We start from the raw sequence: 144,179 nt of genomic DNA on the forward strand, positions 1-144,179 counted from the left end.
TCTGAGAGGTTCTATCCCCCTCCTCTTATTCTGAGAGGTTCTATCCCCCCTCCTCTTATTCTGAGAGGTTATCTCCTCCCTCTTATTCTGAGAGGTTCTATCCCCCCTCCTCTTATTCTGAGAGGTTCTATCCCCCTCCTCTTATTCTGAGAGGTTCTATCCCCCCTCCTCTTATTCTGAGAGGTTATCTCCTCCCTCTTATTCTGAGAGGTTCTATCCCCCCTCCTCTTATTCTGAGAGGTTCTATCCCCCTCCTCTTATTCTGAGAGGTGCTATCCCCCCTCCTTTTCTTCTTAGAGGTTCTATCCCCCCTCTTATTCTGAGAGGTTCTATCCCCCCTCTTCTTCTGAGAGGTTCTATCCCCCCTCCTCTTCTTCTGAGAGGTGCTATCGTCCCTCCTCTTATTCTGAGAGGTTCTATCCCCCCTCTTCTTCTGAGAGGTTCTATCCCCCCTCCTCTTCTTCTTAGAGGTTCTATCCCCCCTCCTCTTCTTCTGAGAGGTGCTATCGTCCCTCCTCTTATTCTGAGAGGTTCTATCCCCCCTCTTCTTCTTAGAGGTTCTATCCCCCCTCCTTTTCTTCTTAGAGGTTCTATCCCCCCTCTTATTCTGAGAGGTTCTATCCCCCCTCTTCTTCTGAGAGGTTCTATCCCCCCTCCTCTTCTTAGAGGTTCTATCCCCCCTCTTCTTCTGAGAGGTTCTATCCCCCCTCCTCTTCTTCTTAGAGGTTCTATCCTCCCTCTTATTCTGAGAGGTTCTATCCCCCCTCCTCTTCTTCTGAGAGGTTCTATCCCCCCTCCTCTTCTTCTGAGAGGTTCTATCCCCCCTCTTCTTCTGAGAGGTTCTATCCCCCCTCCTCTTCTTCTTAGAGGTTCTATCCCCCCTCCTCTTCTTCTGAGAGGTGCTATCGTCCCTCCTCTTATTCTGAGAGGTTCTATCCCCCCTCTTCTTCTTAGAGGTTCTATCCCCCCTCCTTTTCTTCTTAGAGGTTCTATCCCCCCTCTTATTCTGAGAGGTTCTATCCCCCCTCTTCTTCTGAGAGGTTCTATCCCCCCTCCTCTTCTTCTTAGAGGTTCTATCCCCCCTCTTCTTCTGAGAGGTTCTATCCCCCCTCCTCTTCTTCTTAGAGGTTCTATCCCCCCTCTTCTTCTGAGAGGTTCTATCCCCCCTCCTCTTCTTCTTAGAGGTTCTATCCTCCCTCTTATTCTGAGAGGTTCTATCCCCCCTCCTCTTCTTCTGAGAGGTTCTATCCCCCCTCCTCTTATTCTGAGAGGTTCTATCCCCCCTCTTCTTCTGAGAGGTTCTATCCCCCCTCCTCTTCTTCTTAGAGGTTCTATCCCCCCTCCTCTTCTTCTGAGAGGTGCTATCGTCCCTCCTCTTATTCTGAGAGGTTCTATCCCCCCTCTTCTTCTTAGAGGTTCTATCCCCCCTCCTTTTCTTCTTAGAGGTTCTATCCCCCCTCTTATTCTGAGAGGTTCTATCCCCCCTCTTCTTCTGAGAGGTTCTATCCCCCCTCCTCTTCTTCTTAGAGGTTCTATCCCCCCTCTTCTTCTGAGAGGTTCTATCCCCCCTCCTCTTCTTCTTAGAGGTGCTATCCTCCCTCTTATTCTGAGAGGTGCTATCCCCCCCTCTTATTCTGAGAGGTTATCTCCTCCCTCTTATTCTGAGAGGTTCTATCCCCCCTCCTCTTCTTCTGAGAGGTTCTATCCCCCCTCCTCTTCTTCTTAGAGGTTCTATCCCCCCTCCTCTTCTTCTGAGAGGTTCTATCCCCCCTCCTTTTCTTCTTAGAGGTTCTATCCCCCCTTTTCTTCTTAGAGGTTCTATCCCCCCTCCTCTTCTTCTGAGAGGTTCTATCCCCCCTCCTCTTCTTCTTAGAGGTGCTATCCTCCCTCTTATTCTGAGAGGTGCTATCCCCCCCTCTTATTCTGAGAGGTTATCTCCTCCCTCTTATTCTGAGAGGTTCTATCCCCCCTCCTCTTCTTCTGAGAGGTTCTATCCCCCCTCCTCTTCTTCTTAGAGGTTCTATCCCCCCTCCTCTTCTTCTGAGAGGTTCTATCCCCCCTCCTTTTCTTCTTAGAGGTTCTATCCCCCCTTTTCTTCTTAGAGGTTCTATCCCCCCTCCTCTTCTTCTGAGAGGTTCTATCCTCCTCCTCTTCTTCTTAGAGATTCTATCCCCCCTCCTCTTCTTCTGAGAGGTTCTATCCCCCCTCCTCTTCTTCTTAGAGGTTCTATCCTCCCTCTTATTCTTAGAGGTTCTATCCCCCCTCCTTTTCTTCTTAGAGGTTCTATCCCCCCTCTTCTTCTGAGAGGTTCTATCCCCCCTCCTTTTCTTCTTAGAGGTTCTATCCCCCCTCCTCTTCTGAGAGGTTCTATCCCCCCTCCTCTTCTTCTGAGAGGTTCTATCCCCCCTCCTCTTCTTCTGAGAGGTTCTATCCCCCCCCCTCTTATTCTGAGAGGTTCTATCCCCCCTCCTCTTCTTCTTAGAGGTTCTATCCCCCCTCCTTTTCTTCTTAGAGGTTCTATCCCCCCTCCTTTTCTTCTTAGAGGTTCTATCCCCCCTCCTCTTCTTCTGAGAGGTTCTATCCCCCCTCCTCTTCTTCTTAGAGGTTCTATCCCCCCTCCTCTTCTTCTTAGAGGTTCTATCCCCCCTCCTCTTCTTCTTAGAGGTTCTATCCCCCCTCCTCTTATTCTGAGAGGTTCTATCCCCCCTCTTATTCTGAGAGGTTCTATCCCCCCTCCTTTTCTTCTTAGAGGTTCTATCCCCCCTCTTATTCTGAGAGGTTCTATCCCCCCTCTTCTTCTTAGAGGTTCTATCCCCCCTCCTCTTCTTCTGAGAGGTTCTATCCCCCCTCCTCTTCTTCTGAGAGGTTCTATCCCCCCTCTTCTTCTTAGAGGTTCTATCCCCCCTCCTCTTATTCTGAGAGGTTCTATCCCCCCTCTTATTCTGAGAGGTTCTATCCCCCCTCTTCTTCTGAGAGGTTCTATCCCCCCTCCTCTTCTTCTTAGAGGTTCTATCCCCCCTCTTCTTCTGAGAGGTTCTATCCCCCCTCCTCTTATTCTGAGAGGTTCTATCCCCCTCCTCTTATTCTGAGAGGTTCTATCCCCCCTCCTCTTATTCTGAGAGGTTATCTCCTCCCTCTTATTCTGAGAGGTTCTATCCCCCCTCCTCTTATTCTGAGAGGTTCTATCCCCCTCCTCTTATTCTGAGAGGTTCTATCCCCCCTCCTCTTATTCTGAGAGGTTATCTCCTCCCTCTTATTCTGAGAGGTTCTATCCCCCCTCCTCTTATTCTGAGAGGTTCTATCCCCCTCCTCTTATTCTGAGAGGTGCTATCCCCCCTCCTTTTCTTCTTAGAGGTTCTATCCCCCCTCTTATTCTGAGAGGTTCTATCCCCCCTCTTCTTCTGAGAGGTTCTATCCCCCCTCCTCTTCTTCTGAGAGGTGCTATCGTCCCTCCTCTTATTCTGAGAGGTTCTATCCCCCCTCTTCTTCTGAGAGGTTCTATCCCCCCTCCTCTTCTTCTTAGAGGTTCTATCCCCCCTCCTCTTCTTCTGAGAGGTGCTATCGTCCCTCCTCTTATTCTGAGAGGTTCTATCCCCCCTCTTCTTCTTAGAGGTTCTATCCCCCCTCCTTTTCTTCTTAGATGTTCTATCCCCCCTCTTATTCTGAGAGGTTCTATCCCCCCTCTTCTTCTGAGAGGTTCTATCCCCCCTCCTCTTCTTCTTAGAGGTTCTATCCCCCCTCTTCTTCTGAGAGGTTCTATCCCCCCTCCTCTTCTTCTTAGAGGTTCTATCCTCCCTCTTATTCTGAGAGGTTCTATCCCCCCTCCTCTTCTTCTGAGAGGTTCTATCCCCCCTCCTCTTCTTCTGAGAGGTTCTATCCCCCCTCCTCTTCTTCTGAGAGGTTCTAGCCCCCCTCCTCTTCTTCTGAGAGGTTCTATCCTCCCTCCTCTTCTTCTGAGAGGTTCTATCCCCCCTCCTCTTCTTCTGAGAGGTTCTATCCCCCCTCCTCTTCTTCTGAGAGGTTCTATCCCCCCTCCTCTTCTTCTGAGAGGTTCTATCCCCCCTCCTCTTCTTCTGAGAGGTTCTAGCCCCCCTCCTCTTCTTCTGAGAGGTTCTATCCCCCCTCCTCTTCTTCTTAGAGGTTCTATCCTCCTCCTCTTCTTCTTAGAGGTTCTATCCCCCCTCCTCTTCTTCTTAGAGGTTCTATCCCCCCTCCTCTTCTTCTGAGAGGTTCTATCCTCCCTCTTATTCTGAGGTTCTATCCTCCCTCCTCTTATTCTGAGAGGTTCTATCTCCCCTCCTCTTCTTCTTAGAGGTTCTATCCCCCCTCCTCTTCTTCTGAGAGGTTCTATCCCCCCTCCTCTTCTTCTTAGAGGTTCTATCCCCCCTCCTCTTCTTCTGAGAGGTTCTATCCCCCCTCCTCTTATTCTGAGAGGTTATCTCCTCCCTCTTATTCTGAGAGGTTCTATCCTCCCTCTTATTCTGAGAGGTGCTATCCCCCCTCCTCTTATTCTGAGAGGTTATCTCCTCCCTCTTATTCTGAGAGGTTCTATCCTCCCTCTTATTCTGAGAGGTGCTATCCCCCCTCCTCTTCTTCTTAGAGGTTCTATCCTCCCTCTTATTCTGAGAGGTGCTATCCTCCCTCCTCTTCTTCTTAGAGGTTCTATCCTCCCTCTTATTCTGAGAGGTGCTATCCTCCCTCCTCTTCTTCTTAGAGGTTCTATCCTCCCTCTTATTCTGAGAGGTTCTATCCCCCCTCCTCTTCTTCTTAGAGGTTCTATCCTCCCTCTTATTCTGAGAGGTTCTATCCCCCCTCCTCTTCTTCTTAGAGGTTCTATCCTCCCTCTTATTCTGAGGTTCTATCCCCCCTCCTCTTCTTCTTAGAGGTTCTATCCTCCCTCTTATTCTGAGAGGTGCTATCCTCCCTCCTCTTCTTCTTAGAGGTTCTATCCTCCCTCTTATTCTGAGAGGTGCTATCCTCCCTCCTCTTCTTCTTAGAGGTTCTATCCTCCCTCTTATTCTGAGAGGTGCTATCCTCCCTCCTCTTCTTCTTAGAGGTTCTATCCTCCCTCTTATTCTGAGAGGTTCTATCCCCCCTCCTCTTCTTCTTAGAGGTTCTATCCTCCCTCTTATTCTGAGGTTCTATCCCCCCTCCTCTTCTTCTTAGAGGTTCTATCCTCCCTCTTATTCTGAGAGGTGCTATCCTCCCTCCTCTTCTTCTTAGAGGTTCTATCCTCCCTCTTATTCTGAGAGGTGCTATCCTCCCTCCTCTTCTTCTTAGAGGTTCTATCCTCCCTCTTATTCTGAGAGGTGCTATCCTCCCTCCTCTTCTTCTTAGAGGTTCTATCCTCCCTCTTATTCTGAGAGGTGCTATCCTCCCTCCTCTTCTTCTTAGAGGTTCTATCCTCCCTCTTATTCTGAGAGGTGCTATCCCCCCTCCTTTTCTTCTTAGAGGTTCTATCCTCTTATTCTTAGAGGTTCTATCCTCCCCCCTCTTCTTCTTAGAGGTTCTATCCCCCCTCCTCTTCTTCTTCTTAGAGGTTCTATCCTCCCTCTTATTCTGAGAGCTGGTGGAGTTCCCGGTCATCTTGCCAACCAAGAGCCTTGAATGAAGCGGGGGCGGAGATTTCACAACTCACACACACGCAGTTAGATCGACACGCAGACAGACAGACAGACATGCAGTTAGATCGACACGCAGACAGACAGACATGCAGTTAGATCCGACACGCAGACAGACAGACATGCAGTTAGATCGACACGCAGACAGACAGACATGCAGTTAGATCGACAAGCAGACAGACAGACAGACATGCAGTTAGATCGACACGCAGACAGACACACATGCAGTTAGATCGACACGCAGACAGACAGACATGCAGTTAGATCCGACACGCAGACAGACAGACATGCAGTTAGATCGACACGCAGACAGACAGACATGCAGTTAGATCGACACGCAGACAGACAGACATGCAGTTAGATCGACACGCTGACAGACACACATGCAGTTAGATCGACACGCAGACAGTCACACATGCAGTTAGATCGACACGCAGACAGAAAGACATGCAGTTAGATCCGACACGCAGACAGACAGACACGCAGTTAGATCGACACGCAGACAGACAGACACGCAGTTAGATCGACACGCAGACAGACAGACACGCAGTTAGATCGACACGCAGACAGACAGACACGCAGTTAGATCGACACGCAGACAGACAGACACGCAGTTAGATCTACACGCAGACAGACAGACACGCAGTTAGATTGACACGCAGACAGACAGACACGCAGTTAGATCGACACGCAGACAGACACACACACAGTTAGATCGACACGCAGACAGACAGACATGCAGTTAGATCGACACGCAGACAGACATGCAGTTAGATCGACATGCAGACAGACAGACAGACATACAGTTAGATCGACATGCAGACAGACATGCAGTTAGATCGACATGCAGACAGACAGACAGACAGACAGACATACAGTTAGATCGACATGCAGACAGACATGCAGTTAGATCGACACGCAGACAGACAGACATGCAGTTAGATCAACACGCAGACAGACACATGCAGTTAGATCGACACGCAGACAGACACACATGCAGTTAGATCGACATGCAGACACACATGCAGTTAGATCGACATGCAGACAGACATACATGCAGTTAGATCGACATGCAGACAGACAGACAGGCAGACAGACAGACATGCAGTTAGATCGACATGCAGACAGACAGACATGCAGTTAGATCAACACGCAGACAGACACACATGCAGTTAGATCGACACGCAGACAGACACACATGCAGTTAGATCGACATGCAGACAGACAGACACACATGCAGTTAGATCGACATGCAGACAGACAGACAGACATGCAGTTAGATAGACATGCAGACAGAGACAGGCAGACAGACAGACATGCAGTTAGATAGACATGCAGACAGACAGACATGCAGTTAGATCAACACGCAGACAGACACACATACAGTTAGATCGACACGCAGACAGACACACATGCAGTTAGATCGACATGCAGACAGACAGACAGACATGCAGTTAGATAGACATGCAGACAGACAGACAGGCAGACAGACAGACATGCAGTTAGATCGACATGCAGACAGACAGACATGCCGTAGCGTTGTGTTCATCTGTCAACCAAGAGAGCCTGCCCTACACAATCTGCTGAGAAGAGGCCAGGTCTGTAAAGGAGTAACATGCTCCATTCAACCACTGCATTAGTGAAGATCTCAGGTAGTAATGAAGGATTTAACATGGAGCCTCGTTTTACTCCGACTCAAATGGCTTGTTCTGATCATGTTGTGTAAGATCCAACAGTCTCATTCTAGACTTGCATCCCGAATGGCACCCTATTGCCTATATAGGGAGCAGGGCCCCCTAGTGCGCTATAGAGGGAACAGGGCCCCCTAGTGCACTAGAGAGAGAACAGGGTCCCCCTAGTACGCTATAGAGGGAACAGGGCCCCCCTAGTGCACTATAGAGGGAACAGGGCCCCCCTAGTGCGCTATAGCGGGAGCAGGGCACCCTAGTGCACTACAGAGGGAACAGGGCCCCCCCTAGTGCGCTATAGAGGGAACAGGGTCCCCCTAGTGCGCTATAGAGGGAACAGGGCCCCCCTAGTGCACTATATAGGGAACAGGGTTCCCCATAGTGCACTATAGAGGGAACAGGGTCCCCCTAGTGCACTATAGAGGGAACAGGGTCCCCTAGTGCACTATAGAAGGAACAGGGTCCCCCTAGTGCACTATAGAGGGAACAGGGCCCCCCTAGTGCACTATAGAGGGAACAGGGCCCCCCTAGTATGCTATAGAGGGAACAGGGTCCCCCTAGTGCACTATAGAGGGAACAGGGTCCCCCTAGTACGCTATAGAGGGAACAGGGTCCCCCTAGTACGCTATAGAGGGAACAGGGGCCCCCTAGTACGCTATAGAGGGAACAGGGGCCCCCTAGTGCACTATAGAGGGAACAGGGTCCCGCTAGTGCACTATAGAGGGAACAGGGTCCCCCTAGTGCACTATAGAGGGAACAGGGCCCCCCTAGTGCACTATATAGGGAACAGGGTTCCCCATAGTGCGCTATAGAGGGAACAGGGTCCCCCTAGTGCACTATAGAGGGAACAGGGTCCCCCTAGTGCGCTATAGAGGGAACAGGGCCCCCCTAGTGCACTATAGAGGGAACAGGGCCCCCCTAGTGCACTATAGAGGGAACAGGGCCCCCCTAGTGCACTATAGAGGGAACAGGGCCCCCCTAGTGCACTATAGAGGGAACAGGGCCCCCCTAGTGCACTATAGAGGGAACAGGGCCCCCCTAGTACGCTATAGAGGGAACAGGGTCCCCCTAGTGCACTATAGAGGGAACAGGGTCCCCCTAGTGCACTATAGAGGGAACAGGGCCCCCCTAGTACGCTATAGAGGGAACAGGGGCCCCCTAGTACGCTATAGATGGAACAGGGCCCCCCTAGTGCACTATAGAGGGAATAGAGTGCCATTTGGGACACAGATGGGTCTTTATGAAATACAGAGATTTAATTATGCTCGTTTCCAAAGAAAAAAATATCCCCAGACACGTGGAATAGGACACAGGGTATTTATTTTCCAGGTTTACATGGCATGGCAGAGATGTAAAATAACAGATTGATATCATCAACATCAGCAGAAAAGCTTTGTTCAAGTCATCTCCTTCAACATGACAGATAGCCAGACCACGAAGGCTTGCTTTCAACCTCCATATACACTGAGTGTACAGAACACTTGCTGTCACCATGACACGTGAATCCAGGTGAAAGCTATGATCCCTTATTGATGTCACCTGTTAAATCCACTTCAATCAGTGTAGATGAAGGGGAGGAGACGGGTTAAAGAAGGATTTTTAAGCCTTGAGACAATTGAGACATGGATTGTGTGTGTGTGTCATTCAGAGGGTGAATGGGGCAAGACAAAATATTGAAGTGCCTTTAAATAGGGTATGGTAGTAGGTGCCAGGAGCACCAGTTTGTGTCAAGAACTGCAACGCTGCTGGGTTTTTCACACTCAACAGTTTCCCGTGTGTATCAAGAATGGTCCACCACCCAAAAGGACATCCAGACAACTTGACACAACTGTGGGAAGCGTTGGGGTCAACATGGACCAGCACCCCTGTGGAACGCTTTGGACACCTTGTAGAGTCCATACTCCAAAGAATGAATAAGGCTGTACTGAGGGAAAACAGGGCTTCAGCTCAGTATTAGGAAGGTGTTCCTAATGTTGTGTACACTCCGTGTATAATCTGGTTTAGCTACTAACAGAAACTTCAAAAACACAAAACAACCAAAATAACAAAACTTGATCTTTGTGGTTTTTTGTTGCTTGAAAGTGAAATTGACAATTAAAAGGTTTTCTACTGATCAAAACAGAGGAGTATTTCAATTCATGGCGACAAGTCTTACGTTCCCACCAGTGTAACGGGTTGCCAAAACAGATAGGGCAACATTTAAATGTTTCCTACAGAAGAAATACGAAAAGCATATTTATTACCATGGTAGCAATTGAAATGAATCAGTGGAGCTTGTGGGAAAATCATCAGACCAAAGTTCACCTGACAAGACTGAATCTAAACATCACACGGTTGGTTTCATGCTCTTTTTACATTTTCTGTACTTTTCACCCCATTTGTTGATCACGAAATCTGAAAATACTCTGGATACATTCAGTAACATGTTAATAAGAATATTCCTGGAAAACGTGGGGTAGATGAAACACAAGACAAAACGATTACAAGGGTCTGAGTGAGAAGACTACCTGGGGTGTCTCCAAGTGGCAACACACCTCTCCACAGTTCACAGTTCATAAGACAAAACGATTACAAGGGTCTGAGTGAGAAGACTACCTGGGGTGTCTCCAAGTGGCAACACACCTCTCCACAGTTCACAGTTCATAAGACATTTCAATGCACTTTTATGACTCAACGAACAGTCTTCAGCTAACAGCTGTTTTTCCTCCTCTCCCAGCTGTGAGGAACTAGAGGACACTTGTAGTTGTTTCGTCTTGGAACACAACCCTGCATCCCCCACCGTCACACAAAGACTGTTGTTGTTTCAGCCAGTCCAGAAACGGTCCATTATGAATCTCAACCTGGGTCAGGTGGGCTTGAACTGAAAGCCTGTTTTTTTCACCATGTCATCTTGTAGCTGTACATCAAACAGCAGTGATCCTAAACATGGACACTATGTGACATGAGTTTTATGATATGGAAATATGAAGTCCACATTTGGACTCAACAGGTGTTTGGTTTGCTTCTATGACATCAAAGCGGTATTCATTATAATCCTCAACATCTCATCTTTCAAAATACACAAGACACCTCTTAATTTACAGCTTTAACCTCAATCAGACGACAGAAAGTTGCCCAATTACCTGGAGAGATGGGGGCAACTAACTTGTTGTTGAGTGGGGTGTCCATGTTCTGAACGGCTGCCAGTCAGAACACAAGAGCTGTGAAGAACAGAGCGTCTGACATGTCTATCATGTGACTGGACAGTCACTGCGTTCCAACTTAGGTGCCCAAATCTGCCATTTCATCCTGTATACAGATATGAGTGTAAAGGGCTATACTATACGAGAGTAATATTCGATAGAAACATTCATTTTACAATTTTAAAAAACAAACATTTGCAAAATAAAATAAAACGATTGGAGGGTAAAATAAATGATCTCCATTTTAGTCCTCATCACAGAATCAAAGCTTCAGCAACATATCTAATATAAAATCCCATCATCCTCAGCGAGACTAAGTGCATTTATTTGCAGAATACGACCCCCACGAAACACAGAATATACTGCGATCCCAACGACCCCCACTAAACACAGAATATACTGCGATCCCAAAGACCCCAACGACCCCCACGAAACACAGAATATACTGCGATCCCAACGACCCCCACTAAACACAGAATATACTGTGATCCCAACGACCCCCACTAAACACAGAATATACTGCGATCCCAAAGACCCCAACGACCCCCACTAAACACAGAATATACTGTGATCCCAACAACCCCCACTAAACACAGAATATACTGCAATCCCAACGACCCCAACGACCCCCACTAAACACAGAATATACTGCAATCCCAACGACCCCAACGACCCCCACTAAACACAGAATATACTGTGATCCCAACGACCCCCACTAAACACAGAATATACTGCGATCCCAACGACCCCCACTAAACACAGAATATACTGCGATCCCAAAGACCCCAACGACCCCCACTAAACACAGAATATACTGTGATCCCAACGACCCCCACTAAACACAGAATATACTGCGATCCCAACAACCCCACTAAACACAGAATATACTGTGATCCCAACGACCCCCACTAAACACAGAATATACTGCAATCCCAACGACCCCCACTAAACACAGAATATACTGTGATCCCAACAACCCCCACTAAACACAGAATATACTGCAATCCCAACGACCCCCACTAAACACAGAATATACTGTGATCCCAACAACCCCCACTAAACACAGAATATACTGCGATCCCAACGACCCCCACTAAACACAGAATATACTGTGATCCCAACAACCCCCACTAAACACAGAATATACTGCGATCCCAACAACCCCACTAAACACAGAATATACTGTGATCCCAACGACCCCCACTAAACACAGAATATACTGCGATCCCAACGACCCCCACTAAACAAAGAATATACTGTGATCCCAACGACCCCCACTAAACACAGAATATACTGCGATCCCAACAACCCCACTAAACACAGAATATACTGCGATCCCAACAACCCCACTAAACACAGAATATACTGCGATCCCAACAACCCCACTAAACACAGAATATACTGTGATCCCAACGACCCCCACTAAACACAGAATATACTGTGATCCCAACGACCCCCACTAAACACAGAATATACTGCGATCCCAACAACCCCAATGACCCCCACTAAACACAGAATATACTGTGATCCCAACGACCCCACTAAACACAGAATATACTGTGATCCCAATGACCCCCACTAAACACAGAATATACTGTGATCCCAATGACACCACTAAACACAGAATATACTGCGATCCCAACAACCCCAATGACCCCCACTAAACACAGAATATACTGTGATCCCAACGACCCCACTAAACACAGAATATACTGTGATCCCAACGACCCCCACTAAACACAGAATATACTGCGATCCCAACGATCCCAATGACCCCCACTAAACACAGAATATACTGCGATCCCAACAACCCCAATGACCCCCACTAAACAAAGAATATACTGCGATCCCAACGACCCCAACGACCCCCACTAAACACAGAATATACTGCGATCCCAACGACCCCAACGACCCCCACTAAACACAGAATATACTGCGATCCCAACGATCCCAACGACTCCCACTAAACACAGAATATACTGCGATCCCAACGACCCCAATGACCCCCACTAAACAAAGAATATACTGCGATCCCAACGACCCCCACTAAACACAGAATATACTGCGATCCCAACAACCCCAATGACCCCCACTAAACACAGAATATACTGCGATCCCAAAGACCCCAACGACCCCCACTAAACACAGAATATACTGTGATACCAACAACACCACTAAACACAGAATATACTGTGATCCCAACGACCCCACTAAACACAGAATATACTGCGATCCCAACGATCCCAATGACCCCCACTAAACACAGAATATACTGTGATCCCAACGACCCCCACTAAACACAGAATATACTGTGATACCAACAACACCACTAAACACAGAATATACTGCGATCCCAACGACCCCAATGACCCCCACTAAACACAGAATATACTGTGATCCCAACGACCCCCACTAAACACAGAATATACTGTGATACCAACAACCCCACTAAACACAGAATATACTGCGATCCCAATGACCCCCACTAAACACAGAATATACTGTGATCCCAACGACCCCCACTAAACACAGAATATACTGTGATCCCAACGACCCCAATGACCCCCACTAAACACAGAATATACTGTGATCCCAACGACCCCTACTAAACACAGAATATACTGTGATCCCAACGACCCCTACTAAACACAGAATATACTGTGATCCCAACGACCCCCACTAAACACAGAATATACTGCGATCCCAACGACCCCCACTAAACACAGAATATACTGTGATCCCAACGACCCCCACTAAACACAGAATATACTGCGATCCCAACGACCCCAATGACCCCCACTAAACACAGAATATACTGTGATACCAACAACACCACTAAACACAGAATATACTGTGATACCAACAACACCACTAAACAAAGCTGCACATCAAATGTTGGAGTTCATATAAACCTATGGCATTGTAATGTTATATAAATCTATGGCCCATGGCATTTTAATGTTATATAAACCTATGGCATTGTAATGTTATATAAATCTATGGCCCATGGCATTGTAATGTTATATAAACCTATGGCATTGTAATGTTATATAAATCTATGGCCCATGGCATTGTAATGTTATATAAATCTATGGCCCATGGCATTGTAATGTTATATAAACCTATGGCATTGTAATGTTATATAAACCTATGGCCTATGGCATTGTAATGTTATATAAACCTATGGCATTGTAATGTTATATAAATCTATGGCCCGTGGCATTGTAATGTTATATAAACCTATGGCATTGTATTGTTATATAAACCTATGGCATTGTAATGTTATATAAACCTATGGCATTGTAATGTTATATAAACCTATGGCATTGTCATGTTATATAAACCTATGGCATTGTAATGTTATATAAACCTATGGCATTGTAATGTTATATAAACCTATGGCCCATGGCGTAATATTATATAAACCTTAATCTGGCCTACCAGGCTGGCTCTCTCTCATTCAAGATATTGAGCCAGTAGGTTATGTAGACCTATGTGGCCAAAGGCACTGTAACGTTGTACAGATGACATTGTAACGTTGTACAGATGGCACTGTAATGTTGTACAGATGGCACTGTAACGTTGTACAGATGGCACTGTAACGTTGTACAGATGACACTGTAACGTTGTACAGATGGCACTGTAACGTTGTACAGATGGCACTGTAACGTTGTACAGATGGCACTGTAACGTTGTACAGATGGCACTGTAACGTTGTACAGATGACACTGTAACGTTGTACAGATGGCACTGTAACGTTGTACAGATGGCACTGTAACGTTGTACAGATGGCATTGTAACGTTTTTACAGATGGCATTGTAACGTTTTTACAGATGGCATTGTAACGTTGTACAGATGGCATTGTAACGTTGTACAGATGGCATTGTAACGGTAAATAGATAGAAAGCAAGTGCTGTTGGTCAAACTATGAGGAAACGTAAAGACAACTCAAAGGGAACTACATGGATAATGTTTGTCGTGGCATCTCAACCTGGGTGACTTGGCATCTCAACCTGGGTGACTTGGCATCTCAACCTGGGTGACTTGGCATCTCAACCTGGGTGTCTTGGCATCTCAACCTGGGTGACTTGGCATCTCAACCTGGGTGACTTGGCATCTCAACCTGGGTGACTTGGCATCTCAACCTGGGTGACTTGGCATTAGACTGGGTGACTTGGCATCTCAACCTGGGTGACTTGGCATCTCAACCTGGGTGACTTGGCATCTCAACCTGGGTGACTTGGCATCTCAACCTGGGTGACTTGGCATCTCAACCTGGGTGACTTGGCATCTCAACCTGGGTGTCTTGGCATCTCAACCTGGGTGACTTGGCATCTCAACCTGGGTGACTTGGCATCTCAACCTGGGTGACTTGGCATCTCAACCTGGGTGACTTGGCATCTCAACCTGGGTGACTTGGCATTAGACTGGGTGACTTGGCATCTCAACCTGGGTGACTTGGCATTAGACTGGGTGACTTGGCATCTCAACCTGGGTGACTTGGCATCTCAACCTGGGTGACTTGGCATCTCAACCTGGGTGCCTTGGCATTAGACTGGGTGACTTGGCATTAGACTGGGTGACTTGGCATTAGACTGGGTGACTTGGCATCTCAACCTGGGTGACTTGGCATCTCAACCTGGGTGACTTGGCATCTCAACCTGGGTGACTTGGCATCTCAACCTGGGTGACTTGGCATCTCAACCTGGGTGACTTGGCATCTCAACCTGGGTGCCTTGGCATTAGACTGGGTGACTTGGCATTAGACTGGGTGACTTGGCATTAGACTGGGTGACTTGGCATCTCAACCTGGGTGACTTGGCATCTCAACCTGGGTGACTTGGCATCTCAACCTGGATGACTTGGCATTAGACTGGGTGACTTGGCATCTCAACCTGGGTGACTTGGCATCTCAACCTGGGTGACTTGGCATCTCAACCTGAGTGACTTGGCATCTCAACCTGGGTGACTTGGCATTAGACTGGGTGACTTGGCATCTCAACCTGGGTGACTTGGCATCTCAACCTGGGTGACTTGGCATTAGACTGGGTGACTTGGCATCTCAACCTGGGTGACTTGGCATCTCAACCTGGGTGACTTGGCATCTCAACCTGGGTGACTTGGCATCTCAACCTGGGTGACTTGGCATCTCAACCTGGGTGACTTGGCATCTCAACCTGGGTGTCTTGGCATCTCAACCTGGGTGACTTGGCATCTCAACCTGGGTGACTTGGCATCTCAACCTGGGTGACTTGGCATCTCAACCTGGGTGACTTGGCATCTCAACCTGGGTGACTTGGCATTAGACTGGGTGACTTGGCATCTCAACCTGGGTGACTTGGCATTAGACTGGGTGACTTGGCATCTCAACCTGGGTGACTTGGCATCTCAACCTGGGTGACTTGGCATCTCAACCTGGGTGCCTTGGCATTAGACTGGGTGACTTGGCATTAGACTGGGTGACTTGGCATTAGACTGGGTGACTTGGCATCTCAACCTGGGTGACTTGGCATCTCAACCTGGGTGACTTGGCATCTCAACCTGGATGACTTGGCATTAGACTGGGTGACTTGGCATCTCAACCTGGGTGACTTGGCATCTCAACCTGGGTGACTTGGCATCTCAACCTGAGTGACTTGGCATCTCAACCTGGGTGACTTGGCATTAGACTGGGTGACTTGGCATCTCAACCTGGGTGACTTGGCATCTCAACCTGGGTGACTTGGCATCTCAACCTGGGTGACTTGGCATCTCAACCTGGGTGACTTGGCATCTCAACCTGGGTGACTTGGCATCTCAACCTGGGTGACTTGGCATCTCAACCTGGGTGACTTGGCATCTCAACCTGGGTGACTTGGCATCTCAACCTGGGTGACTTGGCATTAGACTGGGTGACTTGGCATTAGACTGGGTGACTTGGCATTAGACTGGGTGACTTGGCATCTCGACCTGGGTGTCTTGGCATCTCAACCTGGGTGACTTGGCATCTCAACCTGGGTGACTTGGCATTAGACTGGGTGACTTGGCATCTCAACCTGGGTGACTTGGCATTAGACTGGGTGACTTGGCATTAGACTGGGTGACTTGGCATTAGACTGGGTGACTTGGCATTAGACTGGGTGACTTGGCATCTCAACCTGGGTGACTTGGCATCTCAACCTGGGTGCCTTGGCATCAGACTGGGTGCCTTGGCATTAGACTGGGTGCCTTGGCATTCGACTGGGTGCCTTGGCATTAGACTGGGTGACTTGGCATCTCAACCTGGGTGACTTGGCATTAGACTGGGTGCCTTGGCATTAGACTGGGTGCCTTGGCATTAGACTGGGTGTCTTGGCATTAGACTGGGTGTCTTGGCATTAGACTGGGTGTCTTGGCATTAGACTGGGTGTCTTGGCATTAGACTGGGTGTCTTGGCATTAGACTGGGTGACTTGGCAATAAGTGTGATAGATGTCAGCAGTTACCACAGACAGTTACTGGAGCAGAGATCTGAAACACCACAGACAGTTACTGGAGCAGAGATCTGAAACACCACAGACAGTTACTGGAGCAGAGATCTGAAACACCACAGACAGTTACTGGAGCAGAGATCTGAAACACCACAGACAGTTACTGGAGCAGAGATCTGAAACACCACAAACAGTTACTGGAGCAGAGATCTGAAACACCACAGACAGTTACTGGAGCAGAGATCTGTATAGATGTTTGGCCACTTTGTAATGGAGTAGATACTATGGCCAGGGAAATGGCAGCAGAGAGAAGCCAGTGTGCATGGACAATGTTCTCTCCGAGCTCAAGCTACGAGTCACTAACCAGCTTCCATTGAAATGGTTCTGTATGTAACTGAAATAAGTGTGAAACAAGTATGAAGAACCTTTCGATGTAACCAGGTGACCAGTGGCCGAGTTAACTATGGCCGCTGTAATGGTATCAGAGAGAAGCTAGCGTATAGATCTAGCGAGATGCAGACATCTTGTGTTACTGGTAATGCCTCGTGTTAATTGTCCTTGGTATTTGTTCTTGTAGTCGGGGGAAGGAGGACGCAGCAGACGAGCCTAACTTCTGTTGTTACGTCGCGCTCTAACTAAACCAACGAGTGTTGACATCTTAAAAGGGGCACGGACACAAACCTGCAAACTAACGAAACGGATCAATGTATACATATGGTGTTGGGATAATGTACATGTAATCTGACTCATGACTCTGTACTAAAGGTTTCTCAGTATAAATGGCTTTTAATTCCATGACAGACTGACCAGGTGAAAGCTATGATCGCGTATTGATCTCACTTGTTAAGTCAACTTCAATCCGTGTAGATGAAGGGGAGGAGACAGGTTAAAGAAGGATGTTTAAGCCTTGAGACAGTTGAGACATGGATTGTGTGTGTGTGCTATTCAGAGGGTGAATGGGCAAGACAACAGATTGAAGTGCCTTTGAACAGGGTATGGTAGTAGGAGCCAGGTGCAACGGTTTGTGTCAAGAACTGCAACGTTGCTGGGTTTACCTGTGTGTGTCAAGAATGGTCCACCACCCAAAGGACATCCAGCAAATTTGACACAACTGTGGGAAGCATTGGAGACAACATGGGCCAGCATCCCTGTGGAACGCTTTGGACACCTTGTAGAGTCCATGTCCAGACGTATTGAGGCTGTTCTGGGGGCAAAAGGGGTACAACTCAATATTATTAACTTGCTCTTAATGTTTTGTTAGAAGAGAGAGAGACCGGGCCGTTGGGAGGAGAGAGAGAGAAACCGGGTTGTTGGGAGGAGCAGAGAGAGAGACCGGGCTGTTGGGAGGAGCAGAGAGAGAGACCGGGCTGTTGGGAGGAGCAGAGAGAGAGAGACCGGGCTGTTGGGAGGAGAGAGAGAGAGACCGGGCCGTTGGGAGGAGAAGAGAGAGAGACCGGGCCGTTGGGAGGAGCAGAGAGAGAGACCGTTGGGAGGAGAGAGAGACCGGGCCGTTGGGAGGAGAGAGAGAGAGACCGGGCCGTTGGGAGGAGCAGAGAGAGAGACCGGGCCATTGGGAGGAGCAGAGAGAGAGACCGGGCCGTTGGGAGGAGCAGAGAGAGAGACCGGGCCGTTGGGAGGAGCAGAGAGAGAGACCGGGCCGTTGGGAGGAGAGAGAGAGAGAGACACCGGGCCGTTGGGAGGAGAGAGAGAGAGAGAGAGAGAGAGACCGGGCCGTTGGGAGGAGCAGAGAGAGAGAGACCGGGCCGTTGGGAGGAGCAGAGAGAGATTACTTGACACATTGGAAAGAATTAACAAAAAAACAGAGCAAACTAGAATGCTATTTGGCCCTACACAGAGAGTACACAGCGGCAGAATACCTGACCACTGTGACTGACCCAAAATGAAGGAAAGCTTTGACTATGTACAGACTCAGTGAGCATAGCCTTGCTATTGAGAAAGGCCGCCGTAGGCAGACATGGCTCTCAAGAGAAGACAGGCTATGTGCTCACTATCCACAAAATGAGGTGGAAACTGAGCTGCACTTCCTAACCTCCTGCCCAATGTGTGACCATATTAGAGAGACATATTTCCCTCAGATTATACAGATCCACAAAGAATTCGAAAACAAATCCAATTTTGAAAAACTCCCATATCTACTGGGTGAAATTCCACAGTGTGCCATCACAGCAGCAAGATTTGTGACCTGTTGCCACGAGAAAAGGGCAACCAGTGAAGAACACACACCATTGTAAATACAACCCATATCTATGCTTATTTATTTTATCTTGTGTCCTTTACCATTTGTACATTGTTAAAACACTGTATATATATATATATAAATATATATAAATAATATATATATATATATATATATATATATAATATGACATTTGTAATGTCTTTATTGTTTTGAAACTTCTGTATGTGTGATGTTTACTGTTCATTTTTATTGTTTATTTCACTTTATATATTATCTACCTCACTTGCTTTGGCAATGTTAACACATGTTTCCCATGCCAATAAAGCCCTTGAATTGAATTGAATTGAATTGAATTGAGAGAGACCGGGCCGTTGGGAGGAGAGAGAGAGAGAGACCGGGCCGTTGGGAGGAGAGAGAGAGAGAGACCGGGCCGTTGGGAGGAGAGAGAGAGAGACCGGGCCGTTGGGAGGAGAGAGAGAGAGGGAGACCGGGCCGTTGGGAGGAGGAGAGAGCGTTAGGTAGCCTAGTGGTTAAGAGAGTTGGGCCAGTAATTGAAAGGTCGCTGTATGAATCCCAGAGCCGGCGAGGTGAAAAAAAATCTGCTTTTGAAAACAAACCCCACAACTGTGTACCACCGCTTCAGCTGCGCGGGCCAGGAGTAACAATGAGGACTTAACCATAAACCAAAGCTGGTTGAACAGGTGTCTCCCGAGCCAGACCTGTGTCCCAAATGGCACCCTATTCCATATATAGTGCACTACTTTAGACCAGAGCCCTATGGCCCCCTATTCCCTATATAGTGCACTACTTTCTAAAAGTAGAACACTATATTAGGGAATAGGGCACCATTTGGGACACAGACTTCTGTTGATCTTAGCTTAAAACACACAAGACAAGCATCTCCTCAACGATAAGCCAACAAGTGACGCCCCCTTACCCCATAGGCAGAGGGGAGGGAGAGACAGAGAGAAAGAGAGAGCAGAGAGAGAGAGGTTGATTCCTGACACTGTTCCTGAGCATGGTGGTTTGACTGACTAGGGGAGGTAGGAAGTATACAGGAAATGCTGAAGACAGGAGGAACCACAGCACATGTCGGAAAGGTGGAGAGAAGAGGTGGAGGAAAGGAGTCCAGAGTCTGATCTGTGGAGAGAGAGAGAGAGAGGAGAAAGAGAGAGGAGAGAGAGAGGAGAGAGAGAGGAGAGAGGAGAAAGAGAGAGGAGACAGAGAGAGAGGGAGAGAGGATAAAGAGAAGGAGCGAAGAAAGAGAGAGGAGAAAGAGAGAGGAGAGAGAGAGAGGAGAAAGAGAGAAGAAAGAGAGAGGAGAAAGAGAGAGAGAGGAGAGAGATGAGAAAAAGAGAGAGGAGAGAGAGAGAGAGAGAGATGAGAAAAAGAGAGAGGAGAGAGATGAGAAAAAGAGAGAGAGATGAGAAAAAGAGAGAGGAGAGAGATGAGAAAAAGAGAGAGGAGAGAGAGAGAGAGAGGAGAAAGAACTGTTAAACAGAGAAAGAGATCTGAAGGGAGGCTCTATCCTAAGATCAAATCTAAATGAAATGTTATTTGTCACATGCGCTGAATACAACCTTCCTATGAAATGCTTACTTACAAGTCCTTAACTTTATTTTCTTAAAACTGCATTGTTGGTTAAGAAAATATTTTAAAAAATGTAAACAAAATAACTGAGGCTATATCCAGGGGGCACCAGTACCGAGTCAGTGTGCGGGTGTACAGGTCAAAGGTCATTTGTATATGTAGGTAGGGGTGAAATGACTATGCATAGATAATAAACAGTAGTACAGGTTAAAGGTCATTTGTACATGTAGGTAGGGGTGAAGTGACTATACATAGATAATAAACAGTAGTACAGGTTAAAGGTCATTTGTATATGTAGGTAGGGGTGAAGTGACTATACATAGATAATAAACAGTAGTACAGGTTAAAGGTCATTTGTACATGTAGGTAGGGGTGAAATGACTATGCATAGATAATAAACAGTAGTACAGGTTAAAGGTGATTTGTATATGTAGGTAGGGGTGAAATGACTATACATAGATAATAAACAGTAGTACAGGTTAAAGGTCATTTGTATATGTAGGTAGGGGTGAAATGACTATACATAGATAATAAACAGTAGTACAGGTTAAAGGTCATTTGTACATGTAGGTAGGGGTGAAATGACTATACATAGATAATAAACAGTAGTACAGGTTAAAGGTCATTTGTATATGTAGGTAGGGGTGAAATGACTATACATAGATAATAAACAGTAGTACAGGTTAAAGGTCATTTGTACATGTAGGTAGGGGTGAAGTGACTATACATAGATAATAAACAGTGGTACAGGTTAAAGGTCATTTGTATATGTAGGTAGGGGTGAAGTGACTCCGATGGCCATTCGATTAATATTGTTCAGCAGTCTTCTGGCTTGGGGGTAAGAAGCTGTTCAGGAGCCTTCTGGTCCTAGACTTGGCGCTCCAGTACCGCTTGCCGTGCGGTAGCAGAGAGAACAGTCTATGACTAGGGTGGTTGGAGTCTTTGACAATATTTAGGGCCTTCCTCTGACACCGCCTGGTATAGAGGTCCTGAATGGCAGGGAGCTTGGCCCCAGAGATGTACTGGACCGTACGCACTACCCTCTGTAGCGCCTTACGGTCAGATGCCGAACAGTTGCCGTACCAGGCGGTGAAGCAACCGGTCAGGATGCTCTCGATGGTGCAGCTGTAGAATCTTTTGAGGATCTGGGGACCCATGGCAAATATTTTCAGTCTCCTGATACAATGGTGCAAAGACACTCTACTCCATCACTACAAACCCCTCAAAGGCACTCTACTCCATCACTACAAACCCCCTCAAAGACACTCTACTCCATCACTACAAACCCCCTCAAAGGCACTCTACTCCATCACTACAAACCCCCTCAAAGACACTCTACTCCATCACTACAAACCCCCTCAAAGGCACTCTACTCCATCACTACAAACCCCCTCAAAGGCACTCTACTCCATCACTACAAACTCCCCCAAAGGCACTCTACTCCATCACTACAAACCCCTCAAAGACACTCTACTCCATCACTACAAACTCCCCCAAAGGCACTCTACTCCATCACTACAAACCCCCTCAAAGGCACTCTACTCCATCACTACAAACCCCCTCAAAGGCACTCTACTCCATCACTACAAACCCCCTCAAAGGCACTCTACTCCATCACTACAAACTCCCCCAAAGGCACTCTACTCCATCACTACAAACCCCCTCAAAGGCACTCTACTCCATCACTACAAAACCCTCAAAGGCACTCTACTCCATCACTACAAACCCCCTCAAAGACACTCTACTCCATCACTACAAACCCCCTCAAAGGCACTCTACTCCATCACTACAAACCCCCTCAAAGACACTCTACTCCATCACTACAAACCCCCTCAAAGACACTCTACTCCATCACTACAAACCCCCTCAAAGACACTCTACTCCATCACTACAAACCCCCTCAAAGGCACTCTACTCCATCACTACAAACCCCCTCAAAGACACTCTACTCCATCACTACAAACCCCTCAAAGACACTCTACTCCATCACTACAAACCCCCTCAAAGACACTCTACTCCATCACTACAAACCCCCTCAAAGACACTCTACTCCATCACTACAAACCCCCTCAAAGGCACTCTACTCCATCACTACAAAACCCCCTCAAAGGCACTCTACTCCATCACTACAAACCCCCTCAAAGACACTCTACTCCATCACTACAAAACCCCCTCAAAGACACTCTACTCCATCACTACAAAACCCCCTCAAAGACACTCTACTCCATCACTACAAAACCCCCTCAAAGACACTCTACTCCATCACTACAAAACCCCCTCAAAGACACTCTACTCCATCACTACAAAACCCCCTCAAAGGCACTCTACTCCATCACTACAAAACCCCCTCAAAGGCACTCTACTCCATCACTACAAAACCCCCTCAAAGGCAGTAGTTAACTTACACCTCCATCATATTGATTCCAATCCTCTCAGATCAGGTGCCTGTGAGACGAGGGGTTGAGGCCTAGGTGTCAATTAGGATTCCCTTTCTCTCATTACAGGTGATGTACTGCACTTGTCTGCAGGAAGTAGATTGGGTGTGTGCCTGTTTTTCTTCAGGCGGGATGACCGATTCTTGCCCACGTGAGCAGAGTTCACACCATTTCATCAGTTTGCGCCCAGCGGTATACGCTGAAGGATCTGCTCTCAAATGACAGCCGGGTAGAGTTGACGCTGTCGCATTCGTCTGTTTTTGTTGCTGTCTGCCCCTCCCCCCCCCCCCCCTGATATTCTGTGTTTTAGTTACTAATGATGCCCTACAGCACTATCAAACTCCACCCAGTCCCAAATGGACTTGGGAGAGATCGGGGAGATCTGAGATGATTTGACAGGTGCTAAGAGTATTGTGAAAAAAGGCTACATTCTTGCGTCATGTCTGATCTACAGTCCAAGCTGGCCAATGCTTCCAGATGCCCAGGCAGACATGCCGTGTGTTGTTTAACTGCAGAGTGAGTTGAGATGTGAATATGCTGTTTGTACCTGTGTGTATGGGTTAGGGCCTTAAGACTGTGTTGAAGCTGTCTGTACCTGTGTGTATGGGTTAGGGCCTGCAGACTGTGTTGAAGCTGTCTGTATGGGTTAGGGCCTGCAGACTGTGTTGAAGCTGTTTGTACCTGTGTGTACGGGTTAGGGCCTGCAGACTGTGTTGAAGCTGTTTGTACCTGTGTGTATGGGTTAGGGCCTGCAGACTGTGTTGAAGCTGTTTGTATCTGTGTGTATGGGTTAGGGCCTGCAGACTGTGTTGAAGCTGTTTGTACCTGTGTGTATGGGTTAGGGCCTGCAGACTGTGTTGAAGCTGTTTGTATCTGTGTGTATGGGTTAGGGCCTGCAGACTGTGTTGAAGCTGTCTGTACCTGTGTGTATGGGTTAGGGCCTGCAGACTGTGTTGAAGCTGTCTGTATGGGTTAGGGCCTGCAGACTGTGTTGAAGCTGTCTGTATGGGTTAGGGCCTGCAGACTGTGTTGAAACTGTCTGTACCTGTGTGTACGGGTTAGGGCCTGCAGACTGTGTTGAAGCTGTCTGTATGGGTTAGGGCCTGCAGACTGTGTTGAAGCTGTCTGTATGGGTTAGGGCCTGCAGACTGTGTTGAAGCTGTCTGTATGGGTTAGGGCCTGCAGACTGTGTTGAAGCTGTCTGTATGGGTTAGGGCCTGCAGACTGTGTTGAAGCTGTCTGTACCTGTCTGTATGGGTTAGGGCCTGCAGACTGTGTTGAAGCTGTCTGTACCTGTGTGTATGGGTTAGGGCCTGCAGACTGTGTTGAAGCTGTCTGTACCTGTGTGTATGGGTTAGGGCCTGCAGACTGTGTTGAAGCTGTTTGTACCTGTGTGTATGGGTTAGGGCCTGCAGACTGTGTTGAAGCTGTCTGTACCTGTGTGTATGGGTTAGGGCCTGCAGACTGTGTTGAAGCTGTCTGTACCTGTGTGTATGGGTTAGGGCCTGCAGACTGTGTTGAAGCTGTTTGTACCTGTGTGTATGGGTTAGGGCCTGCAGACTGTTTGAAGCTGTCTGTACCTGTGTGTATGGGTTAGGGCCTGCAGACTGTTTGAAGCTGTTTGTACCTGTGTGTATGGGTTAGGGCCTGCAGACTGTGTTGAAGCTGTCTGTACCTGTGTGTATGGGTTAGGGCCTGCAGACTGTGTTGAAGCTGTCTGTACCTGTGTGTATGGGTTAGGGCCTGCAGACTGTGTTGAAGCTGTTTGTACCTGTGTGTATGGGTTAGGGCCTGCAGACTGTTTGAAGCTGTCTGTACCTGTGTGTATGGGTTAGGGCCTGCAGACTGTTTGAAGCTGTTTGTACCTGTGTGTATGGGTTAGGGCCTGCAGACTGTGTTGAAGCTGTTTGTACCTGTGTGTATGGGTTAGGGCCTGCAGACTGTGTTGAAGCTGTCTGTACCTGTGTGTATGGGTTAGGGCCTGCAGACTGTGTTGAAGCTGTCTGTACCTGTGTGTATGGGTTAGGGCCTGCAGACTGTTTGAAGCTGTTTGTACCTGTGTGTATGGGTTAGGGCCTGCAGACTGTTTGAAGCTGTCTGTACCTGTGTGTATGGGTTAGGGCCTGCAGACTGTTTGAAGCTGTTTGTACCTGTGTGTATGGGTTAGGGCCTGCAGACTGTTTGAAGCTGTTTGTACCTGTGTGTATGGGTTAGGGCCTGCAGACTGTGTTGAAGCTGTCTGTACCTGTGTGTATGGGTTAGGGCCTGCAGACTGTTTGAAGCTGTTTGTATCTGTGTGTATGGGTTAGGGCCTGCAGACTGTGTTGAAGCTGTTTGTACCTGTGTGTATGGGTTAGGGCCTGCAGACTGTTTGAAGCTGTCTGTACCTGTGTGTATGGGTTAGGGCCTGCAGACTGTTTGAAGCTGTTTGTACCTGTGTGTATGGGTTAGGGCCTGCAGACTGTTTGAAGCTGTCTGTACCTGTGTGTATGGGTTAGGGCCTGCAGACTGTTTGAAGCTGTTTGTACCTGTGTGTATGGGTTAGGGCCTGCAGACTGTTTGAAGCTGTCTGTACCTGTGTGTATGGGTTAGGGCCTGCAGACTGTTTGAAGCTGTCTGTACCTGTGTGTATGGGTTAGGGCCTGCAGACTGTGTTGAAGCTGTCTGTACCTGTGTGTATGGGTTAGGGCCTGCAGACTGTGTTGAAGCTGTTTGTACCTGTGTGTATGGGTTAGGGCCTGCAGACTGTGTTGAAGCTGTCTGTACCTGTGTGTATGGGTTAGGGCCTGCAGACTGTGTTGAAGCTGTCTGTACCTGTGTGTATGGGTTAGGGCCTGCAGACTGTGTTGAAGCTGTTTGTACCTGTGTGTATGGGTTAGGGCCTGCAGACTGTGTTGAAGCTGTCTGTACCTGTGTGTATGGGTTAGGGCCTGCAGACTGTGTTGAAGCTGTTTGTACCTGTGTGTATGGGTTAGGGCCTGCAGACTGTTTGAAGCTGTCTGTACCTGTGTGTATGGGTTAGGGCCTGCAGACTGTGTTGAAGCTGTTTGTACCTGTGTGTATGGGTTAGGGCCTGCAGACTGTTTGAAGCTGTCTGTACCTGTGTGTATGGGTTAGGGCCTGCAGACTGTTTGAAGCTGTTTGTACCTGTGTGTATGGGTTAGGGCCTGCAGACTGTTTGAAGCTGTCTGTACCTGTGTGTATGGGTTAGGGCCTGCAGACTGTTTGAAGCTGTCTGTACCTGTGTGTATGGGTTAGGGCCTGCAGACTGTGTTGAAGCTGTCTGTACCTGTGTGTATGGGTTAGGGCCTGCAGACTGTGTTGAAGCTGTTTGTACCTGTGTGTATGGGTTAGGGCCTGCAGACTGTTTGAAGCTGTCTGTACCTGTGTGTATGGGTTAGGGCCTGCAGACTGTTTGAAGCTGTCTGTACCTGTGTGTATGGGTTAGGGCCTGCAGACTGTTTGAAGCTGTCTGTACCTGTGTGTACGGGTTAGGGCCTGCAGACTGTTTGAAGCTGTCTGTACCTGTGTGTATGGGTTAGGGCCTGCAGACTGTGTTGAAGCTGTCTGTACCTGTGTGTATGGGTTAGGGCCTGCAGACTGTGTTGAAGCTGTTTGTACCTGTGTGTATGGGTTAGGGCCTGCAGACTGTTTGAAGCTGTCTGTACCTGTGTGTATGGGTTAGGGCCTGCAGACTGTTTGAAGCTGTCTGTACCTGTGTGTATGGGTTAGGGCCTGCAGACTGTGTTGAAGCTGTCTGTACCTGTGTGTATGGGTTAGGGCCTGCAGACTGTGTTGAAGCTGTTTGTACCTGTGTGTATGGGTTAGGGCCTGCAGACTGTTTGAAGCTGTCTGTACCTGTGTGTATGGGTTAGGGCCTGCAGACTGTGTTGAAGCTGTTTGTACCTGTGTGTATGGGTTAGGGCCTGCAGACTGTTTGAAGCTGTCTGTACCTGTGTGTATGGGTTAGGGCCTGCAGACTGTGTTGAAGCTGTCTGTACCTGTGTGTATGGGTTAGGGCCTGCAGACTGTGTTGAAGCTGTTTGTACCTGTGTGTATGGGTTAGGGCCTGCAGACTGTTTGAAGCTGTCTGTACCTGTGTGTATGGGTTAGGGCCTGCAGACTGTGTTGAAGCTGTCTGTACCTGTGTGTATGGGTTAGGGCCTGCAGACTGTGTTGAAGCTGTTTGTACCTGTGTGTATGGGTTAGGGCCTGCAGACTGTTTGAAGCTGTTTGTACCTGTGTGTACGGGTTAGGGCCTGCAGACTGTACCTGTGTGTACGGGTTAGGGCCTGCAGACTGTGTTGAAGCGAGCCGTCTCTTCAAAGATCAGCTCCTTCAGGGTCTCTTTGGGGAGATCATCAAGCTCCATCGCAAACTTGAAGGGAGTCTCTGTTACAGGCTAACAGAAAGAGAGAGGAGGTTAGAGTCTCTGTTACAGGCTAACAGAGAGAGAGGAGGTTAGAGTCTCTGTTACAGGCTAACAGAGAGACAGAGAGGAGGTTAGAGTCTCTGTTACAGGCTAACAGAAAGAGAGGAGGTTAGAGTCTCTGTTACAGGCTAAGAGGATATAGAGATGACTGAATTAATACAATAGAAGAGACTAGTTACATATCATCATTGGTCAGGGACATTTAGGACATACCTGAAATCTAATCCACTAACATTATTCATTGACTACCGATTTCTGACAAATACCCCATCTGTAAGGTCGTAGGGTCAGGGGTCAGGGTTCATTACCTCATCTGTAGGACTGTAGTATTGCTCCAGGTAAGGTTGAGTCAGGGTCAGGGGTCAGGGTTCATTACCCCATCTGTAGTCTTGTAGTATTGCTCCAGGTAAGGTTGAGTCAGGGTCAGGGGTCAGGGTTCATTACCTCATCTGTAGGGTCGTAGTACTGCTCCAGGTAAGGGTGAGCCAGAGCCGCCTCCACCTCGATCCTCTTGTGGGGGTTAAAGGTCAACATCTTATCCAGCAGGTCCAGAGCTTTGGAGTCGGCTTTGGGGAAGAGGCTGTTCCAGGGGACCTTGCAGCGCAGCGGGAGAGACAGCAGGTAGTTCCTGGCCTTGATGTTAATGATGCAGTTCAGATCCTCCTGGGAAGGAGACCCTAGGATACCTGGAGGGGAGGGAGACAGAAACATGAAGTGTTGTGATAACCAACCACCTCATCGCCATAACTGGTAAACCACAACAGAGGGGAGAGATGTGGGGAAGATGAGAGAGAGCAGAAGTTTACATTTCAGTCAAGCCTAGTGGTTAGAGTGTTGGACTAGTAACCAGCAGGTAGCCTAGTGGTTAGAGCGTTGGACTAGTAACCAGCAGGTAGCCTAGTGGTTAGAGTGTTGGACTAGTAACCAGCAGGTAGCCTAGTGGTTAGAGCGTTGAACTAGTAACCAAAAGGTTGCTGGATCGAATCCCAGAGCTGACAAGGTAAAAATCTGTTGTTCTGCCCCCTGAACAAGGCAGTTAACCCACTGTTCCCCGGTAGGCCGTCATTGTAAATAAGAATTTGTTCTTAACTGGCTTGCCTAGTTAAATAAATAGGAGATATGGGGGAGGAGAGAGGTGGAGGGAAAAGTTCCTTACGCTTATGATTGGCTCAGATTGTGATGTGAATTTCTGGCATTTCTGCTTCAATTCTGCTCCCGTGTCTTAGGAGGATAACATCTGTGCCAGGCCACAACCAACAGCCTGATCAACCAACAGCCTGATCCATTATACGTGAAGGAGATGTGTCGCACTGTATGAGGCAAAGTCAGATACTGACTGGTTATCTTTTATTTAAAGTCTCTGTGACCAACAGATCTGTATTCCCAGTGACGTAAAATAGACCAGGGCCTGATGAACTGATTCCAATGGACTGATTTCCGTACACGAAGTGTAAAATGTTAGAGGTTGTTGCATGTTGTGTTTATATTTCTGTCCAATGTAAACAGTGCAGTGTAGATGGTTCAGTGTAAATGGTTCAGTGTAAATGGTTCAGTGTAAATGGTTCAGTGTAAATGGTTCAGTGTAAATGGTTCAGTGTAGATGGTTCAGTGTAGATGGTTCAGTGTAGATGGTTCAGTGTAGATGGTTCAGTGTAAATGGTTCAGTGTAAATGGTTCAGTGTAAATGGTTCAGTGTAGATGGTTCAGTGTAGATGGTTCAGTGTAAATGGTTCAGTGTAAATGGTTCAGTGTAAATGGTTCCGTGTAGATGGTTCAGTGTAGATGGTTCAGTGTAAATGGTTCCGTGTAGATGGTTCAGTGTAAATGGTTCAGTGTAGATGGTTCAGTGTAGATGGTTCAGTGTAGATGGTTCAGTGTAGATGGTTCAGTGTAGATGGTTCAGTGTAAATGGTTCAGTGTAGATGGTTCAGTGTAGATGGTTCAGTGTAGATGGTTCAGTGTAGATGGTTCAGTGTAGATCGCTGCAGTGTAGATCGCTGCAGTGTAAATGGTTCAGTGTAGATGGTTCAGTGTAAATGGTTCAGTGTAGATGGTTCAGTGTAGATCGCTGCAGTGTAAATGGTTCTGTATAAATGGTTCAGTGTAAATTGTTCAGTGTAAATTGTTCAGTGTAAATTGTTCAGTGTAATGGGCTCAGTATAAATGGTTCAGTGTAAATGGTTCAGTGTAAATGGTTCAGTGTAATGGGCTCAGTGTAAATGGTTCAGTGTAAATGGTTCAGTATAAATGGTTCAGTGTAATGGGCTCAGTATAAATGGTTCAGTGTAAATGGTTCAGTGTAAATGGCTCAGTATAAATGGTTCAGTGTAAATGGTTCAGTGTAAATGGTTCAGTGTAATGGGCTCAGTATAAATGGTTCAGTGTAAATGGTTCAGTGTAATGGGCTCAGTGTAATTGGTTCAGTGTAAATGGTTCAGTGATATACCTTATTCAACCTGGTTGTGCTGAGATGCCTTATTCAACCTGGTTGTGCTGAGATGCCTTATTCAACCTGGTTGTGCTGAGATGCCTTATTCAACCTGGTTGTGCTGAGATGCCTTATTCAACCTGGTTGTGCTGAGATGCCTTATTCAACCTGGTTGTGCTGAGATGCCTTATTCAACCTGGTTGTGCTGAGATGCCTTATATAACCTGGTTGTGCTGAGATGCCTTATTCAACCTGGTTGTGCTGAGATGCCTTATATAACCTGGTTGTGCTGAGATGCCTTATTCAACCTGGTTGTGCTGAGATGCCTTATATAACCTGGTTGTGCTGAGATGCCTTATTCAACCTGGTTGTGCTGAGATGCCTTATATAACCTGGTTGTGCTGAGATGCCTTATTCAACCTGGTTGTGCTGAGATGCCTTATTCAACCTGGTTGTGCTGAGATGCCTTATTCAACCTGGTTGTGCTGAGATGCCTTATTCAACCTGGTTGTGCTGAGATGCCTTATTCAACCTGGTTGTGCTGAGATGCCTTATTCAACCTGGTTGTGCTGAGATGCCTTATTCAACCTGGTTGTGCTGAGATGCCTTATATAACCTGGTTGTGCTGAGATGCCTTATTCAACCTGGTTGTGCTGAGATGCCTTATTCAACCTGGTTGTGCTGAGATGCCTTATATAACCTGGTTGTGCTGAGATGCCTTATTCAACCTGGTTGTGCTGAGATGCCTTATTCAACCTGGTTGTGCTGATATGCCTTATATAACCTGGTTGTGCTGAGATGCCTTATTCAACCTGGTTGTGCTGAGATGCCTTATTCAACCTGGTTGTGCTGAGATGCCTTATTCAACCTGGTTGTGCTGAGATGCCTTATTCAACCTGGTTGTGCTGAGATGCCTTATTCAACCTGGTTGTGCTGAGATGCCTTATATAACCTGGTTGTGCTGAGATGCCTTATATAACCTGGTTGTGCTGAGTGGCTGCTTCCCTGATAACCCTAATAACTACAGGGGACTGTTATTTATTTGTTATTTCTCCTTTATTTAACCAGGTAGGCAAGTTGAGAACAAGTTCTCATTTACAATTGCGACCTGGCAATTGTGTCACCAGTAACATGGGGAAACTGTTCTGCTGTAAATCTCAATGACCGACGACAGACCTTCCTCGCACAATGCTTTCTACATAAAACACAGAACAGACCACATACACTAATAAACTAGCATCTTCATCAGAAAAGCATTGTTAATAAAAAAATAAAAAAAGGATTGTTGATTTTAAGAATGCTTTTGATTCCATACGACATGATGGATTAGATTACGAAACCCTTCAAACAGCATTGTGGGTAAAGTACACGACATCATACTATCTATTTACTCCTTAACAACATGTAGTATTAAACTGAACAATAAAAGGGTTTTGCACAAGGGCGAGGGGTGAGACAAGGGTGCAGTTTAAGTCCAACCCTGTTCAACATCTATGAACCAGCAGCGTTGTTGGACTGCCCCTCAAAGAGGTCAGATTCCTGCTCTACCCAGACGACCTTGTCCTACCGTCCCCAACTGATCAGGGTCTACCCAGACGACCTTGTCCTACCATCCCCAACAGATCAGGGTCTACCCAGATGTCCTACCGTCCCCAACAGATCAGGGTCTACCCAGAAGACCTTGTCCTACCGTCCCCAACAGATCAGGGTCTACCCAGACGACCTTGTCCTACCGTCCCCAACAGATCAGGGTCTACCCAGACGACCTTGTCCTACCGTCCCCAACAGATCAGGGTCTACCCAGAAGACCTTGTCCTACCGTCCCCAACAGATCAGGGTCTACCCAGACGACCTTGTCCTACCGTCCCCAACAGATCAGGGTCTACCCAGACGACCTTGTCCTACCGTCCCCAACAGATCAGGGTCTACCCAGACGACCTTGTCCTACCGTCCGCAACAGATCAGGGTCTACCCAGATGTCCTACCGTCCCCAACTGATCAGGGTCTACCCAGATGTCCTACCGTCCCCAACAGATAAGGGTCTACCCAGACGACCTTGTCCTACCGTCCCCAACAGATCAGGTTCTACCCAGATGTCCTACCGTCCCCAACAGATCAGGGTCTACCCAGACGACCTTGTCCTACCGTCCCCAGCAGATCAGGGTCTACCCAGATGTCCTACCGTCCCCAACAGATCAGGGTCTAACCAGACGACCTTGTCCTACCGTCCCCAGCAGATCAGGGTCTACCCAGACGACCTTGTCCTACCGTCCCCAACAGATCAGGTTCTACCCAGATGTCCTACCGTCCCCAACAGATAAGGGTCTACCCAGACGACCTTGTCCTACCGTCCCCAACAGATCAGGGTCTACCCAGAAGACCTTGTCCTACCGTCCCCAACAGATCAGGGTCTACCCAGACGACCTTGTCCTACCGTCCCCAACAGATCAGGGTCTACCCAGAAGACCTTGTCCTACCGTCCCCAACAGATCAGGGTCTACCCAGAAGACCTTGTCCTACCGTCCCCAACAGATCAGGGTCTACCCAGAAGACCTTGTCCTACCGTCCCCAACAGATCAGGGTCTACCCAGAAGACCTTGTCCTACCGTCCCCAACAGATCAGGGTCTACCCAGACGACCTTGTCCTACCGTCCCCAACAGATCAGGGTCTACCCAGACGACCTTGTCCTACCGTCCCCAACAGATCAGGGTCTACCCAGATGTCCTACCGTCCCCAACTGATCAGGGTCTACCCAGATGTCCTACCGTCCCCAACAGATAAGGGTCTACCCAGACGACCTTGTCCTACCGTCCCCAACAGATCAGGGTCTACCCAGACGACCTTGTCCTAAAGTCCCCAACAGATCAGGTTCTACCCAGATGTCCTACAGTCCCCAACTGATCAGGGTCTACCCAGATGTCCTACCGTCCCCAACAGATAAGGGTCTACCCAGACGACCTTGTCCTACCGTCCCCAACAGATCAGGTTCTACCCAGATGTCCTACCGTCCCCAACAGATCAGGGTCTAACCAGACGACCTTGTCCTACCGTCCCCAGCAGATCAGGGTCTACCCAGATGTCCTACCGTCCCCAACAGATCAGGGTCTAACCAGACGACCTTGTCCTACCGTCCCCAGCAGATCAGGGTCTACCCAGTCGACCTTGTCCTACCATCCCCAACAGATAAGGGTCTACCCAGATGACCTACCGTCCCCAACAGATCAAGGTCTACCCAGATGACCTACCATCCCCAACAGATCAAGGTCTACCCAGATGACCTACTGTCACCAACAGATCAAGGTCTACCCAGATTACCTACCATCCCCAACAGATCAGGGTCTACCCAGATGACCTACTGTCCCCAACAGATCAGGGTCTACCCAGATGACCTACTGTCCCCACAGATCAAGGGTCTACAGGAACAAGTTCAAATTCTTTGGGAATACAACATAACCTGGACACTCAACCTCAATTTACAAAAAAATACCGTGGTGATTTTACAGAAAAAGGCCAGGAATCAGAGCTGCAGACACCCCTTCAAATGAGGAAATACCATGTTTGAACATGTCCAATGGTACAACTACCTGGGCCTAAACATCAGTGCCCACTACCTGGGCCTAAACGTCAGTGCCCACTACCTGGGCCTAAACATCAGTGCCCACTACCTGGGCCTAAACGTCAGTGCCCACTACCTGGACCTAAACGTCAGTGCCCACTACCTGGACCTAAACGTCAGTGCCCACTACCTGGGCCTAAACGTCAGTGCCCACTACCTGGGCCTAAACGTCAGTGCCCACTACCTGGGCCTAAACGTCAGTGCCCACAACCTGGGCCTAAACGTCCACTACCTGGATCTCCCTCATCCAGAATAATTCCTGCCAAGGCAGCAGCTACTCTTCCTGGGGTTTATTATGGGTCCCCATTAGTTCCTGCCAAGGCAGCAGCTACACTTCCTGGGGTTTATTATGGATCCCCATTAGTTCCTGCCAAGGCAGCAGCTACTCTTCCTGGGGTTTATTATGGATCCCCATTAGTTCCTGCCAAGGCAGCAGCTACTCTTCCTGGGGTTTATTATGGATCCCCATTGGTTCCTGCACCAAGGCAGCAGCTACTCTTCCTGGGGTTTATTATGGAACCCCATTAGTTCTTGCTAAGGCAGCAGCTACTCTTCCTGGGGGTTATTATGGATCCCCATTAGTTCCTGTCAAGGCAGAAGCTACTCTTCCTGGGGACCTCTTGTGGGGTATGTATGGGGTGTCTGAGCTGTGTGCCAGTAGTAAACAGACAGCTTATACCTCTCACAAATACAAGTAGCGATGAAGTCAACCTCTCCTCCATTTTGAGCCAGGAGAGATTAACATGCATATTATTCATGTTAGCTCTCTGTGTATATTTAAAGGCAGCTATGATCAGTGTACTATATTACATCACTAAAAAGGACAACTTTTACATTACCGTGTAGTTTACCAATAAAATGGTCTGATGATGATGTGGATATACTCCGTATACAGTATCCCAAAATAAATAAATGATCTCACTCCAATACATTTTAAAAGAAAGTCAGCAAAAAATAGATAAGCTCTGCTAGCCCTGTCTATTTTCAGGAAAATCATCCTGATGAACTCTTTAGTCATATCCCAGTTTACCCTGATGAACTCTTTAGTCATATCCCAGTTTACCCCGATTAACTATTTAGTCATATCCCAGTTTACCCCGATTAACTCTTTAGTCGTATCCCAGTTTACCCTGATTAACTCTTTAGTCATATCCCGGTTTACCCTGATTACCTCTTCAGTCATATCCCAGTTTACCCTGATTAACTCTTTAGTCATATCCCAGTTTACCCCGATTACCTCTTTAGTCATATCCCAGTTTACCCTGATTAACTCTTTAGTCATATCCCGGTTTACCCTGATTACCTATTCAGTCATATCCCAGTTTACTTATGGTCTTGCCTAAACCTAGCGACATTTAAAAATATATATATATATATATATATATATATTTTTTTTTTCATTTTATTTGGAATGGCAAGCCAGACAAATTTTAAAAAGTCTATTCATACAATTAATATGAATTCGGAGGGCAGAAAGTATTAAATATTAAAGCACTAGACCTCTCACTAAAGGCTTCAGTCATACCGAAATAACAAACTGGTTCTCTAGCAAATAGTAAGAATGTCTCACCCCATGTACAAGAATGGGCTTTTTCCCCTTTATTCAGATTACAACCTCTCCCTTCTAGTTATTTGAAAAGGAAATAATCTCCCAACTATCGCTATTTTTAAAACTAGAACGTTGGTCGAAATGTCAATTTAATCCACCAGAAAAGAGAATACAAAGTGGTTAAACTCAAGTATACTAAATGATAATAATATATATATATTTTTTTTTAAAGGTATAATCTTCCTAAATAATATCATAAATAGGACTGGTGGAGTTATGTCACACATGCAGCTAACACAGACATATGGAAATGTCTGCTCTACCCAAAAGTACATCCATCTAAATGCAGCATTACTGCATTAATGGAAGATGAGAGTGGAAGGGCGGGAAAGTAAGGAATGTGTTTGTCAGTTCTGCGTTAAAGATATTGTGATACATTTAAAAAAGTATACCCGCTTAATTTAAGGACCAACAAATTGACAGCTGCGCCATACAGATTGACAGCTGTGCCATACAGATTGACAGCTGTGCCATACAGATTGACAGCTGCGCCATACAGATTGACAGCTGCGCCATACAGATTGACAGCTGCGCCATACAGATTGACAGCTGCGCCATACAGATTGACAGCTGCGCCATACAGATTGACAGCTGTGCCATACAGATTGACAGCTGTGCCATACAGATTGACAGCTGTGCCATACAGATTGACAGCTGCGCCATACAGATTGACAGCTGCGCCATACAGATTGACAGCTGCGCCATACAGATCGACAGCTGCGCCATACAGATTGACAGCTGCGCCATACAGATTGACAGCTGCGCCATACAGATTGACAGCTGCGCCATACAGATTGACAGCTGCGCCATACAGATTGACAGCTGCGCCATACAGATTGACAGCTGCGCCATACAGATTGACAGCTGCGCCATACAGATTGACAGCTGCGCCATACAGATTGACAGCTGTGCCATACAGATTGCACCGATTCCATGGCACATGGTTTATAAATTGACAAGTAAAACGAAGCCGGATTCAAAACTTAAAATTGTTCTATTTAAATTATTATACAAAATTCTTGCAACCAATAGAATGTTATTTATATGGGGGATACAACATTCCCAGCTCTGCAGAGTCATTAGATCTTTTGTTTTGGTATTGTCCATATGTAGCTTGTTTTTGGTCACAGGTCCAGGAATGGCTGAAGAATTGTAATATTTACCTGGAGTTAACCCTGCAGATAGCACTACTGGGTGATCTGAAAAGTCCTAGTCAAATTAATCAATACTACTTCTAGAAAAACATTTGATTTTCAATTGACAATCTGAAGAAACAATGAGAATAGAAAGGTTCAGAACATTTGTGAAACAGCACAGTTAAATATAAATCCAATATGGACGGTATTAAGAGATAGATGGGAGGGGTTGGATGGAGCTTAAGGTTGGGACTAATAACAAGATAAATAATGTAAAATATACTGGCACATGTCAGTAAAACGCATATGGGTTAAGAACTTTTGTAAAAGGGCACAGTTTGAAAGATAAGGGAAACAGAATGTTGAGTTGGACTGCAGAGTGAAGGAAAAGGAGCCAACAAGTGCTCAGCATATGTGGGAACTCCTTCAAGACTGTTGGAAAAGCATTCCAGGTGAAGCTGGTTGAGAGAATGCCAAGAGTGTGTAAAGCTGCCATCAAGGCAAAGGGCGGCCACTTAGAAGATTCTCAAATCTAAATATATTTGTTTAACACTTTTTTGGTTACTACATGATTCATATGTGTTATTTCATAGTTTTGATGTCTTCACTATTATTCTACAATGTAGAAAATAGTAAAAATAAAGAAAAACCCTTGAATGAGTAGGTGTTCTAAAAAAAATGGAATGGTAGTGTGTGTGTATATATATATATATATATATATATATATATATATATATATATATATATACATACACACACACACACACACACATATATATATAGGGGTCACTTAGAAATGTCCTGCTTTTTGAAAGAAAAGCAATTTTGTCCATTAAAATAACATCAAATGGATCAGAAATACAGTGTAGACATTGTTAATGTGGTAAATGATTATTGTAGCTGGAAACGGCTGATTTTTTATGGAATATCTACATAGCTGTACGGAGGCCCATTATCAGCAACCATCACACCTGTGTTCCAATGGCACGTTGTGTTAGCTAATCCAAGTTTATCATTTTAAAAGGTTAATTGATCATAAGAAAATCCTTTTGGAATTATGTTAGCACAGCTGAAAACTCTTGTTCTGATTAAAGAAGCAATAAAACTGTCCTTCTTTAGACTAGTTGAGTATCAGGAGCATCAGCATTTGTGGGTTTGATTACAGACTAAAAATGGCCAGAAACAAACAACTTTCTTCTTAAACTCATCGGTCTATTCTTGTTCTGAGAAATGAAGGCTATTCCACACGAGAAATTGCCAAGAAACTAAAGACCTCGTACAACGCTGTGTACTACTCCCTTCAGAGAACAGCACAAACTGTCTCTAACCAGAATAGAAAAGAGGAGGCCCCGGTGCACAACTGAGCAAGAGGACAAGTACATTAGAGTGTCTGGTTTGAGAAACAGACGCCTCACGAGTCCTCAGCTGGCAGCTTCATTAAATAGTACCCACAAAACACCAGTCTCAACGTCAACAGCGAAGAGGCGACTCCGGGATGCTGGCCTTCTAGGCAGAGTTGCAAAGAAAAAGCCACATCTCAGACTGGCCAATACAAATAAATGATTAAGATGGGCAAAAGAACACAAACTGGACGGAGATACATGTCATGAATAGTGAGTAACAATGTGTCTTCCTGAACGTGAGTGAGTACCCAGTATGTGGTTGAGCTGTGTGTGTGTGTGTACCCAGTATGTGGTTGAGCTGTGTGTGTGTGTGTGTGTGTGTGTGTGTGTGTGTGTGTGTGTGTGTGTGTGCGCCCACCTAGTATGTGGTTGAGCTGTGTGTGTGTGTGTGTGTGTGTGTGTGTGCGCCCACCCAGTATGTGGTTGAGTTGTGTGTGTACCCAGTATGTGGTTGAGCTGTGTGTGTGTGTGTGTGTGTGTGTGTGTGTGCGCCCACCCAGTATGTGGTTGAGCTGTGTGTGTACCCAGTATGTGGTTGAGCTGTGTGTGTGTGTGTGTGTGTGTATCCAATATGTGGTTGCGCTGTGCATGTGTGTGTGTGTGCGCGTTTGTACCCAGTATGAGGTTGCGCTGTGTGTGTGTGTGTGTGTGTTTGTGTACCCAATATGTGGTTGAGCTGTGTGCGTGCGTGTGCGTACCCGGTATGTGTGTGTGTGTGTGTGTGCGTGTGTGTGCGTGTACCCAGTATGTGGTTGCGCTGTGTGTGTGTGTGTGTGTGTGCGCGTGTACCCAGTATGTGGTTGCGCTGTGTGTGTGTGCGTACCCAGTATGTGGTTGCGCTGTGTGTGTGTGTGTGTGCATACCCAGTATGTGGTTGAGCTGGTCCAGGTAGTGCTTCCCGGGGAAGATGGGTCTATTGGAGAGCATTTCAGCCAGGATGCAGCCCACAGACCAGATATCAATAGACTTGGTGTAACCCTGAGAGAGGAGAGGCTAGCATTAACACAGCACATAGGAACCTCTAGCATTAACACAGCACATAGGAGCCTCTAGCATTAACACAGCACATAGGAGCCTCTAGCATTAACACAGTAGACTAATACAGGGGTGGTGTAGTGTAGACTAATACAGGGGTGGTGTAGTGTAGTGTAGACTAATACAGGGGTGGTGGTGTGTAGTGTAGACTAATACAGGGGTGGTGTAGTGTAGACTAATACAGGGGTGGTGGTGTGTAGTGTAGACTAATACAGGGGTGGTGGTGTGTAGTGTAGACTCATACAGGGGTGGTGTGTGTAGTGTAGACTAATACAGGGGTGGTGTAGTGTAGACTAATACAGGGGTGGTGGTGTGTAGTGTAGACTAATACAGGGGTGGTGGTGTGTAGACTAATACAGGGGTGGTGTAGTGTAGTGTAGACTAATACAGGGGTGGTGGTGTGTAGTGTAGACTAATACAGGGGTGGTGGTGTGTAGTGTAGACTAATACAGGGGTGGTGTAGTGTAGACTAATACAGGGGTGGTGGTGTGTAGTGTAGACTAATACAGGGGTGGTGGTGTGTAGTGTAGACTCATACAGGGGTGGGGTGTGTAGTGTAGACTAATACAGGGGTGGTGTAGTGTAGACTAATACAGGGGTGGTGGTGTGTAGTGTAGACTAATACAGGGGTGGTGGTGTGTAGACTAATACAGGGGTGGTGTAGTGTAGTGTAGACTAATACAGGGGTGGTGGTGTGTAGTGTAGACTAATACAGGGGTGGTGGTGTGTAGTGTAGACTCATACAGGGGTGGGGTGTGTAGTGTAGACTAATACAGGGGTGGTGTAGTGTAGACTAATACAGGGGTGGTGTAGTGTAGACTAATACAGGGGTGGTGGTGTATTGTAGACGAATACAGGGGTAGTGGTGTGTAGACTAATACAGGGGTGGTGGTGTGTAGACTAATACAGGGGTAGTGTGTAGTGTAGACTAATACAGGGGTGGTGTAGTGTAGACTAATACAGGGGTGGTGGTGTGTAGACTAATACAGGGGTGGTGGTGTGTAGACTAATACAGGGGTAGTGTGTAGTGTAGACTAATACAGGGGTGGTGTAGTGTAAACTAATACAGGGGTGGTGGTGTGTAGACTAATACAGGGGTAGTGTGTAGTGTAGACTAATACAGGGGTGGTGTAGTGTAGACTAATACAGGGGTGGTGTAGTGTAGACTAATACAGGGGTGGTGTAGTGTAGACTAATATAGGGGCGGTGGTGTGTAGTGTAGACTCATACAGGGGTGGGGTGTGTAGTGTAGACTAATACAGGGGTGGTGGTGTGTAGTGTAGACTAATACAGGGGTGGTGGTGTGTAGACTAATACAGGGGTGGTGTAGTGTAGTGTAGACTAATACAGGGGTGGTGGTGTGTAGTGTAGACTAATACAGGGGTGGTGGTGTGTAGTGTAGACTCATACAGGGGTGGGGTGTGTAGTGTAGACTAATACAGGGGTGGTGTAGTGTAAACTAATACAGGGGTGGTGGTGTGTAGACTAATACAGGGGTAGTGTGTAGTGTAGACTAATACAGGGGTGGTGTAGTGTAGACTAATACAGGGGTGGTGTAGTGTAGACTAATACAGGGGTGGTGTAGTGTAGACTAATATAGGGGTGGTGGTGTGTAGGGTAGACTAATACAGGGGTGGTGGTGTGTAGTGTAGACTAATACAGGGGTGGTGTAGTGTAGACGAATACAGGGGTGGTGTAGTGTAGACTAATACAGGGGTGGTGGTGTAGTGTAGACTAATACAGGGGTGGTGGTGTGTAGTGTAGACTAATACAGGGGTGGTGTAGTGTAGACGAACACAGGGGTGGTGTAGTGTAGACTAATACAGGGGTGGTGGTGTGTAGTGTAGACGAATACAGGGGTGGTGTAGTGTAGACTAATACAGGGGTGGTGGTGTGTAGTGTAGACTAATACAGGGGTGGTGGTGTAGTGTAGACTAATACAGGGGTGGTGGTGTATTGTAGACTAATACAGGGGTGGTGTAGTGTAGACTAATACAGGGGTGGTGGTGTGTAGTGTAGACTAATACAGGGGTGGTGGTGTGTAGTGTAGACTAATACAGGGGTGGTGTAGTGTAGACTAATACAGGGGTGGTGGTGTGTAGTGTAGACTAATACAGGGGTGGTGGTGTGTAGTGTAGACTAATACAGGGGTGGTGGTGTGTAGTGTAGACTAATACAGGGGTGGTGGTGTGTAGGGTAGACTAATACAGGGGTGGTGGTGTGTAGTGTAGACTAATACAGGGGTGGTGTGTTATATAGTGTCAGGACTGAACAGTTGTCTAATACAGGGGTTTTCAAACTGGGCTCCCTACTGCAGGGGATCTGCGTCATTTAATAAAATAAAATAAAATAAATGGAAAACAATTATTTTTATGAATATCGCTAGAGGCAAAACAGAACGCTATCGTGGATACCATTTAGTATGCTGTGGACTGATCTCTGTCAACTGCTCTCCCATTTAGTATGCTGTGGACTGATCTCTGTCAACTGCTCTCCCCTTGTCTGGATTAGGGGAGGGTTTGGCTCAGCGTTGTCCGGATTAGGGGAGGGTTTGGCACAGCGTTGTCCGGATTAAGGGAGGGTTTGGCCCAGCATTGTCTGGATTAGGGGAGGGTTTGGCCCAGCGTTGTCTGGATTAGGGGAGGGTTTGGCCCAGCATTGTCTGGATTAGGGGAGGGTTTGGCTCAGCGTTGTCCGGATTAGGGGAGGGTTTGGCACAGCGTTGTCCGGATTAGGGGAGGGTTTGGCTCAGCGTTGTCCGGATTAGGGGAGGGTTTGGCACAGCGTTGTCCGGATTAAGGGAGGGTTTGGCCCAGCATTGTCTGGATTAGGGGAGGGTTTGGCACAGCGTTGTCCGGATTAGGGGAGGGTTTGGCTCAGCGTTGTCCGGATTAGGGGAGGGTTTGCCCCAGCGTTGTCCGGATTAGGGGAGGGTTTGGCCCAGCGTTGTCTGGATTAGGGGAGGGGTTGTCCAGATTAGGGGAGGGTTTGGCCTAGCGTTGTCCGGATTAGGGGAGGAGTTGGCCCAGCGTTGTCCGGATTAGGGGAGGGTTTGGCCCAGCGTTGTCCGGATTAGGGGAGGAGTTGGCCCAGCGTTGTCCGGATTAGGGAAGGGTTTGGCCTTACTTGGCTCATGGCGCCCTAGCGACTCCTTGTGACGGGCCGGGCGCCTGCAGGCTGACTTCGGTCGTCAGTTGAACAGTGTTTCCTCTGACACATTGGTGCGGCTGGCTTACGGGTTAAGCGAGCAGGTGTTAAGAAGCGCGGTTTGGCAGGTCATGTTGTTTCCGAGGACGCATAACTCGACCTTCACCTCCCGAGCCCGTTGGGGAGTTGCAGCGTTGAGACAAGATTAAAATTGGGGAGAAAAAGGAGGTAAAAATATCAAATTTACAAAAATTCAGGGTTCCTGGATATTACGAAACATGTCCCTCAGGGGTCGATTCTAAGTCCTGTACTTTTTACTGTTAACAATATCGACTTATCTGTAAAAAATACATTTAAAAAAGTCCCACTGTACCTAACATCATTACTAAACTTTAGGCAAACGAGTAACCATACCCGATCTCAGGGATGGCTACCTCTGGAAATTCCACTGCTCTCTAACTGAGTCAGCGTGTAGTTTTCTTGCACCTTATTTGTGGAACAATCTTCAAAATGTTCTTCAAATGTGATGTTGTGGTGTCTCTAGGTCAACTCAGAAAGCTGAATGAGGACCTTATTACTGATGAATGCGTTTATGACTTCTTCTTTCCACTCACATTTTGTATTTATTTTGATGTGTGTTGTTCTGTCTGTTTGCATTTTGATGTGTGTTGTTCTGTCTGTTTGCATTTTGATGTGTGTTGTTCTGTCTGTTTGCATTTTGATGTGTGTTGTTCTTTCTGTTTGCATTTTGATGTGTGTTGTTCTTTCTGTTTGCATTTTGATGTGTGTTGTTCTTTCTGTTTGCATTTTGATGTGTGTTGTTCTTTCTGTTTGCATTTTGATGTGTGTTGTTCTTTCTGTTTGCATATTGATGTGTGTTGTTCTTTCTGTTTGCATTTTGATGTGTGTTGTTCTTTCTGTTTGCATTTTGATGTGTGTTGTTCTTTCTGTTTGCATTTTGATGTGTGTTGTTCTTTCTGTTTGCATTTTGATGTGTGTTGTTCTTTCTGTTTGCATTTTGATGTGTGTTGTTCTTTCTGTTTGCATTTTGATGTGTGTTGTTCTTTCTGTTTGCATTTTGATGTGTGTTGTTCTTTCTGTTTGCATTTTGATGTGTGTTGTTCTTTCTGTTTGCATATTGATGTGTGTTGTTCTTTCTGTTTGCATTTTGATGTGTGTTGTTCTTTCTGTTTGCATTTTGATGTGTGTTGTTCTTTCTGTTTGCATTTTGATGTGTGTTGTTCTGTCTGTTTGCATTTTGATGTGTGTTGTTCTGTCTGTTTGCATTTTGATGTGTGTTGTTCTGTCTGTTTGCATTTTGATGTGTGTTGTTCTTTCTGTTTGCATTTTGATGTGTGTTGTTCTTTCTGTTTGCATTTTGATGTGTGTTGTTCTTTCTGTTTGCATTTTGATGTGTGTTGTTCTTTCTGTTTGCATTTTGATGTGTGTTGTTCTTTCTGTTTGCATTTTGATGTGTGTTGTTCTTTCTGTTTGCATTTTGATGTGTGTTGTTCTTTCTGTTTGCATTTTGATGTGTGTTGTTCTGTCTGTTTGCATTTTGATGTGTGTTGTTCTTTCTGTTTGCATTTTGATGTGTGTTGTTCTGTCTGTTTGCATATTGATGTGTGTTGTTCTGTCTGTTTGCATTTTGATGTGTGTAATTCCTGTAATTCGGACTCCCTGATAAAATAAAAGGTTAAAATAAATCAAATGTCTCTGTCCAGTATGAAAGAAGTTTGTGTCGGTTCATGGAAACCACCTAACTAGCATTAGCGCAATGAGTGGAAGTCTACGGGTACAGTTAGCATGCACGCTTTAAAACAGCAACATTAGCTAGAAAAGGTATGTTAGAGTTTACACTTCCTCTTCCAATAAACTGTGGGAAGGTCAACATAATGAAACTGTCCAACAATTCTATTCATTTTACATGTTGAATACTTCTACTTTCACCTGATAAGACAAGATGTGATATATATTTTTACTAACATATGATCGCAGTCCCTGGGTCACCGGTTTACCTGGGCATGGAAAGTTTGAAAACCCCTGGTCTCGTGTCATGGTGTGGTGCATTGAGATATTGCATTTATCTGTCTGACCACCAGGTGGCGCTAACCTTGGAGTTGAGCATGATCTCAGGCGCCCGGTACCAGCGAGTAGCTACATACTCTGTCAGGAAGCCTGTGTGGTCGTGGTCTGGGTCAGCCACACGCGCCAGACCGAAGTCACAGATCTGAGGGAAGAGGAGGATGTTAGTGATGAGAGCAGGAGGAGGGGGGGGAGAGAGCAGCAGAGGGGGGGAGAGAGGAGCAGGAGGGGGGGATAGAGGAGCAGGAGGGGGGGATAGAGGAGCAGGAGGGGTGGAGAGAGGAGCAGGAGGGGGGGATAGAGGAGCAGGAGGGGTGGAGAGAGGAGCAGGAGGGGGGAGAGAGGAGCAGGAGGGGGGAGAGAGGAGCAGCAGGAGGAGGGAGAGAGCAGCAGGAGGAGGGAGAGAGCAGCAGGAGGAGGGAGAGAGCAGCAGGAGGAGGGAGAGAGCAGCAGGAGGAGGGAGAGAGCAGCAGGAGGGGGGAGAGAGCAGCAGGAGGAGGGAGAGAGCAGCAGGAGGAGGGAGAGAACAGCAGGAGGGGGGAGAGAACAGCAGGAGGGGGGAGAGAACAGCAGGAGGGGGGAGAGAACAGCAGCAGGGGGAGAGAGCAGCAGGAGGAGGGAGAGAGCAGCAGGAGGAGGGAGAGAGCAGCAGGAGGGGGGAGAGAGCAGCAGGAGGAGGGAGAGAGCAGCAGGAGGAGGGAGAGAGCAGCAGGAGGGGGGAGAGAGCAGCAGGAGGAGGGAGAGAGCAGCAGGAGGAGGGAGAGAGCAGCAGGAGGAGGGAGAGAGCAGCAGGAGGGGGGAGAGAGCAGCAGGAGGAGGGAGAGAGCAGCAGGAGGAGGGAGAGAGCAGCAGGAGGAGGGAGAGAGCAGCAGGAGGGGGGAGAGAGCAGCAGGAGGAGGGAGAGAGCAGCAGGAGGAGGGAGAGAACAGCAGGAGGGGGGAGAGAACAGCAGGAGGGGGGAGAGAACAGCAGGAGGGGGGAGAGAACAGCAGCAGGGGGAGAGAGCAGCAGGAGGAGGGAGAGAGCAGCAGGAGGAGGGAGAGAGCAGCAGGAGGGGGGAGAGAGCAGCAGGAGGGGGGAGAGAGCAGCAGGAGGAGGGAGAGAGCAGCAGGAGGGGGGAGAGAGCAGCAGGAGGAGGGAGAGAGCAGCAGGAGGAGGGAGAGAGCAGCAGGAGGAGGGAGAGAGCAGCAGGAGGAGGGAGAGAGCAGCAGGAGGAGAGGAGAGCAATAATCAGACAAACTGGTTCTTTGTGGGATTTTAAAACAATCTGTTCCATGATATACATCTGGTGTATTAAAAGCCATTATTGGTACCACGATTGACTTCTAAAAATGTATTTTTTTACATGAAGACTGTCCACAAAGCCATTTTCCCCACCAACCATAACAGGGTATACCATATTCTGCAGTACCGTGATCGGCCTTGAATTTCCACGGCTTCAATTAGAGGGGACAGTCTCTGCACAGGACGTTAGGGTCAGGGGTCAGGGGTCTGTAACTGTAGATCTCAGGTGGTATTGAGCTGCAGGTTGGCGGGTTTGAGATCACGGTGCAGGACGTTAGGGTCAGGGGTCAGGGGCCTGTAACTGTAGATCTCAGGTGGTATTGAGCTGCAGGTTGGAGGGTTTGAGGACGCGGTGCAGGGCGTTAGGGTCAGGGGCCTGTAACTGTAGATCTCAGGTGGTATTGAGCTGCAGGTTGGAGGGTTTGAGGACGCGGTGCAGGGCGTTAGGGTCAGGGTCAGGGGCCTGTAACTGTAGATCTCAGGTGGTTATTGAGCTGTAGGTTGGAGGGTTTGAGGACGCGGTGCAGGGCATTAGGGTCAGGGGTCAGGGTTCTGTACCTTTAGATCACAGGTGGTATTGAGCTGCAGGTTGGAGGGTTTGAGGACGCGGTGCAGGGCGTTAGGGTCAGGGGTCAGGGTTCTGTACCTTTAGATCACAGGTGGTATTGAGCTGCAGGTTGGAGGGTTTGAGGATGCGGTGCAGGGCGTTAGGGTCAGGGGTCAGGGGCCTGTAACTGTAGATCTCAGGTGGTATTGAGCTGCAGGTTGGAGGGTTTGAGGACGCGGTGCAGGGCGTTAGGGTCAGGGGTCAGGGGCCTGTAACTGTAGATCTCAGGTGGTATTGAGCAGCAGGTTGGAGGGTTTGAGATCACGGTGTAGGACGTTAGGGTCAGGGGTCAGGGTTCTGTACCTTTAGATCTCAGGTGGTATTGAGCTGCAGGTTGGAGGGTTTGAGGTCGTGGTGCAGGGCGTTAGGGTCAGGGGTCAGGGGCCTGTAACTGTAGATCTCAGGTGGTATTGAGCAGCAGGTTGGAGGGTTTGAGATCACGGTGTAGGACGTTAGGGTCAGGGGTCAGGGTTCTGTACCTTTAGATCACAGGTGGTATTGAGCAGCAGGTTGGAGGGTTTGAGGACGCGGTGCAGGGCGTTAGGGTCAGGGGTCAGGGTTCTGTACCTTTAGATCACAGGTGGTATTGAGCTGCAGGTTGGAGGGTTTGAGGTCGTGGTGCAGGGCGTTAGGGTCAGGGGTCAGGGGCCTGTAACTGTAGATCTCAGGTGGTATTGAGCAGCAGGTTGGAGGGTTTGAGATCACGGTGTAGGACGTTAGGGTCAGGGGTCAGGGTTCTGTACCTTTAGATCACAGGTGGTATTGAGCAGCAGGTTGGAGGGTTTGAGGTCGCGGTGCAGGGCGTTAGGGTCAGGGGTCAGGGTTCTGTACCTTTAGATCACAGGTGGTATTGAGCAGCAGGTTGGAGGGTTTGAGGTCGCGGTGCAGGACGTTGGCAGAATGGATGTACTTCAGGCCTCTCAGGATCTGGTACAGGAAGTAACAGATGTGATCGTTGCTCAGGCGCTGGGTCTTCAGCAGCTTATACAGGTCTGTCTCCATCAGGTCCTGCACTATGTAGCTAGGAGACAAGGGGTTAAGGAATCTACTAGATCGGGACAACAACTTAACCCCAACACAACCCATAAGATGTATGTAAACATTCGACTTCAACTGCATAGATAAAAAAATAAAATGTTTTAAACCCTTGAATGAGTTGGTGTTCTTTCTTGAATTACATTGTAGAATAATAGTGAAGACATTACAACTGTGAAATAACACATATGGAATCATGTAGTAACCAAAAAAGTGTTAAACACATCTAAATATATTTTATATTTGAGATTCTTCAAAGTAGCAACCCTTTGCCTTAATGACAGCTTTCCACACTTGACATTCTCTCAACCAGCTTCATGAGGTTATCACCCGGAATGCGTTTCATTTAACATGTGTACTTTCTTAAAAGTTAACTTGTGGAATTTATTTTCTTCTTAATGCGTTTGAGTCAATCAGTTGTGTTGTGACAAGGTAGGGTTGGTATACAGAAGATAGCCCTATTTGTTAAAAGACCAAGTCCATATTATGGCAAGAACAGCTCAAATAAGCAAAGAGAAACGACAGTCCATCTTTACTTTAAGACATGAAGGTCAGTCCATCATTACTTAAAGACATGAATGTCAGTCAATCCGGAAAATGTCAAGAACTTTGAAAGTTTCTTTAAGCTCTGTAGCAAAAACCATCAAGCGCTATAATGAAACGGGCTCTCACGAGGACCACCACAGGAATGGAAGACCCAGAGTTACCTCTGCGGCAGAGGATAAGTTATTAGAGTTACCAGCCTCAGAAATTGCAGCCCAAATAAATGCTTCAGAGTTCAAGTAACAGACAAATCTCAACATCAAATGTTCAGAGGAGACTGCTTGAATCAGGCCTTCATGGTCGAATTGCTGCAAAGAAACCACTACTAAAGGACATCAGTAAGAAGAAGAGACTTGTTTGGGCCAAGAAACACGAGCAATGGACATTAGACCGGTGGAAATCTGTCATTAGGTCTGTGGGTGAACAGATGATCTCCGCATGTGTGGTTCCCACCGTGAAGCATGGAGGAGGAGGTGTGATGGTGTGGGGGTGCTTTGCTGGTGACACTGATTCATTTAGAATTCAAGCCACACTTAACCCGGCATGGCTCCCACAGCATTCTGCAGCGATACGCCATCCCATCTGGTTTGGGCTTATTGGGATTATCATTTGTTTTTCAACAGGACAATGACCCAACACACCTCCAGGCTGTGTAAGGGCTATTTGACCAAGAAGGAGAGTGATGGACTGCTGCATCAGATGACCTGGTCTCCACAATTCCCCAACTAAATTGAGATGAGTTGGACGGCAGAGTGACGGAAAAGCAGCCAGCAAGTGCTCAGCATATGTGGGAACTCCTTCAAGAATGTTGTTAAAGCATTCCTCATGAAGCTGGTTGATAGAATGCCAAGTGTGCAAAGCTGTCATCAAGGCAAAGGGTGGCTATTTGAATAAAATATATTCTGATTTGTTTGACACTTTTTTGGTTACTACATGATTCTATATGTGTTATTTCATAGTTTTGATGTCTTCACTATTATTCTACAATGTAGAAAATAGTACAAAATTAAATAAAAACCCTTGAATAAGTAGGTGTTCTAAATCTTTTGACCGGTAGTGAACTTCAGTATGTTATAGTGTTGTGTTAGCCTGATGCACAAAATATTAGCACGCCCCCTTTGCCTTTAGAACAGCCTCAATTCATCTGGACATGGACTCTACAAGGTGTCCAAAGAGTTCCACAGGGATGCTGGTCCATGTTGACCCCAACGCTTCCCACAGTTGTGTCAAGTTGTCTGGATGTCCTTTGGGTGGTGGACCATTCCTTATACACATGGGAAACTGTTGAACGTGAAAAACCCAGCAGAGTTGCAGTTCTTGACACAAACCGGTGAGCCTGGCACCTACAACCATACCCCATTCAAAGGCACTTCAATCTTTTGTCTTGCCCATTCACCCTCTGAATAGCACACACACACAATCCATGTCTCAATTGTCTCAAGGCTTAAAAGTCCTTCTTTTAACCTGTCTCCTCCCCTTCATCTACACTGATTGAAGTTGACTTAACAAGTGAGATCAATAAGCGATCATAGCTTTCACCTGGATTCACCTGGTCAGTCTGTCATGGAGAGAGCAGGTGTTCCTAATGTTCTGTACGCTCAGTGTATTTGGAGGCCTTGAAACCTAACCACTGTCCCTCTAACATTCTCTGATTGGCTGGACGTTGCCGGGCATCAACGTTAGGACAACATTCCTGTGATGAAACTGAGTAAGGTCTGACAACATTACTAACAAATGTCTAGAAATCATTATGATACTGTCCTGGTGAATGTGAGGTACAGCATTCCTGTGGGGTATGTGTGGGAGAGAAGAGTGTGTGTACATGTCTCTCTGTGTGTGTGGCGAGGAACAAGTTTACTGACATCATTAGGTAAAGGATACACGTCCTTCATCTGATCGATGGAGGGCGTGAGGATGATGTCGTTGATGCTGATGATGTTCTCATGTTTGAAGCGCAGCAGGATCTTAATCTCTCTCAGAGTCCTCTGGCAGTATGTCTGGTGCTCAAACGGACTGATCTTCTTTATCGCCACGCGGACCTTGTTGTCACGGCAATACGCAGAGCTGGGGGGGGGGGGGTAGAGAGAGCAGGTTAGAGTCTGAGTGAGAGAGAATCAGCTGAATTTTGAAAAAAATCCACTGAATCTAACCACTTCTGGGAAAATTGGAACACAGTAAACACAAATACGTATCTATCCAAAACAAAGGTTCTGGATAAACCACTTCTCCAATCTTTTTGTCTCTGTTACAAAGAACAAATAGCAAAAACACACATCAAATACAAATCTTAGAATCAACTATTAAAGACTACCAGAACTCTGGGCCTCTGAGTGACTCAGTGGTCTAAGGCACTTGTGTTGCAGCCGGCCGCGACCGGGAGATTCATGAGGTGATGCACAATTGACACGGCTGACACGGTCGCCAGTTGTACGGTGTTTCCTCCGACACATTGGTGCGGCTGGCTTCCTGGTTAAGCAAGCAGTGTGTCACGAAGCAGAGCAGCTTGGTAGGGTCGTGGTTCCGAGGACGCATGCCCCCGCCTCTCCCGAGTCCGTATGGGAGTTTGCGGTGATGGGACAAGACTAACTACCAATTAGATAAAAATACATTTTAAAACCTCTTGCACTTAGCCATCCCGGATCCGGGATCGTGAATACCATCTCAAGCTCATTACCATAACGCAACGCTAACTATTCATGAAAATCGCAAATGAAATAAATATGCTAGCTCTCAAGCTTAGCCTTTTGTTAACAACACTGTCATCTCAGATTTTCAAAATATGCTTCTCAACCATAGGAAAACAATCATTTGTGTAACAGTTGCTAGCTAGCATAGCAATTAGTGTTAGCATTAGCGTTAGCATTCAGCAGGCAACATTTTCACAAAAAACAGAAAAGCATTCAAATAAAATAATTTACCTTTGAAGAACTTCAGATGTTTTCAATGAGGAGACTCTGTTAGATAGCAAATGTTCAGTTTTTCCTGAAAGATTATTTGTTTAGAAGAAATCGCTCCGTTTGGTGCGTCACGTTTGGCTACCAAAAAAAAACGAAAATCCAGTCATCAAAACGCCGAACTTTTTTCCAAATTAACTCCATAATATCGACTGAAACATGGCAAACGTTGTTTAGAACCAATCCTAAAGGTGTTTTTCACATATCTCTTCGATGATATATCCTTCGTGGAAGTGTGCTTTCTGTCCTGAATCCCAGGAGAAAATGCCCGCAACTGAAGATTACGCACCAATTTAGACAAAGGACACCGGGCGGACCCCTGGAAAATGTAGTCTCTTATGGCCAATCTTCCAATGATATGCCTACAAATACGTCACAATGCTGCAGACATCTTGAAGAAACGACAGAAAGCGCAGGCTCGTTCCTGCTGCATTCACAGCCATATAAGGAGACATTGGAAAACAGAGCTTCAGAAATTCTGCTCATTTCCTGTTTGAAGTTTCATCTTGGTTTCGCCTGTAGCATGACTTCTGTGGCACTCACAGATAATATATTTGCAGATTTGGAAACGTCAGAGTGTTTTCTTTCCAAAGCTTATATGCTTATATCTTTCCAAAATTATATGCATAGTCAAGCATCTTTTCGTGACAAAATATTGCGCTTAAAACGGGCACGTTTTTTTATCCAATAATGAAATAGCGCCCCCATAGATTCAACAGGTTAAAAATATTTTAAAATACATTTTAAAAATAGACTTGAGAACCCACTGGATTCGTCAATTACATTGAATGAACTACAGGACAAAATACAAACCCTCCAACCCAAAAAGGCCTGTGGTGTTGATGGTATCCTTAATGAAATGATAAAATATGAATTCCAATTGGCTATACTTTTTAACATCATCCTCAGCTGTGGAATCTTCCCCAATATTTGGAACGAAGGACTGAACCCCCCCCCCCCCAATCCACAAAAGTGGAGACAAACAACTACTGTGGGATATCAACAGTAACCTTGGGGAAAATCCTCTGCAAAATAATTAACAGCAGACTTCTACATTTACTCATTGAAATCAATGTACAAGCAAATCACAAAATGGCTTTTCACCAAATTACCGTACAACAGACCACGTATTCACCCTGCACACCCTAATTGAAAAACAAATCCATAGTCTTCTCATGCCTCGTTTCAAAAAACCTGGTGACTCACACTGGGCTATATCACCATGTAACACTGGGCTATATCACCATGTAACACTGGACTATATCACCATGTAACACTGGGCTATATCACCATGTAACACTGGGCTATATCACCATGTAACACTGGGCTATATCACCATGTAACACTGGGCTATATCACCATGTAACACTGGGCTATATCACCATGTAACACTGGGCTATATCACCATGTAACACTGGGCTATATCACCATGTAACACTGGGCTATATCACCATGTAACACTGGACTATATCACCATGTAACACTGGGCTATATCACCATGTGACACTGGGCTATATCACCATGTAACACTGGGCTATATCACCATGTAACACTGGACTATATCACCATGTAACACTGGGCTATATCACCATGTAACACTGGGCTATATCACCATGTAACACTGGGCTATATCACCATGTAACACTGGGCTATATCACCATGTAACACTGGGCTATATCACCATGTAACACTGGGCTATATCACCATGTAACACTGGGCTATATCACCATGTAACACTGGGCTATATCACCATGTAACACTGGGCTATATCACCATGTAACACTGGACTATATCACCATGTAACACTGGGCTATATCACCATGTAACACTGGGCTATATCACCATGTAACACTGGGCTATATCACCATGTAACACTGGACTATATCACCATGTAACACTGGGCTATATCACCATGTAACACTGGACTATATCACCATGTAACACTGGACTATATCACCATGTAACACTGGGCTATATCACCATGTAACACTGGGCTATATCACCATGTAACACTGGGCTATATCACCATGTAACACTGGGCTATATCACCATGTAACACTGGGCTATATCACCATGTAACACTGGGCTATATCACCATGTAACACTGGGCTATATCACCATGTAACACTGGGCTATATCACCTAGCTAGTTGACTTCTGTGGCCAGTGGCTACCTAGCTAGTAGTTGACTGGTGTGGCTACCTAGCTAGTTGACTGCTCTGGCCAGTGGCTACCTAGCTAGTACTTGACTGGTGTGGCTACCTAGCTAGTTGACTACTGTGGCCAGTGGCTACCTAGCTAGTAGTTGACTGCTGTGGCCAGTGGCTACCTAGCTAGTAGTTGACTGGTGTGGCTACCTAGCTAGTAGTTGACTGGTGTGGTTACCTAGCTAGTAGTTGACTGGTGTGGTTACCTAGCTAGTAGTTGACTGGTGTGGTTACCTAGCTAGTAGTTGACTGGTGTGGTTACCTAGCTAGTAGTTGACTGGTGTGGTTACCTAGCTAGTAGTTGACTGGTGTGGTTACCTAGCTAGTGGTTGACTGGTGTGGCTACCTAGCTAGTGGTTGACTGGTGTGGCTACCTAGATAGTGGTTGACTGGTGTGGCTACCTAGCTAGTAGTTAACTGGTGTGGCTACCTAGCTAGTAGTTAACTGGTGTGGCTACCTAGCTAGTAGTTGACTGATGTGGCTACCTAGCTAGTGGTTGACTGGTGTGGCTACCTAGCTAGTAGTTAACTGGTGTGGCTACCTAGCTAGTAGTTGACTGGTGTGGCTACCTAGCTAGTAGTTGACTGGTGTGGCTACCTAGCTAGTAGTTGACTGGTGTGGCTACCTAGCTAGTAGTTGACTGGTGTGGCTACCTAGCTAGTAGTTGACTGGTGTGGTTACCTAGCTAGTAGTTGACTGGTGTGGTTACCTAGCTAGTAGTTGACTGGTGTGGTTACCTAGCTAGTAGTTGACTGGTGTGGTTACCTAGCTAGTAGTTGACTGGTGTGGTTACCTAGCTGAAAGTTGATCAATTCTTTGAGGATTTAAGTCTTATTAGACCGTGATTTTGATCAGTCAGAGCAACTGGGAAACGTCCACGGCAGCCATTGTTGTCACCTTTGGAAGCACCACCACCACCAATCAGCCTACGCCCCTGCACACACACACCTGTTGTTACTATGACAACTAGTGTAACCTTGACAGCAAATGACAGCTATGTGGTCACTTAGAACTTGCTGTTTGAACAGTCAGTCGTCCAAAACTGATTTGATCATTAAGTGTGGAGCGAGATAGCTGCCAAAAAGGTTGCACGTGCGTATCGTTAGGATCGTAAGAAAATCCACACGTAAAGTATTATCATGACCTGACGAGATCATAAAGGAACAATTGTCCAGACAGAGGGTTGAGTTTACGAATTGACGGTTTATTAACCCAACTTTACACAGGCTACTGTTTGGCCTTAGCTCACGCCAAATAAACAAAAGATACCCCACAAGCCAACCGTGACCTTCTCTTGTGAAGCCCAGACGTAAGACAGAGAACAAAGGCTAAACTTGGTCTTAACTTCCAATGCCCCGCCCCCTCCACGCCTCTCAGCCAACCACCAGGATGCCCGGCATCAGAACATCCCAGGCATTCCTGTGATTGGCAGATAGCAGGTTGATTGGCATGTCGGACCCCGCGAACACTGGGTACTGGTAAGTACAACACAACCACCTACTAGCCGAACACATAACACACAGCTGTCTGTGCCAGTCGCTACAGAATGTTAAAAGACATCCGTGAAACATGTAACGTTAACATTACATTCGATCTGTAAACCGCCAGTAAAAACTATTATAAAGACTATAAATGAACATTTTTACACGTTCAATTCTTACTTTACATCTCCGGTGGTTTCAGATCTTTTGTTATGCGTACGCAAACTTTGGTCAGTAATGTGGCATCTGTAAAGGACATGAACAGAAGTTAGCTAGTCGACCAAACCACTCTGGCCCAGAAGTTAGAGTTGCTTCGCAGCTTCCGGTTTCATTTCCAAAATAAGTCGAGAGCTGGTTTTAGAACTGCATTCAATAACGACATTACACCAGTAGATGGCGCCGTAAAGGCTTGGGCCTTCAGCTAATGACTCGTGTGAGAATGATAAAAGACACAGAAGAGGCTAGAATAACCACCTGAGCTACAAGATAGACAATAAATATAATTTAGGCCGATTCCACTATGTAAATATGCCATGCTGTTACCATATAATTGCATAATTTATTTTTATAGCCGCATGGGGCTACTGTGGTGATCATGTCAACAAATGAATCGCACTTGTTCCAGTATTTGGGAGCACGGACTGTATATTAGGCATTTTGACTGTTGTATTAGTGAATTCCACTCTGTATGGAGGCTTGTTAAAACCATTTGCATTGCACAACCCCATTACGCAGAGGCTATATTCATATCAATAAATGAGACAAAACTAAATATTGATGAAGTCCTTAGCTATTTAACTCAGGACAGGTTATAGCCAAGGGGTCCCAAATGGTCAAGACCATCTGCAGCCTGTTTATATTGCCAGATTTGATTTCCCTATCCACCACTGTATGTGCTTCATCAACTATTCTGTTTAACATTTATTTAGGAGGCCTGTGAGCCCTGTGATAAAAACAGTTACAGAACACAAATAAGAGTTCCACAATTATCCCATAACACACCAGTACCCAAAATTATCGCCTAAATTGCGAACGCCTACAAGTTGAAGGCCTATTTTGTATTTGGAAAAACCTAAAAATGAAACAATGAATTCAAGTGATAGGCTAAAGAACACACGGACACATGGATTTCAATAAACAAATGGATTCTATTCTCAGATTTAATTCCTACTGCAACGCAGACAAATGACTGAATGAAACTGCATTGTTGGTTAGGGGCTCGTAAGTCAGCATTTCACTGTAAGGTCTACTACACCTGTTGTATTCAGCATTTCACTGTGAGGTCTACTACACCTGTTGTATTCAGCATTTCACTGTAAGGTCTACTACACCTGTTGTATTCAGCATTTTACTGTAAGGTCTACTACACCTGTTGTATTCAGCATTTCACTGTGAGGTCTACTACACCTGTTGTATTCAGCATTTCACTGTGAGGTCTACTACACCTGTTGTATTCAGCATTTCACTGTAAGGTCTACTATACCTGTTGTATTCAGCATTTCACTGTAAGGTCTACTACACCTGTTGTATTCAGCATTTCACTGTAAGGTCTACTACACCTGTTGTATTCAGCATTTCACTGTAAGGTCTACTACACCTGTTGTATTCAGCATTTCACTGTAAGGTCTACTACACCTGTTGTATTCAGCATTTCACTGTAAGGTCTACTACACCTGTTGTATTCAGCATTTCACTGTAAGGTCTACTACACCTGTTGTATTCAGCATTTCACTGTGAGGTCTACTACACCTGTTGTATTCAGCATTTCACTGTGAGGTCTACTACACCTGTTGTATTCAGCATTTCACTGTAAGGTCTACTACACCTGTTGTATTCAGCATTTCACTGTGAGGTCTACTACACCTGTTGTATTCAGCATTTCACTGTGAGGTCTACTACACCTGTTGTATTCAGCATTTCACTGTGAGGTCTACTACACCTGTTGTATTCAGCATTTCACTGTGAGGTCTACTACACCTGTTGTATTCGGCGCTTGTGACTAATACAATTTGATTACACACTGAACTGAATGAAGGATGAATTAAAATGTTGAAACGTGTCGGAACGATGCCCTGCTCTTCACTTGGCTAGGATGCATATAGTCCTACATTATGTGCCTTTAACGATCCCCGGTCGGCACGACCGGTTATGATTCATGATTCCTGGTAGACACTACTGGTTATGATTCCTGGTAGACACTACTGGTTATGATTCCTGGTAGATACTACTGGTTATGATTCCTGGTAGATACTACTGGTTATGATTCCTGGTAGATACTACTGGTTATGATTCATTATTCCTGGTAGATACTACTGGTTATGATTCCTGGTAGACACTACTGGTTATGATTACTGGTAGATACTACTGGTTATGATTCCTGGTAGATACTACTGGTTATGATTCCTGGTAGATACTACTGGTTATGATTCCTGGTAGATACTACTGGTCATGATTCCTGGTAGATACTACTGGTCATTATTCCTGGTAGATACTACTGGTTATGATTCCTGGTAGACACTACTGGTTATGATTCCTGGTAGATACTACTGGTTATGATTCCTGGTAGATACTACTGGTTATGATTCCTGGTAGATACTACTGGTTATGATTCCTGGTAGATACTACTGGTTATGATTCCTGGTAGATACTACTGGTTATGATTCCTGGTAGATACTACTGGTCATTATTCCTGGTAGATACTACTGGTCATTATTCCTGGTAGATACTACTGGTTATTATTCCTGGTAGATACTACTGGTTATGATTCCTGGTAGATACTACTGGTTATGATTCCTGGTGGATACTACTGGTTATGATTCCTGGTGGATACTACTGGTTATGATTCCTGGTAGATACTACTGGTTATGATTCCTGGTGGATACTACTGGTTATGATTCCTGGTGGATACTACTGGTTATTATTCCTGGTAGATACTACTGGTTATGATTCCTGGTAGATACTACTGGTCATTATTCCTGGTAGATACTACTGGTTATGATTCCTGGTAGATACTACTGGTTATGATTCCTGGTAGATACTACTGGTTATGATTCCTGGTAGATACTACTGGTTATGATTCCTGGTAGACACTACTGGTTATGATTCCTGGTAGACACTACTGGTTATGATTCCTGGTAGACACTACTGGTTATGATTCCTGGTAGGTACTACTGGTCATGATTCCTGGTAGATACTACTGGTCATTATTCCTGGTAGATACTATTGGTCATGATTCTTGGTAGATACTACTGGTCATTATTCCTGGTAGATACAACTGGTTATTATTCCTGGTAGATACAACTGGTTATGATTCATTATTCCTGGTAGATACTACCGGTTATGATTCCTGGTAGATACTACTGGTTATGATTCCTGGTAGATACTACTGGTTATGATTCCTGGTAGACACTACTGGTTATGATTCCTGGTAGACACTACTGGTTATGATTCCTGGTAGACACTACTGGTTATGATTCCTGGTAGACACTACTGGTTATGATTCCTGGTAGATACTACTGGTTATGATTCCTGGTAGATACTATTGGTCATGATTCTTGGTAGATACTACTGGTCATTATTCCTGGTAGATACTACTGGTTATTATTCATTATTCCTGGTAGATACTACCGGTTATGATTCCTGGTAGATACTACCGGTTATGATTCCTGGTAGATACTACCGGTCATTATTCCTGGTAGATACTACTGGTCATTATTCCTGGTAGCTACTACTGGTCATTATTCCTGGTATACACTACTGGTCATTATTCCTGGTATACACTACTGGTTATGATTCATTATTCCTGGTATACACGACTGGTTATGATTCATTATTCCTGGTAGACACTACTGGTTATGATTCATTATTCCTGGTAGATACTACTGGTTATGATTCCTGGTAGATACTACTGGTTATGATTCCTGGTAGATACTACTGGTCATGATTCCTGGTAGATACTACTGGTCATTATTCCTGGTAGATACTACTGGTCATGATTCTTGGTAGATACTACTGGTCATGATTCCTGGTAGATACTACTGGTCATTATTCATTATTCCTGGTAGATACTACTGGTTATGATTCCTGGTAGATACTACTGGTTATGATTCCTGGTAGATACTACTGGTCATTATTCCTGGTAGATACTACTGGTCATGATTCCTGGTAGATACTACTGGTCATTATTCCTGGTAGATACTACTGGTCATTATTACTGGTAGATACTACTGGTTATTATTACTGGTAGATACTACTGGTCATGATTCCTGGTAGATACTACTGGTTATGATTCCTGGTAGATACTACTGGTTATGATTCCTGGTAGACACTACTGGTTATGATTCCTGGTAGACACTACCGGTTATGATTCCTGGTAGATACTACTGGTCATGATTCCTGGTAGATACTACTGGTTATGATTCCTGGTAGATACTACTGGTCATTATTCCTGGTAGATACTACTGGTCATGATTCCTGGTAGATACTACTGGTCATTATTCCTGGTAGATACTACTGGTCATTATTCCTGGTAGATACTACTGGTCATTATTCCTGGTAGATACTACTGGTTATGATTCATTATTCCTGGTAGATACTACTGCTTGTGATTCCTGGTAGATACTACTGGTCATGATTCCTGGTAGATACTACTGGTCATGATTCTTGGTAGATACTACTGGTCATGATTCCTGGTAGATACTACTGGTCATGATTCCTGGTAGATACTACTGGTCATGATTCCTGGTAGATACTACTGGTCATGATTCTTGGTAGATACTACTGGTCATGATTCCTGGTAGATACTACTGGTCATTATTCCTGGTAGATACTACTGGTTATGATTCATTATTCCTGGTAGATACTACTGATTGTGATTCATTATTCCTGTTAGATACTACTGGTTATGATTAATTATTCCTGGTGGATACTACTGGTCATTATTCCTGGTAGATACTACTGGTCATTATTCCTGGTAGATACTACTGGTTATTATTCCTGGTAGATACTACTGGTCATTATTCCTGGTAGATACTACTGGTTATGATTCCTGGTAGATGCTACTGGTCATGATTCCTGGTAGATACTACTGGTTATGATTCCTGGTAGATACTACTGGTTATGATTCCTGGTAGACACTACTGGTTATGATTCCTGGTAGACACTACTGGTCATTATTCCTGGTAGATACTACTGGTCATGATTCCTGGTAGATACTACTGGTTATGATTCCTGGTAGATACTACTGGTTATGATTCCTGGTAGACACTACTGGTTATGATTCCTGGTAGACACTACCGGTTATGATTCCTGGTAGATACTACTGGTCATGATTCCTGGTAGATACTACTGGTTATGATTCCTGGTAGATACTACTGGTTATGATTCCTGGTAGATACTACTGGTTATGATTCCTGGTAGACACTACTGGTTATGATTCCTGGTAGACACTACTGGTCATTATTCCTGGTAGATACTACTGGTCATGATTCCTGGTAGATACTACTGCTTGTGATTCTTGGTAGATACTACTGCTTGTGATTCCTGGTAGATACTACTGCTTGTGATTCCTGGTAGATACTACTGGTCATTATTCCTGGTAGATACTACTGGTCATGATTCTTGGTAGATACTACTGGTTATGATTCATTATTCCTGGTGGATACTACTGGTTATTATTCCTGGTAGATACTACTGGTTATGATTCCTGGTAGACACTACTGGTTATGATTCATTATTCCTGGTGGATACTACTGGTCATTATTCCTGGTAGATACTACTGGTCATTATTACTGGTAGATACTACTGGTTATTATTACTGGTAGATACTACTGGTTATGATTCCTGGTAGATACTACTGGTTATGATTCCTGGTAGATACTACTGGTTATGATTCCTGGTAGACACTACTGGTTATGATTCCTGGTAGACACTACCGGTTATGATTCCTGGTAGATACTACTGGTCATGATTCCTGGTAGATACTACTGGTCATGATTCCTGGTAGATACTACTGGTCATTATTCCTGGTAGATACTACTGGTCATTATTCCTGGTATACACTACTGGTCATTATTCCTGGTAGATACTACTGGTCATTATTCCTGGTGGATACTACTGGTCATTATTCCTGGTAGCTACTACTGGTCATTATTCCTGGTATACACTACTGGTCATGATTCCTGGTAGACACTACTGGTTATGATTCATTATTCCTGGTGGATACTACTGGTCATTATTCCTGGTAGATACTACTGGTCATTATTCCTGGTAGATACTACTGGTTATTATTCCTGGTAGATACTACTGGTCATTACTCCTGGTAGATACTACTGGTCATTATTCCTGGTAGATACTACTGGTTATTATTCCTGGTAGATACTACTGGTCATTATTCCTGGTAGATACTACTGGTCATTATTCCTGGTGGATACTACTGGTCATTATTCCTGGTAGATACTACTGGTCATTATTCCTGGTAGATACTACTGGTTATTATTCCTGGTGGATACTACTGGTCATTATTCCTGGTAGATACTACTGGTTATTATTCCTGGTAGATACTACTGGTTATTATTCCTGGTAGATACTACTGGTTATTATTCCTGGTAGATACTACTGGTCATTATTCCTGGTAGATACTACTGGTCATGATTCCTGGTAGATACTACTGGTTATGATTGCAGACAGAGCCCAGAGAATGGGACGGTGTAATGTTGAATGTGTCATATGAAGTTGCATTCATGGGGATGTCCACGTCATCCAGAGATATGTCCATGCTGTGGAGAGACACCTAGCGGGCTGAAACTGCACTGTTGTAGACATAATACAGATAGTGCTATCTAGACTTACGCTGGTAAACAACTCCATTAGCTACCTAAACGTGAAGTAAACTCAACTGAGGAGTCATAGAGACTTTTAACTTGAAAACGTGCAGGATCCTTTCAGGTTTCCCTGACTTCTGGGTTTTATACGGTGTTATGATTGTTCAGGTAGCTCAGAGTAGGAGTACTGGTACCGAGTCAACGTGCAGGTGTACGAGGTAATAATCCTCACAGGCCGTGTGGTGAACGTTTTTTGTTGGTGAGATGAAACTGCCTAAACTCTGAAAGGTATTATTGTACGTCACAATTGTTCAAGCCTAAAATAGTCTGTCATCGTAACATGGTGTTTAAATGTCACGTTTCACACGTGGCTTTTCTTACGATCCTAAGGATACGTACGATTCAACCTTTTGTCAGGGATCTCACTCCATAATTAAGGCCTGCAGTGTGAACAAGACTGAAGATCTTTCCACATCTGGATTGTCCAACATTCGCCCATTATTCTTTTCAGAATTCTTCAAGCTCTGTCAAATTGGTTGTTGATCATTGCTAGATAACCATTTTTCAGGTCTTGCCATAGGTTTGACTTAAATGTACTTGGAAAAATCTAACTCGGCCACTCAGGAACATTCACTGTAAACAACGCCAGTGTAGATTTGGTTCTGATGTTTTAGGTCATTGTCCTGCTGAAAGGTCAATTGACTGCTCGACTGAGGGACAGATAATTGTAGGCGCGGGCTAGAGAGGAGGTCGGCATTCCAAAATGTTGTTTAAACACTGTTATTGCACACAGAGTGAGGCCATGCACCTTGTGACTTTGTTAAGCACATTCAATGACATTTCTATCTTTTGTTGTTGTTAACTGTTAATTTGTGTGATTGCCAAAGCAAGAGAGAAAAAACCCAGTTTCCCAGGACAATAAAGACTTTTGAATTGAGCGAGCATGGGGGGGGGGGGGGGGGGGGGGCAGGGTTTCCATGGAAACAGAGTACAAGGCCTTAGATATTGCAGCTGTTGAAGGTTATGCAACATGCTGTTGCCATGGCAATGTAGTGGAGGGGGATAAAGAGAGGAGCTAAATTACCAGTAGATTTAGCAGTGTAGCATCCCCCATACACAGTTAAAACCATTTCAGTTACTTCCCTCTCCCTCTCAAATTCAAAATATATTTTATTTCTCACATTTGCTTGAACACAACAGGTGTAGACTTTACTGTGAAATGCTTACTTCCAGGCGCTTTCCAACAATGCAGAGTTAAAAAGTGAGAAACATTTGCAAAAAAGGAAATAGTAACAATAAAATAACAAGATAATATACACAAGAAGCACCGGCATCAAAAACATTGTACATGGGTACGAGGTAGTTGAGGTAATAATGAGACTATAAACAAGGAGTACTGGTACCGAGTCAATGTGCAGGGGTACGAGGTAGTTGAGGTAATAATGAGACTATAAACAAGGAGTACTGGTACCGAGTCAATGTGCAGGGGTACGAGGTAGTTGAGGTAATAATGAGACTATATACAAGGAGTACTGGTACCGAGTCAATGTGCAGGGGTACGAGGTAATAATGAGACTGTATACAAGGAGTACTGGTACCGAGTCAATGTGCAGGGGTACGAGGTAATAATGAGACTATATACAAGGAGTACTGGTACCTAGTCAATGTGCAGGGGTACGAGGTAATAATGAGACTATATACAAGGAGTACTGGTACCTAGTCAATGTGCAGGGGTACGAGGTAGTTGAGGTAATAATGAGACTATAAACGAGGAGTACTGGTACCGAGTCAACGTGCAGGGGTACGAGGTAGTTGAGGTAATAATGAGACTATAAACGAGGAGTACTGGTACCGAGTCAACGTGCAGGGGTACGAGGTAATAATGAGACTATATACAAGGAGTACTGGTACCGAGTCAATATGTAGGGGTACGAGGTAATAATGAGACTGTACACAAGGAGTACTGGTACCAAGTACGGCTGTGGCAGTCATGAAATTTCATCAGCCGGTGATCGTCAAGCAAATAACTGTCTCACGGTAATTGACTGTTAACTAACAAAACACATGCAGCATCTCCTGGCTTCCACGCGTAGCCCACAAGTCAATGATGCCGACCTTTGGAACCGCTACATTTCAAAAAGTCCAATAAATCCATGTAATGTAGCCTACACCATCACAGTAAATCCATGTAATATAGCCTACACCACTACAATAAATCCATTATATATTCTAGCCAGGTCTTAAGAAAATGTTGGGCTGTGTGTTTAGATTTTTAATACATTGTAAGGCTGTATGATGCGACTAATGATGATTTTGAAAAAGGTTGCTTGACGCTGCTGTGTGTTTTTTTTTGCGCAGGCTGTACACACTACATCAGTCTCTCATTCACAATTTGAAAAACACTTGATAATGCCTGGAATTTGACGGCGGCGGCGGCATCCCCTTTGGGGGCGTAATGCACCCTAAAAAAACAAAGAAAACAAGCCTTTTCGCGGCCCCGAGTTCTGCCCTTATTACTGGGTGCAAACCGAAGGGTCTCTCACACGGTTCTCAGTCACGTGACCGGGTGTTTCTCACAGGCTATAAGTTAAGACAAATCGGGGACGCAAATGTGCGCATCCTTATCCGATTCCGAGGAGCATATTGAAGATATTTGATGAACCACATTTACTTTTCGTCAGCCAAAAGTGACCACACATTTGATTATACATGTAAAGCTTTTATTATAAAAGGTGCAGTTTTATGGCGAAAATTATCTTCCCCAAACTTGAAACTCACGTGCTGCTTATGTATCCCATTTAGGCTCTACACCCCTTGTAAAAGAGGATTAATGTTCTTCATTTTAAGAAGATATCTGGCCACTTTAGTTGTGATACAAACCGTATCAAAACATACAGGCCTGAGGTGTGCGATTATGAATTGAACAAGTTGTAACAAAAAAAAAAGGCATTGTTTCTCATGCTGGGCATCATTCACAAGTGATAGGCTAACATCAGACTATTCTTGATTTAAATCTCATCTTTACATATACAAAATAATGTATTTGTGAAATTTGTTTGACTTAAAGGTACATGATAATGGTCCATTCTATCGAAACAGCAGGGGAAAATACATGTCCTCTATGCACTTAAATGGTGAAAGGAGGATTTATTTTCATGCAAATATAAGGAATATACTTAATATTATGAAAGATGATAAATAAATAAATACAGTAGCCTATAGAGCCTGATCCATCACGGACAAACTGAAATGGTCCACCCACACAGACAGTGTGGTGAAGCAGGCGCAACAGTTTGGCTTGGCCCCTAAGACCAACAAACGTTTACAGATGCACAATCGAGAGCATCCTGTCGGGCTGCATCACCGCCTGGTACGGCAACTGCACAGCCCACAACCGCAAGGCTCTCCAGAGGGTAGTGAGGTCTGCACAACGCATCACCGGGGGCAAACTACCTGCCCTCCAGGACACCTACACCACCCGATGTCACAGGAAGGCCATAAAGATCATCAAGGACAACAACCACCCGAGCCACTGCCTGTTCACCCCGCTATCATCCAGAAGGTGAGGTCAATACAGGTGCATCAAAGCTGGGACCGAGAGACTGAAAAACAGCTTCTATCTCAAGGCCATCAGACTGTTAAACAGCCATCACTAACATAGAGAGGCTGCTGCCTACATAGACTTGAAATCACTAGCCACTTTTTAAAAAAGCGATCACTTCTTAAAATTAAAAAATTAATCCTCTTTACAAGACATGTAGAGCATAATTGTAATAATGTTTACATTACTCATCTCATATGAATATACTGTATACTGTATTTTATATCATCTATTGCTCATGCATGTATTTATATACAGTTGAAGTCAGAAGTTTACATAAACTCAATTAGTATTTGGTAGCATTTCCTTTAAATTGTTTAACTTGGGTCAAACGTTTTGGGTAGCCATCCACAAGCTTCCCACAATAAGTTGGGTGAATTTTGTCCCATTCCTCCTGACAGAGCTGGTGTAACTGAGTCAGGTTTGTAGGCCTCCTTGCTCGCACACACTTTTTCAGTTCTGCCCACAAATGTTTTATAGGATTGAGGTCAGGGCTTTGTGATGGCAAAATGGCTTATGGACAACAATGTCAAGGTATTGGAGTGGCCACAACTTTGGAAGTATGCTTGTGGTCATTGCCCATTTGGAAGACCCATTTGCAACCAAGCTTTAACTTCCTGACTGATGTCTTGAGAAGTTGCTTCAATATATCCAAATAATTTTCCTTTCTCATGATGTCATCTATTTTGTGAAGTGCACCAGTCCCTCCTGCAGCAAAGCACCCCCACAACATGATGCTGCCACCCTCGTGCTTCACGGTTGGGATGGTATTCTTCGGCTTGCAAGCCTCCCCTTTTTTCCTCCAAACATAACAATGGTCATTATGGCCAAACAGTTCCATTTTTGTTTCATCAGCCCAGAGGACATTTCTCCAAAAGGTACGATCTTTGTCCCCATGTGCAGTTGCAAACCATAGGCTGGCTTTTTTATGGTGGTTTTGGAGCAGTGGCTTCTTCCATGCGGAGCGGCCTTTCAGGTTATGTCGATACAGGACTCGTTTTACTGTGGATATAGATACTTTTGTACCTGTTTCCTCCAGCATCTTCACAAGGTCCTTTGCTGTTGTTCTGGGATTGATTAGCACTTTTCGCACCAAAGTATGTTCATCTCTAGGAGACAGAACACGTCTCCTTCCTGAGCGGTATGACGGCTGCGTGATCCCTCGGTGTTTATACTTGCGTACTATTGTTTGTACAGATAAACGTGGTACCTTCAGGTGTTTGGAAATTGCTCCCAAGGATGGACCAGACTTGTGGACGTCTACAATTATTTTTCCTGAGGTCTTGTCTGATTTCTTTTGATATTCCCATGATGTCAAGCAAAGAGGCACTGAGTTTGAAGGTAGGCCATAAAATACATCCACAGGTACACCTCCAATTGACTCAAATGATGTCAATTAGCCTATCAGAAGCTTCTAAAGCCATGACATAATTTTCTGGAATTTTCCAAGCTGTTTTTATTTTATTTACTTCACCTTTATTTCATCTTTATTTAACCAGGTATTTATTTAGTGCCTTGCGAAAGTATTCGGCCCCCTTGAACTTTGCGACCTTTTGCCACATTTCAGGCTTCAAACATAAAGATATAAAACTGTATTTTTTTGTGAAGAATCAACAACAAGTGGGACACAATCATGAAGTGGAACGACATTTATTGGATATTTCAAACTTTTCAAAACTTTTCAAAAACTGAAAAATTGGGCGTGCAAAATTATTCAGCCCCCTTAAGTTAATACTTTGTAGCGCCACCTTTTGCTGCGATTACAGCTGTAAGTCGCTTGGGGTATGTCTCTATCAGTTTTGCACATCGAGAGACTGAAATGTTTTCCCATTCCTCCTTGCAAAACAGCTCGAGCTCAGTGAGGTTGGATGGAGAGCATTTGTGAACAGCAGTTTTCAGTTCTTTCCACAGATTCTCGATTGGATTCAGGTCTGGACTTTGACTTGGCCATTCTAACACCTGGATATGTTTATTTTTGAACCATTCCATTGTAGATTTTGCTTTATGTTTTGGATCATTGTCTTGTTGGAAGACAAATCTCCGTCCCAGTCTCAGGTCTTTTGCAGACTCCATCAGGTTTTCTTCCAGAATGGTCCTGTATTTGGCTCCATCCATCTTCCCATCAATTTTAACCATCTTCCCTGTCCCTGCTGAAGAAAAGCAGGCCCAAACCATGATGCTGCCACCACCATGTTTGACAGTGGGGATGGTGTGTTCAGCTGTGTTGCTTTTACGCCAAACATAACGTCTTGCATTGTTGCCAAAAAGTTCAATTTTGGTTTCATCTGACCAGAGCACCTTCTTCCACATGTTTGGTGTGTCTCCCAGGTGGCTTGTGGCAAACTTTAAACGACACTTTTTATGGATATCTTTAAGAAATGGCTACCTTCTTGCCACTCTTCCATAAAGGCCAGATTTGTGCAATATACGACTGATTGTTGTCCTATGGACAGAGTCTCCCACCTCAGCTGTAGATCTCTGCAGTTCATCCAGAATGATCATGGGCCTCTTGGCTGCATCTCTGATCAGTCTTCTCCTTGTATGAGCTGAAAGTTTAGAGGGACGGCCAGGTCTTGGTAGATTTGCAGTGGTCTGATACTCCTTCCATTTCAATATTATCGCTTGCACAGTGCTCCTTGGGATGTTTAAAGCTTGGGAAATCTTTTTGTATCCAAATCCGGCTTTAAACTTCTTCACAACAGTATCTCGGACCTGCCTGGTGTGTTCCTTGTTCTTCATGATGCTCTCTGCGCTTTTAACGGACCTCTGAGACTATCACAGTGCAGGTGCATTTATACGGAGACTTGATTACATACAGGTGGATTGTATTTATCATCATTAGTCATTTAGGTCAACATTAGATCATCCAGAGATCCTCACTGAACTTCTGGAGAGAGTTTGCTGCACTGAAAGTAAAGGGGCTGAATAATTTTGCACGCCCAATTTTTCAGTTTTTGATTTGTTAAAAAAGTTTGAAATATCCAATAAATGTTGTTCCACTTCATGATTGTGTCCCACTTGTTGTTGATTCTTCACAAAAAAATACAGTTTTATATCTTTATGTTTGAAGCCTGAAAGGTGGCAAAAGGTCGCAAAGTTCAAGGGGGCCGAATACTTTCGCAAGGCACTGTATACTGACATCATGTCAGTAATTCTCTCGTTAACACAGGTGTGAGTGTTAACTAGGACAAGGCTGGAAATCACCCTGTCATGCTGATTGAGTTCGAATAACAGACTGGAAGCTTCAAAAGGAGGGTGGTGCTTAGAATCATTGTTCTTCCTCTGTCAAACATGGTTAACTGCAAGGAAACACGTGCCGTCATCATTGCTTTGCACAAAAAGGGCTTCACAACCAAGGATATTGCTGCCAGTAAGATTGCACCTAAATCAACCATTTATCAGATCATCAAGAACTTCAAGGAGAGGCATTCAATTGTTGTGAAGGCGGCTTCAGGGTGCCCAAGAAAGTCCAGCAAGCGCCAGGACCGTCTCCTAAAGTTGATTCAGCTGTGGGATCGGGGCACCACCAGTACAGAGCTTGCTCAGGAATGGCAGCAGGCAGGTGTGAGTGCATCTGTACGCACAGTGAGGCGAAGACTTTTGGAGGATGGCCTGGTGTCAAGAAGGGCAGCAAAGAAGCCACTTCTCTCCAGGAAAAACATCAGGGACAGACTGATATTCTGCCAAAGGTACAGGGATTGGACTGCTGAGGACTGGGGTGAAGTCATTTTCTCTGATGAATCCCCTTTCCGATTGTTTGGGGCATCCGGGAAAAGCTTGTCCGGAGAAGACAAGGTGAGCGCTACCATCAGTCCTGTGTCATGCCAACAGTAAAGCATCCTGAGACCATTCATGTGTGGGGTTGCTTCTCAGCCAAGGGAGTGTGCACACTCACAATTTTGCCTAAGAACACAGCCATGAATAAAGAATGGTACCAACACATCCCCAAGAGCAACTTCTCCCAACCATCCAGGAACAGTTTGGTGACAAACAATGCCTTTTCCAGCATGATGGAGCACCTTGCCATAAGGAAGAAGTGATAACTAAGTGGCTCGGGGAACAAAACATTGATATTTTGGGTCCATTGCCAGGAAACTCCCCAGACCTTAATCCCATTGAGAACTTGTGGTTAATCCTCAAGAGGCAGGTGGACAAACAAAAACCCACAAATTCTGACAAACTCCAAGCATTGATTATGCAAGAATGGGCTGCCATCAGTCAGGATGTGGCCCAGAAGTTAATTGACAGCATGCCAGGGCGGATTGCAGAGAGAAGGGTCAACACTGCAAATATTGCCTCTTTGCATCAACTTCATGTAATTGTCAATAAAAGTCTTTGACACTTATGAAATGCTTGTAATTATACTTCAGTATTCCATAGTAACATCTGACAAAAAAGACACTGAGGCAGCAAACTTTGTGGAAATTAATATTTGTGTCATTCTCAAAACTTTTGGCCACGACTGTATATAGCGAGCGTGCCCACTCTGGTATGCCATCTGCACACGGTTGGCTAGAGCAAATCTATTGTATATTTATATTCCATTTCTTTACTTAGATTTGTGTGTATAAGGTAGTTGTTGTGAAATTGTTAGGTTAGATTACTTGTTAGATATTACTGCACGGTCGGAATTAGACGCACAAGCATTTCGCTACACTCACATTAACATCTGCTAACCATGTGTATGTTTTCTCACGCAATTACATAGCCTCCATTACATTTGCATTGTTGTCAGAGTGATTACAGGGACAATAGAGTGCTGAGTACCAGGCAGTTAGCCAGTTTGGTAGACTACTAATGACCATCAGCAACATCAGAGCTTGGAGAAGCATAGTTACCATGACGAAACGGTCACGTGACTCTAGACCGCCAGTGTGTCGGTAATACGGTCACCTCAACAGCCCTAGTACCAAGTCAATGTGCAGGGGTACGAGGTAGGTGAGGTAACATGTAGGTAGTGGTTTCAGTCATATCACATATTCATCTAGCTATAAAGTGGAACTGTCTGGCATTGCCAGGCCAAATCCTCCTAGTTTCCCAAGTGGCAGATGGGCTGCACCAGCAGTTAAGTGAGAGTTTATTTATTTTATTTTACCTTTATTTAATCAGGAAGGCCAGTAGAGAAGAAGTTCTCATTTACAACTGCAACCTGGCCAAGATAAAGCAAAGCAGTGCGACACAAACAACAACACAGAGTTGGTGGTGATAACTAAATACATAGTGGGCCTTTAGGACTGGGTTTAACAGGATATCGTGCAGCTCTCTATATGGAGACATGGCTAACATATCTAACATGATAACATGTTGATTAGAAAGCTCCTCCAGTCTAGTCCCTGTTCACACAGCAAGGTAAAGCCGGCTACAGCCTCAGGTGTGTGTAGGTAGGTAGGTAGGTGTATAAGTGTAGGTGTGTGTGTGTTGACAAAGGGAAAGGAGAGTGAGTGAGTGAATAGGAAGGATGGATGTGTGTTTGCTCAGTGTGTGAGGGAGGCTGGGAGGGGCAGGCTGGGAATTCAGAGAGTATTCCAAGTAGAGTCATGTTGTTCCCTGCCTCCTTGGCTCCACAGAGGGGTAGTCTGCTCCCTGGCTCACCAGAGGGGTAGTCTGCTCCCTGGCTCACCAGAGAGGTAGTCTGCTCCCTGGCTCCACAGAGGGGTAGTCTGCTCCCTGGCTCCACAGAGGGGTAGTCTGCTCCCTGGCTCCACAGAGGGGTAGTCTGCTCCCTGGCTCCACAGAGGGGTAGTCTGCTCCCTGGTTCACCAGAGAGGTAGTCTGCTCCCTGGCTCACCAGAGGGGTAGTCTGCTCCCTGGCTCACCAGAGGGGTAGTCTGCTCCCTGGCTCACCAGAGGGGTAGTCTGCTCCCTGGCTCACCAGAGGGGTAGTCTGCTCCCTGGCTCGCCAGAGGGGTAGTCTGCTCCCTGGCTCACCAGAGAGGTAGTCTGCTCCCTGGCTCACCAGAGGCTCACCAGAGGGGTAGTCTGCTCCCTGGCTCACCAGAGGGGTAGTCTGCTCCCTGGCTCACCAGAGGGGTAGTCTGCTCCCTGGCTCACCAGAGAGGTAGTCTGCTCCCTGGCTCACCAGAGGGGTAGTCTGCTCCCTGGCTCCACAGAGGGGTAGTCTGCTCCCTGGCTCACCAGAGGGGTAGTCTGCTCCCTGGCTCACCAGAGGGGTAGTCTGCTCCCTGGCTCACCAGAGGGGTAGTCTGCTCCCTGGCTCACCAGAGAGGTAGTCTGCTCCCTGGCTCACCAGAGAGGTAGTCTGCTCCCTGGCTCACCAGAGAGGTAGTCTGCTCCCTGGCTCACCAGAGGGGTAGTCTGCTCCCTGGCTCACCAGAGGGGTAGTCTGCTCCCTGGCTCACCAGAGAGGTAGTCTGCTCCCTGGCTCACCAGAGAGGTAGTCTGCTCCCTGGCTCACCAGAGGGGTAGTCTGCTCCCTGGCTCACCAGAGGCTCACCAGAGGGGTAGTCTGCTCCCTGGCTCACCAGAGGGGTAGTCTGCTCCCTGGCTCACCAGAGGGGTAGTCTGCTCCCTGGCTCACCAGAGGGGTAGTCTGCTCCCTGGCTCACTAGAGGGGTAGTCTGCTCCCTGGCTCACCAGAGGGGTAGTCTGCTCCCTGGCTCACCAGAGGGGTAGTCTGCTCCCTGGCTCACCAGAGGGGTAGTCTGCTCCCTGGCTCACCAGAGGGGTAGTCTGCTCCCTGGCTCACTAGAGGGGTAGTCTGCTCCCTGGCTCACCAGAGGGGTAGTCTGCTCCCTGGCTCACCAGAGGCTCACCAGAGGGGTAGTCTGCTCCCTGGCTCACCAGGGCTCTACTTCTGACCAGGGCCCATAGAGCTTTATAGGGTGCTATTTGGGATTTGATACATTTCTACTCCTCCTTTCACTCTCAACTGAGCCTAGGGATAAAGATAGGTCTCACGGCCCCTGGGATCCCATTCACTGACACCTTCCATTATTTAAATCACTGATCTGAATACACACAACCACAGAGTGTGAACATCTGACTGCCTGCCTGCGGGCGAGCTGGAGACTTAGCGACTAGGCAACATGAACCATCTCTGTGGGTTGAGAGAGAAAGATTCTCTGTACGGGATGATGTAATGATCGCGCCGTACTAGACTAGTTGAGTGTCGCTCCTGCCCTTTTGAAACGTTATTGAATAACTTTATGATTCGTCTCTCTGCAGACTGGATACACCCAGAAAGCCTATTCTCAGAACTAGATGAACAAATTGTATGACTGTCAGGATCAAGTCGACCTACCTAACATTACATGGAGACTTTTAAAGTCCCGTGGCTTCATTCAGCTCAGTAGTTTGATGCTTCATGGTGCAGATTGCAGTGCTCTGTTGAAGCTTGCCCTGGCCCAGTAACGGACTAAAAGGAGTCTAACGTTACTCCGTAGTCCAAGGACCTGTTTAAAGGGGGAATTGGGTTCTGGAAGACAAAACAGCCATCTAAACTCCAGCTAAACGTGAATCAATTCTCAGTTGCTGTCCAGTTCTAGAAACATAAATCCTCTACCTTCATATCACATCAAATGGTTGTAATTTCACAGATGCAAAAGACACTTACTGTACAGCATGTTAACCGGTTTATATTTCACCTTTATTTAACTAGGCAGGTCAGTTAAGAACAAATTCTTATTGGTTACTAGTCCAACACTCTAACCACTAGTCTACCTGCTGGTTACTAGTCCAACGCTATAACCCCTAGGATACCTGCTGGTTACTGGCCCAACGCTCTAACCACTAGGCTACCTGCTGGTTACTGGCCCAACGCTCTAACTACTAGGCTACCTGCTGGTTACTGGTCCAACGCTCTAACCACTAGGCTACCTTCTGGTTACTAGTCCAACACTGTAACCACTAGGCTACCTGCTGATTACTAGTCCAACGCTCTAACCACTAGGCTACCTGCTGGTTACTAGTCCAACCCTAACCACTAGGCTACCTGCTGGTTACTAGTCCAACACTAACCACTAGACTACCTGCTGGTTACTAGTCCAACACTAACCACTAGGCTACCTGCTGGTTACTAGTCCAACACTAACCACTAGGCTACCTGCTGGTTACTAGTCCAACGCTCAAACCACTAGGCTACCTGCTGGTTACTAGTCCAACACTCTAACCACTAGGCTACCTGCTGGTTACTAGTCCAACGCTCAAACCACTAGGATACCTGCTGGTTACTAGTCCAACACTCTAACCACTAGGCTACCTGCTGGTTACTAGTCCAACACTAACCACTAGGCTACCTGCTGGTTACTAGTCCAACACTAACCACTAGGCTACCTGCTGGTTACTAGTCCAACACTAACCACTAGGCTACCTGCTGGTTACTAGTCCAACACTAACCACTAGGCTACCTGCTGGTTACTAGTCCAACACTAACCACTAGACTACTTGCTGGTTACTAATCCAACCCTAACCACTAGACTACCTGCTGGTTACTAGTCCAACCCTAACCACTAGGCTACCTGCTGGTTACTAGTCCAACACTCTAACCACTAGGCTACCTGCTGGTTACTGGCCCAACGCTCTAACCACTAGCCTACCTGCTGGTTACTAGTCCAACGCTCTAACCACTAGGCTACCTGCTGGTTACTGGCCCAACGCTCTAACCACTAGCCTACCTGCTGGTTACTAGTCCAACGCTCTAACCACTAGGCTACCTGTTGGTTACTAGTCCAACGCTCTAACCACTAGCCTACCTGCTGGTTACTGACCCAATGCTCTAACCACTAGGGTACCTGCTGGTTACTAGTCCAACACTAACCACTAGGCTACCTGCTGGTTACTAGTCCAACACTAACCACTAGGCTACCTGCTGGTTACTAGTCCAACGCTCTAACCACTAGGCTACCTGCTGGTTACTAGTCCAACACTAACCACTAGGCTACCTGCTGGTTACTAGTCCAACACTAACCACTAGGCTACCTGCTGGTTACTAGTCCAACACTCTAACCACTAGGCTACCTGCTGGTTACTAGTCCAACACTCTAACCACTAGGCTACCTGCCTCTAACCACTAGGCTACCTGCTGGTTACTAGTCCAACGCTCAAACCACTAGGCTACCTGCTGGTTACTAGTCCAACACTCTAACCACTAGGCTACCTGCTGGTTACTAGTCCAACCCTAACCACTAGGCTACCTGCTGGTTACTAGTCCAACCCTAACCACTAGGCTACCTGCTGGTTACTAGTCCAACCCTAACCACTAGGCTACCTGCTGGTTACTAGTCCAACCCTAACCACTAGGCTACCTGCTGGTTACTAGTCCAACCCTAACCACTAGGCTACCTGCTGGTTACTAGTCCAACACTCTAACCACTAGGCTACCTGCTGGTTACTAGTCCAACACTAACCACTAGGATACCTGCTGGTTACTAGTCCAACCCTAACCACTAGGCTACCTGCTGGTTACTAGTCCAACCCTAACCACTAGGATACCTGCTGGTTACTAGTCCAACCCTGACCACTAGGCTACCTGCTGGTTACTAGTCCAACCCTAACCACTAGGATACCTGCTGGTTACTAGTCCAACCCTGACCACTAGGCTACCTGCTGGTTACTAGTCCAACCCTAACTACTAGGCTACCTGCTGGTTACTAGTCCAACCCTAACCACTAGGATACCTGCTGGTTACTAGTCCAACACTAACCACTAGGCTACCTGCCACCCCACAACAGTTCCACCCAACATTTTTCTGTGACAACACGTCCGTGGCATCAGGCCGTGTGGGAACACTAACCCTATGATATGAAAGATAATGTCCTTCTGCTTCCAAAACCACACCCAATGCGTCGCGGCTCTTAATGCTGCAAAATGCAACAAAATAATTAAATAATTAAATTTTTAAACAATCAATTTCCTTGTTGCTAAAATACTAATATTTCACCTAATTTCAGTTTGTAACAAAACAACCATATATGTTGTAAAGAATCATTGTTAAATCTAAACCTGTGAAACAGATTTTCTACGAGACAAAATAATTGTATTTTTAGCGTACAAAACAAACTCAAATTCACAAAAACTAAACTTAACGGGAAGCATAGAAATGAGCGCACATAGAACATTATCTACCTCTTCTTAGACTGGCTTTTAATGAGAATGACAGATCTATAACATAGAGCAAATCTACCTCTTCTTAGACTTGCTTTTAATGAGAAAGACAGATCTATAACATAGAACATTATCTACCTCTTCTTAGACTGGCTTTTAATGAGAAAGACAGATCTATAACATAGAGCAGATCTACCTCTTCTTAGACTTGCTTTTAATGAGAATGACAGATCTATAACATAGAGCAGATCTACCTCTTCTTAGACTTGCTTTTAATGAGAATGACAGATCTATAACATAGAGCAGATCTACCTCTTCTTAGACTGGCTTTTAATGAGAATGACAGATCTATAACATAGAACATTATCTACCTCTTCTTAGACTTGCGTTTAATGAGAATGACAGATCTATAACATAGAACATTATCTACCTCTTCTTAGACTTGCTTTTAATGAGAATGACAGATCTATAACATAGAACATTATCTACCTCTTCTTAGACTTGCTTTTAATGAGAATGACAGCTCTATAACTAAAATGTGTATTTGGTTGGGTCGCCTAAAAAGTGACACATTGCAGCTTTAACCCCTCTACAACACAATATGCACACAGTGAATACCGCAGTTTTATGGGTTATGAAACCAGCCTACCGGGAAGTCTGAATAGTTTCAGTTTTCAGGCCTATTTTAAATTAAGACAAATTGACGGATAAAAACACGAATCAAGTTCAACATTCAGGCGTTTTGCGTCGGTGGTTATTCCTATAAATTATTCTAGTGAGCAGGCAGATAAAACCGAAATATGTTGGCCTAATACAAAGTTAGTAGAGGAAGATTTGTCGAAATGAACATAAATAGTCTGTTAAATGGAATAAAATAATTTAGCAAACACTGAGTTATGAGTTATGTAATAGGAAATCGACCCGAGTTGCCCAATCCTACAGTCGAGCCAAGATCAACAAGTTTCCACTGTAACAAGCGTCTTCCCCACTGCACACTAGCAGGCACCATATCAACAGCAACACATGTGGAAACATAAACTTACTGTTCATGTTACAATGTGGCAGTAAAGAAGTGAACCCGGAGGGGAATTCTACACATGGAAGTCTACAAAGTATCCAAACTTGTTTGACTAACGTCAGTAGTGATGAAAGAGTGTGTGTGTGGGGCAACATTTCTGCCAGTATGAAAATATGTCTTACCACACCGTTCCGTAGGCGCCCTCACCGATATACGACAGATTGTGGTACCGGGGCCCGACATCGAAGGCCTGTCCTCGGACCAACTCAGCTCCGGTTCCGGGGTTGGGGCCACTGGCAGAAACCGCAGCTGTCGCCATTGTGAAAACCGGCTGCCTTTTTACACGTTCTTCACGGCCACAAGGAAAAGTCACCGCTGTAACAACGTTATTACCGGGAGCCTTTCTGAAGTCCTCCGTATGATAAAGTGGTCTTCCTGCGCTGCTGTACACACAGGCTGACTGCGGTATGCTAGCTACACTGAGACACTATGGACACGCCTGCTGCCCACGTTGATGACGTTTATGGCGCACCTGGGAGTCGCCTGTGGGGTTCGGTTAAATCAGGATTCGTTAAATTAAATCAGTCATCTTTAAATCAGTCATCTTTAAGTCAGTCATCTTGAAATCAGTCATCTTGAAATCAGTCATCTTTAAATCAGTCATCTTTAAATCAGTCATCTTTAAGTCAGTCATCTTTAAATCAGTCATCTTTAAGTCAGTCATCTTTAAGTCAGTCATCTTTAAGTCAGTCATCTTGATGACCAGCTGGCTAGTTAGGTGCTGAAGAGGCAATAGACAGCTATATTTCTCTCAGAGTCGTATTACTGGGGCTTGCAGGAGTCCTCACCTTAAAGTCTTCTTTTATACTTTGTGTGATTGTGACGCAACACACTACTGTTATTTATCATTCTTTCAATTGGTAATAATGAACTAGATATTAGTTAACAATTATGTTATTCTCTAGAGCGCATACAAATAAGTCTGATGATTTAAGCGTATGTACTTTGGATGGTGTTTATATTGATGAGTTAGTTAAGAAGCTGAGAATGAAAATGGGCTTCTTCTATAGAAACAGGTCCTGCCTCTCGCTACGTAGTAGAAAGCAGGTTATTCAGTCGACGCTCCTATCGGTTCCTATCGGCGACATCATCTATATGAACGCAGCTGCCACTTCATTAAATCTGTTTTATCCAGTTTATCATAGCCCTCTGCATTTATTTACCAGTGACAATTTTGATACTCATCACCGCATTCTCTACCAGAAGGTTGGTTGGCCCTCTGTGATGTCATCACCGCATTCTCTACCAGAAGGTTGGTTGGCCCTCTATGATGTCATCACCGCATTCTCTACCAGAAGGTTGGTTGGCCCTCTGTGATGTCATCACCGCATTCTCTACCAGAAGGTTGGTTGGCCCTCTGTGATGTCATCACCGCATTCTCTACCAGAAGGTTGGTTGGCCCTCTGTGATGTCATCACCGCATTCTCTACCAGAAGGTTGGTTGGCCCTCTGTGATGTCATCACCGCATTCTCTACCAGAAGGTTGGTTGGCCCTCTGTGATGTCATCACCGCATTCTCTACCAGAAGGTTGGTTGGCCCTCTGTGATGTCATCACCGCATTCTCTACCAGAAGGTTGGTTGGCCCTCTGTGATGTCATCACCGCATTCTCTACCAGAAGGTTGGTTGGCCCTCTGTGATGTCATCACCGCATTCTCTACCAGAAGGTTGGTTGGCCCTCTGTGATGTCATCACCGCATTCTCTACCAGAAGGTTGGTTGGCCCTCTGTGATGTCATCACCGCATTCTCTACCAGAAGGTTGGTTGGCCCTCTGTGATGTCACGTAGGTTGATACATTGCTATGTTTTCATTTAAAAAGAGCCCTTTTGCAATGTTATTTTGTTTCAGTAATTTTTTGTCTCCTTCGCCCACAACAAAACGCCTATGCAAAGCCCTAACTCTGTCACTCAGAAACGTATTACAGTATCTGCCTGCAACCTGAAAATCTTCACCTGTGTACGTTTATGCTACCTGCCTCTCCCCTCTCTGAAGCAAATAATTAAACAGCAGCAGTAAAATAACAAGAAAGGCTACATACAGGGGTTACCGGTACAGAGTCAATGTGGAGGCTATATACAGGGGGTACCGGTACAGAGTCAATGTGGAGGTTATATACAGGGGGTACCGGTACAGAGTCAATTTGGAGGCTACATACAGGGGGTACAGAGTCAATGTGGAGGCTATATACAGGGGGTACCGGTACAGAGTCAATGTGGAGGCTATTTACAGGGGGGTACCGGTACAGAGTCAATGTGGAGGCTATTTACAGGGGGTACCGGTACAGAGTCAATTTGGAGGCTACATACAGGGGGTACCGGTACAGAGTCAATGTGCTGGGGCACCAGTTAATCGGGGTAATTGAGGTAATATGTACTTGTAGGTAGAGTTATTAAAGTGACTATGCATAGATAATAAACAGAGAGTAGCAGCAGTGTAAAAGAGGGTCTGGGTAGCCCTTTGATTAGCTGTTCAGGAGTCTTATGGCTTGGAGGTAGAAGCTGTTCAGGAGCCTTCTGGTCCTAGACTTGGCACTCTGGTACCGCTTGCTGTGCGGTAGCAGAGAGAACAGTCTATGACTTGAGTGGCTGGAGTCTTCAACAATTTTCAGGGCCTTCCTCTGACACCGCCTGGTATAGAGGTCCTGGATGGCAGGAAGCTTGTCCCCGGTGATGTACTGGGCCGTACGCACTACCCTCTGTAGTGCCTTGCGTTCGGAGGCCGAGCATTTGCCAACCCAGACAGTGATGCAACCAGTCAGGATGCTCTCAATGGTGCAGCTGTATAACCTTTTGCCAAATCTTTTCAGTCTCCTGAGGGGGAATAGGTTTTGTCGTGCCCTTTTCACAACTGTCTTAGGGTGCTAGTTTGTTGGTGATGTGGATGCCAAGGAACTTGAAGCTCTCAACCTGCTCCACTACTGCCCCGTCGAGGAGAATGTGGGCGTGCTTGGTTCTCCTTTTCCTGTAGTCCACAATCATCTCCTTTGTCTTGATCACATTGAGGGAGAGGTTGTTGTCTTGGCACCACACTGCCAGGTCACTGACCTCCTCCCTATAGACGGTCTCATTGTTGTCGGTGATCAGGCCTGGTACAAATCATTTCCTAAGTTCTAGACCTCAGCTGAATCTGGTAATGAATGGTGTGGCTGTTGAACAAGTTGAGGAGACTAAATTACTTGGCGTTCGTTACCTTAGATTGTAAACTGTCATGGTCCGAACATATAGATTCAATGGTTGTAAAGATGGGGAGATGGGTCTGTCCGTAATAAAGAGATGCTCTGCTTTTTTGACACCAAAGATGGAGAGAGGACTAGAGATGTTCAGCTTTTTTGACACCACACTCCACAAAGCAAGTCCTTCAGGCTCTAGTTTTGTCTAATCTTGATTATTGTCCAGTCGTGTGGTCCAGTGCTGCAAGGAAAGACCTAGTTAAACTGCAACTGGTCCAGAACAGAGCGGCACGTCTTGCTCTTCATTGTAATCAGATTATTGTCTTGTCGTCCAGTGTATTTAAGTAACACAAGTATTTATGTAATGTATTTCTGCCCTTTTTGGGGTTTGAACCGGTTCATATCATTACTTTGAACTGTGGGCTGGCCAACAACTGACGAGTGTGTGAAGTAACACAAGCGTAGACAAAAATGTAACTTTCTCCAGGGAAACAACCCGGGACTTTTATTCCTGGGAAAGAAACAGAATGCGCCACTGTGCTGGGTAGCAACAAACCCAAAACAAAGCCTAGTTTGTCTCTGAGCCTTTCTACACGGGTCTTCCTCTCTGCTACCGGACAGCCGAGCTGTTTATCTGCGTATCCAGCAAAAGACAACAGAAATTCAACAGGCTTGTCCTTACTTGGGTCAGGCCTTGTCCTTACTTGGGTCGGGCCTTGTCCTTACTTGGGTCGGGCCTTGTCCTTACTTGGGTCGGGCCTTGTCCTTACTTGGGTCGGGCCTTGTCCTTACTTGGGTCAGGCCTTGTCCTTACTTGGGTCGGGCCTTGTCCTTACTTGGGTCAGTAAGGTGGGTTCCTATCCAGTTGGGTTCGATATTCCTCCCAGGGTTGGAGGTCCCTGCATGTCAGCTCTTCCTAACAACAATGCCACTTTTATTTGTTTACATACCCTACATTACTCATCTCATATGTATATACTGTACTCTATACCATCTACTGTATCTTGCCTATGCCGTTCTGTACCATCACTCATTCATATATCTTTATGTACATATTCGTTATCCCTTTACACTTGTGTGTATAAAGTAGTAGTTTTGGAATTGTTAGGTTAGATTACTCGTTGGTTATTACTGCATTGTCGGAACTAGAAGCACAATCATTTCGCTACGCTCGCATTAACATCTGCTAACCATGTGTATGTGACAAATAAAATTTGATTTGATTTGATGCTCCAAACCCCAAAACAGCTCTGGCCAAAGCCAGGTTAAAACAGCCACCGCTCAAGCTCCAAACAAATTAGATTCAGGTGTGTGTAATTAGGCTCTTACCCTTTCGGGCCTTCCCCTCTCCTGGCCAACAGATGTAGCCAACGAGCAGGAATATACTGCCCTTCACTCACCCACCCTCTCACTCCATCACCCTCCCCCCGACCCTGTGGGCGGGGCAGGGCGGCCATCTTCTACTGTAACGGAATTCTTTGTCCTCCTCCTACTAGGAGTATGAAATGTCGGACCAATGCGCAGCGTGGTATGTGTTCATGATGTTTATTTTACTGAACACTGAAAATACAAAATAACAACGTGAAAATAAACAAAAACCGAAACAGTCCTGTAAGGTAGTAAAACACTAAAACAGAAAATAATCACCCACCAAAACACAGGTGGGAAAAGGCTACCTAAGTATGATTCTCAATCAGAGACAACGAAAGACTCTGATTGAGAACCATACCAGGCCAAACACAAAACCACAACATAGAAAAAAGAACATAGACTACCCACCCCAACTCACGCCCTGACCAAACTAAAACAAACACATAACAAAGGTACTAAGGTCAGAACGTGACATCTACAGAGCGCTTCGGCGGGACAAGACGTCTCCATTCCTGTGTTTATCTTGGTGTACTTCTCTGCTTTTCAAATCTACAATCAGAATATATTCTACAGATCAAACAATAGAGCTGTTTTAGGAACCACATGAAACATTTTCCTCTCAACTTTTATAAACTTTCCCAGCACTCTAGGCCTAAACTTAGAGGTATGACATCTTAGTCTACTTCTCTGCTATTCAAATCTGGAAACGGAATAGAAGTATCTACTACCAATCAAGAGGTACAGCTGTTTTAGTAACCACAGCAACTATTTTAGCTAACTTCCCACTGTTGACTTAACTGCCATGGTACTTTTCAGACCTTTCAAATGATAACAATGAGCACATTCTAAGCATGAGACAATGAGCGCATTCTAAGCATGAGACAATGAGACAACATTGTGAGTGAATCAGCTACCACTTTTCCAAACAACGTAGACAAGAACTTAAAGGATATGACACCTTGGTCTACAATTAAATAATAATGTATATTTTTTTTAAAGTACATTAACAGCAGTGGTTTAAGATGAGGGAGGACAACTGTTTTTGTTTTTTTCATGAGCATGGCCTTATTTCTATTACAATATATTGGACGACTGTGATTCATATTCCATTCATCTAGTTCAATGTAACAGCGATAGGTTTATGCTACTACATTTTTCCTATACCAAGGATCAATCCCAGGCCCCACGCTTTTCTCAATTTACATCAAAACAACATAGCTCAGGCAGTGGGAAGCTGTAACGGGTGTCGTCAGATGAGGAGGATTCGGACCAAAGCGCAGCGTGGTAAGTGTTCATGACTTTTATTAAACAGAACACTGAAACAAAAATGACAAAGTGAATAAACTACCCACAAAACGTAGGTGGGGAAAAGCTACCTAAGTATGGTTCCCAATCAGAGGCAACAGTAGTCAGCTGTCCCTGATTGAGAACCATACCCGGCCAAAACAAAGAAAAAGGAACATAGAATGGCCACCCAAATCACACCCTGACCAAACCGAAATAGAGACATAAAAGCTCTCTAAGGTCAGGCCGTGACAGAAGCTCTCTCATCCATTTCTATGCAGATGATGCAGTCTTATACTCAGCTGGCCCCTCCCCGAATGTTGTGTTAAACGCTCTGCAACAAAGCTTTCTTAGTGTCCAACAAGCTGTCTCTACCCTTAACCTTGTTCTGAACACCTCCAAAACAAAGGTCATGTGGTTTGGTAAGAAGAACGTCCCTCTGCCCACCGGTGTGATTACTACCTCTGAGGGTGTCACGGCTTCCGCCGAAGTCGGCTCCTCTCCTTGTTCGGCTGGCGTTCGGCGGTTGACGTCACCGGCCATCGCCGCTCCATTTTTCATGTATCCATTTGTTTTGTCTTGTTCTCTGCACACTTGGTTTTCATTCCCCAATCAATCTACATGTATTTATTCCTCTGTTCCCCATCATGTCTTTGTGTAGGATTGTTTGTGTTACCTGTATTTTGATATTGCGGATATTGTTATGCGCGTTACTTTTTGTCTATGTTCTGTGTTTTGGGTACATTTTATGTTACTTTGTGCTGTCATTTTGACCGGAATAAAAGTGTGCCTGTTCACTACACTCTGCTCTCCTGCACCTGACTTAGCCTCCAAAACCCACTCCTGACAGAATCCTACACCAACCATGGAGTCAGGTACAGGTAGGAGTCCAGGAACACACGGCTATGCTACATCTCGGTGCCATGATGGATCGCTTTGTCCAGACCATAGACCGCTGGGAGAGACAGGAAGTCTCCCTCGACCAGCTCCAACCGGGGTCATCTCTACCCGTCCCGTCCAGATCCAGCTCCAATCGGGGTCATCTCTGCCCGTCCCGTCCGGATCCAGCTCCAACCGGGGTCATCTCTACCCGTCCCGTCCGGATCCACCTCATTACCTCACTGCTGAAGGGGGGACCGGTATGTTTGCAGTGGTCGGCTGGGGCGGACAGGGCTTTTGGTCACCTGAGGGCTCTGTTTACCTCGGCTCCCGTGCTGGCCCATCCGGATCCCTCTTTGGCGTTCACAGTGGAGGTGGACGCATCCGAGGCTGGGATACGCCACCCTGTGCCTTCTTCTCGAGGAAGCTCAGCCCGGCGGAGCGAAACTATGATGTGGGGGACCGGGAGCTGTTGGCTGTCGTCGAGGCCCTGAAGGCGTGGAGACATTGGCTTGAGGGGGCTAGACACCCTTTTCTCATCTGGACTGACCACCGCAATCTGGAATACATCCGGGCAGCGAGGAGACTGAACCCTCGCCAGGCAAGGTGGGCCATGTTTTTCACCCGTTTTGTTTTCACACTTTCCTACAGACCAAGTTCCCAGAACGTGAAGGCAGACGCACTGTCCCGGCTGTATGACACAGAGGAGCGGGCCATGTATCCCACTCCCACACTCCCGGCCTCCTGCCTGGTGGCACCAGTAGTGTGGGAGCTGGACGTGGACATTGAGCATGCGTTACGTGCAGAGCCATTCCCCCTCAGTGTCCAGCAGGGCGTCTGTATGTTCCGTCTGCTGTCCGTGACCGGCTGATCTATTGGGCCCACACGTTACCCTCCTCTGGTCATCCAGGCAGTGCGCTGTCTGAGTGGGAAGTACTGGTGGCCCACTTTGGCCAAGGACGTGAGGGTTTATGTTTCCTCCTGCTTGGTGTGCTCGGTGTAAGGCTCCTAGGCACCTACCCAGAGGAAAGCTACACCCCTTACCCATTCCACAACGGCCATGGTCGCACCTGTCGATCGATTTCTTGACAGATCTCTCCCCAACACAGGGAAACACCACAATCCTGGTTGTTGTGGATCGTTTCTCTAAGTCCTGCCGTCTCCTTCCTCTGCCCGGTCTCCCTACGGCCCTACAGACTGCGGAGGCCTTGTTTACGCACGCCTTCTGGCACTACAGGGTGCCTGAGGATATAGTGTCTCATCGCCGTCCCCAGTTCACTTCGAGGGTCTGGAAGGCATTCATGGAACGTCTGGGGGTCTCGATCAGCCGTACCTCGGGTTTTCACCCAGAGAGTAACGGGCAGGTGGAGTGAGTAAACCAGGATGTGGGTAGGTTTCTCAGGTCTTATTACCAGGACCAGCCGGGGGAGTGGGCGGCGTTTGTGCCCTGGGCAGAGATGGCCCAGAACTTGCTCCGCCACTCCACCACTAACCTCTCCCCCTTCTAGTGCGTATTGGGGTACCATCCGGTTCTGGCTCCTTGGGCTCCTGCGGTAGACGACTGGTTCCAGTACGAGGAGGAGACATGGGACGCCGCTCATGGAGAGACTACAGAAAGATAGGGAGGGAGTTGATCCATCTGATTGGAGAGACTATAGAAAGATAGGGAGGGTGTTGATCCATCTGGAGAGACTACAGAAAGATAGGGAGGGTGTTGATCCATCTGGAAAGACTACAGAAAGATAGGGAAGGAGTTGATCCATCTGGAGAGACTACAGAAAGATAGGGAGCGTGTTGATCTATCTGATTAGAGAGACTACAGAAAGATAGGGAGGGAGTTGATCCATCTGATTGGAGAGGCTACAGAAAGATAGGGTGGGTGTTGATCCATCTGATTGGAGAGACTACAGCAATATAGGGAGGGTGTTGATCCATCTGGAGAGACTACAGAAAGATAGGGAGGGTGTTGATCCATCTGATTGGAGAGGCTACAGAAAGATAGGGAGGGAGTTGAACCATCTGATTGGAGAGACTACAGAAAGATAGGGAGGGTGTTGATCCATCTGATTGGACTGCTGGTTGGATTATTTTTATTTGCCCTGCACACGAAGAGACAACACACATTATTTTAGCCCTTGGCGCAGTCACAGTGCTCAGGCACCTGCGCGAGCACATGGACACTCACTCAAACACTGTCAACACCAAGTACTCACAAGTTACAATAGATACCCTAGTTAGCGAGCTCGATGAAACTTGTTAACATAAATCTTCATATTGTCCACATTGTAACAAACTTATGGTAGCACAACAGTACATTGTGTAGCATTATGACGATTTTATATTGAACAATTTCGGAGCCAAGGACAACATACCTTGCTAGCTGAAGGTCAGGCAAAAGAGAACAATAAGGGGGTATGGAAATACAGATAACCCGCGATGGGCCAAACCAATAAGGGGGTATGGAAATACAGATAACCCGCGATGGGCCAAACCAATAAGGGGGTATGGAAATACAGATAACCCGCGATGGGCCAAACCAATAAGGGGGTACGGAAATACAGAGACCCGCAATGGGCCAAACCAATAAGGGGGTACGGAAATACAGAGACCCGCAATGGGCCAAACCAAAATATACAATCACGTGTATGTACAATATTGATATGAAAAAGTGTTTGTACACCAAAGAAAAACATTAGCTATGCAGCTGTAATTAAATAAAAACACAGAATTACAGAATTACACTGAATTATTATTATTATTATCAAATTATTAACATCCCCTCTTGACCTGGCCTATTGGAATTGGTCAGAGGTGGCAGGAGCAGTGATACTAAGGGCAGGCATTTATTTCAGCAGGAGCAGTGATACTAAGGGCAGGCATTTATTTCAGCAGGAGCAGTGATACTAAGGGCAGGAGCAGTGATATTAAGGGCAGGCATTTATTTCAGCAGGAGCAGTGATACTAAGGGCAGGCATTTATTTCATCAGGAGCAGTGATATTAAGGGCAGGCATTTATTTCAGCAGGAGCAGTGATACTAAGGGCAGGCATTTCTTTCAGCAGGAGCAGTGATACTAAGGGCAGGAGCAGTGATACTAAGGGCAGGAGCAGTGATACTAAGGGCAGGCATTTATTTCAGCAGGAGCAGTGATACTAAGGGCAGGCATTTATTTAATCAGGAGCAATGATATTAAGGGCAGGCATTTATTTCAGCAGGAGCAGTGATATTAAGGGCAGGCATTTATTTCAGCAGGAGCAGTGATATTAAGGGCAGGCATTTATTTCAGCAGGAGCAGTGATATTAAGTGCAGGCATTTATTTCAGCAGGAGCAGTGATATTAAGGGCAGGCATTTCTTTCAGCAGGAGCAGTGATACTAAGGGCAGGCATTTCTTTCAGCAGGAGCAGTGATACTAAGGGCAGGAGCAGTGATACTAAGGGCAGGAGCAGTGATACTAAGGGCAGGCATTTATTTCAAGTACAGAGGAAAGACGGGGAGGGGAGGACAGCTGGAAGAGACAGAAGAGAGGAGGCTAATTTTTTTATACAAGATTAAGGGGTAGGACACAGCCGGATAAATACGACTTTAAATGTGATCGGAAAGCATCCAACAGGGAAGTGGGATTATTGCCAGGAAATAGAGACCGTGGAGCATGTATTGATACAGTGTGGGCAGTATCAGAGGGAAAGAGAGAGGATGAGATCTAGTATGAGGGAGAAGGGGGATGCAGGAAATGAGTTTAAACAGTATTTTGAGTAGAACTTCATTAGATATAGTCTCAAATATATTGTTATCTTTTTAATAAAGAGCAACTGAGATGTCAGAAAGGATTTAATTTCTCCCTGTCTTCTGGCCCAACACTCCAGTCCACTAGGTGACGGTAATGCACCATAACGTTGGATGCCAACCTCCGATAAACCCCAACAAAGAAGAAGTTTCTCTCCCACTGCTGATTGGAAACGAGTCACATGCATGTGAAGATGGCGGAGCAGCGACTGTCAACAATCCCGTGTCCCATCCAGGATTCACCACTTTCACAAAGTTTGGATGCGTCGGGGGTCTCTGACAGAGAACACGTTCAAGATAAAACCGGACATGTTGCCGGCACCCCGGATGAGTCATTCTCCCCGACATCTGTCATCTATTTTAAAGAGGCTCTGAGTTCAACCAACATTTCTTTTGAGAAGACTGGATTGTCATCTCCTACTTCTTCTGTTCAATATGACCTGGATATCAAGAGTACGTCGAAGAGTGAGTGTTTCAATATTTTACCATTTTTAACTAGTCAACTTGCTAGCTGTCTCTGACTCAAAAAGCGTATCTGTTGTACCAGCTAAGTTAGCTAGTTGTGCTTTTTGTCAACAACTAGTGAGCTGCCAACACCCCTTGACTGTTGACTCAAATCTACCTGGTCAACAAGCAGACAGAGTTGAACTAGGGGATATGAAGCTCTTATTTTGTCTTAACTAACTAGTCAACAAGCAGACAGAGTTGAACTATGGGATATGAAGCTCTTATTTTGTCTTAACTAACTAGTCAACAAGCAGACAGAGTTGAACTAGGGGATATGAAGCTCTTATTTTGTCTTAACTAACTAGTCAACAAGCAGACAGAGTTGAACTAGGGGATATGAAGCTCTTATTTTGTCTTAACTAACTAGTCAACAAGCAGACAGAGTTGAACTAGGGGATATGAAGCTCTTATTTTGTCTTAACTAACTAGTCAACAAGCAGACAGAGTTGAACTAGGGGATATGAAGCTCTTATTTTGTCTTAACTAACTAGTCAACAAGCAGACAGAGTTGAACTAGGGGATATGAAGCTCTTATTTTGTCTTAACTAACTAGTCAACAAGCAGACAGAGTTGAACTAGGGGATATGAAGCTCTTATTTTGTCTTAACTAACTAGTCAACAAGCAGACAGAGTTGAACTAGGGGATATGAAGCTCTTATTTTGTCTTAACTAACTAGTCAACAAGCAGACAGAGTTGAACTAGGGGATATGAAGCTCTTATTTTGTCTTAACTAACTAGTCAACAAGCAGACAGAGTTGAACTAGGGGATATGAAGCTCTTATTTTGTCTTAACTAACTAGTCAACAAGCAGACAGAGTTGAACTAGGGGATATGAAGCTCTTATTTTGTCTTAACTAACTAGTCAACAAGCAGACAGAGTTGAACTAGGGGATATGAAGCTCTTATTTTGTCTTAACTAACTAGTCAACAAGCAGACAGAGTTGAACTATGGGATATGAAACCCTTATTTTGTCTTAACTAACTAGTCAACAAGCAGACAGAGTTGAACTATGGGATATGAAACCCTTATTTTGTCTTAACTAACTAGTCAACAAGCAGACAGAGTTGAACTAGGGGATATGAAACCCTTAACTAGCCAGCCAAAGACAACTTTCAGATTCGATTAACTCCAGTGCAGAAAGAAGATATTATATCAGGGCTCTCTAACCCTGTTCCCTGGAGAGCCAAGTTACCGTCCTGTAGGTTTCTCTCTAACCCTAAGATAGTTTGACCAGATTTTAATACTTCACGTTACCTGCTTGATAAATTGAATCGAGTTAGTTACAACTGGAGTTGAAACGAAAACATACAGGAAGGCGCTGTCTTTATTTAACCTGGTTGAGAACAAATTCTTATTTATGATGACGGCCTACCAAAAGGCAACGGGCCTCTCCTGCGGGAACGGGGGCCTGGGATTAAAAATAACATATAACAAACCAATATAAATATAGGCCAAAACACACATCACAACAAGAGAGACAACACTACATAAAGAGAGACCTAAGACGAAAGTGTAGTAACACATGACAACACAGCATGGTAGAGCAACACATGACAACACAGCATGGTAGAGCAACACATGACAACACAGCATGGTAGAGCAACACATGACAACACAGCATGGTAGAGCAACACATGACAACACAGCATGGTAGAGCAACACATGACAACACAGCATGGTAGAGCAACACATGACAACACAGCATGGTAGAGCAACACATGACAACACAGCATGGTAGAGCAACACATGACAACACAGCATGGTAGAGCAACACATGACAACACAGCATGGTAGCAGCTTAACAACATGGTAGCAACACAACATGGTAGCAACACAGCATGGTAGCAACACAACGTGGTAGAAACACAACATGGTAGCAACACAACATGGTAGCAACACAACATGGTAGCAACACAGCATGGTAGCAACACAACATGGTAGCAACACAGCATGGTAGCAACACAGCATGGTAGCAACACAACATGGTAGCAACACAACATGGTACAAACATTATTGGGCTCAGACAACAGCTCTCCAGGACAAAGGTTGGAGAGCTCAGGTCTATATAATAGCTAGATAGCTTTGTTTCACAGGTCAAGCTAACATTTCTAGCCCATTGACCATTCTAAACCAAAAGGCCTGAGAACAACTAGCCGCCCCCCAAAAAAATTTGCAGCAAGAGAGTATCGTTAGTTGCCATATTTATACAATTAAACCATTCCGTCACCGTTATCGAGCCAATTTTAAGAAGGAATATCATAGTAACTTGTAACGAAGTTAGAAGCTATATTCGGGGTAACTCAAAATAATAATTATTGCAAACTATGACTTAACTTAATAAAGCAATTTGAATATGTGGAAACAGAAAATATAATTTGCCCTTATTAAACTCGCCGGGGAGATACGGCCAATCTACCGTGCCTAAGGGCTGTTCATAAGCAGAAAGCAACACGGAGTGCCTGGGTACAGCTGGTAGCCGTTGTATATTGGCCATATACCGCAGAACCTGGGGGTACCTTTTAATTATAAACTGGTTACCGATGTAAAAAAGTAACGTTTTGTCATACCTGTGGTATATGGTCTGATATACCACGGCTTTCAGCCAATCAGCATTCAGGACTCGAACCAGGTTTATAATTGTAAATAAATCCCCTTTGCGCATGGGCAAAACAATAGATAAACCCGACAGGAGAGTTTGAGTGATGAAAGTTGGACAGATGATCTCAATCTCTGAGCAAGAAAAAATTTGATTCATTTAAAAAAAAAAAAACTGTTAGGCTACTTTCTGGCAATTGTGCTGTTGTTATGTGCCAGATGTTAAGACTACAAATGCCCATTTGCGAGATTGACTTTATCATTTCAATAGGCATATGTACCAGTATAGCTTCCGTCCCTCTCCTCGCCCCTACCTGGGTTCGAACCAAGGACCCTCTGGACACATCGACAACAACCACCCTCGAAGCATCGTTACCCATCACTCCACAAAAGCCTTCAATGTCTCAGAGCGAGTGACGTCACCGATTGAAACGCTATTAGCTAGGCTACAGACTAAAATCTGGGTTTAGGATTGTAATAACATTTTGCAGTGGTTTGCTTAGATAAAGGCAGGTAGCCTTTAACCCCTGATAGGCCTACATCTCATCTTAGGTAGCCTAGACAAGATGTGGGCAAGATGTAAACTGAATATTTTAGCAGTTGGTTTAGTTCATATTAACAGACATGAATAACGAGGCGATTTCGCAAATTAGAAGTGCTTGTTTCCCCCAATAGCCTGCTGGGATAGGCTACTGAGGATGGGGTTGTAATTTCAATCACTGAATTCAATATTAGTATGTACAGTACCACTCAAAAGTGTGGACACACCTACTCATTTTTACTATTTTATACACGGTAGAAAAGTAGTGAAGACATCAACTGTGAAATAACACATATGGAATCATGTAGTAACCACAATAGTGTTAAAGAAATTAAAATGTATTTCATATTTGAGATTCTTCAAATAGCCACCCTTTGCCTTGATGACAGCTTTGCACACTCTTGGCATTCTCTCAACCACCTTCATGAGGTATTCACCTGGAATGCATTTCAATTAACAGGTGTGCCTTGTTAAAAGTAAAAGGAATTTCTTTCCTTCTTAATGCGTTTGATCCAATCAGTTGTGTTGTGACAAGGTAGGGGTGGTATACAGAAGGTAGCCCTATTTGGTAAAAGACCAAGTCCATATTATGGCAAGAACAGCTCAAATAAGCAAAGAGAAATGACAGTCCATCATTACTTTAAGACACGAAGGTCAGTCAATCCGGAAAATTTCAAGAACTTTTAAAGTTTCTTCAAATGCAGTCGCAAAAACCATCAAGCGCTGTGATGAAACTGGCTCTCATGAGGACCGCCACAGGAAAGGAAGACCCAGAGTTACCTCTTCTGCAGAGGATAAGTTCATTAGAGTTACCAGCCTCAGAAATTGCAGCCCAAATAAATGCTTCACAGAGTTTAATTCACAGACACATCTCAACATCAACTGTTCAGAGGAAACTGCGTGAACCAGGCCTTCATGGTCGAATTTCTGCAAAGAAACCACTACTAAAGGACACCAATAAGGAGAGACTTGTTTGGGCCAAGGAACATGAGCAATGGACATTAGACTGGTGGAAATCTGTCATTAGGTCTGGAGTCCAAAGAGATTTTAGGTTCCAACCACCGTGTCTTTGTGAGAATCAGAGTAAGTGAACGAATAATCTCTGCATGTGTGCATGTGTGGTTCCCACTGTGAAGCATGGAGGAGGAGGTGTGATGGTGTGGGGGTGCATTGCCGGTGACACTGTCTGTGGTTTATTTGGAATTCAAAGCACACTTAACCAGCATGGCTACCACAGCATTCTGCAGTGATAAGCCGGCCCATCTGGTTTGGGCTTAGTGCGACTGTCATTTGTTTATCAACAGGACAATGACCCAACACACCTCCAGGCTATTTGACCAAGAAGGAGAGTTCTTGAGTGCTGCATTAGATGACCTGGCCTCCACAATCACCTGACCTCAACCCAATTGAGATGGGTTTGGGATGAGTTGGACCGCTGAGTGAAGAAAAGCAGCCAACAAGTGCTCAGCATATGTGAGAACTCCTTCAAGATGGTTGGAAAAGCATTCCAGGTGAAGCTGGTTGAGAGAATACCAAGAGTGTGCGAAGCTGTCACCGAGGCAAAGGGTGGCTACTTTGAAGAATCTCAAATGGTTACTACATGATTCCATATGTGTTATTTCATAGTTTTGATGTCTTCACTATTATTCTACAATGTAGAAAATATTAAAAAATAAAAACCCATTGAATTAGTAGATGTGTCCAAACTTTTGACTGATACTGTAATGAGTGTTTGTAATGAATGTTTGTCAACAACAGCCAGTGTTTATTTTTTATACTTAATTTGACCTGTAGCCTAATCTGACTGTTACATCAATCTAATGCATTCATAATAACACAAGACTACAACAAACTGGAGTTACAGGCTATCTATTGATAATAACACAAGACTACAACAAACTGGAGTTACAGGCTAAGACTACAACAAACTGGAGTTACAGGCTATCTATTGATAATAGCACAAGACTACAACAAACTGGAGTTACAGGCTATCTATTCATAAGAACACAAGACTACAACAAACTGGAGTTACAGGCTATCTATTGATAATAACACAAGACTACAACAAACTGGAGTTACAGGCTATCTATTGATAATAACACAAGACTACAACAAACTGGAGTTACAGGCTATCTATTCATAAGAACACAAGACTACAACAAACTGGAGATACAGGCTATCTATTGATAATAACACAAGACTACAACAAACTGGAGTTACAGGCTATCTATTCATAAGAACACAAGACTACAACAAACTGGAGTTACAGGCTATCTATTGATAATAACACAAGACTACAACAAACTGGAGTTACAGGCTATCTATTCATAATAGCACAAGACTACAACAAACTGGAGTTACAGGCTATCTATTGATAATAACACAAGACTACAACAAACTGGAGTTACAGGCTATCTATTCATAAGAACACAAGACTACAACAAACTGGAGTTACAGGCTATCTATTGATAATAACACAAGACTACAACAAACTGGAGTTACAGGCTATCTATTCATAATAGCACAAGACTACAACAAACTGGAGTTACAGGCTATCTATTCATAATAACACAAGACTACAACAAACTGGAGTTACAGGCTATCTATTGATAATAACACAAGACTACAACAAACTGGAGTTACAGGCTATCTATTCATAATAACACAAGACTACAACAGACTGGAGTTACAGGCTATCTATTCATAATAGCACAAGACTACAACAAACTGGAGTTACAGGCTAAGACTACAACAAACTGGAGTTACAGGCTATCTATTGATAATAACACAAGACTACAACAAACTGGAGTTACAGGCTATCTATTGATAATAACACAAGACTACAACACACTGGAGTTACAGGCTATCTATTGATAATAACACAAGACTACAACAAACTGGAGTTACAGGCTATCTATTGATAATAACACAAGACTACAACAAACTGGAGTTACAGGCTATCTATTCATAATAGCACAAGACTACAACAAACTGGAGTTACAGGCTATCTATTGATAATAACACAAGACTACAACAAACTGGAGTTACAGGCTATCTATTGATAATAACACAAGACTACAACAAACTGGAGTTACAGGCTATCTATTGATAATAACACAAGACTACAACAAACTGGAGTTACAGGCTATCTATTCATAATAGCACAAGACTACAACAAACTGGAGTTACAGGCTATCTATTGATAATAACACAAGACTACAACAAACTGGAGTTACAGGCTATCTATTCATAATAACACAAGACTACAACAAACTGGAGTTACAGGCTATCTATTGATAATAACACAAGACTACAACAAACTGGAGTTACAGGCTATCTATTGATAATAACACAAGACTACAACAAACTGGAGTTACAGGCTATCTATTGATAATAACACAAGACCTCAACACACTGGAGTTACAGGCTATCTATTGATAATAACACAAGACTACAACAAACTGGAGTTACAGGCTATCTATTCATAATAATACAAGACTACAACAAACTGGAGTTACAGGCTATCTATTGATAATAACACAAGACTACAACAAACTGGAGTTACAGGCTATCTATTGATAATAACACAAGACTACAACAAACTGGAGTTACAGGCTATCTATTGATAATAACACAAGACTACAACAAACTGGAGTTACAGGCTATCTATTCAATCTGTTTGCCAGCTCCAGGTAGGCTACACAAGTGGCACAAATAGATTTGCAATCACTCCAGTGAGATCGTCATTTAAACTTATTTCATGTATCAAATGGTAGCCGACAATGGCATATATATTAATAGGCTGCTTGATGGTCAACTGAGGCACATGTATCATTCTCCACATTTAGCCTCATGTCAGTTTCATTGGGGACTTTCCCCCCTTAAAAAGATCCACGCGAGGGAGTTCCACAACTTCCATTTCAAATTTCCCCTCGGCATCCCCCCCGAGAACCAGGAACTGAACATCCATAAATCACTTCGCTTGATACCGTTTTCTTTAAGCAGTCAACACTAGAATCTCGTTTAAACCACCAACGAGTGGATTTATGTAATGCGCCCAAAGTCATTTTCCAGTGCGTTGTCTCCATTATTTCTTGATGTGCATCAGTTCTAGAGTATTAATGTTTTATGGAAATAGGTGTCTCCATAATGACAATCTCAATAGCCAAGTCCTACAACTGGTAAAAAGCTCTCACGACGTGTGAGCGTGCTGCTCTCTCGTCTCGCTCACATGACTCAGCCAATAGCTGTGCTGCTCTCTCCTCTCGCTCACACGACTCAGCCAATAGCTGTGCTGCTCTCTCCTCTCGCTCACACGACTCAGCCAATAGCTGTGCTGCTCTCTCCTCTCGCTCACACGACTCAGCCAATAGCTGTGCTGCTCTCTCCTCTCGCTCACATGACTCAGCCAATAGCTGTGCTGCTCTCTCCTCTCGCTCACATCACTCAGCCAATAGCTGTACTGCTCACACGACTCAGCCAATAGCTGTACTGCTCTCTCCTCTCGCTCACACGACTCAGCCAATAGCTGTACTGCTCTCTCCTCTCGCTCACACGACTCAGCCAATAGCTGTACTGCTCTCTCCTCTCGCTCACACGACTCAGCCAATAGCTGTACTGCTCTCTCCTCTCGCTCACACGACTCAGCCAATAGCTGTGCTGCTCTCTCCTCTCGCTCACACGACTCAGCCAATAGCTGTACTGCTCTCTCCTCTCGCTCACACGACTCAGCCAATAGCTGTACTGCTCTCTCCTCTCGCTCACACGACTCAGCCAATAGCTGTACTGCTCTCTCCTCTCGCTCACACGACTCAGCCAATAGCTGTACTGCTCTCTCCTCTCGCTCACACGACTCAGCCAATAGCTGTACTGCTCTCTCCTCTCGCTCACACGACTCAGCCAATAGCTGTACTGCTCTCTCCTCTCGCTCACACGACTCAGCCAATAGCTGTACTGCTCTCTCCTCTCGCTCACACGACTCAGCCAATAGCTGTGCTGCTCTCTCCTCTCGCTCACACGACTCAGCCAATAGCTGTACTGCTCTCTCCTCTCGCTCACACGACTCAGCCAATAGCTGTACTGCTCTCTCCTCTCGCTCACACGACTCAGCCAATAGCTGTGCTGCTCTCTCCTCTCGCTCACACGACTCAGCCAATAGCTGTACTGCTCTCTCAACACAGACACACCCCTCCGGTCCTCTGCACCACTCACTCAGCAACAGCCTGCCTCACTGCCTGACAGTCAGCAGCAGGTCACAGTGAAATAGATTTTTAAGAGAAATGCCACGGTGCAACCTAGAAATAGCACAAAAACCCGCAACCCTCGACAAATACATTTTCACCTGTGACATCGTTTTCCCCAATTTTGTGGGAAAACCGCGAACATTGCAACACTGCTGTTTTGTCATGTCAGTAGTTCAAGTTTTCCCAAATTTGGTCCTGGGGCCAGACTCTTTCCTCTGCACATTGTACAGCTGGGTCGAAGTTGCCCCAAAACGCTGATCCTGGGTCACTTTTCTTATTTTTTAATAAAAAAAAATATTTAACCTTTATTTAACCAGGTAGGCTAGTTGAGAACACCTTTATTTAACCAGGTAGGTTAGTTGAGAACACCTTTATTTAACCAGGTAGGCTAGTTGAGAACACCTTTATTTAACCAGGTAGGTTAGTTGAGAACACCTTTATTTAACCAGGTAGGCTAGTTGAGAGCAAGTTCTCATTTACAACTGCGACCTGGCCAAGATAAAGCAAAGCAGTTCGACACATACAACGACACAGAGTTACACATGGAGTAAAACAAACATGCAGTCAATAATACAGTATAAACAAGTCTATATACGATGTGAGCAAATGAGGTGAGATAAGGGTGGTAAAAGGCAAAAAAAAGGTCATGGTGGCAAAGTAAATACAATATAGCAAGTAAAACACTGGAATGGTAGATTTGCAATGGAAGAATGTGCAAAGTAGAAATAAAAATAATGGGGTGCAGAGGAGCAAAATAAATAAATCAATTAAATACAGTAGGGAAAGAGGTAGTTGTTTGGGCTAAATTATAGGAGGGCTATGTACAGGTGCAGTAATCTGTGAGCTGCTCTGACAGCTGTTGCTTAAAGCTAGTGAGGGAGATAAGTGTTTCTATATCCTTAAGGTTAAGGTGCATTTTTTGTTTTTTGACAAGATGGCGACACTGAAATGACATTTCCTGACAATCAAATACGCCACCAAGCATTCTCATAGGACACAATGGGATGATGTCATCGATGGCTCCGTCCATATTTTTTTTTACAGTCAATGAGCTAGATTGACAAGACAAGATGTAGAATGACAGACCAGATGTGGAAGACGAGATGTGGGAGACGAGATGTAGAATGACAGACCAGATGTAGCTAGATGTGGAAGAAGAGATGTAGAATGATAGGATGTAGCAGACAAGATGGCTACACGGAAATGCTCAGGCCTCTTGTGATTTGAATCCATCCTGATTCCTGAGTTGTGTTTTATGTTGAGTTAAATTGGCAGTGTGTGGCTGAAATAACCTTGGATGAGACCAGTGGAATTTCCAGTATTTGTGTGAAAATACTGCACAGAAGTTAAGTCCGGAGTCCGTGTGGAAAACTGACATTGTCATGAGGATGTGTGGTTCGAAGGGCCTTAGGTGATGAGTAACCTTCTCCGGGGCTTCATTTATAACCATACATTTTACACGTAATATCTGCGCGATACATTTCTAAAAATATATTTTTAAAAAATGTTTAAACTTGACGCACGCAAATACATGCGCATGTTTCCTGTTTTAAATCAGACCTGTCGTAAAACTGAGCGTGAACGAGCATTTATAACAACGGCTGAACCGTTGTCCGCCGTTCAGCTTTCATGGTGACAATAACACCCTTATTTTGCTTTGTGAATACTGGAATTAGACAGTATCTATAGGAAATAGCAATGGCCAAGTCTTTGGAGGTGTTGACATGAGGTTTTCTTTTCCAGTGAAATGTGCTGAAAAAGTCACATAATAAGTTGCGTGGACTCACTGTGTGTGCATTAATAGTGTTCAACATCATTGTTGAATGACTGCCTCGTCTCTGTACCCCACACATACAAATAGGTCCCTCAGTCGAGCAGTGAATTTCAAACAAAGATTCAACCACAAACACCAGGGAGGTTTTCCAATGCCTCACAATGAAGGGCACCCATTGGTAGATGGGTAATAAAATAAACATCTCTTTTGAGCATGGTGAAATTAATGATTACACTTTGGATGGTGTATCAATACACCCAGTCCTTCCTAACTCAGTTGCCGGAGAGGAAGGAAACAAAACAGGGATTTCACCATGAGGCCAATGGTGACTGTAAAACAGTGAGTTTAATGGCTGTGAAAGGAGAATTTTGAGGATGGATCAACAACATTGTAGTTACTCCACAATACTAACCTAATGGACAGAGTGAAAAGAAGGAAGCCTGTACAGAATACAAATATAGTGATGCATCAATATGACATTTTTGGCTGATAAGCGTTATTTACAATTTTAGCAGCCTTTTTTAAGAATTCTAGTATAGGTAAATAGTTCAAACACACACATTGACACAGCGGTCTAAGACACTGCATCTCAGTACTAGAGACGTCACTACAGACCCTGGTTCAGCGGTCTAAGACACTGCATCTCAGTACTAGAGGCGTCACTACAGACCCTGGTTCAGCGGTCTAAGACACTGCATCTCAGTGCTAGAGGCGTCACTACAGACACCCTGGTTCAAATCCAGGCTGTATCACATCCGGACGTGATTGGGAGTCCCATAGGGTGGCGCACAATTGGCCCAGCATTGGCCGGGGTAGGCCGTCATTGTAAATAAGAATTTGTTCTGAACTGACTTGCCTAGTTAAATAAAGGTCACACACACACACACACCACACTGACCAAAAATGCATTTTGTCCCCATTACCAGTAAAACATCATCACATCTGATTTCTTTCACTTACTTGCTGTGTGCTGTTCCGTTGTTCATTTGTTCAGTCGTTTCATTCTCAACCAGCATTTCTATGGAACGCCGTTTGGGTCGTTGCTATGGGACGGCGTTTGGGTCGTTGCTATGGGACGGCGTTTGGGTCGTTGCTATGGGACGGCGTTTGGGTCGTTGCTATGGGACGGCGTTTGGGTCGTTGCTATGGGACGGCGTTTGGGTCGTTGCTATGGGACGGCGTTTGGGTCGTTGCTATGGGACGGCGTTTGGGTCGTTGCTATGGGACGGCGTTTGGGTCGTTGCTATGGGACGCCGTTTGGGTCGTTGCTATGGGACGCCGTTTGGGTCGTTGCTATGGGACGGCGTTTGGGTCGTTGCTATGGGACGGCGTTTGGGTCGTTGCTATGGGACGCCGTTTGGGTCGTTGCTATGGGACGGCGTTTGGGTCGTTGCGTGTCAAAAAAGATACACGTCAAATAACACTCTTTGACCAATCAGGACATGAATATGACTGCACGTCACGACAATTTAATAAAGCTTTTATAATTTTTTTTACACAGTTATTACACAATCACTCGTATTTCATTTGTCACAACGATTCATCGATACTTATGCTGTGATGCTGGTAAAGTTGTCTCACGCACCTACAGTGCTGGTCATAAAAGCTAGCTAGCTCATGGATACAAACAATGTTATTCCCCCAAAACACAGCAAAACAACAATATGTTTCAGTAGCTATAGTAGCTAACTATATAGCTAGGTGTAATCTAAATTACCCCTCATTTATATGACGGTTCTTATTTGTTTTAATGGTGGTCGGACCCATCTATGTGTAGCTAGCCACAAGAAGGATTAGGCACAATTGTGGACTTGGCGGTTAGTCTTCAAAATAATAGTATGACATAATTCTATTATTTGTATTAATTTGCTTCACTGTCAGTGACACACTTTTATTTTTGAAGGCAAACTGCAAATTACACAATTGTTCCTAATCCTTATTGTGGCTATCTTCACAATACATAACCCGGTCCGGTCGTGCCTCGCTAGCCAGATGAAGCTAGCTGGCTGCTTATAATGTTAGCTTTGGGCAACAGGGTTAAGTTGCTGGCTAGCTATTTATTTTCATGAACTGAAGTTCAATATCAATAGGCGAACAACAAGTGGCAACCTAGCTAATACTTACTCACAAGGATTCCTAAATCATTGCTAAGAATAATGAAAATGACTGCAGTTTCTACTGGTCATTGTTTTCAGGCTGGTTGTATTGATGCTAGCTAGGCACCAAGCTAAAGCTAGCTACCCCAGAAGTTGCGGTCGAACAAGTGATGCTTTATTACCAACGCGGTATTGTAAACACATCGTTCGTGGCCTGTGTTTGCTTGCTTGCAGACATTTTTGTACAGCTTTGACAGTGCTACTGTATCTTTTTGACACGCAAAGACCCAAACAGCGTTCCATAGTATGTCGTGAAGCTGATAGCAGTGATTTTTCAGACATCTGAAAAATAGCGTATTTGTTAGTGTGTACTGGTGCTTGACCAGTCGACGAAAGCCAACATCCCCCACGACAGAGAACGATTGTTTGTCGAGGGCAATGAATTCCACTATCTTGGCGTTAATGGATCGCCTTTGAGTCGTATCGCTGATATGTTGTTACTCTTTTCAAATGACTGCTGAACTTGTTGACTGCTCCATCCACACAGCAGACATTGTGGACCAGGTTAGGAATGCTGTGTTGCAGGTGTAGAGCTACATTTTACTTGGCGTCATTACGTCATGTACCTACGTCATATAGGTTTGCACGTCAGCTTTGACATCGGTTTTGCCCATCGCCGATACCGATGTTGCCATTTTTTTTGCTAATATCAGCCGATTCCAATATGTTCACCCATTTATATCGTGCATCCCTATCCAAAACATGCATCCTGTTTACAACAAGGGACTAAAGTAAAACAGAAAAAAATATGGTAAAGAAATGAACTTTATCCTGAATACAAAGCGTTCTGTTTGGGGAAAATCCAACAACATATCACTGAGTACCACTCTTCATATTTACAAGCATGGTGGTGGCTGCATCATGTTATGGGTATGCTTGTCATCGGCAAGGACTAGGCTTTTTTTTTTTTAAGCACAGGCAAAATCCTATTGGAAAACCTGGTTGTCTGCTTTCCAACAGACACTAGGAGATGAACTCTCCTTTCAGCCGAAGAATAGCCTAAAACCTAAGGCCAATCTACACCTGAGCGACCTAGTTCCAGTTTTGACTTAAATCTGCTTAAATCTATGGCAATACTTTTTAAAATGGCTGTCTATCATGATCCACAACCAACTTGACTGAGGTTGAAGAATTTAAAAAATAATAATGTGCAAATATTGTACAATCCAGGTGTGCAAAGCTCTTAGACTCACCAAGAAAGACTCACAGCTGTAATCACTGCCATTCTTAAGGTGTGTGAGAACTTATGTAAATGAGATATTTCTGTATTTAATTTATAACAAATTTGCAAACAATTTTTGTGCAGTAATATATATTTTTTTCAATTTAACATTTAGAATGGGCCAAACTAGTGACCTAAGCAACTTTGAGATAGTCGGTGCCAAGCACGCCCGGATCCAGTATTTCAGAAACGGCTGACCCTCCTGGGCTTTTCATGCACGGCAGTGTCTAGGGTTTACAGAAAACGGAGCAACAATCAAAAACATCCGGTCAGCGGAAGTACTATTGGAGAAAACAGCTGGTTGATGAGACAGGTTGAAGGAGAATGGCAATCGGTAAAGCTAAGAGGCTGGCCACAAACAGACAAATAACAGTGGTGTGCAGAACGGCATCAGAACGCACAACTCATTGATCTTTGTCACGGATTGGCTATTGCAGCAGACAACCACACCGGGTTCCACTCCTATCAGCTAAAAACAAGAAGAAGTGGCTCCAGTCGGCACGCCATCACCAACACTGGACAATTGAGGAGTGGAAAAACATTGTCTGGAACATGACAGCGAGTTCAGTTTACTTGAGTGTCCTGGTCAGTCTCCAGAACTAAACCCAGTAGACCATCTCAGTGTCCTGGTCAGTCTCCAGAACTCAACCCAGTAGACCATCTCAGTGTCCTGGTCAGTCCCCAGAACTCAACCCAGTAGACTATCTCAGTGTCCTGGTCAGTCCCCAGAACTCAACCCAGTAGACCATCTCAGTGTCCTGGTCAGTCTCCAGAACTCAACCCAGTAGACCATCTCAGTGTCCTGGTCAGTCCCCAGAACTCAACCCAGTAGACCATCTCAGTGTCCTGGTCAGTCCCCAGAACTCAACCCAATAGATTATCTTTGGGATGAGATGGCACGGGCTGTGAGCAGCATGAATGTACCACCGTCCAATCAGCAGCAACTGTGTGATGCCGTCGTGTCAACATGGACCAACGTCCCTGTGGAACATTTGAAACACCTTTTTTTTTTTTTATTCCCAAAGAATTCAAGCTGTTCTGGATGCGGGGGGGGGGGGTCCAAGCCAGTTCTAAATGGGGGGGAGGTCCAAGCCAGTTCTACATGGGGGGGGGGGTCCAAGCCAGTTCTAAATGGGGGGGAGGTCCAAGCCAGTTCTACATGGGGGGGAGGTCCAAGCCAGTTCTAAATGGGGGGGGGAGAGGTCCAAGCCAGTTCTACATGGGGGGGAGGTCCAAGCCAGTTCTAAATGGGGGGGAGGTCCAAGCCAGTTCTAAATGGGGGGGAGGTCCAAGCCAGTTCTACATGGGGGGGGGGTCCAAGCCAGTTCTACATGGGGGGGAGGTCCAAGCCAGTTCTACATGGGGGGGAGGTGCAAGCCAGTTCTACATGGGGGGGAGGTCCAAGCCAGTTCTACATGGGGGGGAGGTCCAAGCCAGTTCTACATGGGGGGGAGGTCCAAGCCAGTTCTACATGGGGGGGAGGTCCAAGCCAGTTCTACATGGGGGGGAGGTCCAAGCCAGTTCTAAATGGGGGGGGAGAGGTCCAAGCCAGTTCTACATGGGGGGGGAGGTCCAAGCCAGTTCTAAATGGGGGGGAGGTCCAAGCCAGTTCTACATGGGGGGGGGGGGGGGGTCCAAGCCAGTTCTACATGGGGGGGAGGTCCAAGCCAGTTCTACATGGGGGGGAGGTGCAAGCCAGTTCTACATGGGGGGGAGGTCCAAGCCAGTTCTACATGGGGGGGAGGTCCAAGCCAGTTCTACATGGGGGGGAGGTCCAAGCCAGTTCTACATGGGGGGGAGGTCCAAGCCAGTTCTACATGGGGGGGAGGTCCAAGCCAGTTCTAAATGGGGGGGAGGTCCAAGCCAGTTCTACATGGGGGGGGGGGGGGGTCCAAGCCAGTTCTACATGGGGGGGAGGTCCAAGCCAGTTCTAAATGGGGGGGGGTTAACTGTGGAAGATACAACACCTCTCTGATTCAGAGGGGTTGGGTTAACTGTGGAAGATACAACACCTCTCTGATTCAGAGGGGTTGGGTTAACTGTGGAAGATACAACACCTCTCTGAATCAGAGGGGTTGGGTTAACTGTGGAAGATACAACACCTCTCTGATTCAGAGGGGTTGGGTTAACTGTGGAAGATACAACACCTCTCTGAATCAGAGGGGTTGGGTTAACTGTGGAAGATACAACACCTCTCTGAATCAGAGGGGTTGGGTTAACTGTGGAAGATACAACACCTCTCTGAATCAGAGGGGTTGGGTTAACTGTGGAAGATACAACACCTCTCTGAATCAGAGGGGTTGGGTTAACTGTGGAAGATACAACACCTCTCTGAATCAGAGGGGTTGGGTTAACTGTGGAAGATACAACACCTCTCTGAATCAGAGGGGTTGGGTTAACTGTGGAAGATACAACACCTCTCTGATTCAGAGGGGTTGGGTTAACTGTGGAAGATACAACACCTCTCTGAATCAGAGGGGTTGGGTTAACTGTGGAAGATACAACACCTCTCTGAATCAGAGGGGTTGGGTTAACTGTGGAAGATACAACACCTCTCTGAATCAGAGGGGTTGGGTTAACTGTGGAAGATACAACACCTCTCTGAATCAGAGGGGTTGGGTTAACTGTGGAAGATACAACACCTCTCTGAATCAGAGGGGTTGGGTTAACTGTGGAAGATACAACACCTCTCTGAATCAGAGGGGTTGGGTTAACTGTGGAAGATACAACACCTCTCTGAATCAGAGGGGTTGGGTTAACTGTGGAAGATACAACACCTCTCTGAATCAGAGGGGTTGGGTTAACTGTGGAAGATACAACACCTCTCTGAATCAGAGGGGTTGGGTTAACTGTGGAAGATACAACACCTCTCTGATTCAGAGGGGTTGGGTTAACTGTGGAAGATACAACACCTCTCTGAATCAGAGGGGTTGGGTTAACTGTGGAAGATACAACACCTCTCTGATTCAGAGGGGTTGGGTTAACTGTGGAAGATACAACACCTCTGTGATTCAGAGGGGTTGGGTTAACTGTGGAAGATACAACACCTCTCTGAATCAGAGGGGTTGGGTTAACTGTGGAAGATACAACACCTCTCTGAATCAGAGGGGTTGGGTTAACTGTGGAAGATACAACACCTCTCTGAATCAGAGGGGTTGGGTTAACTGTGGAAGATACAACACCTCTCTGAATCAGAGGGGTTGGGTTAACTGTGGAAGATACAACACCTCTCTGAATCAGAGGGGTTGGGTTAACTGTGGAAGATACAACACCTCTCTGAATCAGAGGGGTTGGGTTAACTGTGGAAGATACAACACCTCTCTGAATCAGAGGGGTTGGGTTAACTGTGGAAGATACAACACCTCTCTGATTCAGAGGGGTTGGGTTAACTGTGGAAGATACAACACCTCTCTGATTCAGAGGGGTTGGGTTAACTGTGGAAGATACAACACCTCTCTGAATCAGAGGGGTTGGGTTAACTGTGGAAGATACAACACCTCTCTGAATCAGAGGGGTTGGGTTAACTGTGGAACATACATTTCAGTTGAATACAGTGTTGTAACTGGCTAGGTATCCCCTTTTCCTTGAAACAACCAAGGAGTAAAATGTCCCGTGTTTTTTATGGGGCAGTATCCTGTAAATACTGGTGGCTGAGTCAAGTGGTGCTTCTCAGCTCGGTGTTTGCTTAATAGTTCTAACCTGCCAGGAAATCTGGCTGATGCCAGAGAGAGCGACGAACCGCCCCTGCCTCCCTTCCTGCATCAAAGGTGCCCCCCCCCTCTCTCTCCCTCCCTCCCTCCCTGCATCAAAGATGCCCTCCCTCTCTCCCTGCAACAAATGTGCATCAGGGGAATTAGTCCCTTCCCCTCCCCATGCACCATCTGGTCAGGTGATGTTGCTCTTTTACCCAGCTAGCTCATTATCAGGCAGCCATCTTGGTCAACACCCACTCTGCTGTCTGTCAGAGGAGCAGCGACTCACACAACCAATCCTGTGAGGGCTAGCCGAACGAGAGGGGCAGAGGCAGAGCCCACCAAAGGAGAGGCTGTCATTCCAGCAGAGCAGAGACCTAGCGTTGTCATCCCAGTACCCAGGCCGCGCCCAGGCAGAGACCTAGCGTTGCTACCCCAGTACCCAGGCCGCGCCGCAGAGGAAAGGAGGAGAGGGCAGGGCTGCAGCTTTTGTTGAGACAGATGCACACTGGTGGCTTTTCTCCTCAGTCCTCTGTAAAAAAAACGGGAGTGAGTGAAGGGGGGAGGAGGCACGGAGAGGAAGACGAGAATTAACACCATCCATCCTTTTTTTCTATCTGGGAAGACTGCTGAGTGCTGCTCTTCTCTCTTTTCATTCCTGTTCTTATTGTATCTGGGAAGACTGCTGTCGTTCGGCACAGAGATTTTCTCTTCCTTTTCATTCCTATTGTATCTGGGAAGACTGCTGTTGTTCGGCACAAATCCTCTCCATCCCCCTCTTTGCGGCCTTTGCGTCGCCTGGACAGAGAGAGCGTTCCTGCTTTGTTGCCGTTCGTCTCTCAGCGCTCTATTCGCTGAGTCATCATGGCAGACGTTACGCCTCAGGCCGATGCCCCGACTCCCACCACTGACAAGATCACGCAGGCAGCCCGGGAGACCATCTATCTGTGTAACTTCCGCGTGTCGGTGGACGGAGAATGGCTCTGTCTCAGGGAGCTGAACGACATCTCCCTCACCCCAGACCCAGAGCCAGCCCACGAAGGTAGGTGATAGACCGTAACATAGACAGAGGGTACCTGATCCTAGATCAGCACTCCTACTGAGACTATGACCTGATCCTAGATCACCACTCCTACTGAGACTATGACCTGATCCTAGATCACCACTCCTACTGAGACTCTGTATGTCCTGATCCTAGATCACCACTCCTACTGAGACTCTGTATGTCCTGATCCTAGATCACCACTCCTACTGAGACTCTGTATGATCTGATCCTAGATCACCACTCCTACTGAGACTCTGGCCTGATCCTAGATCACCACTCCTACTGAGACATGACCTGATCCTAGATCACCACTCCTACTGAGACTATGACCTGATCCTAGATCACCACTCCTACTGAGACTGACCTGATCCTAGATCACCACTCCTACTGAGACTATGACCTGATCCTAGATCACCACTCCTACTGAGACTATGACCTGATCCTAGATCACCACTCCTACTGAGATTATGACCTGATCCTAGATCACCACTCCTACTGAGACTATGACCTGATCCTAGATCACCACTCCTACTGAGACTATGATCTGATCCTAGATCACCACTCCTACTGAGACTATGACCTGATCCTAGATCACCACTCCTACTGAGATTATGACCTGATCCTAGATCACCACTCCTACTGAGACTATGACCTGATCCTAGATCACCACTCCTACTGAGACTATGACCTGATCCTAGATCACCACTCCTACTGAGACTATGACCTGATCCTAGATCACCACTCCTACTGAGACTCTGTATGTCCTGATCCTAGATCACCACTCCTACTGAGACTATGACCTGATCCTAGATCACCACTCCTACTGAGACTATGACCTGATCCTAGATCACCACTCCTACTGAGACTATGATCTGATCCTAGATCACCACTCCTACTGAGACTATGACCTGATCCTAGATCACCACTCCTACTGAGACTATGACCTGATCCTAGATCACCACTCCTACTGAGACTATGACCTGATCCTAGATCACCACTCCTACTGAGACTATGACCTGATCCTAGATCACCACTCCTACTGAGACTATGACCTGATCCTAGATCACCACTCCTACTGAGACTATGACCTGATCCTAGATCACCACTCCCAGGAGGAGGAATTAATGGAATTTTACAGTATTTCAATTTAAAAGAAGAAAATGACATGTATTTTGTTGTTGTAGTGGAGACCATAAAATATATATATATTTATATGTATAATATATATATATTTTTTTGTTTAGCTCATAATTAAATGTTGAAGTATGCATTGAGGTGTCTGTAATAAAATAAACTTGCCAAAAACATGTAGACATTTAATAAATGGATTGTTATAACTTCCTAAATATATTTTACAACGGAGGGGGGTGTACCAAGATGGAGGCACGGTGGCTTCAACACAGCGCCCCCTATCTGTCATCTAGTGTATATATAAATCATAGAATTTCACACTTGAATTTATTCAACATTAAATACTGCTACTTTTTAATGATATGATACTTTCTATGAGAGCCACCAAAACAGTGGAAAACGGTCAAAGGGAACTCCCTCTACTGGTGATTTGTTGTTATTACTTTATTTAACCTTTTATTTAACGAGGCAGTTAAGAACTAATTCTTATTTACAATGACGGCCTACCCAAAAGACCTCGTGCGGGGACGGGGACAGGGATTAAAAATATAGGACAAAACACACATCACGACAAGAGAGACAACGCTATGTTGTTGTCTTTAGGTCTGTCTTTATGTAGTAAGGCAGCCACACATGACAACACAGCAGGGTAGTAACACAACGTGGTAGCAACACAGCATGGTAGCAACACAACGTGGTAGCAACACAGCATGGTAGCAACATAACATGGTAGCAACACAAAACATGGTACAAACATTATTGGGCTCAGACAACAGCACAAAGGGCAAGAAGGTAGAGTCAGGTTTGTAGGCCTCCTTGCTCGCATACACTTTTTAAGTTCTGCCCGCAAGTGTTCTATAGGATGAGGTCAGGGCTTTGTGATGGCCACTCCAATACGTTGACTTCGTTGTCCTTAAGCCATTTTGCCACAACTCTGGAAGTATGCTTGGGGGTCATTGTCCATGTGGAAGACCCATTTGCGACCAAGCTTTATCTTCCTGACTGATGTCTTGAGACGTTGCTTCATCATATCCACATCCAGACAGGTGTGTGCTTTTCCAAATCATGTCCAATCAATTGGATTTACCACTGTTGGACTCCAATGAAGTTGTAGAAACATCTCAAGGATAGAGGGCATTGGGTTCTATAACTGATATGAAGTATTATGTTTGCCAGATTGTAAATGGGATGTTTAGTTTCCTGTTGATTTTGACTCCATAAGCTCAGTGACCATGTTTTTTAAATTACAGTTTGTCATCAAGCCAGATACCATTATATTTGTAGGAAGGAATTCCCTCAATTTGTGTCATTAGTCGTTAGAAAAATAGAAAAAAACATCCTCTCTCTGTCTACTGGGAGCAGGTTGAAATGACAGAAACAATGTCCTCTCTCTGTCTACTGGGAGCAGGTTGAAATGACAGCAGCAACGTCCTCTCTCTGGGAGCAGGTTGAAATGACAGCAGCGACGTCCTCTCTCTGGGAGCAGGTTAAAATGACAGCAGCAATGTCCTCTCTCTGGGAGCAGGTTGAAATGACAGCAGCAATGTCCTCTCTCTGGGAGCAGGTTGAAATGACAGCAGCGATGTCCTCACTCTGGGAGCAGGTTGAAATGACAGCAGCGATGTCCTCACTCTGGGAGCAGGTTGAAATGACAGCAGCGATGTCCTCACTCTGTCTACTGGGAGCAGGTTGAAATGACAGCAGCGATGTCCTCTCTCTGGGAGCAGGTTGAAATTACAGCAGCGATGTCCTCTCTCTGTCTACTGGGAGCAGGTTGAAATGACAGCAGCGACATCCTCTCTCTGGGAGCAGGTTGAAATGACAGCAGCGACGTCCTCTCTCTGGGAGCAGGTTGAAATGACAGCAGTGATGTCCTCTCTCTTGTCTATTGGGAGCAGGTTGAAATGACAGCAGTGATGTCCTCTCTCTGGGAGCAGGTTGAAATGACAGCAGCGATGTCCTCACTCTGGGAGCAGGTTGAAATGACAGCAGCGATGTCCTCTCTCTGGGAGCAAGTTGAAATGACAGCAGCAATGTCCTCTCTCTGGGAGCAGGTTGAAATGACAGCAGCGATGTCCTCTCTCTGGGAGCAGGTTGAAATGACAGCAGCGATGTCCTCTCTCTAGGAGCAGGTTGAAATGACAGCAGCGACGTCCTCTCTCTGGGAGCAGGTTGAAATGACAGCAGCAATGTCCTCACTCTGTCTATTGGGAGCAGGTTGAAATGACAGCAGCAATGTCCTCTCTCTGTCTATTGGGAGCAGGTTGAAATGACAGCAGCAATGTCCTCTCTCTGTCTATTGGGAGCAGGTTGAAATGACAGCAGCAATGTCCTCTCTCTGTCTATTGGGAGCAGGTTGAAATGACAGCAGCAATGTCCTCTCTCTGTCTATTGGGAGCAGGTTGAAATGACAGCAGCAATGTCCTCTCTCTGTCTATTGGGAGCAGGTTGAAATGACAGCAGCAATGTCCTCTCTCTGTCTATTGGGAGCAGGTTGAAATGACAGCAGCAATGTCCTCTCTCTGTCTATTGGGAGCAGGTTGAAATGACAGCAGCAATGTCCTCTCTCTGTCTATTGGGAGCAGGTTGAAATGACAGCAGCAATGTCCTCTCTCTGGGAGCAGGTTGAAATGACAGCAGCAATGTCCTCTCTCTGGGAGCAGGTTGAAATGACAGCAGCGATGTCCTCTCTCTGTCTACTGGGAGCAGGTCACCTTCCCTTCTCAGTTTTGATATGCTCTGCCTTCAGCTGTGGCCATGGTGGCCAATGTATGTTGTACCAGGGTGTGTTGCTCAAATCTCTTCCTCTTTCTCTCCTATGTCTCCTGCCTCCTTTGTGTCCCCCTCTCTGTCACTCCAGATCCAAAGGACCCTATAGCCATCGAGCGGTTGAACCTGATGAACATGGCTAAGCTGAGCATCAAGGGTCTGATTGAGTCGGCCCTGAACCTGGGCAGGACGCTGGACTCTGACTACGCTCCGTTACAGCAGTTCTTCGTGGTCATGGAGCACTGCCTCAAACACGGACTCAAAAGTAAGGACGTGTTACAGCTATAACTATGTTATTGTTTGTTTCTAGCCTGGTCCCAGATCGGTTTGTGCTATCTTTACCAACTCGTGTAGAGTGAAAATCTGGTCCCAGATCTGTTTGTTCTCAATGTTTATTCCTCCTTGGAGTGCACTCCTCCTCTTTATAACAGTCGCATCCCTTCTGGAACATTCCTATACAGTTATGATAATGATTCTCATAAGGACGTACAGGGCCTTCAGAAAGTAGTCACATCCCTTCTGGAACATTCCTATACAGTTATGATAATGATTCTCATAAGGACGTACAGGGCCTTCAGAAAGTAGTCACATCCCTTCTGGAACATTCCTATACAGTTATGATAATGATTCCCATAAGGACGTACAGGGCCTTCAGAAAGTAGTCACATCCCTTCTGGAACATTCCTATACAGTTATGATAATGATTCTCATAAGGACGTACAGGGCCGTCAGAAAGTAGTAACATCCTTGAATCCTTCCATATTTTCTTGCTACAGTCTGAGTTTAAAATTGATTAAATGTAGATTTGTTTGTGTCACTGGCCAGCACACAATACCCCATAATGTCATAATGGAATTATGTTTTTCACAATGTTTACAAATGCATAAAAAAATGAAAAGCTTAAATGTCTTGAGTCAATAAGTATTCAATCCCTTTGTTTTGTCAAGTCTAAAACAGTTCAGGAGTACACATGTGTTTTAACAAGACACATAATAAGATGCATGGACTCACTCTGTGTTCAATAATAGTGTTTAACATGGTTTCTGAATGACTCCCTCATCTCTGTACCCTACACATATAATTTATCTGTAAGGTCCCTCAGGGAATTTCAAACACAGACTCAACAGCAAAGACCAGGGAGGTTTTCCAATGCCTCGCAAAGAATGGCCCCTGTTGGTAGATGGGTAAAAAGCAGACATTAAATATCCCTTTGAGCATGGTGAAGTTATTAATTACACTGTGTGGATGGTGTATCAATACACCCAGTCACTACAAAAATACAGGTGTCCTACTTAACTCAGTTGCCAGAGAGGAAGGAAACCGCCCAGGGATATTCCTAAACATGCTTCCTGTTGACACTAAAGTAAATCTGCAAAGAATATGGGAAAGAAATTAACTTCATGTCCTGAATACAAAGAGTTTCGGACAAATCAGACACAACGTATCACTGAGTACCACTCTTCATATGTTCAAGCATGGTGGTGGCTGCATCATGTTATGGGTCTGCTTGTCATCAGCCAGGACAAGGGAATTCTTTAGAATACAAAGAAACGGAATAGAGCTAAGCACAGGGAAAATCCTAGAGGAAAACCTAGTTCAGTCTGCTTTCCACCAGACATTAGGAGATGAATTAACCTACAGTGGGACAATAACCTCAAACACAAGGCCACATCTAGAGTGGAGTTGTTTACCAAGACGTTGTTGAATGTTCCTGAGTGGCCGAGTTACAGTTTTGACTTAAATTGAAATTAAATTGCCTTGAAAATGTATGGCAAGACTTGAAAATGTCGGTTTATCATAATCAACAACCAACTTGAAAGAGGTTGAAGAATTAAAAAAATAATAATGTGCAAATATTGTACAATCCAGGTGCGCAAAGCTCTTAAGAGACTTACCCAGAAAGACTCACAGCTGTAATCTGTGACAAAGGTGATTCTAACGTGTGTTGACTCAGGGGTGTGAATACTTATGTAAATGTAGATATTTCTGTTTCATTTTCAATAAATTTGAAAAACGGTCTAACCATGTTTTCACTTTATGATGGGGTAATGGGGTTTATGATGGGGTAATGGGGTTTATGATGGGGTAATGGGGTTTATGACGGGGTAATGGGGTTTATGACGGGGTAATGGGGTTTATGACGGGGTAATGGGGTTTATGACGGGGTAATGGGGTTTATGACGGGGTAATGGGGTTTATGACGGGGTAATGGGGTTTATGGTGGGGTAATGGGGTTTATGATGGGGTAATGGGGTTTATGGTGGGGTAATGGGGTTTATGATGGGGTAATGGGGTTTATGGTGGGGTAATGGGGTTTATGATGGGGTAATGGGGTTTATGGTGGGGTAATGGGGTTTATGATGGGGTAATGGGGTTTATGGTGGGGTAATGGGGTTTATGGTGGGGTAATGGGGTTTATGATGGGGTAATGGGGTTTATGGTGGGGTAATGGGGTTTATGGCAGGGTAATGGGGTTTATGATGGGGTAATGGGGTTTATGGTGGGGTAATGGGGTTTATGGTGGGGTAATGGGGTTTATGATGGGGTAATGGGGTTTATGGTGGGGTAATGGGGTTTATGGCAGGGTAATGGGGTTTATGACGGGGTAATGGGGTTTATGGTGGGGTAATGGGGTTTATGATGGGGTAATGGGGTTTATGACGGGGTAATGGGGTTTATGATGGGGTAATGGGGTTTATGACGGGGGTAATGGGGTTTATGACGGGGGTAATGGGGTTTATGACGGGGTAATGGGGTTTATGACGGGGTAATGGGGTTTATGATGGGGTAATGGGGTTTATGACGGGGTAATGGGGTTTATGACGGGGTAATGGGGTTTATGATGGGGTAATGGGGTTTATGATGGAGTAATGGGGTTTATGACGGGGTAATGGGGTTTATGACGGAGTAATGGGGTTTATGATGGGGTAATGGGGTTTATGATGGGGTAATGGGGTTTATGATGGGGTAATGGGGTTTATGATGGAGTAATGGGGTTTATGATGGGGTAATGGGGTTTTAGATGGGGTAATGGGGTTTATGATGGGGTAATGGGGTTTATGATGGGGTAATGAGGTTTATGACGGGGTAATGGGGTTTATGATGGGGTAATGTGTGTAGATGGGTGATGTTTTTTGTTGTTTTAATCCATTTTGAATTCAGGCTGTAACGAAACAAGATGTGTAATAAAGTCAAGGGGTGTGAATAGTTTCTGAATGTGTGTATGTGACCACTACAAGCTATTGGTTTTGTACATTTACGCAACTTAGAAGAAGAGTTTAGAGGTTTTAAGCGTAAAAAAGGAAACCTAAAGCTTTCTTGGTCTTAACCAGACCCTCTGCCTAACACCCCTCATCTGCTTGTCCTCAAACCCCCTTCCTCTGCCTAACACCCCTCATCTGCTTGTCCTCAAACCCCCTTCCTCTGCCTAACACCCCTCATCTGCTTGTCCTCAAACCCCCTTCCTCTGCCTAACACCCCTCATCCACTTGTCCTCAAACCCCCTTCCTCTGCCTAACACCCCTCATCCACTTGTCCTCAAACCCCCTTCCTCTACCGACCCACTCAGCCAAGAAGACGTTCCTGGATTTTGAACCTACTGATTCTGTTCATTCAGGATGCTTAGAAGTGCCCTGTCAGGATGATCTTAGCATTGGTGTTGTAGTATTGTTGGCCTAACGTTCCCTCTACCGACCCCCTCAGCCAAGAAGACGTTCCTGGGGCAGAACAAGTCTTTCTGGGGGGCCCTGGAGCTGGTGGAGAAACTCACCCCTGAGGCTGGAGAGATCACCGCCAGCGTCAAAGACCTGCCAGGACTCAAGTAAGACCTGCGTCTGTCTAACGCCGTCCCTAATGTCCTCTTCCTGTCTAACACTGTCCCTAATGTCCTCTACCTGACTGACTGACGCTGTCCCTAATGTCCTCTTCCCGCCTGTCTAACGCCGTCCCTAATGTCCTCTTCCTGACTGACTGACGCTGTCCCTAATGTCCTCTTCCCGCCTGTCTAACACTGTCCCTAATGTCCTCTTCCCGCCTGTCTAACGCTGTCCCTAATGTCCTCTTCCCGCCTGACTGACGCTGTCCCTAATGTCCTCTTCCCGCCTGACTAACGCCGTCCCTAAGACTGCATCTAATGTCACAATAGTAGAGTGATTTTATTTCAGCTTTTATTTCTTTCATCACATTCCCAGTGGGTCAGAAGTTTACATACACTCAATTAGTATTTGGTAGCATTGCCTTTTAAATTGTTTAACTTGGGTCAAACGTTTCAGGTAGCTTTCCACAATCTTCCCACAATAAGTTGGGTGAATTTTGGCCCATTCCTCCTGACAAAGCTGGTGTAACTGAGTCAGGTTTGTAGGCCTCCTTGCTCGCACACACTTCTTCAGTTCTGCCCACAAATGTTCTATAGGATTGAGGTCAGGGCTTTGTGGCCACTCCAATACCTTGACGTTTTGCCACAACTTTGGAAGTATGCTTGTGGTCATTGTCCATTTGGAAGACCCAATTGCGACCAAGCTTTAACTTCCTGACTGATGTCTTGAGATGTGGAAATATTGAAGCAACATCATTTTCCTACCTCATGATGCCATCTATTTTGTGAAGTGCACCAGTCCCTCCTGCAGCAAAGCACCCCCACAACATGATGCTGCCACCTCTGTGCTTCACGTGGGGATGGTGTTCTTCGGCTTGGAAGCCTCCCCCTTTTCCTCCAAAAATAACAATGGTCGTTATGACCAAACAGTTCCACTTTTGTTTTATCAGACCAGAGGACATTTCTCCAAAAGTATGATCTTTGTCCCCATGTGCAGTTGCAAACCGTAGTCTGGCTTTTTATGGCGGTTTTGGAGCAGTGGCTTCTTCCTTGCTGAGTGGCCTTTCAGGTTCTGTTGATATAGGACTTGTTTTACTGTGGATATAGATACTTTTGTACCTGTTTCCTCCAGCATCTTCACAAGGTCCTTTGCTGTTGTTCTGGGATTGATTTGCACTTTTCGCACCAAAGTACGTTCATCTCTAGGAGACAGAATGCGTCTCCTTCCTGAGCGGTATGACAGCTGCGTGGTCCCATGGTGTTTATACTTGCATACTATTGTTTGTACAGATGAATGTAGTACCTTCAGGCGTTTGGAAACTGCTCCCAAGGATGAACCAGACTTGTGGAGGTCTACAATTTCTTTTGAGGTCTTGGCTGAGGTCTTTATTTTGATTGTCCCATGATGTCAAGCAAAGAGGCACTGAGGTTGAAGGTAGGCCATGAAATACATCCACAGGTACACCTCCAATTGACTCAAATGATGTCAATTAGCCTATCAGAAGCTTCTAAAGCCATGACAGTGTATGTAAACTTCTGACCCACTGGAATTGTGATACAGTGAATTAGAAGTGAAATAATCTGTCTGTAAACAATTGTTGGAAAAATGACTTGTGTCATGCACAAAGTAGATGTCCTAACTGACTTGCCAAAACGATAGTTTGTTAATAAGACATTTGTGGATTGGTTGTATTGATGTCAACTTGTCACACGCTATCTGATTGGTGTAAATCTCTGTCACTCACCGTTCAGTTGATATGTGATTGGTGTAAACAAACCCCTGTCACTCACCAGAACCCCGTTAGGAAGAGGGCGGGCCTGGCTGCGATTGGCCCTGATGCAGAAGAAGCTGTCAGACTACATGAAGACCATCATCAACAGAAAGGACCTGCTCAGGTGTGTGTGTGTGTGTGTGAGAGCATACGTTGCCAGCGAGTTGTTCAATGAGGCCAATGGGTGTGTGTGTGTGTGCGCGCGTTAACAGTGTTGTTTAATGAGGCCGAGGGTGTGTGTGCGTGTGTGTGTGTGTGTGTGTGTGTGTGTGTGCGTTAACAGTGTTGTTTAATGAGGCCGATGGTGTGTGTGTGTGTGTGTGTGTGTGTGTGTGTGTGTGTGTGTGTGTGTGTGTGTGTGTGTGTGTGCGCGTTAACAGTGTTGTTTAATGAGGCCGATGGTGTGTGTGTGTGTGTGTGTGTGTGTGTGTGTGCGTTAACAGTGTTGTTTAATGAGGCCGATGGTGTGTGTGCGCGTTAACAGTGTTGTTTAATGAGGCCGATGGTGTGTGTGTGCGTTAACAGTGAGTTCTACGAGGCCAATGCTCTCATGATGGAGGAGGAGGGAGCCGTGATCGCCGGGCTGCTGGTTGGGTTGAACGTCATCGATGCCAACCTCTGTATGAAAGGAGAAGACCTGGACTCACAGGTTGATGTTCTACACTGTGTAGTTACACTGTAGTCAGTACACTATACATTTACACTGTAGTTAGTACACTATACATTTACACAGTAGTCAGTACACTACATTTACACTGTAGTCAGTACACTATACATTTACACTGTAGTTAGTACACTATACATTTACACTGTAGTCAGTACACTATACATTTACACTGTAGTCAGTACACTACATTTACACTGTAGTCAGTACACTATACATTTACACTGTAGTTAGTACACTATACATTTACACTGTAGTTACACTGTAGTCAGTACACTATACATTTACACTGTAGTTACACTGTAGTCAGTACACTACATTTACACTGTAGTTAGTACACTATACATTTATACTGTAGTCAGTACACTATACATTTACACTGTAGTCAGTACACTATACATTTACACTGCAGTCAGTACACTATACATTTACACTGTAGTTACACTGTAGTCAGTACACTATACATTTACACTGTAGTCAGTACACTATACATTTACACTGTAGTTAGTACACTATACATTTACACTGTAGTTAGTACACTATACATTTACACTGTAGTTAGTACACTATACATTTACACTGTAGTTAGTACACTATACATTTACACTGTAGTCAGTACACTACATTTACACTGTAGTTAGTACACTATACATTTACACTGTAGTCAGTACACTATACATTTACAAAGGGTCTGAATACTTTCCAAAGCGGCTGTATTACCTTCATTTGACCGGGACAATCCACACCTTTTATAAACATGACAGATTTATCCAGACAGCTAGTTTTCAACTGCAGAACCTTGATTCTGTGTTTCTCTGAAGTGTTCATGCCAGTGTCTGTCTGTTTCCTGTTCCCAGGTCGGGGTGATAGACTTCTCCATGTATCTTAAGGATGGAGGTCACAGCAGCAAGACTGTAGAAGGGTGAGTTCCTCCTCTCCTCACCTTGAGGAGACACGGCCCCAGTGCTGAGGAGACACGGCCCTAGTGCTGAGGAGACACGGCCCTAGTGTTGATGAGACACGGCCCTAGTGCTGAGGAGACACGGCCCTAGTGCTGAGGAGACACGGCCCTAGTGCTGAGGAGACACGGCCCTAGTGCTGAGGAGACACGGCCCTAGTGCTGAGGAGACACGGCCCTAGAGAGACACGGCCCTAGAGAGACACGGCCCTAGTGTTGAGGAGATACAGCCCTAGTGTTGAGGAGAGACGGCCCTAGAAAGACACGGCCCTAGTGTTGAGGAGACACGGCCCTAGTGTTGAGGAGACACGGCCCTAGTGTTGAGGAGACACGGCCCTAGTGTTGAGGAGAGACACGGCCCTAGAGAGACACGGCCCTAGAGAGACACGGCCCTAGAGAGACACGGCCCTAGAGAGACACGGCCCTAGAGAGACACGGCCCTAGTGTTGAGGAGACATGGCCCTAGTGTTGAGGAGACACGGCCCTAGAGAGACACGGCCCTAGAGAGACACGGCCCTAGAGAGACACGGCCCTAGAGAGACACGGCCCTAGTGTTGAGGAGACACGGCCCTAGTGTTGAGGAGAGACACGGCCCTAGAGAGACACGGCCCTAGAGAGACACGGCCCTAGAGAGACACGGCCCTAGAGAGACACGGCCCTAGAGAGACACGGCCCTAGTGTTGAGGAGACATGGCCCTAGTGTTGAGGAGACACGGCCCTAGAGAGACACGGCCCTAGAGAGACACGGCCCTAGAGAGACACGGCCCTAGTGCTGAGGAGACACGGCCCTAGTGCTGAGGAGACACGGCCCTAGTGCTGAGGAGACACGGCCCTAGAGAGACACGGCCCTAGTGTTGAGGAGACACGGCCCTAGAGAGACACGGCCCTAGAGAGACACGGCCCTAGAGAGACACGGCCCTAGTGTTGAGGAGACACGGCCCTAGAGAGACACGGCCCTAGAGAGACACGGCCCTAGTGTTGAGGAGACACGGCCCTAGTGTTGAGGAGACATGGCCCTAGTGTTGAGGAGACACGGCCCTAGAGAGACACGGCCCTAGAGAGACACGGCCCTAGAGAGACACGGCCCTAGAGAGACACGGCCCTAGAGAGACACGGCCCTAGTGTTGAGGAGACACGGCCCTAGAGAGACACGGCCCTAGAGAGACACGGCCCTAGAGAGACACGGCCCTAGAGAGACACTGCCCTAGTGTTGAGGAGACAAGGCCCTAGTGTTGAGGAGACACGGCCCTAGTGCTGAGGAGACACGGCCCTAGTGCTGAGGAGACACGGCCCTAGTGCTGAGGAGACACGGCCCTAGTGCTGAGGAGACACGGCCCTAGTGCTGAGGAGACACGGCCCTAGAGAGACACGGCCCTAGTGTTGAGGAGACACGGCCCTAGTGTTGAGGAGACACGGCCCTAGTGTTGAGGAGACACGGCCCTAGAGAGACACGGCCCTAGAGAGACACGGCCCTAGAGAGACACGGCCCTAGAGAGACACGGCCCTAGAGAGACACGGCCCTAGAGACACGGCCCTAGAGAGACACGGCCCTAGAGAGACACGGCCCTAGTGTTGAGGAGACAAAGCCCTAGTGTTGAGGAGACAAAGCCCTAGTGCTGAGGAGACACGGCCCTAGTGCTGAGGAGACAAGGCCCTAGTGCTGAGGAGACACGGCCCTAGTGCTGAGGAGACACGGCCCTAGTGCTGAGGAGACACGGCCCTAGTGTTGAGGAGACACGGCCCTAGTGTTGAGGAGACACGGCCCTAGTGTTGAGGAGACACGGCCCTAGTGTTGAGGAGACACGGCCCTAGTGTTGAGGAGACACGGCCCTAGTGTTGAGGAGACACGGCCCTAGAGAGACACGGCCCTAGAGAGACACGGCCCTAGAGAGACACGGCCCTAGAGAGACACGGCCCTAGAGAGACACGGCCCTAGTGTTGAGGAGACACGGCCCTAGTGTTGAGGAGACACGGCCCTAGTGTTGAGGAGACACGGCCCTAGTGTTGAGGAGACACGGCCCTAGGGAGACACGGCCCTAGAGAGACACGGCCCTAGAGAGACACGGCCCTAGTGTTGAGGAGACATGGCCCTAGTGTTGAGGAGACACGGCCCTAGAGAGACACGGCCCTAGAGAGACACGGCCCTAGAGAGACACGGCCCTAGTGTTGAGGAGACACGGCCCTAGTGTTGAGGAGACACGGCCCTAGTGTTGAGGAGACACGGCCCTAGTGTTGAGGAGACACGGCCCTAGTGTTGAGGAGACACGGCCCTAGTGTTGAGGAGACACGGCCCTAGTGTTGAGGAGACACGGCCCTAGTGTTGAGGAGACACGGCCCTAGAGAGACACGGCCCTAGAGAGACACGGCCCTAGAGAGACACGGCCCTAGAGAGACACGGCCCTAGTGTTGAGGAGACACGGCCCTAGAGAGACACGGCCCTAGTGTTGAGGAGACACGGCCCTAGTGTTGAGGAGACACGGCCCTAGTGTTGAGGAGACACGGCCCTAGTGTTGAGGAGACACGGCCCTAGTGTTGAGGAGACACGGCCCTAGTGTTGAGGAGACACGGCCCTAGTGTTGAGGAGACACGGCCCTAGTGTTGAGGAGACACGGCCCTAGTGTTGAGGAGACACGGCCCTAGTGTTGAGGAGACACGGCCCTACTGTTGAGGAGACACGGCCCTAGAGAGACACGGCCCTAGTGTTGAGATACACGGCCCTAGTGTTGAGATACACGGCCCTAGTGTTGAGAGACACGGCCCTAGTGTTGAGAGACACGGCTCTAGTGTTGAGAGACACGGCCCTAGTGTTGAGAGACACGGCCCTAGTGTTGAGAGACACGGCCCTAGTGTTGAGAGACACGGCCCTAGTGTTGAGAGACACGGCCCTAGTGTTGAGAGACACGGCCCTAGTGTTGAGAGACACGGCCCTAGTGTTGAGGAGACACGGCCCTAGAGAGACACGGCCCTAGTGTTGAGATACACGGCCCTAGTGTTGAGAGACACGGCCCTAGTGTTGAGAGACACGGCCCTACATACTTACCACATGTTTTGTATTTTGTCTCGTCTCCCACCAGGGATGGACAGATCACAGCCATCCTGGACCAGAAGAACTACGTTGAGGAGCTCAACAGACACCTGAGTGCTTCGGTCAACAACCTGCAGGCCAAAGTGGACACTATGGAGAAGTCCAACACCAAGCTCACTGAAGAGGTGGGCTGGTTAGTTTCTACCTGGTTCTCATTTCTACCGTGCGTTCTGCCACTGCACTATGGTGCCGAGAGGTGCTTTTCTAGAAGCCCACTGGTGTGTGGTCTGTCCAGTTTGCAGTAGACTACATTAGTAATGTATGTTTGTAACCTGCTGTGTTGTCTGTCCAGCTTGCAGTAGCCAACAACCGGATCATCACCCTACAAGAGGATGTAGAACGAGTCAAGGAGGAGAGCTCCTACCAGCTAGAGTCCAGTCGCAAGGTTGTCCACCCCTCAAACATTTTCAGAAATATCTCGTATGTAGGGTGTACTTGGCTGTATGTTGTAGGGTGTACTTGGCTGTATGTTGTAGGGTGTACTTGGCTGTATGTTGTAGGGTGTACTTGGCTGTATGTTGTAGGGTGTACTTGTCTGTTTGTTGTAGGGTGTACTTGTCTGTTTGTTGTAGGGTGTACTTGTCTGTTTGTTGTAGGGTGTACTTGGCTGTATGTTGTAGGGTGTACTTGGCTGTATGGTGTACCAGGCTGTATGTTGTAGGGTGTAATAATTGAGTTGTATATCATGTAATGTGCTCCATGTTGTCTCGCCAGGCGTCGCGGTCAGGGGACGGCTTGGCAGACGGCCAGGTGCTGGGAGAGGCACGCAAACAGCTTAAGGAGGAAACTCTGCTACGATTGGTCAGTTTCTCTCTCTGTTCGTCCCCTTTATTCCTGACATGGATCAGATATTTCCTCCCTCCTCTATCCCCCTCAGGACATGGAGTTGGAGGTGCAGATTAGAGGTCGACCGATCAATCGGAATGGCCGATTTAATTAGGGCCTATTTCAAGTTTTCATAACAATCGGTAATCTGTATTTTTGGCCACCGGTTTGCCGAATTATTAAAAACATTTTTTTTTTTTACACATTTAATTTACCAGGCAAGACAGTTAAGAACACATTCTTATTTTCAATGACTGCCTAGGAACAGTGGGTTAACTGGTCTAGGAACAGTGGGTTAACTGGCCTAGGAACAGTGGGTTAACTGGTCTAGGAACAGTGGGTTAACTGGTCTAGGAACAGTGGGTTAACTGGTCTAGGAACAGTGGGTTAACTGGTCTAGGAACAGTGGGTTAACTGGTCTAGGAACAGTGGGTTAACTGGTCTAGGAACAGTGGGTTAACTGGTCTAGGAACAGTGGGTTAACTGGTCTAGGAACAGTGGGTTAACTGGTCTAGGAACAGTGGGTTAACTGGTCTAGGAACGGTGGGTTAACTGGTCTAGGAACAGTGGGTTAACTGGTCTAGGAACGGTGGGTTAACTGGTCTAGGAACAGTGGGTTAACTGGTCTAGGAACGGTGGGTTAACTGGCCTAGGAACAGTGGGTTAACTGGTCTAGGAACAGTGGGTTAACTGGTCTAGGAACAGTGGGTTAACTGGTCTAGGAACAGTGGGTTAACTGGTCTAGGAACAGTGGGTTAACTGGTCTAGGAACAGTGGGTTAACTGGTCTAGGAACAGTGGGTTAACTGGTCTAGGAACAGTGGGTTAACTGGTCTAGGAACAGTGGGTTAACTGGTCTAGGAACAGTGGGTTAACTGGTCTAGGAACAGTGGGTTAACTGGTCTAGGAACAGTGGGTTAACTGGTCTAGGAACAGTGGGTTAACTGGTCTAGGAACAGTGGGTTAACTGGTCTAGGAACAGTGGGTTAACTGGTCTAGGAACAGTGGGTTAACTGGTCTAGGAACAGTGGGTTAACTGGTCTAGGAACAGTGGGTTAACTGGTCTAGGAACAGTGGGTTAACTGGTCTAGGAACAGTGGGTTAACTGGTCTAGGAACAGTGGGTTAACTGGTCTAGGAACAGTGGGTTAACTGGTCTAGGAACGGTGGGTTAACTGGTCTAGGAACGGTGGGTTAACTGGTCTAGGAACGGTGGGTTAACTGGTCTAGGAACGGTGGGTTAACTGGCCTAGGAACGGTGGGTTAACTGGCCTAGGAACAGTGGGTTAACTGGTCTAGGAACAGTGGGTTAACTGGTCTAGGAACAGTGGGTTAACTGGTCTAGGAACGGTGGGTTAACTGCCTTGTTCAGGGGCAGAACGACAGATTACCTTGTCAGCTCTGGGATTCGTTTTTGCAACCTTCCGGTTACTAGTCCAACTCTCTAACCACCTGCCTTACATTTGCACTCCACGAGGAAACTGCGTGGCAGGCTGGCTACCTGTTATGCGAGTGCAGCAAGGAGCCAAGGTCAGGTGCTAGCTAGCATAAAACTTAACTTATAAAAAAATAATCAATCTTAACATAATCACTAGTTAACTACACATGGTTGATGATATTACTAGGTTAACTAGCATTGTCCTGCGTTGCATATAATTGATGCGGTGCCTGTTAGTTAATCATTGAATCATAGTCTACGTCACCAAACGGGTGATTTAACAAGCGCATTCGCAAAAAAAAGCCCCGTCGTTGCACCAATGTACCTAACCAAAAACACCTTTCTTAAAATCAATACACAAGTATATATTTTTAAACCTGCATATTTAGTTAATAATGCCTGCTAACGTGAATTTCCTTGAACTAGGGAAATTGTGTCACTTCTCTTGCGTTCCATGCAAGTAGTCAGGGTATATGCAGCAGTTTGGGCCACCTGGCTCGTTGCGAAATGTGTGAAGACCATTTCTTCCTAACAAAGACCGTAATTAATTAGCCAGAATTGTACATAATTATGACATAACATTGAAGGTTGTGCAATGTAACAGCAATATTTAGACTTAGGGATGCCACCCGTTAGATAGAATACCGAACGGTTCCGTATTTCTGTGTGTTATTATGTTATAATTAAGTCTCTGATTTGATAGAGCAGTCTGACTGAGTGGTGGTAGGCACCAGCAGGCTCGTAAGCATTCATTCAAACAGCACTTTAGTGCGTTTTGCCAGCAGCTCTTCATTGTGCTTCAAGCATTGAGCTGTTTATGACTTCAAGCCCATCATCTCCCGAGATGAGGCTGGTGTAACCGAAGTGAAATGGCTGGCTAGTTAGCGGGGTGCGCGCTAATAGCGTTTCAAACGTCACTTGCTCTGAGACTTGGAGTAGTTGTTCCCCTTGCTCTGCATGGGTAACGCTGCTTTGATGGTAGCTGTTGTCGATGTGTTCCTGGTTCGAGCTCAGGGAGGACCGAGAGGGACGGAAGCTATACTGTTATACTGGCATTACTAAAGTGCCTATAAGAACATCCAATAGTCAAAGGTATATGAAATACAAATGGTATAGAGGGAAATAGTCCTATAATTCCTATAATAACTACAACCTAAAACTTATTACCTGGGAATATTGAAGACTCATGTTAAAAAGGAACCACCAGCTTTCATATGTTCTCATGTTCTGAGCAAGGAATTTAAACGTTAGCTTTCTTACATGGCACATATTGCACTTTTACTTTCTTCTCCAACACTTTGTTTTTGCATAATTTACACCAAATTGAACATGTTTCATTATTTATTTGAGGTTAATTTGATATTATTGATGTATTATATTAAGTTTGTCATGTACTGTCATGTTGTCTTGTCTCTGTCCTTTCCCTTCACCCTGTCTCCCTCTGCTGGTCGTGTTAGGTTACCTTTTCTCCCCCGCTTTCCCCCAGCTGTCCCTTGTCTCCTCTAACTACCCATTCACCCCGTTCCCCACCTGTTCCCTTTTTCCCTCTGATTAGGTCCCTATATCTCTCTCTGTTTCTGCTCCTGTCCTTGTCGGATTCTTGTTTGTGTTATTCATGCCTGAACCAGACTATCGTCATGTTTGCTGCAACCTTGTCCTGTCCTGTCGGAATCTGCCGGTCCATCTGAGCCTACCTATGTTTTGTCATTAAAGAAGCTCTGTTTACGTTAATTCGCTTTTGGGTCCTCATTCACGCACCGTAACAGAAGAATCCGACCAAGAATGGACCCAGCGACTTCGGATCCTCTCCACTCAGCCGTCGAGATCCAGGGAGCGATGCTAGGCAGACACAAGCAGGAATTGTCTGCTGCTCGACATGCCGTTGAGACCCTGGCCACCCAAGTCTCCAACCTCACAGAACAGGTTCACCATCTCCGCCTCGATCCGCCGGCCACTTCCAGGGCTTTCGAATCTCCGGAGCCCAGAACCAATAACCCGCCGTGTTACTCTGGGGAGCCCACTGAATGCCGCTCGTTCCTCACCCAGTGTGATATTGTGTTTTCTCTCCAGCCCAACACTTACTCCAGGAGCACTGCTCGTGTCGCCTACGTCATATCTCTCCTTATTGGACGGGCTCGTGAGTGGGGCACGGCAATCTGGGAGGCAAGGGCTGAGTGTACTAACCAGTATCAAGACTTTAAGGAGGAGATGATACGGGTTTTTGATCGATCTGTTTTTGGGGAGGAGGCTTCCAGGGCCCTGTCTTCCCTATGTCAAGGCAATCGATCCATAACAGACTACTCTATTGAGTTTCGCACTCTTGCTGTCTCCAGTGGCTGGAACGAGCCGGCCTTGCTCGCTCGTCTTCTGGAGGGTTTCCGCGCAGAGGTAAAGGATGAGATTCTCTCCCGGGAGGTTCCTTCCAGCGTGGATTCCTTGATTGAACTCGCTATTCGCATTGAGCGACGGGTTGATCTTCATCACCGAGCTCGTGGAAAGGAGCTCGCGCTCTCCGTCGCCTCCCTCTCCGCATCACTACCATCTTCCTCTGCCGGCTCGGGTGCTGAGCCCATGCAGCTGGGAGGTATCCGCATCTCGACTAAGGAGAGGGAACGGAGAATCACCAACCGCCTCTGTCTCTATTGCGGTTCCGCTGGTCATTTTGTCACTTCATGTCCAGTAAAAGGCCAGAGCTCGTCAGTAAGCGGAGGGCTACTGGTGAGCGCTACTACTCCTGTCTCTCCTTCAAGATCCTGCACTACCTTGTCGGTCCATCTACGCTGGACCGGTTCGTCAGCTTCCTGCAGTGCCTTAATAGACTCTGGGGCGGAGGGCTGTTTTATGGACGAGACCTGGGCTCGGGAACATGACATTCCTCTCAGACAGTTAAAGGAGCCCACGGCCTTGTTCGCCCTGGATGGTAGTCCTCTCCCCAGGATTCAGCGTGAGACGCTACCTTTAACCCTCACTGTTTCTGGTAATCATAGTGAAACCATTTCTTTTTTAATTTTTCGTTCACCTTTTACACCTGTTGTTTTGGGCCATCCCTGGCTAGTTTGTCATAATCCTTCCATTAATTGGTCTAGTAATTCTATCCTCTCCTGGAACGTCTCTTGTCATGTGAAATGTTTAATGTCTGCTATCCCTCCTGTTTCCTCTGTCTCTTCTTCACAGGAGGAGCCTGGTGATTTGACAGGGGTGCCGGAGGAATATCACGATCTGCGCACGGTGTTCAGTCGGTCCAGGGCCACCTCTCTTCCTCCACACCGGTCGTATGATTGTAGTATTGATCTCCTTCCGGGAACCACCCCCCCCCGGGGTAGACTATACTCTCTGTCGGCTCCCGAACGTAAGGCTCTCGAAGATTATTTGTCTGTAGCTCTTGACGCCGGTACCATAGTCCCCTCCTCCTCTCCCGCCGGAGCGGGGTTTTTTTTTGTCAAGAAGAAGGACGGGTCTCTGCGCCCCTGCATAGATTATCGAGGGCTGAATGACATAACAGTGAAGAATCGTTATCCGCTTCCTCTTATGTCTTCAGCCTTCGAGATCCTGCAGGGAGCCAGGTTTTTCACTAAGTTGGACCTTCGTAACGCTTACCATCTCGTGCGCATCAGGGAGGGGGACGAGTGGAAGACGGCGTTTAACACTCCGTTAGGGCACTTTGAATACCGGGTTCTTCCTTTCGGCCTCGCTAACGCTCCAGCTGTCTTTCAGGCATTAGTCAATGATGTCCTGAGAGACATGCTGAACATCTTTGTTTTCGTTTACCTTGACGATATCCTGATTTTTTCACCGTCACTCCAGATTCATGTTCAGCACGTTCGACGTGTCCTCCAGCGCCTTTTAGAGAATTGTCTTTTTGTGAAGGCTGAGAAGTGCACTTTTCATGCCTCCTCCGTCACATTTCTCGGTTCTGTTATTTCCGCTGAAGGCATTAAGATGGATCCCGCTAAGGTCCAAGCTGTCATTGATTGGCCCGTCCCTAAGTCACGCGTCGAGCTGCAGCGCTTTCTCGGCTTCGCGAACTTCTATCGTCGTTTCATCCGTAATTTCGGTCAGGTGGCAGCTCCTCTCACAGCCCTTACTTCTGTCAAGACGTGCTTTAAGTGGTCCGTTTCCGCCCAGGGAGCTTTTGATCTCCTCAAGAATCGTTTTACATCCGCTCCTATCCTTGTTACACCTGACGTCTCTAGACAGTTCGTTGTCGAGGTTGACGCGTCAGAGGTGGGAGTGGGAGCCATCCTTTCTCAGCGCTCCCTCTCTGACGACAAGGTCCACCCATGCGCGTATTTTTCTCATCGCCTGTCGCCGTCGGAACGTAACTATGATGTGGGTAACCGCGAACTGCTCGCCATCCGGTTAGCCCTAGGCGAATGGCGACAGTGGTTGGAGGGGGCGACCGTTCCTTTTGTCGTTTGGACTGACCATAGGAACCTTGAGTACATCCGTTCTGCCAAACGACTTAATGCGCGTCAGGCGCGTTGGGCGCTGTTTTTCGCTCGTTTCGAGTTCGTGATTTCTTATCGTCCGGGCTCTAAGAACACCAAGCCTGATGCTTTGTCTCGTCTCTTCAGTTCTTCAGTAGCCTCCACTGACCCCGAGGGGATTCTCCCTGAGGGGCGTGTTGTCGGGTTGACTGTCTGGGGAATTGAGAGGCAGGTAAAGCAAGCACTCACTCAAACTCCGTCGCCGCGCGCTTGTCCTAGGAACCTTCTTTTCGTTCCCGTTCCTACTCGTCTGGCCGTTCTTCAGTGGGCTCACTCTGCCAAGTTAGCCGGCCACCCTGGCGTTCGGGGTACGCTTGCTTCCATTCGCCAGCGTTTCTGGTGGCCCACCCGGGAGCATGACACGCGTCGTTTCGTGGCTGCTTGTTCGGTCTGCGCGCAGACTAAGTCCGGTAACTCTCCTCCTGCCGGCCGTCTCAGGCCGCTTCCTATTCCCTCTCGACCGTGGTCTCACATCGCCTTAGATTTTGTCACCGGACTGCCTTCGTCAGCGGGGAAGACTGTTATTCTTACGGTTGTCGATAGGTTCTCTAAGGCGGCTCATTTCATTCCCCTTGCTAAGCTTCCTTCTGCTAAAGAGACGGCACAAATCATCATCGAGAATGTTTTCAGAATTCATGGCCTTCCGTCAGACGTCGTTTCGGACAGAGGTCCGCAATTCACGTCTCAATTTTGGAGGGAGTTTTGCCGTTTGATTGGGGCTTCCGTCAGTCTCTCTTCCGGCTTTCACCCCCAGTCTAACGGTCAAGCAGAACGGGCCAATCAGACTATTGGTCGCATCTTACGCAGTCTTTCTTTTCGCAACCCTGCGTCTTGGTCAGAACAGCTCCCCTGGGCAGAATACGCCCACAACTCGCTTCCTTCGTCTGCGACCGGGCTATCTCCTTTTCAGAGTAGCCTCGGGTACCAGCCTCCGTTGTTCTCATCTCAGTTCGCCGAGTCCAGCGTCCCCTCCGCTCAGGCTTTTGTCCAACGTTGCGAGCGCACCTGGAAGAGGGTCAGGTCTGCACTTTGCCGTTATAGGGCGCAGACTGTGAGAGCTGCTAATAAGCGTAGAACGAAGAGCCCTAGATATTGTCGCGGTCAGAGAGTTTGGCTCTCCACTCAGAACCTTCCCCTTAAGACGGCTTCTCGCAAGTTGACCCCGCGGTTCATTGGTCCATTCCGTATCTCTCAGGTCATTAATCCTGTCGCAGTGCGACTTCTTCTTCCGCGATATCTTCGTCGCGTCCACCCGGTCTTCCATGTCTCCTGTGTTAAGCCCGTTCTTCGCGCCCCCGCTCGTCTTCCCCCCCCCCCCCCCCATCCTTGTCGAGGGCGCACCTATCTACAGGGTCCGTAAAATCTTGGACATGCGTCCTCGGGGCCGTGGTCATCAGTACCTAGTTGACTGGGAGGGGTACGGTCCTGAGGAGAGGAGTTGGGTTCCCTCTCGGGACGTGCTGGACCGTGCGCTGATTGATGATTTCCTCCGTTGCCGCCAGGTTTCCTCCTCGAGTGCGCCAGGAGGCGCTCGGTGAGTGGGGGGGTACTGTCATGTACTGTCATGTTGTCTTGTCTCTGTCCTTTCCCTTCACCCTGTCTCCCTCTGCTGGTCGTGTTAGGTTACCTTTTCTCCCCCGCTTTCCCCCAGCTGTCCCTTGTCTCCTCTAACTACCCATTCACCCCGTTCCCCACCTGTTCCCTTTTTCCCTCTGATTAGGTCCCTATATCTCTCTCTGTTTCTGCTCCTGTCCTTGTCGGATTCTTGTTTGTTTGTGTGTCTCATGCCTGAACCAGACTATCATCGTGTTTGCTGCAACATTGTCCTGTCCTGTCGGAATCTACCTGTCCATCTGAGCCCACGTGTGTTCATCATTAAAGAAACTCTGTTTGTTAATTCGCTTTTGGGTCCTCATTCACGCACCTGACAAAGTTAAAATAAGTGTTCAGTATTGTTGTAATTGTCATTATTACAAATAAATGTAAAAATCGGCCGATTTATCGGTATCGGCTTTTTTTGGTCCTCCAATAATCTGTATTGGCGTTGAAAAATCATAATCGGTCGACCTCTAGTGCAGATTGTCTCTCTATCCCTCTCCCTCATTCATCTATCCTTCCTCTGTCCTCTCCATCATTCATCCCCCCTCTTCCTCCGCCCCCCCCTCTCCATCATTCATCCCCCCTCTTCCTCCGCCCCCCCTCTCCATCATTCATCCCCCCTCCCCCCCCTCCATCATTCATCCCCTCTCTTCCTCATCCCCCCTCTCTCTCATTCATCTATCCTTCCCCCCTCTCTCTCATTCATCTATCCTTCCCCCCTCTCATCATTCATCCCCCCTCTCCATCATTCATCCCCCCTCTCCATCATTCATCCCCCCTCTCCATCATTCATCCCCCCTCTCCATCATTCATCCCCCCCTCCATCATTCATCCCCCCTCTCCATCATTCATCTATCCTTACTCTGCGCCCCGTACTAACCTGTCTCTCTCTCCCTGCTCCCCGTACTAACCCGCCCCCCTCTCCCTGCGCCCCGTACTAACCAGTCCCTCTCTCCCTGCGCCCCGTACTAACCCGTCCCTTTCTCCCTGTGCCCCGTACTAACCAGTCCCTCTCTCCCTGCGCCCCGTACTAACCCGTCCCTTTCTCCCTGTGCCCCGTACTAACTCGTCCCTTTCTCCCTGTGCCCCGTACTAACCAGTCCCTCACTCCCTGCACCCCGTACTAACCAGTCCCTCTCTCCCTGCGCCCCGTACTAACCCGTCCCTTTCTCCCTGCGCCCCGTACTAACCCGTCCCTCTCTCCCTGCGCCCCGTACTAACCAGTCCCTCTCTCCCTGCGCCCCGTACTAACCCGTCCCTCTCTCCCTGCGCCCCGTACTAACCAGTCTCCCTCTCCCTGCGCCCCGTACTAACCCGTCCCGCTCTCCCTGCGCCCCGTACTAACCCGTCCCTCTCTCTCCCTGCGCCCCGTACTAACCCGTCCCTCTCTCTCCCTGCGCCCCGTACTAACCCGTCTCCCTCTCCCTCCAGGATGTAGAGAAGGAGTTGGAGGTTCAGATTGGTATGAAGCAGGAGATGGAGCTGTCTATGAAGATGTTAGAGACGGATATGTGTGAGAAACAGGATGCTCTGGTGGAACTACGACAACAGCTGGATGATCTCCGGACCCTCAACTTGCAGCTAGCGCAGAAGTCCCAGGTACACGCCTTGGGTGTGAGAGAGGCTCTTTTAGAAATGTAGTATTTTCTACAAAGACCCACAACTAACGCCCAGTTATTGGAATTTGAGTTAAGTGAATTGAAGTGTCATTGATCCCAACCTTGGTGTCCACAGAGCTCGGAGGTGAGCGCCAAGCAGAAGAGTGAGGTCATCAGTCGCCTAGAGGAGAAGACCAATCAGATGGCTGGGACAATAAAACAGCTAGAGATCAGGTGGGAGGTGACCCCATCTTCACACTCCACTCCACACTACACTCAGGGCTCTGAAGCGCACTACACTACACACTACACTCAGGGCTCTGAAGTGCACTCCACTCCACACTACACTCAGGGCTCTGAAGTGCACTCCACTCCACACTACACTCAGGGCTCTGAAGTGCACTCCACTCCACACTACACTCAGGGCTCTGAAGTGCACTCCACTCCACACTACACTCAGGGCTCTGAAGTGCACTCCACTCCACACTACACTCAGGGCTCTGAAGTGCACTCCACTCCACACTACACTCAGGGCTCTGAAGTGCACTCCACTCCACACTACACTCAGGGCTCTGAAGTGCACTCCACTCCACACTACACTCAGGGCTCTGAAGTGCACTACACTACACACTACACTCAGGGCTCTGAAGTGCACTCCACTCCACACTACACTCAGGGCTCTGAAGTGCACTCCACTCCACACTACACTCAGGGCTCTGAAGTGCACTACACTATACACTACATACAGGGCTCTAAAGCGCACAACACTACACACTCTACACTATACTCAGGGCTCTGAAGTGCACTTCACTATACACTACACTAAGGGCTCTGAAGTGCACTCCACTACACACTATACACTACACTCAGGGCTCTGAAGTGCACTCCACTACACACTCTACACTACACTCAGGGCTTTAAAGTGCACTCCACACTACACTCAATGCTCTGAAGTGCACTCCACTACACTCAGGGCTCTAAAGCGCACTCTACACTACACTCAGGGCTCTAATGTGCACTCCACTACACACTACACTACACTCAGGGCTCTAAAATGCACTCTACTCTACACTACACTCAGGGCTCTAAAGCGCGAACATTTTAGTTGCATATGCTCCTAAATATTTTTCTGTTTGAATCTGGAATTTGTATTAGGGCGCATCGGTGAGACAAGGGAAAAACTAAACCCAGAATAATTGTTGTTAAGATCGGGCTTCGATCTTGTGTCATACGCCCCTGGCCCGGAAAACAAATCAAGTGCACCCGTAGGCCTATGGCTGGCCAATCAGATGGTTCAGATTACGGTGTCTGTTGTTTCCTTGAACGCACAGCAAATGTGATACTCTGAGATTAAAAAAGCTTTTAAAACCGGTCCTAGAGACTGTCAACGAATTCAGCAACGAGCTGCTGTTTTTATGAGTAACTTCATGTCTGTTGTTATTCAGCACTGTCAACACTTTTATGAGCCATAAAATGCGTGTTCTCCTGCTCACACTGCAGATGCAATGAATGTATAGCCAGCAGCATTACCACCCTGCATACAACTGCTGGCTTGCTTCTGAAGCTAAGCAGGGTTGGTCCTGGTCGGTCCCTGGATGGGAGACCAGATGCTGCTGGAAGTGGTGTTGGAGGGCCAGTGGGAGGCCCTCTTTCCTCTGGTCTAAAAAATATCCCAAATGCCCCAGTGATTGGGGACACTGCCCTGTGTAGGGTGCCGTCTTTCGGATGGGACGTCAGTCAGGACGCCCGTTTATCTGAGGTCATTAAAGATCCCATGGCACTTATCGTAAGAGTAGGGGTGTTAACCCTGGTGTCCTGGCTAAATTCCCAATCTGGCCCTCAAACCATCCCGATCATCTAATAATCCCCAGTTTACAATTGTCTCATTCACCCCCCCCCCCCCCCCTCCTCTCCCCTGTAACTATTCCCCAGGTCGTTGCTGTAAATGAGAACGAGTTCTCAGTCAACTTACCGGGTAAAATAACGGATAAATGAAATAGCAAAGTCTTCTGATTACCTCGACTTTTTGATATCGAGGAATAACAACATGAATTTGTGCATGAGGCAGAAATGTCAAATCAAATCACAATTTATTAGGCCACATACAACACGTATTACAGTGAAATGCTTACTTACGAGCCCCTAACCAACAACGCAGTTTAAAATAAATATGAATAAAAAATAAAAGTAACAAGTAATTAAAGAACAGCAGTAAAAAAGCGAGACTAAATACAGGGGGGCACCGATACAGAGTCTATGTGCGGGGGCACCGGTTAGTTGAGCTAATATGTACTTGTAGCTAGAGGTAAAGTGACTATGATAATAACAGAGAGTAGCAGCAGTGTAAAGGTGGGGGTCAATGCAAATAGTCTGGGTAGCCATTTGATTAGATGTTCAGGAGTCTAATGGCTTGTGGGTAGAAGCTGTTGAGAAGCCTTTCTGTCCTAGACTTGGCACTCCGGTACCGCTTGCCGTGCGGTAGCAGAGAGAACAGTCTATTACTAGGGTGGCTGGAGTCTTTGACAATTTTTAGGGCCTTCCTCTGACACCGCCTGGTATAGAGGTCCTGGATGGCAGGAAGCTTGGCCCCAGTGATGTACTGGGTCGTATGCACTACCCTCTGTAGCGCCTTGCGGTCAAGGGCTGAGCAGTTGCCATACCAGGCGGTGATGCTCTCGATGGTGCAGCTGTAGAACCTTTTGAGGATCCCAGGACCCATGCCAAATCTTTTCAGTCTCCTGAGGGGGAATAGGTGTTGTCGTTCCCTCTTCACAACTGTCTTGGTGTGTTTGGACCATGATGGTTTGTTGGTGATGTGGACACCAAGGAACTTAACTCTTGACCCGCTCCACTAACAGCCCCGTCGATGTGAATGTGGGCGTGTTCAGTCATCTTTTTCCTGTAGTCCACAATCATCTCCTTTGTCTTGATCACGTTGAGGGAGAGGTTGTTGTCATTGCACCTCACGGCCAGGTCTCTGACCTCCTCCCTATAGGCTGTCTCATCGTTGAGGGAGAGGTTGTTGTCTTGGTTAGAACACGGCCAGATCTCTGACCTCCTCCCTATAGGCTGTCTCGTCGTTGATCATCGACAAACTTAATGATGGTGTTGGAGTCGTGCCTGGCCGTGCAGTCATGAAGGAACAGGGAGTACAGGAGGGGACACACCCCTTTGGAGTGTAGAGTGCAATAGAGATTGCATCATCTGTGGATTTGTTGGGGCGGTATGCAAATCGGAGTGGCTCTAGAGTTTCTGGGATAATGGTGTTGATGTGAGCCATGTCCAGCCTTTCAAAGCACTTCATGGCTACAGACATGAGTGCTACAGGTCAGTAGTCATTTAGGCAGGTTACCGTAGTGTTCTTCGGCATAGGGACTTTGGTGGTATTCTTAAAATGTTGGTATTATGGACTCGGACAGGGAGAGGTTGAAATATCAGTGAAGACACTTGCCAGTTGGTCACCACATGCTCGGAGTACACGTCCTGGTAATCCGTCTGGATTGTGAATGTTGACCTGTTTGAAGGGTCTTACTCACATCGGCTGCGGAGAGCGTGATCACAGTCTTCCGGAACAGCTAGTGCTCTAATGCATGTGTCAGTGTTATTTGCCTTGAAGCGAGTATAGAAGTAGTTTAGCTCGTCTGGTAGGCTTGTGTCAATGGGCAGTTCTCAGCTGCTTCCCTTTGCAGTCTGTAATAGTTTGCAGGCCCTGCCACATCCAACAAGCGTTAGAGCCGGTGTAGTACGATTCGATCTTAGTCCTGTCTTGACACTTTGCCTGTTTGATGGTTCGTCGGAGGGCATAGCAGGATTTCTTATAAGCTTCCAGGTTAGAGTCCCACTCCTTGAAAGCGGCAGCTCTAGCCTTTAGCTCAGTGCGGATGTTGCCTGTGATCAATGGCTTCTGGTTGGGGTATGTACGTGCGGTCACTGTGGGGGGCGACGTCGTCGATGCACTTATTGATGAAGCCAGTGACTGGTGTGGTGTACTCCTCAATGCCATAGGAAGAATCCCGGAACATGTTCCAGTCTGTGATAGCAAAACAGTCCTGTAGTTTAGCATCTGCTTCATCTGACCACTTTTTTATTGACCGAGTCACTGGTGCTTCCTGCTTTAATTTGAGCTTGTAAGCAGGAATCAGGAGGATAGAATTATGGTAATATTTGCCAAATGGAGGGAGAGGGAGAGCCTTTTATCCATCTCTGTGTGTGGAGTAGTTGGTGGTTGAGAGTTTTTCCCTCTGGTTGCACATTTAACATGCTGGTAGAAATTAGGTAAAACTGATTTAAGTTTCCTTGCATTAAAGTCCCTGACCACTAGGAGCACCACCTCTTGGAGAGCGTTTTCCTGTTTGCTTATTGCAGAATACAGCTCATTCAGCTCATTCTGTATTAGTGCCAGCCTCAGTCTGTAGTGGTACGAAAAATACAGATAAACTCTCTAGGTAGATAGTGTGGTCTACAGTTTATCATGAGATACTCTACCTCAGGCGAGCAATAGCTCGAGACTTCAATATCGTGCATCAGCTTATTTACAAAAATTCGTAGTCCGCCGCCCCTTGTCTTACCAGATGCTGCTGTTCTATCCAGCCAATGCAGTGTGTAACCCACCAGCTGTATGTTATTAATGTCGTCGTTCAGCCACGACTCGGTGAAACATAAGATATTACAGTTTTGAATGTCCCGTTGGTAGTTTAACCTTCCGCGTAGGTCATCTGTTTTATTTTCCCGCGCTTTTGCCCCTTTTTCTCTGCCTTCTCTTCACGCAAACCACGTGGATCTGGGCCTGTTCCCGAGAAAGCAGTATATCATTCGCGTCAGACTTGTTAATGGAAAAAATGGATTCTGAAAATCCGTGGTGAGTAATCACAGTCCTGACGTCCGGAAGTTATTTTCGGTCATAAGAGATGGTAGCGGCAACATAATGTACAAAATAAGTTTAAAAAAATACATGACAAACAACGCAAATAAACAAACAAAAAACACAATTGGTTGGGGACACGGAAAACATCGGCCGCCTTCTCCGGTGACATCTTAGTAAAAATTATGCGGTGCGACTCGAGTTTCGCTGTAGTCTACACTGCTACACCTGTAGTCTACATACTGCTACACCTGTAGTCTACACTACTACACCTGTAGTCTACACTGCTACACCTGTAGTCTACACTGCTACACCTGTAGTCTACACTGCTACACCTGTAGTCTACACTGCTACACCTGTAGTCTACACTGCTACACCTGTAGTCTACACTGCTACAACTGTAGTCTACACTGCTACACCTGTAGTCTACATTGCTACAACTGTAGTCTACACTGCTACACCTGTAGTCTACATACTGCTACACCTGTAGTCTACACTGCTACACCTGTAGTCTACATACTGCTACACCTGTAGTCTACACTACTACACCTGTAGTCTACACTGCTACACCTGTAGTCTACACTGCTACACCTGTAGTCTACACTGCTACACCTGTAGTCTACACTGCTACACCTGTAGTCTACATACTGCTACACCTGTAGTCTACACTACTACACCTGTAGTCTACACTGCTACACCTGTAGTCTACACTGCTACACCTGTAGTCTACACTGCTACACCTGTAGTCTACACTGCTACACCTGTAGTCTACACTGCTACACCTGTAGTCTACACTGCTACACCTGTAGTCTACACTGCTACACCTGTAGTTTACACTGATACACCTGTAGTTTACACTGCTACGACTACACCTGTAGTCTACACTGCTACACCTGTAGTATACACTGCTACACCTGTAGTCTACACTGCTACACCTGTAGTCTACACTGCTACACCTGTAGTCTACACTGCTACACCTGTAGTCTACACTGCTACACCTGTAGTCTACACTGCTACACCTGTAGTCTACACTGCTACACCTGTAGTCTACACTACTACACCTGTAGTATACACTGCTACACCTGTAGTCTACACTGCTACACCTGTAGTCTACACTGCTACACCTGTAGTCTACACTACTACACCTGTAGTCTACACTGCTACACCTGTAGTCTACACTGCTACACCTGTAGTCTACACTGCTACACCTGTAGTCTACACTGCTACACCTGTAGTCTACACTGCTACACCTGTAGTCTACATTGCTACAAAAAAAAAAAAATGGATTCTGAAAATCCGTGGTGAGTAATCACAGTCCTGACGTCCGGAAGTTATTTTCGGTCATAAGAGATGGTAGCGGCAACATAATGTACAAAATAAGTTTAAAAAAATACATGACAAACAACGCAAATAAACAAACAAAAAACACAATTGGTTGGGGACACGGAAAACATCGGCCGCCTTCTCCGGTGACATCTTAGTAAAAATTATGCGGTGCGACTCGAGTTTCGCTGTAGTCTACACTGCTACACCTGTAGTCTACATACTGCTACACCTGTAGTCTACACTGCTACACCTGTAGTCTACACTGCTACACCTGTAGTCTACACTGCTACACCTGTAGTCTACACTGCTACACCTGTAGTCTACACTGCTACACCTGTAGTCTACACTGCTACAACTGTAGTCTACACTGCTACACCTGTAGTCTACATTGCTACAACTGTAGTCTACACTGCTACACCTGTAGTCTACATACTGCTACACCTGTAGTCTACACTGCTACACCTGTAGTCTACATACTGCTACACCTGTAGTCTACACTGCTACACCTGTAGTCTACATACTGCTACACCTGTAGTCTACACTACTACACCTGTAGTCTACACTGCTACACCTGTAGTCTACATACTGCTACACCTGTAGTCTACACTGCTACACCTGTAGTCTACACTGCTACACCTGTAGTCTACACTGCTACACCTGTAGTCTACACTGCTACACCTGTAGTCTACACTGCTACAACTGTAGTCTACACTGCTACACCTGTAGTCTACATTGCTACAACTGTAGTCTACACTGCTACACCTGTAGTCTACATACTGCTACACCTGTAGTCTACACTGCTACACCTGTAGTCTACATACTGCTACACCTGTAGTCTACACTGCTACACCTGTAGTCTACATACTGCTACACCTGTAGTCTACACTGCTACACCTGTAGTCTACATACTGCTACACCTGTAGTCTACACTACTACACCTGTAGTCTACACTGCTACACCTGTAGTCTACACTGCTACACCTGTAGTCTACACTGCTACACCTGTAGTTTACACTGCTACACCTGTAGTCTACACTGCTACAACTGTAGTCTACACTGCTACACCTGTAGTCTACATTGCTACAACTGTAGTCTACACTGCTACACCTGTAGTCTACATACTGCTACACCTGTAGTCTACACTGCTACACCTGTAGTCTACACTGCTACACCTGTAGTCTACATACTGCTACACCTGTAGTCTACACTACTACACCTGTAGTCTACACTGCTACACCTGTAGTCTACACTGCTACACCTGTAGTCTACACTGCTACACCTGTAGTCTACACTGCTACACCTGTAGTCTACACTGTTACAACTGTAGTCTACACTGCTACACCTGTAGTCTACATTGCTACAACTGTAGTCTACACTGCTACACCTGTAGTCTACATACTGCTACACCTGTAGTCTACACTGCTACACCTGTAGTCTACACTGCTACACCTGTAGTCTACATACTGCTACACCTGTAGTCTACACTACTACACCTGTAGTCTACACTGCTACACCTGTAGTCTACACTACTACACCTGTAGTCTACACTGCTACACCTGTAGTCTACACTGCTACAACTGTAGTGTACACTGCTACACCTGTAGTCCACACTGCTACACCTGTAGTCTACACTGCTACAACTGTAGTCTACACTGCTACACCTGTAGTCTACACTGCTACACCTGTAGTCTACACTGCTACGACTACACCTGTAGTCTACACTGCTACACCTGTAGTCTACACTGCTACACCTGTAGTCTACACTGCTACACCTGTAGTCTACACTGCTACAACTGTAGTCTACACTGCTACACCTGTAGTCTACACTGCTACACCTGTAGTCTACACTGCTACACCTGTAGTCTACACTACTACACCTGTAGTCTACACTGCTACACCTGTAGTCTACACTGCTACGACTACACCTGTAGTCTACACTGCTACACCTGTAGTCTACACTGCTACAACTGTAGTCTACACTGCTACACCTGTAGTCTACACTGCTACACCTGTAGTCTACACTGCTACACCTGTAGTCTACACTGCTACCCATGTAGTCTACACTGCTACCCATGTAGTCTACACTGCTACCCATGTAGTCTACACTGCTACACCTGTAGTTTACACTGATACACCTGTAGTTTACACTGCTACGACTACACCTGTAGTCTACACTGCTACACCTGTAGTATACACTGCTACACCTGTAGTCTACACTGCTACACCTGTAGTATACACTGCTACACCTGTAGTCTACACTGCTACACCTGTAGTCTACACTGCTACACCTGTAGTCTACACTACTACACCTGTAGTCTACACTGCTACACCTGTAGTCTACACTGCTACACTTGTAGTCTACACTGCTACACCTGTAGTCTACACTGCTACACCTGTAGTCTACACTGCTACACCTGTAGTCTACACTGCTACACCTGTAGTCTACACTGCTACACCTGTAGTCTACACTGCTACACCTGTAGTCTACATTGCTACACCTGCAATTTAGGATGGATTTCATGGACCCAGATGAAGACCAATCCTGGATTGAGAGAGAATCTCCTCTGACAAAGCTTTGGACAGACTCATGCCAGTGTTTTTGACTCTCAGATCTAATCTAAACATGTGTTCTTTTCAGGGCTTAGTAACTACCCTCTTCCTTTTCCCCCTCTCTATCTATTCTATCCATCGCTACTTTCTTATATCTTTCCATTTCTCCATCCCTTTCATTTCTTGGTTCTTTACCTCTTCCTCCACTATCTCCTCCTCACAGTGAGGAAGACTGTGTGAAGCAGGCCAGAAGCTTGAGTTCCAACGCAGAGAAACTGCTTCAGAAGCAACAGTAGTCCTCCCTCCCCTCTCCTCTGTTCCCCAGAATGACACCCACATCCTAGTTTGATAAACCCTGATCCAAATCAGAAAAAACAATATTTGCATAATATAGAAATTACTTAAAGGGATACTTCAGGATTTTGGCAGTGAGGTCATGTGTCTACTTCCCTAGAGTTAGATGAACTTGTGGATTCCATTTTGTATGTCTCCGCGTGCAGTTTGAAGCAAGTTGCAAACTAGCGCTAGCGCAATTGCTAACTAGCGTTAGGGCAATGACTGGAAGTCTATGGTATCTGCGATCATGCTAACTAATGTTAGCGCAATGACTGGAATGCAATCGGGTCTGCTAGCATATACCATAGACTTCCAGTCATCGCGCTAACGCTAGTTAGCAATTGTACCAATGCTAGTTAGCAACTTTCTTCAAACTGCACACAGAGACATGAAAATGCTGTCCACGAGTTCATCTAACTGTAGGGAAGTAGATAAAGGACCTTATTGCCGAAATCCCGGACTATCCCTTTAACTAGGTTACTTATTTTTTGGTATGACATCTGTTACGGTTCCTTTCCTTCTCTAGTGTTAAATTACATTTTATTTCCTAAACCTCTACTCTCCTGACTGATATAGTCTCTCTGGCTTCCTCTAGCCTGGTTTTCTGTTCTTCCGTGTGTTTTTCTGTCGGTATACTAGCAGTGCAGAGGGGGCTCCATTCTGCTCGCTGGGTTTCAGGACTTTAGCTTGGGTTCATTCCGTAAGGAATGAAGATATCAGATCCCCCCCCCCCCCCACACACATGTAATGAATGTTCCCTGATACAAGACTTCGAGTTTGGGATGTCAGCCATTTTCGGGAAGAGAGATGGGTGTACTGTTCTGAAAAATTGAAATGGCTGCTGTTGTTTCTTGTAAATCGATCCCCTGAAGCCCCCCCCCTACAGTCAAGAATTGGCAAGAATTTACAAAATACCATAAAGATCAATGTATCAAAAATAAACGACAAAATACTTAAAATACATGTATTTGTATACAGAAATACATTTGCAAGTAGCCGGCCCGAACAGCAACAGCATCCTCAGCGAATGGTGACAGAATCGTTTTACTTGCTGTGACTGTGATATGTTGGTATCTACCTTAGTTGAACTGTAAAGGCGTGTGCTTCCCTTCCCAAACACTAAGGACGGTTCATGCATGTATATTATGATGACATTTTGGGAAGTTTTTTTTTTCTAAAATTGCGGGACCAGGATCTCCTCGGTAAAAAAACGCCAATGACGGAATTTCTTGAGTTAGCTTAGATTCATTCTTACTATTTTGAGGAAGTGTATACTGGCTACGGCGTCTTAAGATGGACAAACAGTACTATTGTCACTTTTTTTTCCCTCTTTTTTTTCAAGCAAAGGACTTAAGGAAGTATGCGAGCACACTAGTTTAGCCAGGCGCCAGCCAAAACCGAAGGATGCGGAAGGCTTAAGTGACCAAAATATTATGTATTATGAAAATGAACAGACCAAAATTAACTGCAAAGCACACTGGGTATTATTATTATTATTATTATTGGCCTTTTTTTTGGGGGGGGCGGAGCTCATTCAAATAATACTCAGCATGCTTTGCAATTGTTAATTTTTCCATATACATGTATGTTTAGTTCATTCAGCAGACGTTCTTATCACACCGTAGTGCCATCAGACTACTGATACCAATGCAGGGTGAAAAGGGGGCCACAAAATCATGAATCGCTATTTGAAAAAAAAAATAAAAAAAATGTTATAGAAAAGTATTTTCTATTTCTGAAAATACGAATGACATCTTTCGAAAGTATCTTGTTACAGAATACATCGGAGTGTCGTTCAGCCTGGGGAAATCCACATTTACAAAATACTTAAGTAATTGAAATAGATATTTCAAATGTAGCCCATCTCTGCCAACAGCAGCATAGGTCCTTAGATCAGACTATAAGGACCGTAGGCTATACCTCAGAGTCGTTTACTATATAGATACAGTGGGGTCTGAAATTATTGACACGTTTGAATAAGATAATTACCGTATAAAATAAATCATACTTAGCTATATTGTATGCTCCAAAAAAATTGGTTATTATTTTATACAAATACAATTGCTCAGAGAAAAACATTTTGTTTAACAAGTAATCTATTTTATTTTGTGGCCAATTTAACTATTTCTTTGTGGATTTTGATGTGTGCTTGGGGTTATTGTCCTGGTGGAAATCCCACTTGTGGTCATGTTTCAGTCTTCTGTCAGATGCAACCAGGTTTATTGGCTAAATGTCCTGGTTCTGGTTTCATTTCATGATGCTATTGACCAGAGGAAGCAACATATCCCCAAAACATCAAAGATCCACCATCATATTGTACAGTAGTTCCGGGTTTATTTTCTGCTCGTACGTTCTCATTTAGACACTAAACCCACCACTGGTGTGTGGCCAAGGTGCTCTGTGTTCCCGTCAGCCAACAAATGGAAACGTTGGGAGTTTGATAAACGGAAATTGCACTTGGATTGTAACCGCTGCTCTGGTCAGAGGACATGAACATAGAGGTTGTTCTTCCACTGGTCCTGAGGCCCTTGTTAAGGTCAGTGGCCTCATGGAACTCTACCCAGTCTCTGGCTGTGAAACCCGTTGAAAACATCTGATTTTAATTTAAAAAAAGGGCCGTCTGACTGTATCCCCCATCCCTATTGAAAACAGGGTGGTAATCATTTTGACACCTAACTTTTTTTGAGAAAAAAAAAATGGAATACTTGTTTAAACAAAATCTATTTTTCTGAGCGATTACTAAAAATTTTTTTTTTTTTTTTTTTTTAAGTTTAAAATAATATATATTTTTGTTGCATACAATATATCTCAATATTTATTATGTACAGTCACTTTTTGCACATGTTTATCAAAGGTGTCATTACTTTATGACCCCACAGTAAATACCATAGGAACGTATATTGTTCCGGAACACTATGCATTCCTGTGTTCTGAGAGCAGCCCGACAGACATCGGTCCCTTAGACCAGCCACCAAGCCCAACTCAAGTCTAAACCCCAAGGTTAAAAAAAAAGATCTGGACTCCTGAAACATAACACAGTAAATATAGTATGATGACGTCTGAACCATTACAGTACACACAGTTTGTAGTTCCGCTTCCTCCTCTAATCTCGTCAAAACAAAATATAATCTTTAGCATTCAGATCATCGTTCTTCTATTGCCTACCGATGGATTTTTTAACATGGTCTTACTGCTAGAAGATATATTGTTGTTGGGAATCTCACCCCAGAGCACCGAACAGAAACATCTACCGTTGAACAGCAACCCAAATCACCATGTAAGGATGTACTGGTTGCGTGAAAGGTCAGTCCAGGTCAGAATGAGAACGCTAAAGTATTCCCAGAGAAAAAGCAAGTTAAAAGGAAATGCCTTTGTATGTGGTTCTATTACCTTAGATGTCAACTGTAGTCCAATACATAATAAAAACATATTCAATGCAAACTTCTGGTCTGCTTCTGGATGATGGGAGGAGGAGTCTCTGTTCCCTTCGCTTTCTTTTTTGACGTATCCTAGCTTTCTCTTTAGGCCTCTTCCTGTTTCTCTCCCTTTTTCTGTTGAAATGGAGACTCTCTCTATCCACTATGTTGTCTTCTTCATTTGCCATGAGTTTGTTGCGTCTTCTTCATTTGCCATGAGTTTGTTGCTTCTTCTTCATTTACCATGAGTTTGTTGTCTTCTTCATTTGCCATGAGTTTGTTGTCTTCTTCATTTGCCATGAGTTTGTTGCGTCTTCTTCATTTGCCATGAGTTTGTTGTCTTCTTCATTTGCCATGAGTTTGTTGTCTTCTTCATTTGAAGTTTAGTCCATGAGTTCTTGTTTAATTTTCATTTTACCATAAGTTCATTTTACCCCCCGCCGTTCACCTTGCCCCCCCCACCCCCGGTGCAGATCCCGTCAGGCGGAGAGGGAGCGGGACCAGGCTGGGGAGGATCATAAACTGTTTAAACAGGAGTTTGGAGACAAGATAGACTCTCTACAGCTGGAGGTGGAACGCCTACGGAAACACAGGTAATTATCAGGATCAATGCATTTCATTGGATTTATATCTACTGGACATGACAAAAAACACTACATGGCAAAGATTTTACTGAGTTACACTTCCTATAAGGAAATCAATCCTTTGAAATAAATTCATTAGGTCCTAATCTATGGATTTCACATGACTGAGAATACAGATATGACTCTGTTGGTCACAGATACCTTTAAAAAGAAGTAGGGTCGTGGATCAGAAAACCAGTCAGTATCTGGTGTGACCACCATTTGCCTCATGACTGTGGGTTATCCTGCTGAAACATGAGGTGATGGAGGCGGATGAATGGCACAATGGGTGTGGTTACATGTGGTGTTTTATTTTAGTTTTTTATTTCACCTTTATTTAACCAGGTAGGCTAGTTGAGAACACCTTTATTTAACCAGGTAGGCCAGTTGAGAACACCTTTATTTAACCAGGTAGGCCAGTTGAGAACACCTTTATTTAACCAGGTAGGCCAGTTGAGAACAAGTTCTCATTTACAACTGCGACCTGGCCAAGATAAAGCAAAGCAGTGCGACAGAAACAACAACACAGAGTTACACATGGGATAAACCAACGTACAGTCAATAACACAATAGAAAAATCTATATACAGTGTGTGCAAATGGAGTAAGGAGGTAAGGCAATAAATAGGCCATAGTGGCGAAGTAATTACAATTTAGAAATTTACACTGGAGTGATAGATGTGCAGATGATGATGTGTAAAAGAGCAAAAAAAAGTAAATAAAAACTATTTGGGATGAGGTAGGCAGTTGGGTGGGCTATTTACAGATGGGCTGTGTACAGGTACAGTGATCGGTAAGCTGCTCTGACAGCTGATGCTTAAAGTTAGAGAGGGAGATATGAGACTCCAGCTTCGGTGATTTTTGCCGTTTGTTCCAGTCATTGGCAGCAGAGAACTGGAAGGAAAGGCGGCCAAAGGAGGCTTTGTTGCGAAATTGGAAGCCGGTTCTAGATTTAATTTTGGATTGGAGATGCTTAATGTGAGTTTGGAAGGAGAGTTTACAGTCTAACCAGACACCCAGGTATTTGTAGTTGTCGACATATTCTAAGTCAGAACCGTCAAGAGTAATGATGCTGGTCGGGCGGGCAGGTGCGGGCAGCGATTGGTTGAAGAGCATGCATTTAGTTTTACTAGCGTTTAAAGCAGTTGGAGGCCACGGAAGGTGTGTTGTATGGCATTGAAGCTTGTCTGGAGGTTAGTTAACACAGTGTCCAAAGAGGGGCCAGAAGTATACAGAATGGTGTTGTTTGCCTAGAGGTGGATCAGAGAATCACCAGCAGCAAGAGCGACATTGTTGATATATACAGAGAAAAGAGTCGGCCTGAGAATTGAACCTTGTGGTACCCCCATAGAGACTGCCAGAGGTCCGGACAACAGGCCCTCTGATTTGAGACACTGAACTCTATCTGAGAAGTAGTTGGTTGAACCAGGCGAGGCAGTCCATGAGAAACCAAGGCTGTTGAGTCTGCCGACAAGAATACAGTGATTGACAGAGTCTAAAGCCTTGGCCAGGTCGATGAAGACGGCTACACAGTACTGTCTTTTATCAATGGCGGTTATGATCTCGCACCTGATGGTGCCTAAGGTGCACCCTTGACAAGCTCGGAAACCAGATTGCATCGTGGAGAAGGTACGGTGGGATTCGAAATGGTTGGTGATCTGTTTCTTAACTTTGCTTTCGAAGACTTTAGAAAGGCAGAGCAGGATAGATATGTCTGTAGCAGTTTTGGTCTAGTGTCTCCCCCTTTGAAGAGGGGGATGACCGCGGCTGCTTTCCAATCTTTAGGGATCTCGGACAATACGAAAGAGTTTGAACAGGCTAGTAATAGGGGTTGCAACAATGGCGGTGGATCATTTTAGAAAGAAAGGATCCAGATTGTCTAGCCCGGCTGATTTGTACGGGTCCAGGTTTTGCTGCGGGGGGTGTGGAGCTGTTGG

At 46.0% G+C, this 144,179-nt stretch overlaps 2 protein-coding genes and 1 long non-coding RNA gene across 7 annotated transcripts in view; 1 reads left to right on the forward strand and 2 right to left on the reverse strand.

Annotated features, from left to right (window-relative positions):
* Nucleotides 1–8,612: 8,612 nt before the first annotated feature.
* On the reverse strand, nt 8,613–13,059 carry LOC149979900 (uncharacterized). The gene is made up of 2 exons (XR_016484744.1): nt 9,905–13,059; nt 8,613–9,816 (listed from the first exon to the last, which is right to left on the reverse strand). It is a non-coding gene; the product is annotated as an uncharacterized LOC149979900 (long non-coding RNA).
* Nucleotides 13,060–19,186: 6,127 nt separating this feature from the next.
* LOC110535142 (mitogen-activated protein kinase 1) lies at nt 19,187–76,186 on the reverse strand. Of its 2 annotated transcripts, none has more exons than XM_090191286.1 (8): nt 75,853–76,180; nt 49,408–49,590; nt 46,780–46,969; nt 44,086–44,202; nt 38,654–38,768; nt 28,042–28,283; nt 27,438–27,567; nt 19,187–20,280 (listed from the first exon to the last, which is right to left on the reverse strand). In XM_090191286.1, exons 1-7 carry the CDS (start codon nt 75,987–75,989, stop codon nt 27,451–27,453), a joined length of 1,101 nt encoding a protein of 366 aa, XP_090047412.1. In that variant the 5' UTR covers nt 75,990–76,180; the 3' UTR covers nt 19,187–20,280; nt 27,438–27,450. The 2 variants fall into 2 exon arrangements, with proteins under 2 accessions (XP_090047412.1, XP_090047414.1); XM_090191288.1 differs by lacking the exon at nt 19,187–20,280 and adding an exon at nt 20,733–21,875 and having other exon boundaries at nt 75,853–76,186.
* A 9,870-nt stretch (nt 76,187–86,056) lies between these two features.
* LOC110535141 (protein RUFY3) overlaps nt 86,057–144,179 on the forward strand; it is a 62,436-nt gene continuing 4,313 nt past the window's right edge. Inside the window, exons 1-12 of one of the 4 annotated variants that reach the window (XR_016484738.1) lie at nt 86,057–86,682; nt 108,986–109,159; nt 112,597–112,714; nt 114,503–114,604; nt 115,006–115,129; nt 116,002–116,066; nt 119,177–119,312; nt 119,480–119,572; nt 119,902–119,988; nt 128,966–129,133; nt 129,269–129,366; nt 138,092–142,213. Coding sequence is in view for 2 of the 4 variants with exons in the window: in XM_036936563.2 (XP_036792458.2) it covers nt 86,400–86,682; nt 108,986–109,159; nt 112,597–112,714; nt 114,503–114,604; nt 115,006–115,129; nt 116,002–116,066; nt 119,177–119,312; nt 119,480–119,572; nt 119,902–119,988; nt 128,966–129,133; nt 129,269–129,366; nt 142,094–142,213 (1,568 nt within the window). In the remaining 2 variants the exon portion in view is untranslated. Of the gene's footprint in view, nt 86,683–103,775; nt 104,992–108,985; nt 109,160–112,596; nt 112,715–114,502; nt 114,605–115,005; nt 115,130–116,001; nt 116,067–119,176; nt 119,313–119,479; nt 119,573–119,901; nt 119,989–128,965; nt 129,134–129,268; nt 129,367–138,091; nt 142,214–144,179 lie in introns of those variants that run through there. The other 3 variants (XM_036936563.2, XR_016484739.1, XM_036936564.2) reach the window with 3 other exon arrangements.

Source organism: Oncorhynchus mykiss, chromosome 11 (assembly GCF_057628025.1).
Source record: "Oncorhynchus mykiss isolate SJ-2025 chromosome 11, ASM5762802v1, whole genome shotgun sequence".
Taxonomy (NCBI): Eukaryota; Metazoa; Chordata; class Actinopteri; order Salmoniformes; family Salmonidae; genus Oncorhynchus; species Oncorhynchus mykiss.

Excerpts from the sequence above, each read along its gene's own strand:
- LOC110535142 (XM_090191286.1), bottom strand. The coding sequence starts at position 75,989 with ATGGCGACAGCTGCGGTTTCTGCCAGTGGCCCCAACCCCGGAACCGGA. Across the intron at positions 38,769-44,085 it reads AGATCATGCTCAACTCCAAG|GGTTACACCAAGTCTATTGA; the intron begins GTTAGCGCCACC and ends CTCCTCTCTCAG. Across the intron at positions 27,568-28,041 it reads ACTACGACCCTACAGATGAG|CCTGTAACAGAGACTCCCTT; the intron begins GTAATGAACCCT and ends TCTTTCTGTTAG.